Source organism: Carya illinoinensis, chromosome 3, assembly GCF_018687715.1.
Source record: "Carya illinoinensis cultivar Pawnee chromosome 3, C.illinoinensisPawnee_v1, whole genome shotgun sequence".
Taxonomy (NCBI): Eukaryota; Viridiplantae; Streptophyta; class Magnoliopsida; order Fagales; family Juglandaceae; genus Carya; species Carya illinoinensis.
In genome coordinates, this window is record NC_056754.1 from 387,892 (window position 1) to 506,407 (window position 118,516).

The 118,516-nt window shown below is 38.1% G+C and overlaps 9 protein-coding genes, 1 long non-coding RNA gene and 1 pseudogene across 15 annotated transcripts; 6 read left to right on the top strand and 5 right to left on the bottom strand.

Annotated features, from left to right (window-relative positions):
- Positions 1 to 7,751: 7,751 nt before the first annotated feature.
- Positions 7,752 to 34,738, top strand: LOC122302223 (probable alpha-mannosidase At5g13980). The gene is made up of 29 exons (XM_043113368.1): positions 7,752 to 8,277; positions 8,444 to 8,527; positions 9,124 to 9,212; positions 9,394 to 9,568; positions 9,705 to 9,824; positions 10,008 to 10,094; positions 10,187 to 10,258; positions 11,169 to 11,282; positions 12,043 to 12,143; positions 12,233 to 12,326; positions 12,425 to 12,592; positions 12,708 to 12,797; positions 13,197 to 13,262; positions 13,354 to 13,410; positions 23,807 to 24,026; positions 24,156 to 24,295; positions 24,750 to 24,818; positions 28,988 to 29,047; positions 29,134 to 29,205; positions 30,353 to 30,400; positions 30,535 to 30,654; positions 31,755 to 31,820; positions 32,151 to 32,263; positions 32,923 to 33,007; positions 33,407 to 33,517; positions 33,605 to 33,700; positions 33,934 to 33,981; positions 34,107 to 34,175; positions 34,273 to 34,738. Exons 1-29 carry the CDS (start codon positions 8,077 to 8,079, stop codon positions 34,483 to 34,485), a joined length of 3,048 nt encoding a protein of 1,015 aa, XP_042969302.1. The 5' UTR covers positions 7,752 to 8,076; the 3' UTR covers positions 34,486 to 34,738.
- Positions 34,739 to 35,322: 584 nt separating this feature from the next.
- On the top strand, positions 35,323 to 43,072 carry LOC122302224 (RING finger protein 10). Of its 2 annotated transcripts, XM_043113369.1 has the most exons (9): positions 35,330 to 35,707; positions 36,178 to 36,224; positions 36,489 to 37,799; positions 40,576 to 40,664; positions 41,085 to 41,187; positions 41,323 to 41,427; positions 41,877 to 42,006; positions 42,267 to 42,443; positions 42,643 to 43,072. In XM_043113369.1, exons 1-9 carry the CDS (start codon positions 35,503 to 35,505, stop codon positions 42,795 to 42,797), a joined length of 2,322 nt encoding a protein of 773 aa, XP_042969303.1. In that variant the 5' UTR covers positions 35,330 to 35,502; the 3' UTR covers positions 42,798 to 43,072. The 2 variants fall into 2 exon arrangements, with proteins under 2 accessions (XP_042969304.1, XP_042969303.1); XM_043113370.1 differs by lacking the exons at positions 42,267 to 42,443; positions 42,643 to 43,072 and adding an exon at positions 42,156 to 42,222 and having other exon boundaries at positions 35,323 to 35,707; positions 41,877 to 42,052.
- Positions 43,073 to 43,979: 907 nt separating this feature from the next.
- LOC122302226 (sialyltransferase-like protein 1) lies at positions 43,980 to 58,679 on the top strand. 2 transcript variants are annotated; one of them, XM_043113374.1, is made up of 15 exons: positions 43,980 to 44,182; positions 44,329 to 44,432; positions 44,943 to 45,029; positions 45,121 to 45,198; positions 45,276 to 45,367; positions 45,472 to 45,673; positions 47,500 to 47,590; positions 48,051 to 48,109; positions 53,681 to 53,723; positions 54,213 to 54,387; positions 54,776 to 54,919; positions 56,037 to 56,295; positions 57,262 to 57,410; positions 57,539 to 57,620; positions 57,737 to 58,679. In XM_043113374.1, exons 1-15 carry the CDS (start codon positions 44,068 to 44,070, stop codon positions 58,127 to 58,129), a joined length of 2,073 nt encoding a protein of 690 aa, XP_042969308.1. In that variant the 5' UTR covers positions 43,980 to 44,067; the 3' UTR covers positions 58,130 to 58,679. The 2 variants fall into 2 exon arrangements, with proteins under 2 accessions (XP_042969308.1, XP_042969309.1); XM_043113375.1 differs by lacking the exons at positions 53,681 to 53,723; positions 54,213 to 54,387; positions 54,776 to 54,919; positions 56,037 to 56,295 and having other exon boundaries at positions 43,989 to 44,182.
- A 741-nt stretch (positions 58,680 to 59,420) lies between these two features.
- On the bottom strand, positions 59,421 to 60,620 carry LOC122302229. The gene is made up of 2 exons (XR_006240418.1): positions 60,447 to 60,620; positions 59,421 to 60,306 (listed from the first exon to the last, which is right to left on the bottom strand). It is a non-coding gene; the product is annotated as an uncharacterized LOC122302229 (long non-coding RNA).
- Positions 60,621 to 60,627: 7 nt separating this feature from the next.
- On the top strand, positions 60,628 to 61,514 carry LOC122302228 (coiled-coil domain-containing protein 86). The gene has a single exon (XM_043113378.1). The coding sequence runs from the start codon at positions 60,821 to 60,823 to the stop codon at positions 61,388 to 61,390; it is 570 nt and encodes a 189-aa protein (XP_042969312.1). The 5' UTR covers positions 60,628 to 60,820; the 3' UTR covers positions 61,391 to 61,514.
- A 1,877-nt stretch (positions 61,515 to 63,391) lies between these two features.
- LOC122302225 (putative pentatricopeptide repeat-containing protein At2g01510) lies at positions 63,392 to 66,178 on the bottom strand. 2 transcript variants are annotated; one of them, XM_043113373.1, is made up of 2 exons: positions 65,886 to 66,021; positions 63,392 to 65,773 (listed from the first exon to the last, which is right to left on the bottom strand). In XM_043113373.1, exon 2 carries the CDS (start codon positions 65,755 to 65,757, stop codon positions 63,604 to 63,606), a length of 2,154 nt encoding a protein of 717 aa, XP_042969307.1. In that variant the 5' UTR covers positions 65,758 to 65,773; positions 65,886 to 66,021; the 3' UTR covers positions 63,392 to 63,603. The 2 variants fall into 2 exon arrangements, with proteins under 2 accessions (XP_042969307.1, XP_042969306.1); XM_043113372.1 differs by having other exon boundaries at positions 63,392 to 66,178.
- Positions 66,179 to 68,398: 2,220 nt separating this feature from the next.
- On the bottom strand, positions 68,399 to 76,205 carry LOC122302227 (aspartokinase 3, chloroplastic). Of its 2 annotated transcripts, none has more exons than XM_043113377.1 (14): positions 75,990 to 76,205; positions 75,240 to 75,786; positions 75,062 to 75,144; positions 74,923 to 74,963; positions 73,170 to 73,324; positions 72,843 to 72,992; positions 72,609 to 72,704; positions 71,949 to 72,065; positions 71,019 to 71,138; positions 70,848 to 70,940; positions 70,651 to 70,767; positions 70,300 to 70,416; positions 69,409 to 69,471; positions 68,399 to 68,758 (listed from the first exon to the last, which is right to left on the bottom strand). In XM_043113377.1, the coding sequence occupies exons 2-14, from the start codon at positions 75,645 to 75,647 to the stop codon at positions 68,669 to 68,671; spliced, it is 1,650 nt and encodes a 549-aa protein (XP_042969311.1). In that variant the 5' UTR covers positions 75,648 to 75,786; positions 75,990 to 76,205; the 3' UTR covers positions 68,399 to 68,668. The 2 variants fall into 2 exon arrangements, with proteins under 2 accessions (XP_042969311.1, XP_042969310.1); XM_043113376.1 differs by having other exon boundaries at positions 70,645 to 70,767.
- Positions 76,206 to 77,462: 1,257 nt separating this feature from the next.
- LOC122302231 (transcription factor ICE1-like) lies at positions 77,463 to 82,140 on the bottom strand. Its single transcript, XM_043113379.1, has 4 exons — positions 80,696 to 82,140; positions 79,983 to 80,207; positions 79,037 to 79,207; positions 77,463 to 77,863 (listed from the first exon to the last, which is right to left on the bottom strand). Exons 1-4 carry the CDS (start codon positions 81,848 to 81,850, stop codon positions 77,780 to 77,782), a joined length of 1,635 nt encoding a protein of 544 aa, XP_042969313.1. The 5' UTR covers positions 81,851 to 82,140; the 3' UTR covers positions 77,463 to 77,779.
- A 5,751-nt stretch (positions 82,141 to 87,891) lies between these two features.
- On the top strand, positions 87,892 to 92,429 carry LOC122302232. Of its 2 annotated transcripts, none has more exons than XM_043113381.1 (2): positions 87,892 to 88,641; positions 91,524 to 92,429. In XM_043113381.1, exons 1-2 carry the CDS (start codon positions 88,174 to 88,176, stop codon positions 92,235 to 92,237), a joined length of 1,182 nt encoding a protein of 393 aa, XP_042969315.1. In that variant the 5' UTR covers positions 87,892 to 88,173; the 3' UTR covers positions 92,238 to 92,429. The 2 variants fall into 2 exon arrangements, with proteins under 2 accessions (XP_042969315.1, XP_042969314.1); XM_043113380.1 differs by having other exon boundaries at positions 87,893 to 88,710.
- Positions 92,430 to 93,572: 1,143 nt separating this feature from the next.
- On the top strand, positions 93,573 to 103,119 carry LOC122305748 (mitochondrial phosphate carrier protein 3, mitochondrial-like). The gene is made up of 8 exons (XM_043118304.1): positions 93,573 to 93,875; positions 95,219 to 95,462; positions 98,975 to 99,432; positions 100,926 to 101,287; positions 101,379 to 101,422; positions 102,233 to 102,447; positions 102,531 to 102,655; positions 102,753 to 103,119. The coding sequence occupies exons 1-8, from the start codon at positions 93,573 to 93,575 to the stop codon at positions 102,814 to 102,816; spliced, it is 1,815 nt and encodes a 604-aa protein (XP_042974238.1). The 3' UTR covers positions 102,817 to 103,119.
- A 2,214-nt stretch (positions 103,120 to 105,333) lies between these two features.
- LOC122303388 lies at positions 105,334 to 110,247 on the bottom strand (annotated as a pseudogene).
- Positions 110,248 to 118,516: the final 8,269 nt, after the last annotated feature.

Below are 118,516 nucleotides of genomic sequence, written 5' to 3' on the forward strand. Positions count from 1 at the left end.
ATGTTTATGTTATTTTCTAATTTATTTTCCAGTTAATTTCCTTTATTTTATGTATTAGATATTGTTTCTTTAAACATACGATTCCCAAAACTTAGGAGTGGATCAAGAGTGAGATTTAGATTTAGATCTAAGTTAAGGAAAGAGAGGGGAAGACATGTGGGGCCAACTCTAGGGGGGATTTCCTATTTATAGCTTGCTTGCATTGTTATTTCAATCAATTATTGTTATGTTATTCAATGAATGAGAATTTTCTCTTCAATTCTCTTGAGAGTTAAGTGCTAGTCAGAGCTAGTCTTGATTTTCACCAACAACCAATTTGGATCTTTGTGTTACCTTGAGGTAATCTTAGATCTAGCCAACCAATAAGCAAAAAACTTTAGATATAATCACCCAACACGCCAATTATAAATAAGTGAGAATGAGGCTTCCATCAACATGCCATAGCACTCTCCTGACAGCTCCGCAAGCATGCCATGGCGTATTTGACAGCACCGCTATCATGCCGTGGCCCATACCATGGCATGTGCATGACAGCCCCATAGACATCTCATGGCCCTTGCAATGGCACGTGCATGACACCTCCACAGACATGCCATGGCTCCCGTCACGGCACACTTGAGAGCATCGCTAGTATGCCATAGCCCCTTATCATGGCACGCTCATGTCAGCCATACCAATATGTTGTAAACACCCCAGTTGGCATGTCATGGCACGCCTATGTCAGCATCACAAACTTGCCATGGCACGTCTATGTCAGCATCACAAACATGCTGCATGCGTGCCATGGCCTATGTCAGCATCACAAACATGCTGCAGGCGTGGCATGCCCTTAAGACGTGGCAGCACCTAGCAGGGCCCTAGCCATGGCATGCCCTAGACACTCAGCAACAACAGTAAGGCTAGTGGCATGTCCCATCAGGCATGTCATCCACCGCACGACTCCAACTCGTGCCTTGCAGTACCAACGCCTAGGCCACCTGGTTGGGCCATGCAGAGCCAGCACACGGCACCATGCCCTGCCCACCATCTGGCCAACACACGGCACCATGCCTTACCCATCAGCACGCCAAGGCCGTGTCATGACATGCCTCAGTACCCATCAGTAGCACAAGGCCTGGCCATGAAAATGCTAAAGCCGTGCCATGACATGACCAGAGTGCCCAGCAGCTGCCCAGCGAGGTTAGTGGCATGCCTTAGTAGGCATGCCAGCCCTATGCATGGCCCCTGCTTGTGCCCTACAGCTACAACACCTAGGCCCCTGCCGTCACAACCCCCAGGAGATTTTGTGATGATCCGCTTTTACGTGTATTTTCACTGAAGGGTTGTTTTTAATTTAATTAATATATTGGTTTATTTATTTTAAATTCTTGTGTTTTAAATTGGTTTTTAATTTAATTGATGTTGTGTTTAATTTATTTAGTCGTTTTATGATTTTTAATCTCGTTTTCGGTGGATCTGTTTTAGTTTCCGGAGTGAGGACTGGACCTCATTTCTTTTCCCTCATCTTTTCTTTTTCTCTTTTCTTTTCTTTTTCTATTTTCTTTTTTCTTCTTTCTTTTTTTATTCTTTTTCTTTCTTTTTCCTCCTCCTCCTCCTCCCCGGTTCTCTCCCGCACGACTCTCTCTCTCCTCTCCCTCATGCAGTTTCGTCCAGCTGCCCAGACCTACCGCCGGCGGCCATCGTGCATCACACCACCACCACCAATCACTTCCCCTCCCTCCGGTGAACCACCCCACAAATTTTCACCGCCAACAGAGCCGCCGTTTAGCCTGAAAACCACCATCAAGCCACACGATTTTTGCTTCGATCTGCCGCCGTCGCTCCACCTCCGGCCACCACCTATTCACCACTTCATCACCGACTCCTTTCCGTCCTAACCCACCCATTTCCGGCCTCTAACCGTCGCCGGAACAGCTCACACGAGCTAGCTTTCCGATTTAGGTATTTTGGCCTTCCTCCTCCGTTTCCACCACCACCCACGGCCAAAACTCGTTTCCTTTAGTTTCATAAATATCTCAAGACATTTCCCTATCAATTTCGTGCCTTGGTTTATTCCCGTTCGAAAGTGGGTAATTTATTACCCACGGCAACAGTGTAAATTACACTGTTGCATTGCTTTTCTTCCGCCATTTACAACGCCGCAAGCTTTCTAAAAATACCATATAGCGTTGTAAGTATTTTTCAAATTCTACTTTTAGATTTAAATGTATTTTTCTCTTACAATAAATATTTATTTGCTAGTTGGTTGATTCCGGACTGAGTCCGAGGAGTTCGGGGGTCGGATGGTTTGAGGATAGAGTGCTTGGTTTTGACTGTTATGATTGCTTGGTTATTTGTGCCATGAGGCGTGTGTTGCATATTGCATACATGTGCATTTTAATTAAATTGAGAAAATTCCGTTTTATTGGCGTAAATGGATTTTGGGAGTGTGTGTCTCACGAGCCCCAGCCGGGATGGGTTATTATCCCGGTGGAGCTTCTCTGATCACTCGAGAGCGTAATAGACTGAGTGATGTCCCCTGAGTTGTCGCTGGACGACGACGGGAGTGGGGGCTAGGGGATGCTTAGCTACGAACGCGCCGGGCGCGGAACTGGGCATCGCTTTACGCACCAACTCCGTGGCCCTTCGCTGGTGAAGGCTAGAGGATACTTGGCTACGAACGCGTGGGGTGCGGAACTGGGCATCGCTCGTTTAGGTGTCACACGTGTGGTCGTTACCTGCGGTGTGACACTGGAGCCAGGGTGTGCGGATGACTCTTAGGGGAGGTCATGATGCATACGGATTAATTGGTCAACGATTTGAGTTTGATATGAGCCAAATGTGACTTTTGGCATGATATTTGGAAAGGTTATATTTTTTAGTCAAATGGAATTTTTGGCGTGCGTGAAAAAATATGATTTTATGGGTTTCGAGCATTGGCATCTTTTCATGCATATTGTTTGAGTTTTATATGTTTTTATCTAGTAGTATTTGAATTTTACTTACCTGCGGCACCATTTTTGATTCCGTAGATTTTGGTGCAGGGTTTGAGGAAGAGGAGGAGGCCGAGCCCGAGGATGCGGCTCCGTCAGGGTACTGAAGTTAAAGTTTAAGTTTTGTTGTTGGTTTAAAAATATATTTGTGCTTTGTAATATTTTATTATGTATGTTTTAAACAGTTTTGTATTAAACTAGGAAAAAATTCTGGTACTTAGTTATTGACTTTGCTATCCGCTGTGTGTTTCTTGTGCACATTCGTTGCTTATACACACACTTGGCACACGTCGATAGGGTGATGACCTATGATGTCATTATCCAGACGTCTCGATTTTCTCGTGTTCGTGCGTGGGGATTTGGGGGCGTCACAGATTTGCCCAGGACTACACCTCAACACGACTCATGGAAGGTCAGGACAGTCACATGGCTAGCCTGCTTGCATGCTTTGGCTCAGACCATGACACGCAGCGGGCAACCATGGAGGTTACTAGCCCCGCGTAGACTATGTGTGCAGGCTTGCGTGTGTCCTTGAGCATGCACTTGCACGCATGCATGCATGCCCCAACACCACTTAGTGAGACTAGTGAGGCACGCCATTCAGCGCACGACACTAGCCCATGCCTTGCAGGCAAGGTTAGTGGCGTGCCCCCAAATGCACGCCATCCAACGCACGGCTCCAACCAGTGCCTTGCATGCAAGGCTAGTGGCATGCCAACTAGTGCACGACTCCAGCCCGTGCCTTGCAGCCCCATAGCCCAGACTGTCAGCAGATTGGGTCATGCATGCTCATCACCCAGGCCACTAGCCCGGGCCATGCATGACCACTGCCCAATCCACTTGACTAGGCACCACAGAAGCAGCATGACATCACCCTGTGCCTACCATCAGGCCTAAACTTGGCACCATGCCATGCATAGTGACATGTCGTGCCCACCACCAGACCAATGCATGGCACCATGCCACGCCATGTAGCGAGCCGCAGACCAGACCATGACTAGCCTAGCCGTGGACCATGCACCACTATAGCGCACCATGGGCCATGCATGCCACAACCACTATGGCTAAATTATCATTTTTATTATTTTTATTTATTTTATTTTAAGGCTCGATTAATTATTATTTAATTTGTTTATTTATTTTATTTTAATTTGCCTAGGGACTTTTTGAGGGTTTCCACTTTGTAAACTCTATAAATAGGACCCTTAGATATTTCATTAGGATATTTTGGCAAATTGAACATTGAGTGGCCGGGCATAGGGCTTGGAGAGTGATATTTTAGGTGCTCATGCACTTGGGCTCTTTTGGGGTGTAATTCGTGAATCCCCAAGGAGAGGATCTTCACTATGCAATTCATGAATCAGTATTGATTCAATTTATCCTTTAATATATTGAGGTTTCCTTTCAATTCTTTGTGCAATTTGTGAATTGAAAATTGTTGGGTTTCTTTGTTATTTTCATTTTCTATCTTTGTGCTTTTATGGAGTTTGTGTTGATTGATTGGAGTGTGGAGGTCGAGGAATTCGGATTGTGTGGTGTTTTGCTAGATCTCTTGTGTTCATGTGATTTCTCACATATTCATAAGATTTCCTTGAAGTTTCTTGAAGAATCCCATCTCCTAAACATCAATTTCGGCCAGCCTATCCCTTTGCCTTTTCCACCACTTTCAATTGCCTCAAATCACAAAACCCTAGCCTCCCATCAAGCCTTACACGCCACTCATCAAATCCCATAGCCAAGAAAACCACAAAAACCATAGATTTCACCTTGACAGATTCGGCCATAGCCTCCTTGGCTTGGCCGAAACCCTAAATCCTAAAAAGTCTCACTTTCAGTTTTTCCTCCATCATTTGATTGGTTAATTTTCTTGATTGGCTCACTCAAATTCCATTTTCCCACTAAAACACATTTTCCTTATCCATCCTATCCATTTTCGGCCAGCCCTTGTCATCCTAGATCTCAAGATCTCAAATCCTATTGTTTAGAAATTTCACAATTCCTAACTTTTAGGATCTCACAAGCCACCTTTGGCCTAGCCGAATACACCCCCACTAGCCTTGGCTGAACCCTTCTTCAAACCTAGACTCACTCACTCATTTCTAAACCCTAGCCAAGATTACCCTTCATCCAATCCTAGCACACAAGTTGCGCCTAGCACACCAAGGGTCACTTAGTCGTGCACCATCATCACCCAATCCGTGATCACATAGCCCAAACAACATCCATACTTCCCACCATAGAACCCTAGCCTCAACACACCCAAGCTCCCTTAGGGCTACAGGTGATCTACACCAAGTAAATGAGTCTTATCGGTCACTAGAGGAGCAACAAGACGATGATCAGACCCTTAGTGTTTGGAGGCTTGACTGAGGTCCCCAACACCTGCCTAGGCCATGCCATCCCTGCGCATAGTACCTATTTGTGCCCATTAGCACCAATGCCCTGGCCTATGACACACCAGCAGGCATGCCATAGCAAGCCAATGCCCAGGCTACTTGCCTGGGCCATGCCAGCTATATCAGGCAACACCAGTGGGCAGCCTAATGCCCAAGCCCATGCTTGGGCCATGCCAGCCATACGCACAACCTATCCATGGGCCAGATTAGGCTCCTATGGGCCCCACGCCACTATCATTTATTTATTTATTTTAGTCATTTCATTATTTAGGGAACCTATTCAGATTTCCAACTAGGTTAGTCTATAAATAGGACCCTTTAGTATTTCTTTTTACATCTTTTGGCATATTTTCCTTGTGGATGGACTAGTATCTTGAGATTGTTTTTTTCGGTGCTTAGCACTTAGGCTATTTGGGTGCAATTTATGTGAATCCCAAATAGAGGATCTTCACCTTGATGTTTGTGAATGGGTAATAATTCATTTATCAATCTTATGAGTATTTTCCTTTTTCCATTCAATTACCTATCTTTGTTCTTGTTTATTTTCTAGTTTGTTCATCTTTATTTTCTTGCGTATCAAATATAGTCTAAACGTTATTCTTACTTTTATTTGATTTCTCAAAATATCCATATATACCAAAAAGAGAGTCTTCATCTTTCTTTTGTTGAGTCATTTATTCCTTGTCCATATATATTTTCCTACCTATTCATATATTTTCATTGATCTTATAAAATCTCGCATCTTCTCACATTCAAACACAAATCACGCCTATCATATTCAATTTCATATTTTTCATATCCTTTATTCATATAACATCTTGGATCTACCATTCCCAAGAGATCTAACCAAATTACTCATTATCACAAACTTTTCATATACTTTCCTACCTACTAAACACTTCATAAGTCTCCATAGATCTAAATCTCATCATATATCTATTCCATAAAACCATAAAACCCTAAATCTATCATAGATCTATTTCAAAAAGCCATAAAATCTTAGATCTATCCTAGATCTACTGCTTTCAACAATCCTACCCCAAAAGCCCTAATTCTCATAAGGATTTCGTATATCTTAGGAAACCCTAACCCTAGCCTCCACCAATTTCTAAATTATTCTCTCAAACCCTAAAACACATTCTGACACTTTTTGATCTCATCTTACACATCACAAACCCTAATATCATTTCCATCTTTGATCTAACCAAAATCCTAGACTACCCAAAACAATTCCTTCAAAATTCGCAGCTCTATCCATTCACCATTCAAACCCTAACCTCACTTCACCATACCAACCCTAAACATCACCCAAGTGTTGCCAACACCAAGGGTCATCATCAAGTTGTCCTACGTTGCATCAAACACATAAATTCACCACTTAGATAACTTGAACTCATTATCATCATAAAATCCATTACTAAATACCATACCTTCATTAACTTAGGAACCATTTATTGCCATATCCTAGCCAAGACCAAGCAAGACGATGAGGAATATTCAGTCATCATAAGGTGATGCAAGACCAAATGATCATAGTGTTTAGGGATTTGACTGAGGTTTCTAATAGACCGCCTCGGCCATGCTGCGACCACCCCATGCCTCTCCACACCGCGACCCATGCTGCACCACCTTAGCCACCGAACGCCGGTTGCTAGCCACGCAAGCCGCAACCACTCCTGCCATGCAATTGTGATCGCACTGCAACCAACCACAGTGCACAAAATGTGCACAACAAGCCACGACCCCACCCTTACTGTGAGTTCCAATGTCTTAGTCAGTGGTGTCGCTTGGATTGTCGGCGGCTTCTGTCCACCCTGAGGTGGTCCCTAATCACCATGGCTAGTGCGGGGAGGGGGAAGAGAGGCACAAGGGAGGAGGGGAGTGGAAAGGAACGAGAAGATGACGAGGAGAAAGGAAAAAAAGAAAAGAAAAAGGAAAAGACAAGTGGCACATTATCACATCAGTGTGTGAGATCCTTTTGTGTCTATAGTATTTTTCAAAAAGAATACTTGTATTGAAGTAATGATAAATGCCATTTGATCTATGCCTTTCTTGCTTTCATAAATGCACTAAAACTCTAGTGGGTGGGGAAAGGGTTTGAATCAATTATGATTTTGCACAGGATATTTACTGAAAAAGAAACAAAAACAATTTCAAATATTTCTGGATCAGGTTCCGAGAGAAGTGTGAGGATATATGATTTGGGGGAGAAGATGCAGCAGCCTGGAAAAAAACAAAAATTATACACTAGCAACCAACAGTGCGGTGTGCGGTATAGCCTTGTTATTGTTAAGTCGCAAGTGTGCCAGCGAAGCAGCAGTTTGTTATTGTTCCTTGAATGCTAAAAGTAAAAACACACTCTGATTTAAGTGAGGGTGGGAATAAAAAGTATTAAATGGTACATTTTGGCACGTAGTATGCGGCCTGAGCTTCCTAAATCCTGCCAACATCCCCCCACAGAACAAAAATAAATCCCGAATTGAGTAATAGATCTCCCAAATGGATTAGACGAAATTGAAACGTTTGTGAAAGCCTTCTTATCCATGCCAAATCCACCTTGTTCTGATCAATCACACATTCAACGACAGCAGTCAAAGCCTCTGACCGAAAGTGAAACCTTGTAGCTACTTGCTAGTTGCTATCTTTTTCTTGTTTCTTGATCCTTCAAGCTTGGGCTCAAAAACCTTCCGTTTAGAACTAGACTTGTGATGGGCATCCTCCATGTCTTCTTTTGCGTTGTCCTTTTAGCTGGGATTCTATGTACGGAATCCAATTTCATCGCTTACAATACTTCTCAGAGCATAGTCCCCGGAAAGCTTAATGTCCATTTGGTTCCTCACACTCACGACGATGTTGGTTGGTTGAAGACCGTTGACCAGTATTACGTTGGCTCCAACAATTCCATCCAGGTCTTTCTCTCTCTCTCTCTGGGTTTGTGGGTGTTTGAGTTGAGTTATGATACAGTGACGGACGGATTCACTGACACAGGGCACAAGTAAATCCGTCTGCCTTTTGAGCATTTTCCGTTTGAGTTTGATCTACAATAACTAGGATTTTTTTTTTTTGGCCGGTCAGGGGGCGTGCGTTCAGAATGTATTGGATTCTATGGTGTCTGCGCTATTGGCTGACAAGAATCGAAAGTTTATCTATGTTGAGCAGGCAAGTTTGTTGGTCCATATTTATCGTTTCCGTCGCAACAAATTTACTTGTGTCTGGTTATTGACAAGAAGGATGCTAAAATTCTACACTTTTGTCTACTGTCTTAGTGGATGGAAATCAAAACATTTTAATGGATAATGTGTGTTAAACTTTGCTGTTTCTTTTAGTTTTCTACGTTTTCCCATCAAACAAACAAAGCGTCAAGGTTTTGTTGGTGGAGAATATGAAGAAAGCAAAGGAGCATAGTGGACTTGCATATAGAGATAGGAGAATACGAATTGAGGACAGGAAAATTTATGAAAAAAAGACTCTTTTAATTGCCTTTCAATTATTCTTCATATCACCGATGCTCTCTTTCCTTTTCTCTTAGTTTTTTGATTGGTAAAAGGGGAAAATAACTTATAAATAGGGGCGCCCTTTTAATCATAGTCAAACTGTAAAACAAGGACTTATTGTATCCCAGTGTCTTGAACGTGTTCATGGGTTACCAACTTGTAATTAGATCATACCATTTATTCATTATTGCCACTTACAGATTCGTCTTATATTGGGAAAATAGTATCTATATCACCTTTTCTCCTGCTTCATCAACTCAGGCATTTTTCCAACGATGGTGGAGAGATCAGAGTGAGACAGTCCAGGATGTGGTTAAGCAGCTGGTGAGCTCAGGTCAACTGGAGTTCATGTAATGCACAGTTCTATGTTAAATATAAGTCATGTAGTGCTTTATTTTTTTCATAAATTTCTTTGGGGCTAGGAATTGAATCATTCTTTTATGTTTCTGGGGTCAATTGAATGAGACATTGACAGTGTCATATATTTCAAAAGTTTTGTTCTTGATTCTTTTTCTTTTCTCACTGTTGTAGAAATGGGGGTATGTGCATGCATGATGAAGCAGCAACACATTACATTGACATGATTGATCAGACAACCCTTGGGCATCGGTTTATCAAAAAGGAGTTTGGGGTTGTTCCAAGGATTGGTTGGCAAATAGATCCCTTTGGACATTCTGCAGTACAGGCATATTTGTTGGGAGCAGAAGTAATCATCTCCATATACTTAGTTACTTTGTTTATAATATTTCCATTCTGCTTCAAACAATAGATAATGTGGAGACTCATAATTAATCAAGAGCTGTTTGATGGTCTGCATTGGTCAATATCTGCTATTTGTGTAGGTTGGATTCGACTCACTTTTCTTTGGTCGAATAGATTACCAAGACAGAGCTAAGCGCAAAAATGAGAAAAGTCTTGAAGTTGTCTGGCAGGGTTCCAAGAGCCTTGGTTCATCTGCTCAGGTGAGGAGCAAGTTTTCTTTCCCTTTTACTTTTTGGGTTCTCCTCAGCAGTTTTACAATTTCACTCAAGCGGATAATCATGCTGGAACTAATATTTTTTACCATGCATTCAGTGAATTTAGTCTTGTTTCTATCTTTCCTTTGCCTTTTTCCTGAATTTTTGTTAGTCTCCTAAATTTTGCAGATTTTTGCTGGTGCATTTCCTGAAAATTATGAGCCCCCACCTGGTGGTTTCTACTTCGAAGTTAACGATGATTCCCCTATAGTTCAAGTAAAAATTATGAAAAGCTTGTTAATTTGTCATCAGCATTTGAATATCTACTTTGCTTGCAATGTTAAATTTCATTATGTCTTTCAATGAAGGATGACATTAACTTGTTCGACTACAATGTTCAAGACCGAGTAAATGACTTTGTTGCTGCTGCAGTATCACAGGTAAATCTTCACCCTACATACAATGGATTATTTTGTCTGATTTCTCATTATGTCACTCCTTTAAGCTTTTCTTATTTGTATCTCTTTTCCTCCATGGTGAGGCATTCTCTGTCATTTGAGTTAGCCTGGTTTGGATAGTGAGTTGAGATGAAAGTTGAATAAAAATATTATAAAGTTAAAATATTGTTAGAATATAATTTTTTAACATAATTTTTGTTTTGGGATTTAAAAAAGTTGAATTGTTTATTGTATTTTGTTTGAAAGTTTGAGAAAGTTGTAATAATTAGATGAGATGAGTTGAGATGATTTTTGAAAAAAAAATGAGGCTGCTAGCCTCTTTCTAAAATTATAGTCTCTAGGGAAAATCATTCACTTTGTTCTATATAGTTTCTGCATGTGTATCTTAACGATCAAAGAAACAAAATTTCTGTATGTCCATCTTATTTATGTGATGTATAAAAGTTTCTGTATGTGTGTCCATATTAAACTGGAGCATTGCAACAGATTGTTCTTGAAGCTATTAGGCTTTCCAACCTTGAACCCCTGCACAAAAGTGGCACCATAATTTGGGCTGGCCAAGTCTAGTGTTCCATTAGATTTTCTGGGAAAGCAAAATCTACAATAGTTCAGAAGTATCTGTACAAGTTACAGCTACTTTAGGTTCTGTTACTTATAAAAAAAAGAGAAGTTACATCTATTTTACGAGATGTAACTTATGCATCAACATGACAACTAACCTTGGCCAAAGCAATGTTGCAAGTTCTTAAAAATATATGAAGAATTTCATTCTTTTGAACTTGAATAAGATCTATCTTTGATTAACTTGTCCAATCGAGCCCTGAAAATAATTCTCGTTCTCCTTTCACGAGGGGCCTCTATTAGTTGCTGATAACAATTGTTTCTTTCTCAGGCTAATATAACTCGAACAAATCATATAATGTGGACAATGGGGACAGATTTTAAGTATCAGTATGCGCATACATGGTTCCGGCAGATGGACAAACTCATTCATTATGTCAACAAGGTGACCTATCATTAAAACTGCAAATATTGGTTTAGTGAGAATCTTGCAGTATTATGCCTGTCTCATGGTTTTGCAGGAAAGCAAATTACATGATTAGATGACTCACTCCCTTTAATTTATACTATATTTCATATAAAGGATGCGGGTAATCATTTGTTGAAATAATCTTAAAAATCTGCTAGAAGGCATGGATGCATTAAGGAAACATTGTCTTTTGGTTGCGAAATTCAAACATCATTCAGGTTGAATCTGAAAAATAAATGATAGGAGACATGCTACCTAATATACTGCTTATTTTGATATTTAGAATTTATATAAGTATCATTATGTACCCAATGTTGCTCAGTATTATATCTTTGTTTTAATTAGTAAATAAGAATTTTATTGAAAATAGGCGAAGCCAAGTACACGGGACAGATACAAGAGCCACACCTAGGCATGACTGTCTAGAGATAAAAGAAAATCAATGTTGCTCAGTATTATATCAACTTTCCAACATGTTGGTATTGCTAAAATGCAGGATATGATCCTCAAAACTATGTTAGAATTTGCATTACATGTGTTCCATTTCTTTAAGCATGATTATTTAGGTTTGGCCAACTTGGGTTTAACATCAGTTAAATTTTTTAGTCATGCTGAATGAGTTTACAGTTCCCTCTCAAAATGCATTTTTCAAAGATAAGTAGCTCATTATTTAAAATCCTTCTTTTTGTATTGTGAGACCAACTGCTTCTAATTGGTACAGTCGGGTATCTTTTAGGATGGCCGCGTCAATGCTCTGTACTCTACCCCATCCATATATACTGATGCAAAATATGCTAGAGATGAATCCTGGCCAATCAAGACTGAAGACTTCTTCCCGTGAGTTTAATGTTTGGATGTCATATAAACCATTTGCTTGCTGTTTCATGCCAACATTTTCTTAAAGTTTGAAGCATCTACCATACCAGTTATGCAGATCGTCCAAATGCGTACTGGACAGGATACTTTACCAGTAGGCCAGCTCTCAAGCGCTATGTCAGAATAATGAGTGGCTATTATTTGGTATCATTTATCCGACTTTCAGTTTGTATCATGATTAAATGGTTACAGTCTAATGACAGTTTTAGAGTCTGGCATTTCTTTCTCTATTGAATTATTAGGCAGCAAGGCAACTGGAGTTTTTTAAAGGGAGGAGTAATTATGGGCCCAACACAGACTCACTTGCAGATGCTTTAGCAATTGCTCAGCATCATGATGCAGTTTCTGGTACAGAAAAGCAGCATGTGGCTAATGATTATGCAAAACGTTTGTCAATAGGATACACGAAGGTGTGAATCTGGCTTTACACTTTAAATACCTGTTTTTTTTTTTTTCCTTTCTCAATGTTGTTTTCTCTCCATTTTGGCCAAGGATCACTCTCACTTTGTCATTATCTATGTGCAGGCTGAGGAATTAGTTGCATCTTCATTTGCTTGCTTGGCTCAGTCTGCATCAGATACTGGATGTGGGAGCCCAACCATGAAGTTTCAACAGGTAAAGCATAATGAGCCATAAGCTCATGAGCTTTTTTACTTTATTGCTTGAATATCTGATTTTATCATGTCATTTGTACAGCCATTTGTAATATCTAGATTTACCCTTAAGCTCTTATTGGTTGACCGTATATTTGACCTCTTGATTCTTGAGCACATTACAAGTTTTTCTCTTGTTAATGCTATACTTGTTGGATGAAAGCTTCTAATTTGCATGCATCACATCTAAGGGATGGTAATGTTATTCATGGATATTTAATTACTGGCATTCATATCAAGTTTGACCCTACAAAAAATTTCTTTTAAAAAATTGAAAATGCTAAAATTGATTTTGACATGTGACTTTCTTTGTTATCTTCTCTACTCCCCCTTTCTTAATTTTCTTTTCTTGTTTTTTTAGTGCCCACTTCTGAATATAAGTTACTGTCCGGCATCAGAAGCTGATCTGTCTCAAGGACAGAATTTGGTAATGAAAATATTCTTTCTCCTTGCAATGATTGTGGCCTTTTCTATTCCATTTTGATGCATGCCATCTTATCATTTCTCTCATATTTTAGATAGTCTTGGCCTACAATGCTCTTGGATGGAAGAGAGATGATGTAGTTCAAATCCCAGTGAGTACTTCTGTTATTGTAACAATGCCTAGTGTCTTGAAATTTAATGTTGTTCTTCACTAATTGGATGACTTCATAACATAGATTTTAAGGCTCTCATTTCTTTCAAGAACCTAAATGTGTACTAGGCTGTGTATTAAGAAGTTGCACTGCTTACATGTATTGGGTCTGCTGTAATTGAGTAGCCACGTACTTACCTGCTTGCTCATACAAACAGTAAAAAATTCTAGATTAACATGCTCAATTTCATGAGCCTTAAAATTATACATAGAAGAAAGATATGAGAAGCTTAATGGTTTATTATTCCAGCTGATTTGACAGCAGAGAGAAGACAATAAATATTTGCATAAACTTATTGAAGAGCAAAAATCATGATAAACTACAAGAGATCGAGTTTACGTAGCATACTAATTAGGGGTGAAAAACCGACTATACGGTTCGGTTTATTCGAGGAACCGAAACCGACCGGCCGACCTTACAAAGGCATAGAAACCGGCCGAAACCGACCGTGTAAGGGGATAAAACCGGCCGGACCGCTTGCCGGCCGGTTCACGGTCGGTTGGTCGGTTCTATGCGGTTTGGGCCGGACCTTTTGGGCCTTTTTAAAGCCCAATCCATCCTCTTTTTGGGCTCAATCCAGTAGTTAAGATCATCAACATTTGTGGGCTTTTATTTGCTGAAATTTTAAAATTAAATTTAAATATTCAATTTCATTTTTATTTTAATGTCATTTATACTACTAGTAACTAATAACTAACTACTAATACTACTTATATACTTACTACTTAACTAAAAGCAAATAAATAAAAAACTCCACTAAATGTTTAATACACATTACAAACAAAACCAAATTGTCTTAAGCAAATAAGCAACAATTGTTCCAAATATAGATTCCAAATTGTCTTAAAATAAGAGAGCAATCTTCATTCTTCAAGTCTTCAAGATTCCAAATAGATGTCCAATGCAGTATTCGACTCTTCAGTCATCAATAGTTGTGATGCACGATTCTCCTAACTCTATATAGAAAAACATCAAATAATCAATATTAATAAATTATGATAATGAAAAAGAATTTAAATTAAATTATAAAAGTAAATGAATATGTAAATACTAAATTGAATGAGAAAAACATTACCAGATTCTACCACAAAGCTTTCAACATTATCCATGGCCTCTCGAATATCAATTGGGGTTGATGGATGTCGCAACCAATTCTGAGTACAAATAAGTGCCTCAACAGTTCTCGGAGCCAATGAACTCCGGAAAGGATCAAGTACACGACCTCCCGTACTAAATGCTGATTCTGATGCAACCGTGGAAACAGGCATCGGCAATAAGTCTCGTGCAATCCTCGCAAGAATAGGATAATTAGGCTCATTAACTTTCCACCAATTTAACAAGTCAAAAGATTGGATGAATGCCTCACAACCATCTGAAAAATACCGGTCAATCTCTGTTTTGGCAGATGTAGATCCAGAGGCACTCGATGCTAGCAACCACTCAGCAAAAAATTGTGACTCATGATTGTCTTCACTAACTTTTGTGGATGTAGATGGCAGAGGGGGAACATGTTCAGTCGAGTTAACCGAGCTAGAACTGAAAGCATCATTATACTCCGCATACAAATCTGATAATAACTGTCTCACATTCAACACCAACTCCTCAGCCCGACACTCATCATGAATTTTTTTCAGGTGGAAAGTAAGAAGCCCCAACTTACTACGTGGATCAAGCACAACTGCAATCAACAACATCAAGTTCATCCTATCCAATGAACTCCAATATTTATCATATTTAATTCTCATGCTCACGGCCATATTCATCAAACAATTATTATCACTTTCACTCAGCCTAACCAACTCTTTTTGAAGCATACAAATCTCCAAAAAACTGGTATTTGCCGTGACATACAAAGACCCAGAAAATCTACAAGTGGCATCATAAAACATTTTCAAAAATTTTACAAATACCCGCACTGTCTCCCACTCCTCAACTCTAGGAGGCCCAATGTTTCCATCCTTAAAGTAAGAGAGAAAATTGTGATCCTCACTCTCCATCCGCCTGAAAGCCTTCTCAAATTTTTCAGCCGCCTCCAACATTATGTAAGTTGAATTCCATCGGGTTTGCACATCAAGGGACAACATTTTTTTACTATCAATTTTCTCATTTTCTACACATCTCTTAAACTTCTCTAACCGTGCAGGGGAGGAGCGCACATATCTAACCGCATTTCTAACCATTGTAATGGCATCATTACACTCCTTAAGACCCTCATTCACGACAAGGTTTAGAATATGAGCACAACATCTCATGTGCATATACTTTCCCCCCAACACATTTCCCGTCAAAAAATGCCTCAAATATAAAATTGCAGTATCATTTGAGCTAGCATTATCAACAGTAACAGTAAATATCTTATCAATACCCCAATGAAGAAGACATGATTCAATATATTTTCCAATAGTATCCCCTCGATGATTAGGGATTAAACAAAAATTAATGATTTTCTTTTGCAATTTCCAATCATTATCAACGAAATGAGCAGTTAGGCACATATAATTCAGATTTTGTGTCCACGTATCGGTAGTTAATGAAATCCTCATTCCCCCATCCTTAAACAACTTCTTAAGTTTGGCCTTTTCAGATGAAAAAAGTTTCATACAATCTCTTGCAACCGTTACTCGACATGGCACCTTAAATCTAGGTTCAAGCAACCAAACAATCTTCTTAAATCCTTGCCCTTCAACAAATCTAAATGGTAATTCATCAATAATTACCATCTCCGCAAGTGCCAACCTCACAGCCTCTTCACTATATTTGTGGGTAACAAGATTCCTTATGACACTCTCACTCTCTCCAACCCCCTCCGAAGTTGCCTCACCTACCAATGTTTTTTGGTATTTATCCAATGGCCCACGTTTATGAGGATTCTTGGGACATGAAGGTAGATGATTTTGCATGGTTGAAGTTCCATTCCTCTTAGAGTGGCAAGCATATAATTTGCCACAATAATTACACTTGGCCTTAGGATCATCTACCGCACAACCCTCAACTTTTGTAAAATGGTCCCAAACAATTGACGGATCTTTTCCCTTCCGTTTCTTAGGACGTGGACAATTACTACTATTAGGGCCACTTTGGGGTCTAGGTGTTTGGGTATCTTCCAAATTAACTGTTTGGGAGTTCGAATCAAGATCAATTGGACTTGAAGAAGAATCCATCTACCATATGAAAAATCATATACATCACGTCATGACTCATTACACAACAATTAAAACAAACCAAAAAAAAAAAAAAACCAACACAATTTGTCTATTACACAGCAGCTAGTTTGCAACATGGCAAACATCACAAGTCTAAGACTCTAATCTATATTTTGGATCACTCATCAGTCATCAACCTCACTGGCTCACAGATTTTTTTTTGATAAATAACCTCACTGGCTCACATTCCACAATATTAAAAATTTAATTCACAACCAAACCATTTGATTTTAATCTAACAGGAATACAGAATACTCACAATGAATTCAGATTCAATAAGTCTCGGATTAGGCTTCACAGTGCTACTACGTGGATTCAAAACTTCAATATCCCTGTCCAGTGTCCATACACAATACACAATACACAATTAATTATTTAGACAACAAATGTTTCAAATAATATGATAATAAATTAAAAAGAATGCCAAACCGTCCACTGTCCAGTGCAAATTAAAATGTTAGAATTATAATTTTATATAAACACAAATTAATAAAATTATAATGAGTAGTTATAATAAATAGAAATTAAAATACTCTGTTAAACTGGACTACAAAATATAAAATAGAAAAACTGAAATTAAAATAAAGAATAAAAGGTATTCTTACCGTGAGGGTGAGCGGCGAGCCGGTGAGGTGCGGCGGTGCACTCCGTGAGGAACGTGAGCCGACGGAGCCGTGAGGTGCGCCGCTCGTCGCTGGAGAGTGAGACCGTGAGAGTGAGTGGGCCGGTGAGGTGACTGTGAGGATGAGGGGGACTGCGTGAGGGAGAAGCGGCTGGAACAATGCAAAGGGAAAAAGAAATGCAAGTGAGACTCGAGAGAGTCTGAAAGCAAAAGGGTTAGTTCTTAACCCTAGATTGAAACGGCGCCGTTTGGCTTAGGCCAAACGGCATCGTTTCATTAGGTGATGCTTTTAATAAACGGGCTTTAAACGGCGCCGTTCCACTTAAATGAGTGAAACGGCGCCGTTTAGATAAGTATATTTAAAAAAAATATATAAATATAAATAGTCGGCCGGTTCAGCGGTTTTTAGGAGGGTGAACCGCTGCCGAACCGACCGACATCGGTTTGACATAAATAGCACCGACGGCCGACCGGTTCCCTGCCGGTTCCGTGCGGTGGCGGTCGGTTGGCGTCGGTGGCGGTCGGCGGCGTCGGTTCCTGTACAGCCCTAATACTAATATAGTAAGAGAATATCTTTCCATAGGTACATCCGATTTATTCCAAACAACATCATCCAATTGTGGTCTGCCACGTAGACCTCACATACTCTCAATGGTAGACTGCATTGCAGAGGAAGAAAAAAAATTCTGTCCACGAGTCCCTCACTTCCGTCCTCTCTCTCTCTCTCTCCCCCCCCCCCCCCCCCTCTCTCTCCCTCTCCTGCCCTTTAATCTTCTGTAATCTTCATGAATGCCAATGTTTGGTGAAGGTTGTATGAGGGGGAAATGTGTTTGGGTGTTTTGGCAGGGTGGGTTCAGGCAAATGGGTTAACGGTAAAGAAGGGCTTTCAGAAACTCCATTTTCTGCTATTTTTCTTTTAGCTGCAAAATCCAGCCGCTACAAGAAAATCGAGAGGGTTGAAGCTCAAGAATTGTTTGGGCGGAAGAATTGTCTTGTAATTGCTGGGTGAGTGAGAAAGATATGATGAACTTCAGAGGGGGAGTTTCATGGGTGAGGAGGGAGTTTCTTTTGATAGGATGTGATGCAGTGCAGAAATTTACTGTGAGGGAGTCTGATGTGTCAAAAAATAATTGGCTACTGTTAAACCCACAATATAGGAATTTCCGTTCCAAAGAGGAACTGATATATTAAGGTGATACTTTTAGGCCTAAAAGTGTTTTTTTTTTTTTTTTTTAATGAATAAATTTTTTGAGACATGTAACAAGGCAAAGCCTAGTGCACAAGTAATATACAAATAGGCCTGTGCAAGAAATCTAATAAACTGTTTAACCCGTAAGACCCGATTGAATATGACCCGATAAAGTTGGGTTGACATTTCAATCGGTTTGAAAATCATTTCACCCGATTAATATCGGGCCATCGTTTGCAACCTGCATCTTAAAATCCCTTTTTACCAGACTCCATCGAAATAATCTACCCAACCTCCGGTCTGCGGATCGCACTCCACACGCCTGTGTGGCGAACCCGGTTCGTCGCCCATGTCGCGGTTCGTCTCCCACACCCCTCCCGAGCTACCCTCAGAGTCTCAGACTCTTCTCTCTCTTCTCCATCACCCCGATGCTCTCACCCAGCCTCACCCCTCGTTGTAGCATCCCACAGCCAGATCCCAGACTCTTCTCCCTTACCTCTCACCCCGATGCCCTCACCCTTCACTTTTGTCACCCCCTTCAGTCCAGATGTTGCAAACTCCAAACATTGCAGAGAAACCCAGATCTGCTACCTCACATCACGGTAACACACGTTGGGCATTTTTCCTTTTGAAATTACACTGATTTTGGTAAGGTTTTTTTGGTAAGATTTTGGAGAAAGAGATAGAAGGCGTAGATTTCCACTGATTTTATCGAAGCACCCCTCAGATGCGCTCGCTTAATCGATCCCAGCTTCCGGTGACACCACCGCATACTCCGACGATGCCTCTGAATCCAATATTCCAACCAGGCAACTCTCCAAAGACCGATTGACAGCTATCCCACTGTCTTCATCAAACCCAATCGTCACGCTCTCTGTCTCCTCCAAAATCAACCCGTTATCCTCTCCAGCCTCAACCACTCTGCCTTCCCTTTTATCTACAAGATTCTCTGTCTTCAACCTTGCTAAACCGAAATCCCCAATCTTGGCCTTGAAATTAGCATCCAGTAGAACATTACTGGACTTAATATCACTGTGGATTACCGACGGATGACAAGAATGGTGGAGCTAAGACAAACCAGTGTCAATATCAAGAATAATGTCGAATATTTTCTTCCAACCCATGAGCTCCGAGCACTTGTTGTCGAGCAGCGCGTCCTGTAAGCTATGATTGGGCATGTACTCGTAGACGAGGATGAGCTTGTGGCAGCAAGGATCAGAGGAGAAGATGTGAGGAGAGTGGAGAGCGGAGGCGATGGATAGCTCATTGTGGAACTCGCGCTTGCCTTGGAGGGAGCCAGGGGAGTCCGTGAGCTTTAGTGCCACATACTGGCCCGAAGGTAGGGTGAACCAAAGCATCTCAAGTTCGATCAAACCGATAATTTTGCCCGACCCGAATGGTTTGTGTCGGGTCGGGTTATTTTTCCAAACTAGTTTTTTGCGGGCCAAGTAGGGTCGGGCCAAAAACTTTATTGGACGGGTCAATGTGCAGGCCTATATACAAAAACTGAACCTATTACAAGTCAGGAACTAGAAAAAGAAAGAAGAAAATCATGGACACTAGTTCCATTAAATACAACAGCTGAGGCCCACTAAAATAAGGAATTAAAGAAAAAACATCTAAGTTCATTAACGAGTGTTTCTTATCTTCAAAGTATTGACCATTCTATTACCCCTTAAACCTCTCTAGCAAGCAAAAAGGTCCACCACCCTCCTAGGCATCGCCCAAGCCAAACCACGCCTATTGAACAATTCATACCATAACAACCTGGTCACATCACAATGTAATAATAGATGATCCGCTGATTCACCGGATTTATTGCATAAGAAACACCAATCCAAAGCAATTAATCCACGCTTCCTGAGATTATCCAAAGTCAAAATCTTCCCTAAAGAAGCAGACCAGCCAAAAAACACAACCTTTGAAGGCACCTTACTCTTCCAAATACTCATCCAATGAAACCCATTCGGCCTAGACAACGTCTTATACCAAGAACGAACTGAAAACTTCCTGTTACCGGTAGGCATCCAGACCATCTTATCCCTCAAGTCGCTCCCTATCTGAGTAGCATACAATAAACCAAACAATTCAGAAACAGCCCCCATTTCCCAAGCAATCACAGCTCTAGAGAATAGAACATTACAATGAGAAGAGCCACTACACACTCCAAAAAGTCAGCCACAAGAGCATCCGGATTCTGAGAAATACGAAAAAGATCTGGAAAAACAGCACAATGAGCCCCACCACCACACCATTGATCATGCCAAAACGAATTCTAGAACTGTCCCCAACCACAAAAGTAACATGTTTAACAAAAGCATCCCAACCTCTTCTAATATTTTTCCACACCCCCACACCATAAGTACCTCTTGCCTCCTTAGAACTCCATTTCCCCCAAGCACTCCTATATTTAGAATCAATCACAGCTCTACACAAAGAATCGTACTCCTGATGATACCTCCACAACCACTTTCCTAATAAAGTTTTATTAAAAATACTCAACTTTCGAAACTCCAACCCCCCGCACGACAAAGGAGTACAAATCTTATCCCAACTAACCAAATGAAACTTAGCTTCCTCCCTTATACGTCCCCACAAAAAGTCTCGAAATAACTTCTCCAACCGATTTGCCACACCAATTGGAATGGGAAATAAAGATAGAAAATAAGTAGGAAGGTTAGATAGTGTACTTTTAATAAGGGTGATTTTCCCACCTTTTGACAAATACAACCTCTTCCAACCTTCTCTCTATCTTCTCCAACACCCCATCCCAAATACTGGCCTTCCAAGGGAAGCCCAAGGTAACTAATCGACAAAGAAGAAACTCAACAATCTAGATTACTTTCTAGCCTACCCATATTTCTCACCTGGCCCACCGGTACCATCTAAGACTTTCTCAAATTAACCTTAAGGCTTGACACAGCCTCGAAACAAAGCAAAAGCACTCGCAAAGTTCGCACATGGCCTAGATTCACATCACAACACAACTCTACCCCCCTTGAACCACCATTCCTTGTGACATTAACACCTCTCCTTGCTCAAGACCTTCTTCCCCACTCTTACAAAACAACTCACCATCCCCATCAACATTCATCTGTAACGGAAGATCAAATTGAATTCCTACAGAATCAGACGATTGGATACCTCAAAAATATCCGGAGACCTCTGGTGAATATTATGTGAAGACATTGACACCAGAACGGGGATTGGTTACACCCTAGTAGGCATTAACAGCAACGGCCCCGATGTCTCAAAATTCATAGCACAACCAACATGCACTACAGTAGTTTGAGCATTCATTAAAGGCTCAGAAGGAGTTGACGACGTGTCCCATCGCAGATCCACCCCTTGGGGAAACTTAGACGACACCGGTGTTGAGTTTTGCAATAGATTTGCCACTTGTGGAGGCTTAGATGATGCCGAAGAGGAGTTATGCAGCAGGTCCGCCACTTTGAGAGGCTCAGAAAACACCGACAATGAGTTCTGTAGCAAATCCACCACTTGTGGAGGCTCAGACGATGCCAACGACGAATTCTGCAACAGATCTGCCACTTGGAGAGGCTCAGGCCACTTTGGCGCCAACAACACCGTTTGAGTCAAGGTTCCTTGGCCCAACGAACCCACAGACAACTTAGCCCGCCATTCTAAACTGGGCTAGGCCTTATTCAAAACCGGCCCAACCTTCTCCTTTCCTTTAAGAGAGAGCCCACCCCCCTTTCTATTAGGGCCATCCACACGTAGCCCGGGGGCCTTCTTATCATTAGCCTTGGAACGAGATTGGGCTTTATACTAAATCCCCCCACCTCACTACCCACCTCCCCATCCAAGCCCAACTCCTTATCCAACTTCAGCATAACAATATTCATCTTATTTTTTAACTCCATTAATTCCCTCCACTGTGACACCAATGACTCTTCGTCTTCTCCACCCTGCATGCCATCCTTGGGAGCCACCTCGCCTTTGTTCGTCCCACATAGTAGACCATTAAAAACAGCATGTACGTTGGCACTCCTCTCTGCCTCCTCCCCGACAACTTTATGCCCAATCGTCCCCTGACAAACGACGGGATTTTGAGTTACATGAACACATGCCGGACGCACCAGAACATCCTTGAAGGATTCCATGCCCCTGACGGTCACCTCCCTTCGATACGGTTTCTTCCATATCTCCCTCTGTCGACCTACAGGATTACCAAATGCCATAGCTTTACCTCTCTTTTTCGACCTAGGAACAGAGTAGTCTGAGCTGTAGGCTTCACGCAAGGCACTAGAAAAATTCCACCATCCTATTCTATTCTCACCCTCTGGAACGATGATGAAGCCCCTTCTACCCCCTCCCCCATACTTCTCAACCACCACAAATCGACCATAATAGTTCAAACACCTCTGCACCACAAATGCTCAAGAGCTATCTCTAATCGTTTTGTAAAACTCCTTGCCATTCCCATCAACTATACAAGCCTCTATCGTCACTATCAACCACTTCACCAACTCCCCACTCAGAGAAATGAACTTACTAACTTTCTTGCTCCTCTCCGGGATTCTAATGGACCTACCGTCCTCTCTAGATAAAATAAGTACTTTAGAATTCACCAACAACCTCTTCATAAAACCCATTGAAATAATAGCAAGAAAAGAATTTCTGACAGGAAAGATTCTCACTCAGATAGGAGATGTGTGATAACCTATATGATAAGGATAAGGGTATGTGGTATATGGGATCCCACATTGCTTGGGTAGGAGAAGTTCTTGCTCTTTATAAGGTTCCAATTAGGCTCTAATTATATCATTGACTAGTCCTTTTGAAGTATAGGTCATGTGGTTTGGGTCTTCCATTGGGGCGTTACAAGATGAGTGGGGAAGAAGGTCATTTCCGACTCACAGGAGGGAGAACCCTGCAAAGAGAACTACCTATAGATGAATAGTTCAACATACAAATTTTCCCCTAAAAGTGTTATACACGTGAATGCCCACTTGTATGTGTATGAACCACTTCCAATTTGGACCATTTGAATTCAGGTTGGTAATTGATGACTTGATTGCTATCATAAATAATGGAAAATGTAGAAAAAAATAAATATTAAAATCTTTATGTCACTCCCTCTTCATGGATGTGTTTTTCTAGATGTAAAATGAAAGGCCTTGTTTAGAATATTCCATTGATGACAATAGTTCTCAGTTGTGTCTGTGTGTGCATTCCGTTTGTCTCTTGGTCATTTCTATATTTCAAAAATCCCTTTTTTCTTCATAATCAACATGTTCCGGGGTAAAATAGATTGAAAAAAATATTATTATTCTACTTACAAGTTCTGATTTTCTCTAGGTTATCAATGAAGATGTTACTGTGCATGACTTTGAGGGAAGAGAAATTGAATCCCAGCTTCTTCCTCTGGCCACAGCCTATGTGGGCTTAAGGAACTACCATGTTAGGGCATATGTAGGTCGAAGTCCAACTCAGACACCCAAGTATTTGCTTGCATTTAAGGTGTCTGTACCACCACTTGGTTTCAGCACGTATACTATTTCCAGCGTGAAAAAGCCAGGTCTACTCGTATTATTGCAATACCCATATTTTTTAAAAAAAAACATTTATTTTTTGAAGTGGAAAACGATGAATCCATTATTCAAGGTATTGACACATGTTTTTGAATTATTTTCCCTTTTGGTTTCAGGCACTAGTTCAATCAGATCATCTCTATACCAGTTTCAGAGTGGTGAAAAATCTAGTGTTGAAGTTGGTCAAGGAAATTTAAAGCTTACTTTTTCCACAGATCATGGAAAAATTACTAATTACGTTAATAGCAGAAGCTTGGTATGTAATGCCCCCAACACTTTCATCATCACTTATTATTTGAAGCTTATGCTGACATTACCTTATCCATTATTTTCTGACTTTGTGTCTTCTAAAATATGGTTGATTAATGTCTTGTTATTGCTATGTTTCTAATAATTGACTTTGCTTAACACTTCTGCCTCATCCACAACAGCAGCCCCCCCCCCCCCCCCCCCCCCCCCCAACCCCAAAAAAAAAAAAAAAAAAAAAAAGAAAATAGAAAATAGACAAACAAAAAAGAGGAAGGAATACTTCTTGTTTCTATTTCTAGCTCTTAGATAGGTATATGCTCATGTATACCTCCAGTGTACCTGGGCTATGCCCATCTTTATTTCAATAAATCTTACTTATTACCTATCAAAAAAAAAAAGAAGGAAGGAAGCAGGAAATCAAAAAGGTTGGGAACTAATGCACAAAATTGTAAATAATGCAGATTGAGGAACCAGTTGAACAATCGTACAGTTATTACTCTGGATTCAAGGGAAATGACAAAGACACTCAGGTAGACGATCTTCTATTGCAAATCTCCCTTGCTTTTTGAAATTGCACAAATTAGAAGTTGAACCATCTAGCCTGTACACTCAATAGTTTTCTCTCCATACACTCAAAGTCCAATGGTGGCTGGTGGTGTTTAGTTGGCGAGTTCCTTTTGCTTTCGAGTGTGAATATGGGATTTCCGAAACATTTAGTAATAGAATCAAAAGCCTTTGTACTAACGAGGGATGGAAGTTCATTACTGAGAGGAGCTAGAGAGTTGTGAAAGAGATGAGTCAGGGGGATATCCACAGTGCTATGGTTTGCCAAAACACTGGAGGAATGTTTGAAGGGTGGAAGAAAATATTTTTATGCTACTTCATGAGAGGGTGACAGAGGCTTTATCGTGCAAAGATGCTCTAATGCCTGCCATCGCTACATGGCATTAGTGGAGCATGGACGTGGTGGCAGATGTAACTTCATCTTCATTCCAAAGGAGATGGATGGTAAGGGATGGAGGAAGTTGGTGGATGCATTGAGGGAAGCTATAAGAGAGGGTGGACATGTGGGCCGCAACAGAGGAGGGGCTATTTCTGGTGCTGTCAGTGGTGGTGAACCAAATGAAAACGCGGTCGTACATGGAGGTCCTTCAACAACTGAAGACACCGGTGCAATCCCGTGAACAAAATAGGGTTGACATGTCGGCTAATCTAGGAGGAGCCGTTGGTTCAAGTCATGGCTACGGATATGGTCTTGGAAGGGCTAGTAATGCCCCTGGTACAACAAGAGCTCAGAGGCAAGGGGGTGGTGGCAAGGCGGCTTGACAGAAGATGGCTTGTACAATACTCTACTAGATATGAAAATGCAATTGGTGGCATTGTTGGAGAGGATATATAGTCTTAATACGGTGCGTTGAGGAGAAACATGAGTTGGGCTTGTGTTGTTTGGAATGTGGACTTGGTAAAGGGAAGTCTAAGGTTGATTCGAGCTTCAATGTGGTATATAGGCTGTTAGGCATTTATCAAAGAGGTGTGGGCCACCCCAATGGGCTTCAACGTGAAGGCCAAGACAAAGAGAAGGCTAAGGTGGGTTCGGGCTGATTTAAAGGGCCTTAGCCTATGGGCCAAGACAAAGGAAAGACTAAGGTTGACCCCGATAGATTCATATGGAAGACTCGTGAAGGCTGTTATGCAGAGCCCTCGATCGGCGAGAGTCAGCCAACTTTGCCGGAGGTGGTCCCGATAGACTTGCAACATGCTGAGGAACCATCGACGTTCAGCTGATATGGATGATACAATAGTGGTGGAGTCGACAAAAGCGACAGAATCAGTACCAGACATGGGTCACCACTTCTCCTCATCGTCAGTCACCAATTTTCCAGCACAGCATCGACAAAAAAGGACTATGGGCGGCATAGATGAAGGAAATGTTGAGTTTCATGTGGTATCGTCTTCAACGAAGGCTTTTCAGACAATGGCTACCAATCGTGAGCTGTGTACTAAGGTTGGGGGTGATGGGGACGTCAGTGAAGGACTTTTATGGATGCTAGTTCCTATGAGTGATATTTCTGAGTGGGAGTGCAGGTCTCCGTTTGCTGAGAAGGAGACAGGGGTGCTGATGGAATCACAGTGGGTAACTAGAGAAGGGGTTAAGATGGACGGGGAGCCTATACCTTTGAAATCTTTGCCATCATGTTAGCCTATTGCCTCTGACTAGGTTGTTCATAAGGTGAAGGAAATCCAACACTATGTGGGGATTGAGTGCGAGGGTTTTGAGGAACAATTCATGGCTTTAGGAAATGTTCAACTCAAGAAATTTGGCTCTAAAAAACAGAGGGAGCTCAAGAGACTAACTTGGTCTATAAACTATGAGGGCAACTCAAGCAGAGAAAGATCCAAAGAGGGGGTCGACATATTCTTTATGAAGCCCAAGATTACATCTTGGAATGTCCAAGGGCTTAATGAGGTTAATAAGCACCTATGGATAAAAAATTTGCTCCATGAATGGAAGGCGGATATTGTGTGCTTGCAGGAAACTAAAATGGAAACTATTTCAAGAAGTATTGTTAGAAGTTTGTGGAGCTGTCCATATGTTGACTGGGCTTTTCTTGCATTGGTTGGGGCCTCAGGTGGAGTACTCGTAATGTGGGATAGAAGGGTGGTGGATACAATAGAGGAGTATATAGGGGAGTACACAGTGCATGTTCCTTTAAGAATATGGAAGATAATTTTAGGTGGGCTTTTGCTGGAATTTATGGGCCAACTTTGGACAACAGTAGAAACATTCTATAGGAGGAATTAGCTGGGTTACATAGCTGGTGGGACTTACCTTGGTGTATAGGTGGGGATTTTAATGTTATAAGATTCCCAAGTGAAAGATCGGGAGAAAGTAGGTTACAATCAGCAATGATGAATTTCTTGGGGTGTATTTTTGACTTGGGGTTGGTGGACATTCCTCTTATGGGTGGAGCATTCACATGGTCTAATAACCAAACGTGGTCTAGATTGGACATATTCTTAGTTTCCTTGGAGTTGGAAACTCCTTGCTCGAAGTTATGTTAGAAAAGACTACCTCACCTTTGTTCCGATCATTTCCCTATCTTGTTTGATTATGGAGGTATTCAAGGAGGACGGAGATACTTGAAGGTTTCGTGGAACGGGTCTGGCAATGGTGGTCCTCCTTTCAGATCCAAGGTACCTTTTTGCAGGCAAATTGAAAGCTTTAAAGAAAGATTTAAAGCTATAGAATGTGCAATCTTTTGGAGATATAGGCAACCGCAAGAAGTCATTATTGGAGGAGCTTCATGAGGTAGAGAGGGCACAGGAGGGACGAGCCCCTTCTTTGGAGGAACTTTTTCAGAAGACAGAACTAGTTTCAGAACTAGAGAGGGTTACCCTATTGGAGGAGATCTTGTGGCAGCAAAAATCCGCATTGTGGTTGAAAGGAGATTAAAGCACAAATTTTTTCCATAGATTGGCCAACTCCTATAGGAGAATTAATGCCATTGAGATTATGAATGTAGATGGAGCTGCCTGCACGGAGATTCCTATGATTCAAGAGCATGTTGGTTTTTTTGAACAGTTGCTTACCCAAGCAAGCGGGGTGAAGGCCAAAGATTGATGGGAGAGCCTTTGATACCATTGAGCAGCAGAATGTCTCTTGGCTGCAGAGGTTGTGTGCGGAGACCGAGATTCATGAAGTGGTGAGGAAGATGGTCAAAGACAAAGCACCTGGTCCAGATGGATTCTCTATGGGTTTCTTCGAATTTTGTTGGGAAGTGGTGAAGGAGGACTTAATGAAGGTATTCCAGTAATTTTTTTCGGTTGGGAATTTGAGAAAAGTCTCAATGCCACTTTTATTGCACTTATTCACAAGAGGGTTGGGGCATCGGAGGTTAAGGACTATCGGCCCATTAGTCTTTTGAATGGGGTGTATAAGATTATCTCCAAGGTGCTTGCAAATCGTCTAAGAGAGGAGGTGGATCATTACGAAACCCCAAAACCCATTCGTATGGGGAAGACAATTTTTGGACTCAGTACTCCTTGCCAATGAATGTCTAGATTGTAGATTAAAATCTGGCAATCTGGGTATCTTATGCAAGTTGGATAGGGAGAAGGCCTACGATCATGTTAATTGGCCCTTTCTACTGTACTTGCTTGGGAGGTGTTGTTTTGGGGAGAGGTGGTGCTCTTGGATTAGGTGGTGCATCTCGACGGTGAGGTCTTCAGTTTTGGTGAATGGTAGCCTAGTTGGCTTTTTTAACAACTCTAGAAGTCTTAGGCAAGGGGATCCTATGTCCCCACTCCTCTTTGTCATAGTCATGGAAGTGCTTAGTAGAATAATTTATGCTATAGTTAACAGTGGCTTTGGTTGGATTTTCGGTTGGTGACATAAATCAGGGTACTCTTAACATTTTTCACTTGTTGTTCACAGATTATACTTTTATATTTTGTGAGGCAGAACAAAATATGGAGCATTCATTGGAGGAGATTAGATTACTGTTTGTTAGATCTCTATTTCTATAAGCCAAAGCTTTAGATTTCAACGGCCTCGATTTTCATGATTTTCTTGTTTCCATTTCTTCTTCCTAAATAGGTGTTACCTCTTGTATGCCCCCTTGTGTACTTGGGCTATGCCTATTCTTATTAATATAATCGTTTACTTATAAAACAAATCCTTTTCTGAGTTATTTTTCAGAACTCGGGGGCATATATCTTCCGACCAAATGGTACATTTCCCGTAGAGCCTGACGAACAGGTGCGTGATGACTTATGAAACACATTCTCCATTCAAACTAAGAATCATGGAAATTATAAAGTTAAGCCTGTTCATATAAGTTTCAGGCTCCGTTGACTGTTATGCGTGGACCAGTAATAGAAGAAGTACATCAACATATCAATCCATGGATTTATCAGGTGCCTTACTTGTTTATGACAAATGTTTTTTGTTATAAATGTTTTTTCCATTTCTCCTGTTTCAGCACTGCAAAAGCCATTATTTTATGCTCATGATGACGAAATTATGTTATCAAGTAATAGTACGTGGTCGCTTTGAAATCTGCCTGTGTGCTTATGGTGGACTTTAGTTTAGGAAAGTTATGACCTTGGGGTTTATATGGTGGGGAAAAGGTTTTCGGATGTTTAGATTAGATCGAAATAGCTTTGAAAAGATCATATCTTTGTGGTTGGGAAGCTGCAGGAATTGAGAGTTCAGGAGATTCTGCACAACAATTAAGATGGTTCTTTAGGACTTGATTAGAGAGCTGTATGATAGCTATCAGCGAGGAAATATATAGCTTTCTTTAGGGCTTGATTGGAGCATCGTCTGATTTGCAGTTGCAAAGAGAGAAGCAAAACAGGGATTTTTATTGCTGTTTGGGATGGTGCAAACAATGACACGCCAAAGAAGAAAAGAAGAGAAAGAAAATAGGAGAACACTAGACGCTCTTCCTTCAAAACCAGCCAAATCACTCAATATTCATTGATAAAATATTTTAGTAAATTGAAGCATATTTATGAAACTCTTTGAACCTTCATTAATGTATTAGTCCTAATTTGGAAGCCCAAGACAATTAGTTAGAAGTTCCTAGAGTCAAGTTAACAACCAAAATGTGTATGTTTGTTTTATCTTGTTTCAGTTGAGGATGTAGTTGCAGGACTCATACCTGTTAAAGAAGTCTTCATGGGGAGGCTTTTGGTAAATGCATTATCAAATTTGTCCCGTGGTTATTGCTTTGCTTTGGACTCGTGAAATATGAAATTAACATGAAGATATTTATAAAAGAAAGTATGAAGATGAAAATATAGAGCAAAGTATGTTATATTTTCCATAAGCACCTCTATGTTCTAGCTTTGGTTGTCCCTTTGAGGTAATAGTGAAGGAGCTATACTTCAAGGTTTGATTGAGACTTGGGCAATTGGAGGGTTTCAAGTAGGATAATTAGGTGTTTATCTAATATTGCTATTAAAATAAATGCTAGAGCACAATATCTTTTATATTGAATACTTAATAGTGATTCAGTTTCCCTGTTGCCAGTAATTTTGCATAAAAATGTGTTTGCAGATTACCAGACTGCAAAAGGGGAAAGAGCATGTTGAAGTTGAGTTTATTGTAAGCATTACCAGACAGCTGACTTAATGTTATTTGTTGGTGTTGTTGCTTTAATTATTATTTTTGCTTCTCTGCCTCTTATGTACTGAACGATACATGCATACCGGGTCATATGAATATATATGTAATATCAGGTTGGACCTATACCCATTGATGATGGTGTTGGAAAAGAAGTTGCAACTCAAGTTACAACTACCATGGATACCGACAAAGCATTCTACACAGATTCTAATGGGCGTGACTTTATCAAAAGGGTATGTTACTTGCCGTTGTATACAATGTTAACCATGTGTAGTTTGGGTATATCATGAAGCCATGCAGTGGCGGATCCAAAAGTTCATCTCTGGGGAGCTGAACTAGTATTATGATAACTAAATATTTTTAATATAATTTTTCATAATGTGTATCATGCCATATATATATATATATAAAGTATTGTAAATATAATTCAAAGAATGAAAAAAAAAAAAAACAATATATTTATCAAGTTAGAGATATATAGCACACATTTATCGTTAAAAGCACAGATTACAGATAATGGTTTTTTCTATTTATCAAAACCAGGATATGTTCAGTATAAAAAAGGACAAATGTCAAAGGAAACTCAAGGGAAAATGGTGAAAATCATGCCTAAAAAAGAGAAAGTAGATGATAACAAAGAAAAGCTTGAAGGGGACTCAGAAGGAAAATAGAAAAGAATTATACGCTATGAGTTTATATAGAGATGAGCCGAACTAGTATTATGATAACTAAATATTCTTAATGTAATTTTTCATAATGTGTATCATGCCATATATATATATATAAAGTATTATAAATATAATTCAAATAATGAAAAAAAAAACAATATATTTATCGAGTTAGAGATATATTGCACAAATTACAGATGATGGTTTTTTCTATTTATCAAAAACCAGGATATTTTGGTATAAAGTTGCATCTAGTTCTTTCTTACTATCTAAAACTATTATAGATTTTTGGGTAGCTAAGGGGGATTATTTCAAGTATTTTTGGGAGGGAGGGCCAAGAATATATTTTGTAGTTTTTAAAAAGAAATTTGGGTGGAAGCCCCCCGTCCCACACCTCTTCCAGATTCCCCTTGATGCTATGAATGATTTCTAGCTTGAAATTTTACTCTATTTATGTGTTGATGTTACGATATATGGGCGGTGTTGCATAGCTGAGTGATTAGTCAAAAGAAATAATTGTCCTTTTTTTCTTTGGAACTCGATGACATAGGTGAGCATTTCTTTGATTCAATGACTCAATGTTCAATTTCTAATGTCCTCATTAATTATCTTCTTCTTTTTTTAAGTAGTCGTTAAATTATCTAAAGGATTCATTTGACTTGCAGATTCGTGATTATCGAGCAGATTGGGACCTAGAAGTGAATCAACCAGTTGCTGGAAATTATTATCCAGTATGTTTCTTTATTCTTCTTTCATAATAAATCTATTTGCCCAGTTTGTTTGGTTTGTTTACTATTATTAAATTGCCAATTTTTTCAAAAGCTGAAGCTGATAGGAAATAATGAAGTTAATCATTAAAATTATAAATTCTACGACCCCCTGACATGTAAGATCAGACACCACATGGACTCACCTTTTAGGAAAAGAATTTGACATTTTAATTGGGACACAAGATAATGTTAAGTTAGAAATTATCCAAAAAATTTAAGTTCTATATTTCTAAAAGAGACGCCTAAGTATGATTAACAACAAGTGACACATAATTTATATGGTCCTTTCAGATTAATCTTGGGATTTACCTGCAAGATAATCAATCGGAATTTTCAATTTTGGTGGATCGTTCTATTGGGGGATCCAGCACAGTGGATGGACAAATAGAGTTGATGCTCCACAGGTATGTTGGTCTTCCCAATTGTCTGTCTCACCATGAATTCTAGATGTGGCTTGAGCTTTCTTTGAGCTGTTTCAATTGGAGTTTCCTTGGAGTAATTATAAACGGTAAAAACTTTTCCCTCTCACACAATGTGGAGTCTCTCATTAACAACCCTCAGATGCTCAATTCGGGTATTACAATCTCCCCCCCCTAAATTCATCGTCCTCGTCAAACTATATTGTTGTAGGTGGCATGGCTTAAACCCCACACTTTTGACTAGAATTGGCTCTGATGCCATTTATAACAATCCAAAGAAAGTCCAAGCAGTCACACTGGAGCTTATAATCCAAAAGTATTAGTCAAAGTTGCAATTGGGTCTTCTTCAAATCATTTTAAATGCCAAAAATCCCTTCTAGGCAATTTGCTTCACCGCCCTCTTAGACTCAATTCAGGGTATTAAATTATATAACACCTTTGTTGCCCTTTTTTCCTTCAATTATGTTCCGTTTTCCAAAGATAATTTTGTGCTTAAAGGAATTATGAAGGTTGCAACTAGCATCTAAGACAATGCACGGTAGAACTGATTGAGTGGTCATTAGCGTATTCATGATTTATCTTTTCATGCACCATACATTATCAGAATCATTATCGGAATTCCTCTCATTCTTCTTACTTTACAGGAGACTGGTACTTGATGATTCAAGAGGTGTTGCAGAGGCCTTAAATGAAACAGTCTGTGTTCATAATAAATGCACAGGACTAACTGTAAGCACCCCTCATTTAAACTCATTTGTCATCACTCAAATAATTCACGAATGCAATGAAGCATGCTAAAACAATAAGCTGGGATTTCAGATTAAAACTGTCACCAGATGTGTTTTATTTGGTCAGCTTTACGTCTTCCAACACAGTCTCAGAAAATTCCTGGCTATCACACATTTCATTAAAATCCAAATGGGGCTATCTGTATCAAGGATTTTACATACAATTACCTGTTAATTTTTATTTTTAGGGTTACTATAGCAACAATATACTAGTTAGAACTTCAATTATATGTAGAGCATATCCATGAAGATATTCATGTTGCCTTTAGCTCACGAGTCATGACTGCAATGCTTTTTTGCATTAAGTACCTCTTAAAGATACCTCTTTTGACTTTTTCAGATCCAAGGAAAGTTTTATTACCGATTTGACCCCTTGGGAGAGGGGGCTAAGTGGCGTCGTACTGTTGGCCAGGAGATATATTCTCCACTTCTTCTAGCATTTGCCGAACAGGTGAAATTGAAGAAGAAAAGATAAAGTTCATTATTTTTAGTCTTGTTAGAGTGTTAGTTAATAGGAAGGTAATTTCCTGTTTTGCAGGATGGTGATAACTGGATGAATTCCCATGTAGCGAGTTTTTCAGGGATTGACTCCTCTTACAGTTTACCTGATAATGTTGCTCTAGTAACTCTCCAGGTACTTGTTGCATCTTATAGTTTCCTAATTGTTTATCATTTCATTATAATTTTATTTCTGTAAGACAGTAAGAATAGAGAGAAGAAACAGAAAACCACACTTTTTTTTTTTTAATAAATAAGAAATTAAAAAAAAAAAAAAAATTGATCTGCTGAGTGGCCAACTCCTTAATGGTGGCATCAAATATGATCTGCTGACATTGTCTTTATCTATTCAAATATGGAATTATTCAGGAGCTCGATGACGGAAAAGTTCTCCTTCGGTTAGCACATCTATATGAGGTTTTACTTTTATTCTTCTCAGTCAAATTTTGTGTGTCCAAGTACTTCATTTGCTTAGAAATTAATTGAGTGCTCCCTTCAAATATTGATTTTTTCTGCTTGATTGGCTTTTCAAACCATGCAAGATTGGAGAAGACAGGGATCTTTCTGTACTGACACACGTAGAGCTGAAAAAGCTGTTCCCCAAGAAGAAGGTAGAGGAAACCGGTTCATGACATTAACCAGGGCCATCTTTGTCACCCACTATTTTTGTTTTCTCTGATGATGTTCTACTTCTTTTGTTTGTTTCAGATCAGTAAAGTCACAGAGACAAACTTATCTGCGAATCAAGAAAGAACAGAAATGGAGAAGAAGAGGCTTGTTTGGAAAGTGGAAGGCTCTTCACGAGAAGAAAAGATCACGAGGGGTGGACCTGTCGATCCTGCAAAACTTGTTGTAGAACTCGCCCCCATGGAAATCCGCACCTTTGTTATTGACTTCAATTCAGTGTCCATGGTGATGTAGTTGCTGCCTAATAATGGGAAATGTTTTCATGAGGTGATTGCTTGTTCAGAAGACGTGCTAAATTCCACTGGAGCTCCGTTTCGGTTGTAAGTAGGCACGGGTGTTAATAACGAGATAATTAGCTCGATCTCCATGCGATCAAAGTTAAGGCTGGACATGGATGCAACATTAAGGAAGTTACATTGGATGTATTTATCTGAATAGAAGATCGAACCCTGTTGTTTCTGTCAAAAGTGGTGTTGTTTCGTGTTTCTTTTTGTGGATCATGTTGATTTCATGGATGATGATGAGCACTACTTCAGTATTTCACCATCGTGGGTTCGAAAGGAAACAGAATCACGATAAGGAGATCCACCCTCCGCCAATATTGATGATAAAATGAGGTTTTTTTTTAAAAAAAAGACCTTCTAAAATGATGACTTTTCAGGGAAAAAAAATGATGAATAGAACGTGTTTGGATATTTTTTTTTTAAAGCAATGTTTGGATCTTATTCATTCCTTAATTAATCAAGACTATTTTAATATTTTTGGCAAAAAAAAAAAAACAAAACAAAACAAAACAAAAGGGAAGGGTATATTCGACCAGAAAAAAATTTATACAACTTCTTACTATTTATATAACTTTCACACTTCACATTTTTTTTAATTTTTATTATTTTTTTCTTTTATGAAATATTTAATATATGAATAATGAATATAATAATTGAATTAGCTTAAGAAGAATAAACTTAAAAAAATATATATATTAAAAAATAAAAAATTTAAAAAAAAATATGATAGAGGTTGGAGAGGTTGTGAATCGTTGCTCATTTGACAAAGCAGGTGACACGGGATCAGGATGGCCGTTGTCGTATTGACGTACGTGAACCGATATTCGTGGAAGATGGTCCGGTAGATACCGAAATAAATAAAAGGAGATAGAGACCCAGAGACTAGAGAGACAGCGAGACCCCAGAGACACAGAGAGCTGCTGAACCACCACGCGCAACGAACCCCTCAGTCCCTTCCAAGACTTTCATGTCCATCTTGCCCAACCAGACCCAAGGTTCTACATCCTCGACTTCCTCCTCTTCGCTCCCTCTATACCCTAATTCCCAACAACATGGAACAACTATACGTGACCTCCTTCAATCTCCATCTCCGCCCTCTCTTTCCCCCCAAGTCGAATCTCTCCAGATCTCCGACTCTCAATCCCCCATCGCTATGCTCCGCTATAATTCAGGTTACTTCTTCTTCTTTTACCATTCTTTGGTTCTTTTTAAAAATAAAAAAATAAAATCTAAGTCAAACCCTATAATTAGGCTGGAATTATTGAAAACAGTGGGAAATTATGTACTCCTGTTTGTTTTCTTTAGAAAGAAGGAACTGAAGTGCTTAATTTGAGCTTAAGAAGCTCAGCTGTGTGGGGTTTCTTGCTTTCGTTTTTGTATTGAAAAAAAAAAAAGAAAACTAATTGGTAATTCAAAGAAAGAAAGCAAAAAATGCGTAGCCATTTTGGTTCATTTAATGGTCCTTGTTTTGGTTCGGTTTGTCTTACTTTTGGTTTATATGGTTAGAGTTCCATTGGCACAGTAAGAGGGAAAGTAGAATTGCTTTGAATTACAACATATTGCAGAGATTTATTTTAGTTTGTTTGATATTTGAATGCTACACTTTTGGGTTTTAACGGGCGAAATTTTCTGTATTTGGCAGTTTCTTTGGCTTCAGCGGAAAAAGATTTTGGTGGATCTTCCAAAAAGGTAGCTTTAATTGCTTTTCTTTTGTTTGTTCTTCTCTCTTAGAATAAGTTTTATTTTTGCACAATCCCCATATGTATAACAAATCATCTTTGTAAAGCATGATCGGTTGCCAGTTGGTCTGGTATGATTTTATGCAACAACCAGGAAATTGGAAGCAGTTAGCAGTGCAAACTCAAAACAAGAAGTAATTAGGATGTTAAATCTTTTGCAGTGAAATTGCAGAAGCTGACATCGGGCATTTTTCTTGTATTTTTTCCTCTCTAGGTAACTGATACTGGGACCCCGAATGATACAAAGACTTTGCCTCACCAAAGCAGTGATACAGATTCCCAGTGTCACTCAGGTGGACGAGGGGTTGGATCAGCCCAGTTGATGGGGAAGATGTCAAGAACTATCATTTCTCCTCGAACCGAACGAAGTATGGTGTCTTTAAATTCTCATGGAAGCAATATGCATTCATCAGGTAGAAAATCCCAGTTTATGAATGGTAACCACTTGCTGAATTTTCATTATGATCCTATTTCTCGTCCTCAGCATCAACCAAGGGCTCTGCCACCAAGAAGGCAGCAGAAGACAAAGCCATACAACAAGGATCTTTTTCTTCAGGCAAATTATAAATTCGTGGTGCTAGATTCAGGAAATTATACTCCTGAATCTATGGATCCAGATAAAATGTTAAGGTGGGAGGATATAATATGTGTAATGTATTCAACCCCATTTCCAGTTCAGTGCCCGATTTGTTTGGAGTATCCTCTTTGTCCACAAATAACCTCATGTGGCCACATCTTTTGTTTCCCATGTATTTTGCAATACTTGTTAATGGGCAAGGAGGATCATAAAGGTGACAGCTGGAAAAGATGTCCATTATGTTTTGTGATGATATCGCCCAAGGATCTATACACCATCTATATTGAGAATGTCAAACAACATTGTGTTGGTGACACTACTGAGTTTGTGCTTTTGACTCGGCAAAAGGATTCCGTTTCTCTATTACATAAAAGCAAACAAGAGACAGATATCATGCTTTGTCACAATCATGAAATCTGTGATCCATTTTCTAAGTTTACATTTACTTCAGATGTAGATCTCTCAGTTAGAAAAGCAATATCTGATCTAGATGGTTGGTTAGTCAGAGCAGATTCAGGGCTTGTTGATGAGTTAGAGAAGCTTCCATATGTATGTGCAGCAATGGAACAATTAGAACAGCGGAAGAAGTATTGGAATGAGCACTGGGCTGGTGAGAGTCACAGATCAAATAAAATTACTGATTTTCAGGCTGAATCTCATGTGCTCATGTCAACTGCATGTGCTACTCGTACTGATTATGATGAGAGTAGTTTTAGATGTGGAACTCTGTCTACCCATGTCAATGACCAAATTAAGTGGTCTGGTAATTCAATACTGGGAGAGTTGAATGGAGGGGCACGTTTGGATAATCAAACTGCAGATCAGAGGGAATTGCTGGAAGGGCAAGACGCATGTCTATCTTCTTCATATGGTGAAAGCCAGAGTTGTCAAAGGCTCTCAAATGAAACTAGAGATGCAAAGGACAAGAACTCATACAATTTCTACCAGGTTACTTTTTTTTTTTTTTTTTTTTTTTTTTTTATCGGTAGTTTCTACCAGGTTACTGATTGTCATACATCCTTCTATTCTCCCTTTGTTTTCTAATCTTGCCTAGCAGACTGATAATCAGTTGTGTAGGGGATTAGGTGCAATCTGGCAACCAAATGGTATAGATCTATTTTTTTTTTTTTTTTTAAATCAGTAATCAAGTTTTATTCATAAGAATAGGCAAAGCCCAAGTACACAAGGAATATATATGAGAAGTACCTAACTAGAGTTTACAACTTATAGTAAAAAGGCTTGGACATTTAGTCCGTTGCAAAGAATGACCCCTACCTATAAGAAAAATGTTTTAAAGAAGAAAAATTTCAGCTCCTCCATTGTCCTCTCGCGGTTTTCAAAGCTTCTATCATTTTGGTCCAGTCAAATACACCAACACATACATATAGGAACCATTTTCTAGATTGCTGCAACTTGTGAATTACCTCTGAGACCTCTCCAGCTTGCTAGAAAATCCACCAATCTAAAAGGCATAACCCATGATAATCCAATTGATGCAAAAAAATAATCCCACATGGTCTTGGCCACCTCGCAATGTAGAAGCAGATGATCTATTGATTCACCATCCTTCTTGCACATGCAAAACCAGTCCAACACCATTCACCATCCTCATTCGAGCACCAACCACCCCAAGCCTCCCCAACCGGTGCATCTATAACTGACTTCCACGGGGCCCCCCTTTCGTGTTGGTACTGCCACAACCATTTACCCAATAGGGCTTGATTGAACTTCATCAAGTTATGAATCCCCAGTCCACCCTCAGAAATTGAAGTACAAACCATTGATCAATTGACCATATGAAATTTGAACTCGTCCTCCAATCCAGTCCACTAGAAATCGCTTTATCAATCTTTGCTGGGAGAGGGAGCAAGGACAAAAAATAGGTGGGTAGGTTAGAAAGAGTACTTTTAATCAAAGTGAGCCTACCTTTAGACAAATACAACCTCTTCCAAGATGTCAATCTGCACTCTACCTTTTCGATCACAGCATTCTAAATCTGCTCTGATTTAAAGGAATCCCCCAAGGGTAAGCCAAGATACTTTAGGGATAGAGAAGATAACCTTACATACTTGGGACAGTCCCCTCCAATACTATTTCAAACTTTGAAAGATTAACTCTCAAACCCTAGATAGCTTCGAAACAAAGAGGTAAGAGCCCTCAAAGATTGGATATGCTTGAGATTTACTTCACAGAATATGAGAGTCTCATCAGCAAAAAGTAGGTGAGAAATATCGATAGAGCCATAATTACCATTCCCCGCCGAGAAACCATAGAGAAAACCACCATCCACAAGGCATACAATCCTCTTACCAAGAGCTTCCATGACAAATAAAAAGAGTAAGGTAGAGAGCGAATCCCCTTGTCTCAAACCACAAGAGGAGTCAAAGAAACCCACTGGTGAATAACTCACCAAGATAGAAAAGCGGACTGCTGATATCCAAAATTCTACCCAATTCAGCAATTTCTCTCCAAAACCACATCTTGCAAGTAAATAAAACAAGAACTTCCAATTTACATGATCGTAGGCTTTTTCCATGTCTAGTTTGCAAAGTAACCCAGGTTCTCGAGATTTGTTCGTCCATCCAATACTTCATTTGCAATTAAGACCGAATCTACAATTTTTCAGTCTTTGACAAATGCATTTTGCAACTTCGAGATTAACTTCTCCATCACCGTACTCAATCAATCCGCTAGCACTTTGGAGAGAATCTCTTAGACCCCATTCACAAGGCTAATGGGATGATATTCTCGAACATCTATGGACCCCACCTTTTTGGGAATGAGTGCTAAAAAGATTGCATTCAGACTTTTTTCAAATTTGGCATTATTATGGAACTCTTGAAATACCTATCAATTTTGGTCTGAATACCCTTTCCCTTGGTTTCTTTCATTTATATATAGAAGAGAGTTACATCTTTGTTGCAGAGTTCAGCGTAATTTTAGTGCCTAATTGCTGCCGGATTTTCTATAGACATTAAGTATCTATAGCCTCAAACGTTAAGTCTATTTACATCCAGCCTAATTCTCCGCTATATACAATCTAGATATAAATGGCTAAATTATCTTCATAACAATACCTGCATAAGATCATCCTTTATCACTTCCCAATAGGTTGGAAAAAGCCCAGGGTAAAACTTTTTTTTTTTTTTGATAAGTAAAATCAAAGTAAAATGGAAGCCCACGTGTGAAGCCCACGTGGAGGGAGACAAGTGCATGCACTTCTTCCATATGGTGGCTAATTCGCATTGAAGGAACAACGCTATTGATATGTTGATGGTAGATGGAGCAACTTCTTCAGATTAGTCAATCATCAAGAACCACATTGCACAGTATTACAAACATCTCCTATCTGAACAACAAACATGGAGACAGAAAGTTTTGACTTTTTCAACATTAGATCAACAGTGTGCAGGATGGCTTGAGAGGCCCTTTAAAGAAGAAGTATGCAAAGTAATCCGAGATATGGCTAGTGACAAGGCTCCAGGCCTTGATAGTTTTACCCTGGTTTTACTTATCATGTGCGTTGTTCCCGAATTATTTATAAATGGAAGCCCACGTGTTTTTTTTTATTTATAAATGGAAGCCCACATGTGCTGTTGAAAAAACCACGTGGGCTTCCATTTATTTATTAGAAATCATGTGCGTTGTTCCCGAATTATTCTCTTTCTAAAGTAAAATTTGACGTTTGTTATGGTTACCTTTTCTATGCTTGTGTCTGTTGCAGGCTGCTGATGGTCAGCATCTGATTCTTCATCCGTTAAACATGAGGTGTCTCATACACCATTATGGGAGTTATGATATGCTTCCACCCAGGTTTGAAGAAAAACTCAGTTAAAAACTCTTTGTGATAAGACATATTTCAAATATATGATCTTGAGTTATTTGATATTCCCATGCCTACCCAAAAGACCAAAAAACAACGTGCTGAAAAAAGCACTCCTGAAACTCGGTAGCTTTGATTTCATCTGCAAAGGGAGTTCCTTCGATCATATACCAACCTATGGAATATCTTTCTCACTATTTGTAGAATTTAATATCTATAAATATATACACATAGGGAAGAAACTTGTAAGGATTTCTGTACGTCCTTCTGGACATTAAGCTGATAATAGTTAGAAAATTAAGATAAGATTTGTCTAAAGTTTAACTACTTATCAAAGAAAGTCTAAAAACCTATTTGATGTACTATTATTTATATGGGTGGTTTTTTTACTCATTCGCTTTCTGATGCAGAATAAGTGGCAGGATTTTACAGTTGGAGACTGTCACTCAGTCAGAGGCCATTAGGAGGCGCTATCGTTACCTAAGCCATTTTTCTTTAACAACAACATTTCAGGTATATTTTTATCTCAATTTTTTTTTCCAGTTTAAATATTTATGTGGTTATATCTTTCTTTTTACTTATCAAAAACAAAAATATTAATGTGGTTTGCTTATTAGCTTTGATTGTTGGCCACCTGATTTTTTTCAGCTTTGTGAAATTGATCTAAGTGAGATACTCTCTCCTGATGCCCTGCACCCCTTCATGGACGAAATAAAGAAGCGTGAAAAGCAGAGGAAACAACTTGCCAGGAAGGTATCATCTCCCGTTCTGAGCTGTGCTTGTGTTTGTACACTTGATAGAAGTATTTTTGTTAATAATTTTGCTAGATAACTCTAATCTCTCAATTCACATAAGGTTTTTAACATGAGAATTCATTGATGGTCAATGTCATTACTAAAACTCCCATATATTACCTCATGATTTCAGGGTCACGTCAAGAATGTAGGAGGGGTATTTAGTTTCATTATATTTTGCGGTTTATGATGGTGCTTTAGGAAATAAGGGTTTGATTTCTTTGCTTTTTATAACGATTGTGTTGTGCGTTGTGCTTGGCACACCCACATGCACACAGGACCTGGAGAGAAAAACTGCAGCATTGTTTGTGCTGTTGGTTGAGTTGCTCTCACTTTCTTTTTTTGGGTGAAGTTTAACATGAACTTGTGAATGCTTTTAGAATTAATTATTTGTTATTTTATTTATAGGACCGAAGGGAGAAAAGTGAGGCTGAAGCTGCTGCTGCAGCTGCATATACCTTGTCCCTGCCCGTATTATCCAGTTTTGGACAGGCCTCTCATGATGAGTTGCCTGCATTTTCCATGGATGACTTTGAAGGTAATCTGCTTTGTCAGGAAATGAGCAGACATCCTACATGTGATAAGTAAATATTTTTTCTTCAAATCCTTCTCTGTACAAAACATTAATTGCACGAAATTCTGGGTAGACTGCAAGCTTTTATGAACCCTTGATATTTTAATGTTCAGGACCTCCCGAGAAGTTAGAAAGTTGTGTTTTGTGGATGTGAATATTGAATGAAGATCCTGATTGTAGTTTACAGAATGTTCCCATTTTATTCTCATCTTCACCTTTGACAGCTTTGGGAAGTTCTCCTGTAACATCGTCAAGCCCTCCAATTGTTGGGGCGAGGAGGCTGTTCTCAAATGTAACAAGGCTTGGTTTTGCTGCCGGTCACGATTCTCCTGGTCTGAAAATTCAAGAACCCAATTCTCTGCCCAACAGTGGAGTGACCACCAATTCTTCTGTTGTAAACGGTACTTCACTAGTGTGAAATTTGATTATGCTTGATTTTCAAATGCTTTGTAATTGCTGCTCTTGATTCTTAAATAGACAAAAGGATGAAGCATCAGTAGCGTGCTAAACTACCTTCTCGTGTTTTCTCTGTTAAGGCTGTTAGAAAGCTGCTGCTGGAATATGTCCTACCCTCTGATTTTTGAACTTTTGTCTCCACAGGTTCCCAAAATGCAGGCACACCTTCATTTGCCAATGTAGTATCCAAAGCAAAATCTGTTGAAACTTTGGATGCGCCCAAGTTGAATGAGCTAGGGAAGAAGGGGAAGAAACCAAGTCGTGTACTTATGTCAACAGCTGGTGGTCGGCGGTATTGATTACTATGGTGCTATGAAAATATCCCCACCCCCCACCCACTTTCCTTTCCCATCTCAATAAAAGAAAAAAGAAAATGAGCTTCTGTTTATAAGACCCCAGTATGACCGTCGATGTAAAATGGATGAGTATTGGAACCTATAACTTGTAATTTCCAGCGCTTGCGAAGTTTCTGAAAAGGGTTGTGTGCTTTATTGGTACAAGTGGCATGATTGTTCCCTATAATTCACTATAATCGAAGGAAATAAATTAAAGCAGCAGCACCTTGAGACCTGAATCTATGTGCCGAAGCATGTGCTATTCAATCTATTAAATTGTCTTGCGTCTTTTGTACATGTGAGAGATTTATCTTTTTGATAATAAAAGGTTAAAATAAGGGTGTGTAATTGAGAAGTAAACATGCCATGTGGTTGGTCAAAGGATCTTATTGTTAAACAGTCTACAGGCTGATAAATTACATTCATAGGAATTATTTAGCTATCCTTTTAATAAATAAAATCTGAGGCTTCTTTTATATTGTAATTATTTGTATAGGCCTTAAGATGTTTATGATTTAGATGTAAGAGCATTAGTAGTGGTCTCAACAAATTTTAACTAAAATTTAGCTAAAAAATTCACTTTTATAAATTTTAGTTAGTCACTTTTTATAACTCCAAATAATAGGTTCAACAAATTTTTTACTATTTGATTAAAATATTGATTTTTAACTTTTTATTATGTTAATTCTAATTGTAATTTGAATATAATTGTATTAAATATTATGGTTTTAATATTGTATTTACACCCAAAAGCCAAAAAAAAAAAAAAAAAAAAAAAACAAACAAACAAACAGAGTTTAAAGTGGCGATGATGGAAAAGAAGTAGACCATCATTTGTGTTTGTTTTTTATTATTTCTTTGTGTGGGAAAGAAGCAGCTGCAGCAATATAATATTTTAATTGAAAAATAATATTTAACTAGTCCTTTTAACTCAACATATTTGATTGTTACATTTTATCTTGCATTTTAACTACTTTTTAACTAAAATTTAATTTTGTTAAATCCACTACTAATAGTCTAAAATGTTTATGATCTTCATCTACCGTAGGATCTCAGATTCTCAATCCTAAACACGACAAAACAGCAAAAGAAAACGGCTGGTTAAAAGAAAAAGAAAAAAAAAAAAGACCGAATCAAAAGAACGTCGTCGTTTGCAGACGATTGGTTTCTAGATGCCCGATCTGTGTTCTTTCCTTCGTCTATCTTCCTGTCTGTTGGTGAGTGGTTCTTCTCGATGAGAGCTCACAAGGCATCCGGCAACAACAAAAGACCGGCGCTTCTCCATCTGGTGTGCGCAGTTGTACTCTTCTCTCTTCTATTTTTTGCAATCCAATCCTCTTTCTTCTCAGGTTCTTCTCACTTTTATCTCTCTAACACTAGCATCTTCCCCTTGTCACTTTTAATTCTTTTCCATTTCACTCCCAACCCCCCTCCCCCCATTTACTTTCTTGTTCCCTTTTTCTGTATAATCCGAAAATTTTACGTAATTCTTCAGGTAATCAGAAACCTGATCTGCACCGAAAGAATCAGAAATCCGATCTCGACACGGCAGAAGTTCGGGTCTTATCTGAATTCCAGTCCAGTGTTCAGCAATGCGTGGTTAGCACAGAATCATTTCCAACATCCCTTGTTAAAGTTCCATATTTCTAGTAATATCTTACTTTAACTAGCTATACTTAAATATGCTCTCTCTCTCTCTCTCTCTCTCTCTCTCTCTCTCTCTCTCTCTCTCTCTCTCTCTCTCTCTCTCTCTCTCTCTCTCTCTCTCTCTCTCAATATTCGATTTCTTTTTATCTGCTAGTGTTCATTTCCATTATCTCTCTCAATAATGCTTTCTGGGGTATTTGACTTGGTTCAATATCAACTCGCCAAGTTGGATATTATTTGAACTAAAACTTGTTATGTTCGGGTCTGTTAGTATACCGGGACAGTTATTTTCTTCTCTGCGATATTGTATCCATGCTTATTGATTTGAAAAAAGAAGTGCCCGAGAAAAATCCGATGATTGAGGAAAGAAGGGCACTTCTATTTTATATATTTGTTCATCTATTTGTGTTGTTTCATTATGCCAGTGTGCATATACTATACTAAGCTTGGAACTGGGTGTAGGCAAACAGAGGGCTTGGACTCACTGCACATAGTATTGACCACTGCAAATTGATTCTTAAATTCCCCAAAGGCACTAACAGCACCTGGGTCTCTCTCTCTTACTCTCTTGCTCCCACTTGCTATGATGCATTTTCTTACAAATTTCTGAGTGCTAATGTTTTAGTTTTAATGAATGCAGTACAATGCTCAGTTTAAGATATATGAACCCTTGGAGTATACATATGATGTTTGTCAGGCGATTCTATTATGGGAACAGGTCAGGTGTTGTCCTTTTCCATCTGGGTAATTATCTTTCTTGGGAGAATATAGGGTACTGATGATTTTGAGTTGCAGTATCGTAACATGACTACAGTGTTGACAAGAGAGTATCTTGATGCTCGACCTGATGGGTGGCTAGAGTATGCTGCAAAAAGGATAGCACAATTGTATGGTTCTGGACAATCATGCCTTCTGATCTATATATGCCATCTCTTATTTGGTTTACTAGAATGCATCAAATATCTTTAATACTTTGTTTTCTTGGTTGTAGGGGAGCAGATAAATGCTATAATCGGACCCTTTGTGAGGAACACCTCAATTTGATTTTACCAGCAAAACCCCCTTTTCATCCCCGGCAGTTTCGCAAATGTGCGGTTGTTGGAAACTCAGGAGATCTCTTGAAAACAAATTTTGGGAAAGAGATTGATAGTCATGATGCTGTTATACGAGACAACGAGGCTCCTGTTAATGAGGTGATTTGTTTCCCTATAATCAATGTATGTGAGGTTTCTGCTCACATTATATTCATATTTTCTACATACACATATACCATACCTCTCCAAATATGGTATATAGGTTTTTTTTTTTATAGGTAAAATGAAAATTTTATTAAATCAAGTAAATAGGTGAAGCCCAAGTACAATACAAAGGAGAGTTAAGGAGGTTGTGAAAGGATCTTGCCTGAGAGTTAAGGACAGATAAAATTCTGGTATGATAATTGGTCTAGTTTGGATTCATTGGATGACAGAGTTGAGAATTTTGTTTGTCCCAAAGTTAAGGTTGCTGATTTGTGGACTGGCAATGGCTGGAGTGTTCAGCTTATTGATGAATAGGTAGGGGAGGCTCTGACTGGGCAGTTAATGACTAAATCATTGCTATTAGGGGCTGGGAATGAATTCATTCTTATATGTGCCAGGGATGGTTGCTTCTCTATAAAATCTGCTTGCAATAGAAACAGTGGTCATGGATAGCATGCTGGTTGGTGTAAATGGGTGATACAAGTATGCTCCTTGGTAAATGTATGTGTTTATGTGGAAAAGTTTCCATAAGGATCTCCCTTTTGATTCTTGCATGCAACAGTTAAATATTCCCTTGTCCTCTAGATGTGATCATTGTCTGCAGCCAAGTGCGGACAATGATCACTTCATTCAAACACCAGCCAAGTGGTTTTGCATGACATCTCTTCTTTCACAGTTGGGTGCTGTGATTGGTTTATTAGCTACCATTTTTTTATAGGTAAAAGTAAAGTGTTATTGAAAAGCTACCCATAATTAGCTGGTGTTTGTGGTTGGACCATGTAAAGCTTGCATGGAGGATGTTAAGGAGGAGAATATGGCAATCTTTCTCCGGGCTAAAAGTCTTTTGTTTGAAGCTAAGTCTAAAGTTTCAAAGTTTAAAAGGTTGGCAAAAAAGGGATTGCTTATTACTGCAGAGTTTGAAGGCTTGCCAATTTAGCTCACAAGTACTAGAATGCAGATTTTATCATGGAGTTGACCTGCTGGTGGGAGGTTTAAAATTAATTTGGATGGAAACTGCTTTGGAAATTGGGGGATGTGTGGTGAAGGAGAAATTGTTAGGGATGCACATGGTTCTTTTATTGCTTTCTTTTCATCTCACTATGATGATGGCAGGACACGCTGGTAGAAACTAGAGCTACCTTGGATGGTTTTTGACTCTGTTTGAAATTACACATTAAAGATGAATCTGACTCTAGAGTGGTTGTTAAGTGGCTGTATGGAAAAGGAAGAATTCCTTGGAAAGTACGGGACATTTGAGAGGAGCTGTTGGATATTTGTAAGCAGTTTTTCGTTTTTATGGAATCATGTTTTTTGGGTGGTTAATCAAGTGACACATTTTTGCTAAATCAGGCTGTAAAGGCTTCACTTGTGAATTTTTTACCCAGAGGATATTCCGATGGAGGAAAAGCGGATTTTGGCAATTGAAAAAGCAGGGTTGCCATATTTCTGGTGTAAATGATTTTGCTTGTAGTGTAAAGGTTTTTTCTTTTCATGTTTGTCTTTTGAAGTGTACTGTGGTGTTGCTCCACCAATTTGAGGTGATGATTGAATTCTTATGACATTTTCCATATACATATATAATGCCTTATGTGGTGCATTTGGCTTGAAAGGAACGGTCGGAGTTTTGAAGACCAGGAACGATCTTTGGAATAACTTAGATACTTCTTTCTTCATACCTTATTTTTATGGGCATCCAATATAGTGTAGGTGATTTTGAGTATAATGTTTTCAGAACTCATCTTTCTGGAATTGCTCATCTTGCCTTTTCATATATTGTGTAGAAATATGCCAAGTATGTTGGTTTGAAGAGGGATTTTCGACTTGTAGTGAGGGGTGCTGCTCGTAATATGGTTACTATTTTAAAAGGGTCTGGTAAGTTCTTTATACCAAAATTCTTAAAATCCTATGCTGTATATTTTTTTTTTCTTTTGTTTTAATATGATGATGGGAACAATAATTGTGCTGCCCTTGCCTTTCAATATTGGCATGGTAGTTTGTCTTGTCCTGTTGGATGATGTTTTTTTAGCTGGTTATTAATGTATTGTGAGATGTGTGAATGATGATGCAAGATTCTTAGCAGTGGCTATCCTTTCATCCAACTTTCACAGAAACGCTCTTAGTTTGTGCTTGGTCTTTTCAATGGAAACCTACAATCTGAATCTTGGTCCTATATACTCGCCCAATATAATTAGTTTGAAGAAAAAAAGAAAGAAAATTGTTTAGATTTGTCTATATCCATTTGTTTGAAATCATTGATGGTATAATCATAATATGAACTTGCTCTTGCATGATACTGAGTTTTATGACTCACTGATTTTTTTTTCTTTTGCAGCTGATGAGGTACTAATAATTAAAAGTGTGACACATAGAGACTTCAATGCAATGATTAAGGTGAAAACCTTGTCTCACCAAGCAATTCAATTCCTTATTTTCTAGAGTTTTTTTTTAATCAGTAAGTAAGAAATTTATTAATAAGAAAAGTAGGCATAGCCAAGTACATGGGACATATACAAGACACAACAGTGAATCGGAGTTGCTTTCTTCAGTTGGTTGGCTTCCCATGGTAAAATACTGACTATCGTGGACTCTACATAATGAATTGGTGCTTCATGTGCAAACACAATAGTGAATCAAAGGATTACCTTCTTCTTCATTACAAAGTAGTTAAGATATTATGGGATGAAATCCTCTCAAGGCTTGGTATCGCATCGGCTATGCCTGGGAGGGTGATAGATTTACTGTCTTGTTGGCAAAGGATTAGGGGCAATCGCCAGATCGTAGTTGTATGGAAGATGGTACCTTTATGTTTAATGTGGTGGTTTACTTATAAAAAAAAAAAATGTTTAATGTGGTGCACACGGAACAAAAGAAATGACCACCGTTTTGAGAATAGAGAACACACTCCGGATGGTTTTAGGGTCTTTTTCTTTCATACGTCGTTGCTTTGGGCCCTCTTCTATTGTATTGAATGGAACGAATCTTAATGACTTTTATGCTACTATCTGTAGCACATAATTTGTAATTAAGCTCTTTCTTGTATACTTCCTGTGCACTTGGGTTTTGTCTATTTACGTGGATCAGTAAAACCTCTTTTACCTATAAAAAATATATATATATATACAAGAGCAACACCTATGCATGATTGGTATCTCCACAACCACTTACCCAATAAGGCCTTACTGAAAATCAACAAGCTTCAAATTCCCAACCCTCCTTCGCGTGTCAGAGTACAAACCATAGCCCAAGTCACCAAATGAAACTTGAATTCTTCATCCATTCCCCCTATAAGAACTCTTGTTGCAAGTTAGAGAGAGTACTTTTTAATCGACGTATCTCTACCACCTTTAGACAAGTACATCCTCTTCCAGCTAACCAATTGACACTCCATTTTTTTTCAACAACTCATCCCAAATGAACTTCGACTTTGAATGAAGCACCCAAGGGAAGACCAAGATACTTCATTGGCAAGGTTGAAACTTTGCACCCCAAAATATCGGCCAAGTTCAATACACTTGGAACATTTCCAATTGGAATTAGTTTTGACTTGGTTAAATTCACTTTCAAATTTGATGCCGCTTCAAAGTAAAGTAATGGAGCTCTCAAAGCTTGAATGTGATTTTGGTTAACTCCACAAAAGACAAGGGTATTATCCGCAAATAAGAGATGAGTCATCTTGAGAGTGCCGGTTCTTGCTTCCCCCACTAGAAATCCAAATAGAAGTTTGACTTCCAGGAGAACTGCGATCATTTTACTAAAAGCTTCCATTATTAAACAAAAGGTAATGGAGATAGGGGATCATCCCTCAAGCTTTCAAAGAAACCCATTGGAGTACCGTTAACCAAAATGGAGAAGCATGCGGTGGATATACAAAATTTAATCCAAAAGCACACCATTTCTCACCAAATACCTTGCGAGCATCTGTAACAAGAAATTCCAATTAACTCTATCATATGCCTTCTCCATATCAAGTTTGCATAATAATACTGGTTCACCTGACTTGATTCTACTATCCAAGCATTCGTTAGCAATGAGAACTGAGTCAATAATTTGTCTACCTCTTATGAAGGCATTTGTGGTGTTGAGATAATCTTCTCCAACATCGCACTCAATCTATTAGCCAATACCTGCAAAAGGATTTTGTACATCCTACTCACCAAGCTAATGGGATGAAGATCCTTGATCTCCACCACACCTGGTTTTTTTTAACGAGAGCAATGAAAGTAGCATAAGGCTTTTTTCAAAACTACCTCTTTCATGAAACTCATGAAAGAAGCTCATGATGTCATCTTTAACTACTTCCTAGCATACCTTAAAGAAAGCCGTAGTGAACCCATCCAAACCTAGAGTTTTTTCATTAGCCATACTTTTCACCACCTTACAAATCTTCACCTCCTCAAATGGCCTCTCTAGCCAACTTGCTTCTTGATGGTCAAGCGACTCGAAAACAAAACCATCTAGTCTCAGTCTCCAAGAGAATTGTTCTAAGAGTAGTTGTTCATAATAGTTGGTGGTGTGATTCGTGGTCTTAGGAGGTTTCGACGTGATCCTCCAATTTAGCCCTCCATTTTTGTCTCCAGGAAATCTCTTCCATTAAAGTCATCCTTTCAACATCCGAGACCACAAGCTTCTTCTGAAAGACCCCTCTCCTCATCCACACCCTCCAAACCTTGTAATTTGTCAAAGAGAGATTTTTTTCGGTGTTCCACATTTTTAAATATATGCTCGTTCCAATTCTTCATATCCTCCTTTAAAGCCTTCAGCTTACAAGTCGGCACGTAACTAGGATTTCCATGTATGAGATAGGGTGACCACCATTGTCTACTCTCTCAATGAAGCCTTCTAATTTCGGTCACATGTTCTCAAATTTGAAATATCTTTTACCTCCACAACCAATGATAAAAAGGAAGTTATTTGAGCATAACCTTGGAAATCGTTTTTGGATTAGATCCGGAAAATGTGCTACCTGATCAAGCGAGATGAGGAATCTATCAATTCTTGACCAAGATGGATGCTCTCTCTTACTAGACCATGTGAAGGTGCCACCAACTAGAGGAATGTCCAAAAGATCTTGCCTGTAAATGAAGTCAGAAAAATCCACGATTATAGAACTAGAGCTGGGACCTCCTAATCATTTGCTAGGGAAGTGATTGACATTAAAATCACCCCCAATGCACCAAAGAAGGCTCCATAGGATGCAAAGACCAGGCAATTCATACCACAAGATTCATCTTGCAATATTTGAATGAGGGCCATAGACACCAGCAAAGGCCCATTGATATATGTTTGCTACAGTCTTGAAAGATTTGGCCACCGTAAAATCCGCCACACAATCATCCATCTTTTCCACCACCCTCGATGCACCTTTAGAAGGAAAATATGACCAACCCACTTGATAACAATTCCACAAACTCCGTATTATGCTAAGGGAAATGAACTCCAATTTCATCTCTTGCAAACATAGAACGTCTACTTTCCATCCACAAAGCTGACTTTGGTGCGCTTCTCTAACTCCTTCAGCCCCCTTACATTCCATGTGACAATTTTGAGCTTCATAAAACCACAGATGTTTCCCTTCCCTTCGTCCTACCACGACTTGAAGCTTTATAGTTCACTGACCAAGTCTATTTAATTCCCTTTCTCTTTTCTTGGTTGAGTTACACTCCATGACTGAATTTGAGTTGGAGTCCAGCTTCAATAGATGCAAGTAAAGCCATGAATTGATCTTCATACCCAATGGAAGGGAGTCCTACACACAATTGAATCTCCTTGGCTTTGAGTAGTAGCCAATTTGATGCTTGCATTTGATCATTCAAAGGATACAGTGAGTTCAAAGGGGTAGGCTTATCCCAAGGATCTTCATCACCATTATCCATACCATCTGCCACCTCCAGAACCTCACCCGCCGCTGGCTGAAGCTCCCCTCCTTATTATTGTGTATGGATGCTTTGGACGTAAAGATCACCAAGGTATCAGCATCTGTTTGGACGTCCCCTGCACCCAGCGTTTCAGTATTTTCCACCACTGGCATCTCTGTACCCATTTCTTGTTCATCCCATTCAAATACCGCAGCTATAGGGCGGTTGCATAAATATAAAGCAATGGATATCTTTTGTTAGATTGCGAGGTGGCCTGGTATTGTGGCCCGGTATTTACGGAATGAGATCTTTAATCTGACCCAGGTGCCATGGGTTATCCCCGGAAGAGTTAGGGATATTCTGAGGGGCTGGACAGGAATTTAGGGGAAATGCCCACATAGCAACTGTTTGGAGAATGATCCCTCATTGCACTATGTGGTGTTTATTAGTGGATTATATTTATTTAAATTAATTCCTATGTTTATCTATGTATTTCAGGTATAGACAGATTTGTATAGCTGTATAGGATTTATAGGATTTTTAATTTGAATATTTAGATTGGGTAGATAAGTATGGGAAACATATCTTATCCAAGATTTGAATCCCTTTAAGATAGCATGTCAGATTTCGAATTTCCTATCTATGTAATCTATTTTTTGCTATTTATGAATAAGGAGGAGGAAGAAATCATTCAGCAAAAGAAAATTGTTATGGTATCACGACAAGGTTCAGAATCCTAGGTTTTTCTGATTCTAAGATTAAATTTTTCGGCTAGGGTTTTTCTGTTTCCAGAGTTGCGGTTATTTTTTTCTCTAGTCTCAAGGGTTGCGGCAAGGGTTTCTTGTCTATCATGTCTTCTAAAATTAGAGATTGTCTTCTGGTTTGATTCAATGGAAAGAATTATGCTGCGTGCTCTTTTCAGTTTCAATTTTTGGTGAAAGGGAAGGAACTTTGGGGTCACATTAATGGGAGTAGTGTGGCACCAGAGGACAAAGATCAACAGGCTTCTTGGGAAAGCAATGATGCCCGAGTCATGTCTTGGATTCTTGGATCTTTTGATCCCCACATTATCTTGAATTTATGCTCATTCAAGAATGCTCGTGATATGTGGAATCATCTCAAGCGGCTATATACTCATAATAATGTAGCTATGAGATTTCAACTCGAGCTAGAGATGTCAAATTTCTCTCAAGGAGCTCTCTCTGTGGGGGAGTTTTATTCTGGTTTTTGTAACTTGTGGGCTGAGTATACAAATATTGTATACACATCAATTCCAGCAACAAGTTTGGCCGATATTCGAGCTGTTCATGAAGCAAGTATGTGGGCATAGTTTCTTATGAAACTAAGGCCTGAATTTGAATTTATTCGTGCTAATATGATGAACTGAGATCCTGTGCCTCTACTTGATATGTGTTTGGGAGATATATTTCGAGAGGAGCAAAGATTGATGACTCAAACAGCCATGGATCAAGCTACTCCAGCTCCTGTGGCATATGCAGCTCAAGGAAAAACCAAAGGGAGGTATTTGAGCACTACTCAATGCTATAGTTGCAAAGGTTATGGGCATATCGCTGCAAATTGCTCTAAGAAAACTTGCAACTATTGCAAGAAGTAAGAACATTTCATCAAGGATTGCCCGATACGTCCTCCACGTTGTCAAGAAACTGCCTATTCAGCTGCTGTTGAGGCTACTAGTGCTGCCAGTTCTACCTTGGCCACTTCCTCTCATGTTCCAGCTTCCACTTCTCAAAATCCCACCTCTATTACACCAGAAATGGTACAACAAATTATCATCTCAGCTTTTTCAGCTTTTGGAATTTCAGGTAAAACCAAATCTGCCTCTAAACCTTGGTATTTTGATTCCGGTGCCACCAACCATATGACAAATGCCTCTCACTCTCTTGTTAATGTCTCATAGTATGCTGGTCCACTTAAAATTCACACAGTAGATGAGAGTGCCCTACCTATCACTGCCATAGGTGATATTTTTCCTTCCTTAAAAATTGTTTTGGTGTCTCCTTCATTAAATACCAATCTGATTTCTATTGGCCAATTAGTTGGCAGCAATTGTAGAGTGTCATTCACTTCTTCTAGTTGTCTTGTACAGGATCAGGTGAACAGGAAGATGATTGCAAGGGGTCCTAAAGAGGGTCAGCTGTTTCCTTTATGTTTAGATTCAAAATATGTTGAGTCAAAGTCTTTATCTTCATTTTCTTGTAATGTTGGTACTTTGAGCGTGAAAGATTGGCATAGGCGGTTGGGCCATCTCAATTCTCACATAGTTCATAAGTTGTTATCTTTCGGTTTAATTGGCAATAAAGAGCTCTATTATCTTGATCGATTAAATTTTGATTGTGATACATGTAAGATAGCTAAGAGTAAAGTTTTGCCTTTTCCTTCAAAAGAATCTCATGCCACTCGTGCCTTTGATGTTATTCATAGTGATGTATGGGTTATTGCCCCGATCGAATCTCATGATCGTTATAAATATTTTATGACGTTTATTGATGATTATACTCATTTTACATAGATTTACTTTCTTCGCACTAAGAATGAAGTATTTCCAATATTCAAGCGTTTCTTGGCTTACCTCACTAATCAATTTTCTGCCTCTCCTAAGATTCTTTGCTCCGATTCAGGAGGAGAATATATATCTACTGAGTTTCAAATGTTCATTCAAGATCAAGGAATTATTTCTCAACATTCTTGTCCATACACTCCACAACAAAATGGAGTAGCTGAAAGAAAGAATCGCCATCTTCTTGATATGGTCCAAACTCTCCTAATTGATTTGGGTGTGCCCTCTCGTTTTTGGTGTGAAACTTTGTCTACTGCTGTGTATTTAATTAATAGATTACTTACTTCAGTATTAGACAATGTTTCTCCTTATTCTTCGCTATTTGGGCACTCCCCAGACTATTTTGAATTGCACTCATTTGGTTGTGTTTGTTTTGTGCATCTTCCATCTCACAAAAGACACAAACTTTCTTCTCAATCAATCAAATGTGCTTTTTTAGGATATAATTCTTTTCAGAAAGGTTTTGTTTGTTATGATCCTCAAGCTAAATGCATTCAAGTTTCTCACAATGTGGTGTTCTTTGACAAACAACAATTTTTTCGTACTCATCTAGACCCTATTCCTCCTAGTTTCTGCGTTTTGCCAAATTTTTCAGCAGATTTGACCTGTTTGTGTTTACACCAGGTGTAAATCTTCTCATCCAGCAGATTTGACCGCTCTTTCTACCCCTTCTAACCATCTACCCGTGACTCCTGATCAATCCTTGGACACATCTTATGATCCACCATCTCGTTGGCATACTTCTAGAGTCTCCAAACCCCCGGATCGGTATAGTTTTTCCTCTCATTCTTCTATGACTGCTACACTTTCTTCTATTGCTATTCCCTCCTCTTTTAAGCAAGCTATGGAACATGAGTGTTGGAGGAATGCCATGCAAGTAGAAATGGATGCACTAGCGGCCAATGACACTTGGAATATCTTGTCCTTCTTCTATGACACCTATTGGTAGTAAGTGGGTGTATTCTGTGAAGCTTAGATCAAATGGGTCCCTTGAGAGATATAAAGCTCGTTTGGTAGCTTTGGGAAATAGACAAGAATATGGGATTGATTATGATGAGACGTTTGCTCCTATTGCTAAGATGACAATTGTTCGTCTCCTTCTTGCCATTGCCGCTTCTCAGTCTTAGCAATTGCATCAGATAGATGTGAAGAATGTTTTCCTTCATGGTGATTTAAAAGAGGACATTTACATGAAACTTCCTTCTGGTGTGCCACTTTCCTTAGCTAATGATGTTTGTAAGCTGAAAAAGTCATTATATGGTCTAAAACAAGCTCCCAAAGCTTGGTTTGAGAAGTTCCGCAATACCTTACTTGAGTTTCAATTCACTCAGAGTGAGTATGATGCTTCTTTGTTTCTTCATAAGAGTGATTCTGGTTTTGTTTTCTTGTTGGTCTATGTGGACGTTATCATTATTACTAGATCCGATATTGAATTTATTCAAAGGGTTCAGATGCACCTTCATAAGGTCTTTCATATGAAAGATTCGGGACTATTGACTTATTTTTTGGGGGTGGAAGTTCATAATCAGGTACATGGGTTATTTATTAATCAACATAAATACACCCAGGACCTTGTTCAGTTGGCTGGGTTGGGGGAGACGACTTCAGTTGATACTCCTATGGAAGCCAATGTGAAGTATCGGAAGGATGAGGGTGATTTAATTTCTGATCCTACATTATATAGGAAGCTTGTTGGGAGTCTAATCTACCTCACTATCACACATCTGGATATCTCATATGCTGTCCATATTGTCAGTAAATTTATGGACACACCTCGGCACTTGCATTTAGTGGTTGTTCGTCGTATTATCAGATATTTGATTGGGACTCCTAACCGTTGGTTATTTTTTCATGTTGGCACTTCTCTACAACTTATGGCTTATAGTGATGCGGATTTGGCTGGTTGCCCAGATTCTAGGCGTTCTACAACTGGTTGGTGCATCTTTCTTGGAGATTCACTCATCTCCTGCAAATGCAAGAAGCAAGAGTGTGTTTCTAAATCTTCTACTAAAGCTGAATGTAGAGCTATGTCAGCAGCTTGCTCTGAGGTGATGTGGTTGCATGGCATTCTTCAAGAGATTGGTTTTTCACAAGACAAGCCAACTCCTCTTCATGGTGACAACACTGCCAATCCAGTATTTCATGTGCGTACCAAACATATTGAAGTGAATTGTCACTATATTCGTCAAGCCTATGAGGCTAAGTCTATTATTCTTCCTCATATCTCTACGAATCTTCAAGTAGCTGATATATTCACAAAAGCGATGACTAGACAGTGGCATCAATTCCTAGTTAGCAAATTGATGCTAGTAGATACACCAGCATCAATTTGAGGGGGTATTAGTATATTATATTTATTTAAATTAATTCCTGTGTTTATCTATGTATTTCAGGTATAGACAGATTTGTACAGCTGTATAGGATTTGTAATTTGAATATTTAGATTGGGTAGATAAGTATGGGAAACATATCTTATCCAAGATTTGAATTCCTTTAAGATGGAAAGTCAGATTTCAAATTTCCTATCCATGTAATCTATTTTTTGCTATTTATGAATGAGAAGGAGGAGGAAGAAATCATTCAGCAAAAGAAAATTGTTAGTGTTTGTGGCTGGAGAGAAACAAGAGGTTCTTTGAAGACATGGAGCGTTCTTTGGATGAGCTAAATCAGTTTTTTTACAATCTGTTACTCTCTTGGACTTCAATCATTATTTGTAATACGGACTATCTTCATGAGTTGCTTGTATCTCTCACTAGTGCTTAGTAGTAATTAGGCATGTTCGTTGTATACTACCAGTGTACATGGGTGATGCCTTTGATATCAATAAAACTTTACTTTTACTAGTAAAAATAAAAATAAAGCAGTAATCTTTTGTAAGAAAAAAGAAAAAAAAGTAAGATGTGCTTCTACCCATGTGCTAGACCACCCTTCAGTTGGTACGCTAGATGCCTAAAATAAGTAGTATTTGATTCTATAAAGTTTCTTCACCTGTTACAATGGTCCTAGTAAATCGCTCCTGTTTTAGTGTGGCTGGATACTTGCTACTTATTGAATCGCTAATTGTGATTCTCCAACGGAGACGTGATTAACAAGGATTGCTTTTGTTGCAGAGTATTTCAAATCCTGTTTATCTTTTCCAAGGTATTGTGCTACGTCGAGGTGCCAAGGGAACTGGAATGAAATCTATAGAACTAGCACTCTCCATGTGTGACATTGTTGACATATATGGTTTTACTGTTGATCCTGGTTATACTGAATGGTCAGCTAAATCCTGATTTTCAAACTTTTGTTTTCATATTTAGCATCACTTGATACCTGCTTATGTTCTTTACATGTCATACTATTCCGTTTCATTTTGGCTCATATAGGTTGTAATCTTTCTGATAGGACACGATACTTCTCCACACCCAGGAAAGGACACAATCCACTTCAAGGAAGAGCATACTACCAGCTTCTAGAATGCCTTGGCGTAAGGATAAACTCTCTCTTTCTCCTTTTTAATTTTCTTCCGACTCATTTCCCTCTGAGGGACCACAAACTATATACACCAATCATTATCTCCATGAGCTCGGGTTTATGCCTCAGGTTATTAGGATCCATTCTCCCATGAGATCCAAGAGGAAGCAAGACTGGTCAGATGTTCCTAGTCGAGATATGATAAGCAGAGCTCACACTGCTGCTTTGCGCTTAAAGAGGAGTCAAGCTGTTCAGGTGGATGATTTGGACCAGTTTGGTAGTTGCAAGGTGTGGGGCAACGTGGAACCTGACCACAGTGGACCTGTCTCAGGATCTCCAGACATGAGCAATGTCAGGAAGTATTCAAATTACAGTAAATGGGAAGTTATGCCGTTCAGGAGTCTGAGGAAGGAAGCACAGGATCACTACATCCAAATGCAGGGCGTCTCCTTATACAAGATGGATGGCAATAAATTGGATGATCTAGTCTGTGTAAGGCATTCCTTAAAATCTGAGGCATAAGGCTATAAGCAATGCCTTCTATCGGTCATTCTCTGTAGTATTACATTTTGGCTGGTCAAGAGCAGGCCTAACTGGATAATACCTTTATCTTGGACAAGGATTTGTATTAACTTCCAGTTCGTGTCACAAATTCTTTTCATCAAGCCTTTATTGACTTCCACACATGTAAAAAGAGTTGGACATTATGTCAGTTTCATGGATTGGGTGCTTCTCGCTTCGTGGAGATTTCTACTTACAAATTTGAGAGTTAAGTTTGCAGAGATGCTTATGCAGTTGTAGGTTTCTGTGGGCTCTTTCAGTTGGGCTTGAATTCACCTTGATACAGTCGATCGTAGGGTAGAAATTTGTCTGATAGGAGATGTAGTTTGTGAAAGTTCTCCCAAAAGTTTATGAAATTGGGGTGGTGGATCATTCATCATCTTGGAACATGTATTCTTATCTAATTTTGGAGGATATTCCAAGGTAGTGCTTTGTGCCTTGGTTCCTGAAGATGATTATTTTTATAAATAGGTGCCTCTGCGCCTGCGGTGGAGCTTGATTTGTGTTCTAATCCCTATGGATGGCCATATTAATCTAGGTTGGTGGAAGATATGAACAAGAAGCATTACTTTCAATGTTGTTCGGAGCAAAATTTCTGGAAACAATATTTTCAACCATGAAATGATTTTAATCAAACAGAAGGTTGTTATAGTTTCCAGTGTTAAAGGTGCTAGTATAGCTTGCCCGGGGTCCACTCGCAGGCAGGGCGTTATTTTTATAATATCTTAACTTCGTATAGCTGAAGAAGTCCTTATCTTGCCCCTCCCGACGTGACATGACACAGACCAACTTTAATGGGAAATTCATGGAACAAAGATAACTTACTCTCCGATCGTAGTGGACATTGGTGCATCAATCATCAATGCCACGGCAGCAACTGTGGCAGATATTTATTCACATGGCGAATTATATAAAATTAGACTGATCTTTTAAATAGAGGGGAAGAGGCAGGACAAAGTGAGAGATTGGAAAATTCGGAGAATTCCAAGAGATTTCACAAATATCTCCTACTTGATGGCAACAAGCCAAAGCTTCTCCATCTCTTATTAGAAGGTCCCCCAAAGAAGCCTTATCCGGATGCACTAATGTCTGGCACTATTAGTAGCCAAAGCCAACCCTATCTTCCTATAGTATTAGTATATATATGTAACGGTAGTTGTTTGCGAGGATTAAACCCATTACTGGATCACATTAACGTTTCACACCCACTAATTCAAAATGCAGGCAGCTCTAAGCTTTGCTCCAACTTTTCTCCATTTGACACCCTCCAAGAACTTTTCCCTTCTGACCAGTTTTCCTCCTAAAACTAGCTCGCTGGGTGCTCGCTTTGCCCCAATCAAAGCTAATCCCGTTCCCAATACCAATGATACTACCACAGTTGATTACAGTTCCATAAACTCGTGAGTCATTAGTTTCAACTTTCATCAAACCTTTTCATTCGATTATTATTATTATTCTATAGTCTAATGTTTGGGATGTATTGATGTTAACAAAACTAAACGTGGGAAATCAACGGTACCGAGTGGTTTCTTTCACACCAACTTAATTGTTGAGAGTTATTCTTCTTCAGTGTATTTCCAGCGGAGGCTTGTGAAACTATTGGTGGAGAAGCCTGTTTGGCAGACATATACCCAGAAGTAAGGCTCCAACCAAAGGCCGGAAACAGTACGGCCAAAATCGGTTCCGAGGATGTTGACAGAGAATATCTCGAGTACACAGATGCAAAGACGTAATATTTGATCAAGACCAGATTTGTTATTCATTTCAACCTCTGCAATGACTTTTTCTTTCACTTGTACAGGAGGCTGACTAACCTGTATTAATATGTATTTGCAGGGTTTTCCAAGGAGAGGCTTGTGACGATCTTGGAGGAATCTTCTGTGAGCACGAGTATCAGAAAGGGGTGTATTAGAGGAAAGCTGCTTGCTTTATCTAAAAACACATGTATTAGTGTTGAATCAATGTATATGCTTCAGCTTCTCTACTTACCATGTGTAACTGCATATGTTCCTCAATCTATAATAAAAATATACTTCGGGGATTTCTAATTCAAAACGAACGCGCATTCTTCTTGTCTCAAAAGTGATCGAATTTGATTCGACTGACATTGTGGAAGGCATCAAAGCAACAAACAACAACTGCACAGATACCAGCTATTGGCTATTAAGTGTTGAACAAATATGAAATACTCAAATTTAAAACATGCTGTACTGCACTTGTTTAATTTTCTTTATAAACAAAAGGTGGTTTGAAGAACTATTTATGGGAAGAAATAAACCCCTGCAGAACTGCTTTAACTCCTATGCCAGAGATTTCAAAAAGAAAGAATAAGATAAGATCGTAAAGATGAAGACGAAGAGAGAGAAAAAATCATCCAAATTGTCGGTTGTCACGACCCCAAAAAACAGTTGTCACTTGTATTGGGCCGGACCTTAGAGAACAACCCCCCCCCTCCCCTCCCTTTCTCTCCCCAAATATCGGTTCCCTTAAAAAAATAAAAGAACCCCGGACTGAGAGCCCAACTTACTCACCCGACCCAATCCCACCGGCCCTTTTTTCCAAAGACATATATGCTTCCATATTCACCCGACTGAATCTAAAACCCTAGAAGACTCCCCATCTCCTGGCCAGGGTGTAGCAACTCGATTGGTTATGGCGTGCACGATTGATTTCCGGCGCCTTGACGAAGGCTTCGGCGGCAAGACCTACAAGCGAAAGCGAGAGGAATCCATGAATCAGAACAATGAAGCGTCAGCATCCATGGAGATCGACGAGGATGACATGTGTCAACCAGCAGCGAAGAAATCTGCAGTCGCGTCGGCGGAGGACCCGGACAAGCCGATCTTCGGGAAGCCTACGTACGACGGAGTAATAGCCGGGAAGGCGTCGGGGCGAAAGTGGAAGCAGGCCAGGAAGCAAAGGGCCTCCGCGGTTAAGGTGAGCCGGAAGGGCACGAGCTTTGAGGAGAGGAAGACGCAGAAGGAGATAAAGAGGGCGTACAAGGAGAGGATGACGGAGCTGAAGGAGGCGATAAGGGCGAATAAGGTGGAGAAGAGGAAGCAGAGGGAGGAGCGGGAAAAGAGGAAGCAGGAGAACATTCTGAGGTCCGGTACGAAGCTGCAGAAGATCACAAATCCCAAGACCTTGAAGAAGATCGCCAAGTCCAAGCAGAAGAAGCTCCTCAAGGTTGTTCCTGATGATCTGCTCAACAAAAGGAAGTAATTGTGAAAGATCGGTCTATTGCTTTTTATTGTTTTCTGTATTTTTGGTTTGGCGTTCTCTCTTTGTATGCTTCTTAATTGACAGTTAAATGCGAAAATTATGGATTTTTCTTTTTGGGGGAGAATGATTGCGTTTGCCTGGAATCAGATTCTTCTGAGTTTGCTTCTACCGTGGATGAATTGGGATTTCTTTAATTGGGAAATTATGTATAGCCGGATTCGTGAGCTGCCAGCTCTGTTTTGCTGAAGAATGACTAGAAAAGGCAAAACAAATTTTACAGTAGCTACGCTAATAGGGGAATGAGAGACCATTTCTATGTGCAAAACTAAATGGAGTCGAAAACAAAATAAACGCTGAAAGTTAAATCGACAATAGAGGACTTATCAAAATGAGAAATTATTGGGAGCAGCCCTGTTTAGGATCAGCCAAACGCACACCTTACGTGGTGCTGGCTAAAAGACCAAATTGTCCCTCAGCTTATGGGGACTAGCAGTGCCGTCCTGAAGACCAATTTCGAGATCACGGACAGGGAGCAACTGCAGATGCTACGGAGCAAATGCACGGCAGCCCTTTCCCTTTCCTTTGTGAAAAGTAATGGCGTCAATATTATCTTCGTCCCTCAGGCAACCTTTGAGATTTAGGGCGAAGCCATTAAAGTCGGTGCCAATTGCAATCCCTCCTCTTCCTCCCGATCCTCGACCTCGTCCACTTCCATTGATAAAACTGGTAGAAGAGTGAGGATTCAAGGCATTCCACTGAAATCCCTTATCCAAAACCAAGAAAAGACGTGGATCATTGCGGATTATATGACAACTACTACTACTACTGATTGTATAATAACCCATGAAATGTTGAGCAGCAAACATATAACTACGGTTCCTTCTGATCCTGAACATCAATATCAAGATAACAAATTCTAAACAATTCTTTCCCTTCCAAATAAATCTGCCAAAAACAACTCGCTAGGAACTCCAGACCCTTAATCCATCAATAAATCAACCAAACAGTTCCATCTTTTCTACAAATTCTTTTATTACTCCCGAAAATAGCATTAATAATAATATATCGCTCCACTTCCACTATGAAAAAGAGAGACGACAATCGTGAAACCGAAAGAGATCAGAGGGATTTAAACACAAATATTGGAGATTCATACAATGAATCTACAAACAGAAAACAAGAAAAATATACCCCTTTGTATTTTTTAATTTTTTTTAAAAAAAAAAGGAATGGATTTGGGAGAAGTGGACGACGGAGTATCTTATCTCAAAAAAATAAAAATAAAAAAGAGGAAACAAAGAGAAAATGAGCGAAACAAAAGACAAATGAATTAATCAGTGGTTCAGCCGAATATCCTGGCCTGATTTTCCCTTTCTACTCCCTCTCTCACACTCTTCTTGCCTTTTTCTTTTTGTTGCTTTGCCCTAAACAAATCTAGATTCCATTTTAAAGTATCCATTCTTTTATTTCTGTACCTTCCTTTCTATTTCGTGGTCTTTTCTAGTGCGTGAAAAACTGACCATTTGCTCTGTGTCAACGATTTCACAAGGAGCGGCAGCTCTGTGCTGATGAAGTAGTGTGATCGGTGTTTCTGGGCGGAGAGATGGCATCGCCGATGGTGCTGGGCGCGGGAGGATTTCGAAATGCAAAAGCAAACCGTAGGTCCTCATCAAAAAATGCACGTTTTGAATTATTAAAAAAAAAAAAAAAAAAGACGCCACGTATGGTGTGCAGGTGTGCTCCTGCTACAGTTGCAGATTCGTAGAAGAATTCTATCAAAATTAATTGGTGAACGAAGATGACATGACTTCAAAGTGATTATGCGCATAAACAGGTTTCAAAATACCCATATCTGTTAGGATATGTCAAATCATCTTAATCCATCTCAAACTAATCAATGAAAAAGTTGAATGCATTTCAATCTATTTTGTACATTCAAATATTTAAATTATCTAAAATCACTTTAACATCCAAACGTATTTTAACATTGAGTTGATGTTATAATGTGAATGTTGCTTTGTCCTCTTTAAAGCTCGGGTAGATAATTTATAGTCTACACAAGGAAATCACCCTTTTAAGCATGCAATTTGAATTAGTTTTTTTTATTTTTTTTATAATAAAAAAAAATAAAAAATAAAAATCTAATTTATAATCTTGGCTCTGTCCGCACGAAAAGGGGGAGATTGGGAAATTGGGGGGGTATTATTAGAAGGTCACCAATAGTCCCCACAGGAGCAAAAGCCATCTCTAAAATGATGGAACCTGCTGGAATCCCTGACTGTAATCTCCCTCCCAACAATCTTAGAAATAATCTTGATAGCAGCGTGGCAGTCTGTGCAAGCTCGTAGATTCTTCATCACCAGTATACGTGACCCTTGTGGTGTACTGATGAGAGCAAATGCAATTGCTAAGCGTTCACTATGATACTTCAGGGACTCTACTTTGAGCTCCTCATCCACATTATGAAGGGCACACCTCGTATCGGGTTCATACCCTTCCTTTTCCATCTGCTTCCCCAGCATATCAATCCTCCTCATTATCTCCCCCATTTGTGGGTGGGACTTGTCATTCGCTGAGAATACATGTATCTTATGCTTGATTTCAACCCAGCTATATGCAGGGACCTTTTTAACTCCTCGATCCCTCATCGCCTTCTTCACTTTCCCAACGCTCTCCCACTGTCCTGCTGCTGCATAGATATTGGACATGTTCACATATGGAGCCGCATCCCTAAGCTCTTCCATGTTAAAAAGTTTGTCTGCTGCTTTCTTAGCCAATTCTTGGTTTTTATGAATTCTACACGAATTAAGTACCGATGACCAGATAATCTCATCAGCCTCGATTGGCATTCGAGCCATTAACTTCTCTGCTTCATCGAAACGTCCACTGCGACACAACACATCAACCATTGATGCATAGTGTGGTCCCTTGGGAGCAAGTTTATAAACTTGAGTCATGGAATTGAAGTATTCCAATGCTTCGCCAACGAGCCCACAGTGGCTGCAAGCAGTTAGGACGCTGAGAAAGCTAACTGAATCTGGTTGGAAACCTGACCGTTTCATCTCTTCAAACGACCTAAGAGTGCCCTCACCATCTCCATTCTGTGCGTAAGCTGAGATCAAAGCGTTCCAAGACACTGAGTTCCTTTCAGGCATTTCTTGAAAACTTTGAAGTGCATCTTTCAGGGACCCACATTTTGCATACATATCTACAAGTGCACTTCCAGAAAATACATTTGACATAAATCCTGATCTTATTACGGTTGAGTGTAACTGCTTCCCTAGCGAGAGTGAAGCTAAATTTGCGGAAGCACTCAAGACGCTTGCAAAAGTGGCCTGGTCAGCACTTACATTGGTTCTACGCATCTCATTGAACAGTTTTGGGCCTTCTTCATGGTGTCCCATCTGAACATAACCTGAGATCATGGCAGTCCACGGAACCGTGGTTTTGTGGGCCAAATTTTCAAATATCTTCTCGGCTTCCTCAAATCTGCCACATTTGGCGTACATGTCAACCAAAGAATTTCCAACCAGAACTTCTGAATCGGCTGTTGACACAACAGCCTGGGAATGAATTTGTCGACCCAGTCCCAAGTTCAGCGTATTGGCTGCTATGCTCAACAGGGTTGCAAAAGGGAATTGCCTCCGATCAAATTTGGTAAATTGTAATTCTCGGAAAAAATCAAGAGACTCTTTGAGTTGCCCATCCCATGCGTGAGCCGTGATAATTACATTGTATGAAACACCGTCCAGTTCCGGCATCTCGTGAAAAAGTTTCCTTGCATCAACCACCCGATCATGCTTCGAATAAAAATCGAGCAAAGCATTTCCCACAAACACATTCCAGACAAAGCTGGTTTTCACCACAAAAGCATGAACTTGCATCCCAAATACAATGTCATCGAACCCGACACCAGCACATAGAACCGCTGCAAAGGTAAACTCCGAAGGCTTGAAGCCAAAACTTTGCATGTCCATAAAGAGCTTTATCGCGTCTTCGTTACGCCCATCTCTTGAGAGCCCAGTTATCAATGCATTCAAAGTGACGGAATCTCTTTCAGGCATTTCCTTAAAGAGTTGAAAAGCCAAATCCAGGCGAGATGTTTTGCAGTAGGCATCAATCAAGGAATTGCAAACCATGAGAGTCGAATGATATCCCAGTTTGATGATATGGGAATGAACTTGAACTACCTCATTCGTGGTCTCCGTGTCGCTGCATCCAGATAATAAAGTTGCAAAGGTCACATCATCCGGCTCCGTCGTCCACCTATGCATCCCGGCGAAAAGCTTAAATGCTTCTCGAAATTGATTACACCGTGAGTAGCCGCCAATTAAGATAGTCCATGTCACTGCGGTACGTTCAATCATGCCATCAAACAACTCCCTAGCATGAGAAAGATTTCCAGATTTCACATAACCCGAAATTATCATGTTTGTTGAGATGGTGTTTTTGTGAGGCATTTTATCAAACAACGCACGGGCTTCGGAGAATTCACCTCTTTCAAGAAAATTCTGGACCCGGAAATTAGAAAGGCATGTTTCCAGATTGAAGCCAGTTTTGACGATACGGGCATCGATAAGGGTGTCGACATAGAAAGGATGCTTTGGAGGTTGAGAAGGTCTGAAAGAAGCAAGGGTGTGAAGTGCATTGGTCGTTCTAAATGGTTTCATTAGAGGAGGAGAGTAAGCGGAAAGTAAAGAACTCGACAGGTTGGGGCGAATTTGTAGACATTAGTAGTACGTAAATCATTCGCAAATTTTCCCTTAAATATTTTTGCGAACGTGATAATATTTTCAAGATTATTCTATTTTTTAGAGTAATATAACTTTTTTGTCAAGATTTGCAGTTTCCAACTACAATATTTTATAACGGTTAAATTTGAAAAATTAATTAAAAAAATTAAAATCGTACATAGCACGATAGAAATGTTTGTTAGTATAAATTAGTTAAATATTTAGTAAAAATGACTTTATTTAATATTATTGAAAGATATAAAAAAATATATATAATTTGTCTCGTATTAACAAAAATAAGATAGTTTAATTTTTATGATATTGTTTTTAGTTTCGAGGAAAGGGTAGGAATAACAGTTATATCTAAATTTAAAATAAAAATTAGTTTGAGGAGTCGAATGTAGCCAACTTTTCTTTACTTTCCAATTTTTTTTACTAAAATTTGGTTAAGAAGCAATTATGGTGTGATTTTTAAATGGTGGTATTTAACAAAAATCAATGTCAAATTGATTTACCGGGTTTTGCCGATCACGTGAATACCCACGTTTTCATGGAAGGGTATATGGCAAACAAACGCTCTCCCAAAAGCAGCTTTCATTTCTTTTTTTTTTTTTTTTTTTTTTATGGCATCTTTGGACAATATTCTTTCTGTTGATAATTTGAGGAAACATAGAATAATAGTGTTGGACTGGTATTGCATGTGTAAGAAGATGGTCAATTAGTATTTCATTTGCTTTTAAATTGTGAGGTGAACAGGACCACATTGGATGATTTTTTTCCTTGGAATTGGATTATATGGTTCGTGTCTTTTAGTTAAGAAATGCTTTCATTTCTTTTTTTTTTTATGGCATCCTTGGACAATATTCTTTCTATCGATAATTTGAGGAAACATAGAATAATAGTGTTGGACTGATATTGCATGTGTAAGAAGATGGTCAATTAGTATTTCATTTGCTTTTAAATTGTGAGGTGAACAGGACCACATTGGATGATTTTTTTCCTTGGAATTGGATTATATGGTTCGTGTCTTTTAGTCTGGTGGATTTCTTAACAAGATAGAGAGGCTTCCGAGCTAATCTACAAGTGGTAGCAATCTAAAAAATGACTGAATGGTTACTATATGTATGTGTTTGTGTCTTTAGTAAGAGAGAAATGATAGAAGCATCGAGGATCATGAAAGAATAATGAATGAGCTTAAAGTTTTCTTTTTAAAAAATTGTTCTTATGGAGGGGAGCATTGTTTTTAATGGCGGTTCTGCTTGGCCACTGAGAATTCTCATATGAAAATTTTGAGTTTTAAGATTAAATATTAAAATATTATATTTTAATATTATTATTGTTTTGGGAATTAAAAAAGTTAAAAAAAATTAAATTGTTTATTATATTTTATATGAAAATTTGAAAAAGTTGTAATGATGAGATAAGAATTTTGTGTTTGAGATGAAAAATTTCAATGGCCAAACAGTACCCATCATAATTTTCTACTTTTGATTGTAAAGTAACTATGTACTTACCAAAAGCATGTGGCTCAAATGGCATGAGACCCAACCTCTATAAGAGAGGTCCTCGGTTTGATCACTTCGCATGTGTACTTCCTGTGTACTAAAATTTATCTCCTTTTACCAATAAAACTTCTTGATTACGTATGAAAAAACAAAAAAAATTATGAATGTTAATCCCACACTTTTTCACACAATATATGTGATTTTACTCTTTTACTCTCTTTTATTTTACACTTCAAAAATTCTAGTATGTTAGATGTAAGGTTGCTATGTAACATGTCTCTAAAAAAATATATGTTTTCTTACAAGAGGGAGTTAATGCAACAATCCAAAATATTATGAAACACATCATCTTAATTGTTATGGTGTTTACACATCCTCAAACGTGAGAGAGTACATCAACAGCAAGTAAAGCAAGAGGATCACGGTTAGACTGACTCCGGAGCCTAATGCATCGATTGAAATGAGACGGAGGCGGTGGGATGGCTAGGTTGATGATGGAGAATTGTAGGGATGCATGCACTCAACTTGGATGGTGCATGAAGTTCAAGTGCACGATAGACTAGCCTTCAGCCATCCAAAAAATAAAAATAAAAATACAAACAAATTAAAAAGTCAAGAAATTGCCAGAGACAGTTTTTCCTATGTCAAGTTTTCTGGTCAAGCATCTTAGCCTGACCCATCGAAGACTGAATACGAACTACAAATTCTACGAATCTTACATAACAATCATATTTCAAAGCAAATAAGTCCCCAAAAAAAAAAATCACAAATGCAGCAGACGTTCAAAATTATCATTATCCATAACCTTAAGAGTTAAATCTGATATATTCTTGAAGAAACAAGATGGCGATAACAACGGCCTATCTTAATTGGACAACGAGAACTTCCCCCGAGCCATGAGAAAGTTAAGCATAGAGCTAATGTTGAGAACTAACTAGTAGTACAGCAAATAAGTTAACCTTGAGAAAATTGCAACTGCTACAAAATATCGAAGGCGCCATCAATGCGCGAGAGAGCATGTTGAATCAGAAGAAAGTTGTTTAGTAAAGATCACTCTCAAAGAAAGCCGAATGGAGAGCCCTGACACATTGATCTGCTTCCTTGTCATTTACAACCAACGATATATTGACCTGGCGAGCGTTAAAACATGGTGGTGAGATAGATACATAAATCACCCATTATTGTTATTATCAGTATGCAAACCTCTACAGGCACCATCACACATGGCTATCAGATAACTGGGACTCAAATGAATCCATTTAGTCGTGAAGATATATGGAGAAAACTAGACTTTTTACTTAATTATTATGATGCAATCCCGTTTTCAAATTAAAAGACTAGTGCGTCATGTGTAGAAGCTGCGTAGTGCCAGACAAAAGTCTTAAGAACCTTATGGTTTTGAACATTATCGGACTTGTCATCTTGTTCATAGAAAAGGGCAAAGGACACAAAATATGGGGGGAAAAAAAGACTTCTGATTAGCTGGAAGGAAGAGAGAGAGAGAGAACTTTATTCGTGCATGAAGAATAGTTTTTCAATGAAAAATTTCTCTTCTTTTTTTCTGAGCATATAAATGAGTTAAAATCTCCAAGTTCCAATCAGAGTACGCCTGATGGTCCTGGATTTATGGAAATAAAAATAAAAATTTCCCAAGTGTCAAGTCATGGTGCTTAGAAACCCCCGCCAAGGTCTGAAGCTTAATATGCAGTACACCCCAATGTAACATATATGCAAAAAATAAAAAATAAAATAAAAAGGGGAAAAACGTCATGGGGGAGACCTTGGATGCACCCTGAGAGATCATCTGAACATTGACTCCATTTGTTCGAAGAACACGGAATGCCTGCCATAATGCGCACACATAATAACAATATTAAAAGCAACATCTGCATAATGACTGGGCCCTGTAGCATGTCAGTGCTTGGATGTTTATTTTTTACAAGTGTGTCAGTGCTTGGATGTTGATTCCCACTTGTTTAATATTTGCAATTTACGAAAATTCAGCTACATGTGTTTGTGCACCTGGGTTAAAATTAAGCTGCATGCATGACCGATAACATCAACAGAAACATAGAAAGCTAACGCCTAAAAGCAACAGAAGGCAACGACTTTATGTTGAATTTCATGAAAAAAGTACTCAGAAATCTAACCCAAAACTTAACCAAGAATATAAAAGAAGTTCAATTTAGAAACTTGTTATAAGAGATCCAGGTTAAACCATTCTTCCTTCAAACTTGAGCAAATCATGTCCTAAACTTTCCACAACCACAAACTATTCAACAAAACTCTCGAAGAGATGAATATTCACAAAAGTTAATAAAATAAATAAAGACGAAATCCAGACACAACACTTAACAACAGTTTTTTTTTTTTTTTCTTTTTCTTTTAATGGGGAACCCACCCAACAGCAGAGCCCTTATAACTCACCCATGGAACCTAAACCCCTGGAGAGACTAGCACAACAACCCACCATCAAGGCCTCCCACTTAAATCGCAGTTTGATCCCGGGGGAAATCGAACCTATAACATGGGGCTCATACACACAAGTTCGCCTTTACCACTTGGGCTGTCCATGGGTGGGACAACACGTAACAGTTGCAATCAACTTAAGAAGTTTCTAAGAATATTGGAGAGAGATTCTCTAAATAAATCTGCAAAGCAAACACATCACCTTCTCTAGTATAAGCGACGATTTCTGAACATTTCCAATAAGAGAAATGATTGATCTGTGCTGAAGGAGGTTCACAACAGCAATTTTCTCAAGCTCCTCCACAACATGGTCAAGTTCCTACATTGAAAAGATTTGGCTAGTTGTTAATAAACAAACAAAGCCCATAATTCTAGTAGCATATTTATCCGGGAGAGCATCTTCTATAGAACAGATCTAGTAGTTGCTTCCCAAATGCAAAAGAATAATTTGCAAGAAAACTATGAAATGCTTGGAACAAAAGGTATATACAAATAGAAATCGTAAATTGATGCAAGAAATTATAACACAAGGAACAAGGTATCATACGCTTGCCTGCCGAATTAGCTCTCTGCTCCAAAGCTTTGATGGATCTAGTGTCAAGGAAACACTGACTTCACTGGTAGCTACAACATCCACCGATATGCCCAAATCTTCAAATGTCGAAAATACCTTCAAGTACAAGCACCAAGCAAATTAATGATAGTTCAGTCATCAAGAGGAAATAGAGCGCCTTTTATAAGTTTTCTCACCTTAGCAAGGAAGCCATATTGACCAAGCATTCTAGTGCTAACAATATCCAGCATAGTTATATTTCGTTTCAAAACAATACTAGTTAATATTGCCTGCAATTGAAGAAAGGAAAAATAAATACCAGTCGGGGTCTTCCTTACAACAGTTAACAACACTAAATTGTTACAAACCTTACTCATATCTCTTGTCCTGGTTATAAGAGTACCTGGAGCATTAGGGTTGTAAGAGTTTTTAACCCTAACAGGAATATTGCCTTCTCTGGCTGGTCTCATAGACTGCGGATGCAGTACCTGCAAAAGTGAGAAGAAATTTTTATTTTTTTTTTATAGGTAAAAGGAAGTTTTATTGATCCACGTAAATAGGCGAAACCCGAGTACACAGGGAGTATACAAAGTGAGAAGAAAATAATTTTGCTATGGTTATCTTTTGGATGTTCAAGGAACATTCAACTACCGCACAACACAACCTGAATGAATACACACGGCTCCTTCTAATAAATGCAGCCTAGCTAGAGAACGTTGCATAAATTTGAAGATATGGAGGTTTAGCGCAACAAATTTATTTTCTTCAAATAATCTCAAGTGAATGGAGCAAAGAAATTCCAAACGTAACAATACAGCATGTTTGGGTTTAAGGCTTTTTTTAAAAAAATTCAAAAATTTCAACTTCTTATTTTTTGACAAGTAAAAAAAATTTCAACTTCAATTCATACATCTATAAATGAAAAAATCTATATATATATTTTAAAAAATCATCTAATTATTTGCTGAGTTTTTTGCAGGAAAAAAAAAAAAAAAAAACACAAAAACACAAAAACCAAAATAACGTACACAAAAACCCAAAAAACAAATTTCAAAAAACTTATATTCAAACAACTTTTCAGATCTACCTGTCCACTTTCACAAACTCCACTACAAAACACATCTCAAAGAATTTTTATCCAAACGAATTCTCTCTACTATCCACTATCACTAAATCCAATAAAAACACATCTCAAACTTTGTTGGACGGAGTTCGACCTTTTAGCAAACAAACAAGCAAAGTAAGGCAAAGCTGTACTCCACAACTTGACTAGGTAATAAGGTATGAGATCATGATACCTGAGCACCAAAATATGCAAGTTCAGCAGCCTCTTCAAATGTCAAATATGGCACGGGTTCTGCTTGTGAGTATATGTTAGGATCACATGTTAAAACACCATCAACATCTTTCCACACCTGTAAAGGATCGAGACTTTTTTTATATTAAGGTACTGTTTGGCCACAAAGAATTTTCATCTCAAACATAAAATTCTCATATCATCATTACAACTTTCTCAAATCCCAATACAAAATATAATAAACAATTTAACTTTTTCTCTACTTTTTCAAATCCCAAAATAATAATAATATTAAAATATAATAAAAAGAGATGCAACTTATACAAAAACAAATTCCATAATCCGGTTCAAATTTTGCATAGATACTTTTTCATGCGTTGTGAAAAGAATAATAGCTCATATGCACTTAATTTGGCACTATCTAGTCATCTGTGTCTTTGTCTACAAGCATACTTGTGTAATAAATATCTTTCTCCAAGCATGTACATGCAGTTTTATTTTATTTTATCCTTCACAGACATTAAAGTAACCTTATGCATTTCCCAATTCCACCCCACTCATCCCTTTAACATCTAAAGATGTGGCCTTGTGGCTTATCACTTAGGCATATGCAAGTCTCATGGAAAATTTCAGTGTGCAAACCTTAAATCTCTTCACTGACCTGTATTTCTCGCAATCCCAATGCTTTACCAATGGTTGTGGCTGTCAAATCGCTACCACCCCTACCCAACGTAGTAACTGCGCATGACCTCCATCCCTACAAAAAGGAAAACGAAATTAGTAGCAACATTGAAAATCCTCACAGGAAAGTCTAGTTCAAGTGGAGTCAACACTCTTGAGTTCTCCAAATAAGATAATCAACAAAGCAGCTGGACAGTAAATAAAAAAAAAAAACCTTTCCAAGGAAGCCAGTAACAATTGGTATTGCAGGATCACAAACCCAATCACCAAGTAACCTTTTTGCAACAGCGGGATATGTTGCTTCCAAAATGTCCGCATTTGTGAAATCATCTGTGGTTATAAAACCAATCTCAAATGCATCATACTGCATAAAAAAAAAATAATAATTCTCTTATCAAGAATGGCTTTTTATCAAGGTAATCAAAAAGCAAATCCAGGTCTAACCATTTTTTTGAAGGAGTTATAAGTTCATGTACCAGTATTAGAGAATATTGACTTGCTAATTGCATTAAGAGTAGAGAAGTATTGAGAAATAACATACTTGGCGAGCTTTAGCACCAATTTTATTCAAATATGCTGCAAAGATCCTAGTGGACATGCACTCTCCAAATGAAACCAAATAATCTTTTGTTCGTAGAGTCAACTCTTTCATCATGGCAATTCCCTTCAGAAGCTGCTCCAATTCTTCTAGGTGTGCTGCATTTTTTTTTTTTTTTTTGAGATACAAAACTGGTTAAGCCATAGAGACAATAATAAATTACCATCATCTAGTCTTTTATAATTCTTCTAAGTGTGCTGCCTTTTTTTAAGATACAAAACCGGTTAACCAATGGAGACAATAATAGTCCAAAATAAAGAGAGGTTGATACAAGTACTTTAACCTAGTCCCTGATGATAATAAAACGAGATGTGGGACGTGGCATGGCTCAAGTCCCAGGCTGGGATTAGCTCTTACACCATTGGTAATGACTCAAGAAAAGCCTAAGCTACATCTAGTCTTATACCCAAAAGGACTAATCCAAGTTACAATATGAGCTTTATTGGAATCATTATAAATACCAAGAACTTCTCTTTGTCAAGCAATGTGGAATCCGGTTCAACAAACTTTCATACATCATCCTCCCCATAGATGTGGGGTATTACATTTTCATTCTTGACTTTACTCAAGAAGTCTACAACAACCAGAACTCTCTGCCACCTTTGTTCAAGTTTTGAAGACATAGATGAGCTTCTTTCTTCTTTTCTTTTTTCTTTTTTTCTTTTTTTGCATAATAATACCCTATATATTATAGGATGAAGCTTTCCTTTGAAAATATGATGTAATGAAATACTCCCCTAAAATATATTATAGGATAAAGCATTTCTTGAGGGAGTAGTGGTAGGGACAGCTCTTTTACAACTTTTTTGCAACTTCCCTTTAAATTAATGACATTTTTGTATAATAATGATACCCTTACATCTTTGTTTCTACAAAAATGCCCTCCATTTAAAACATAGTTGTAAAATAGTTGTACAAGTTGGTCATGCCTATATCATTTCGTTCTTGAGGTTTCCTCTCAAACAGGAATCTCAACTTGATCACCAAGCAGAAAAGTTCAAACCAACTAGCTGAAGTAAACCACGCTTAAGCTACTCACCAGAAAAACACACAAGAATACAAATTGTGCATCGGGACTTTATACTCAATTTCGAAATGCAAATGATAAAGGCCTATAAGTTCATCGTATACAGGGTGTTCTATATCAAGATATCAGGGTACATAATGGACCTCTCAAGTATGAGGACCCATATTTATGTATTCGAAGCTGCCTTTTTCATTTTTTAGAGTAAATCTAGTTTTAAAAATTAATTCTACGGTGGTGCTACCCATGTTTGCCATAGCTTGATATGTTTTTCTTTCTTTCTTTTCATTTCTATTTGAAGCTGCTTTTGAAGCAAAGATTAGATACTCAAGAAACTGACAGTAACAAAATTTCTCACGTCATTTATATTTCATACTACTTCCCTTTTCAAGGCACCAATTTTAAAGAAGACTATTTTACCGAACCCTTCAAGACATATTCAGATACAGATGCATATTAATATCAAGAGCATCAAAATAGGACAATTATTGTGCAACGCCACCAGGCACAGCTATTGCATGAAGGCGCAAAACAGAGAACATATATATAGACACATACTACACAATTATATGACTTGTTTCATTACACCTAACTGCATTTAGTTTTGACTATGTGACTCAAAATCGATCGCTCTGACCAAGAACCGATCCTACATACAAGAAAGTAACTCACTTGCAATGACGGACTCGTCTATTCCAAGTTCTTCCACGGTCCTGAATAAGAAAAAGCGCCTAGTCAGACCAAATTTATTATATGATTATGGTTTTTTTATGACACGTAGAAAAACTGGACGAAAATCCACTATTCTTGCCTGAGATGCAGTTCTTTTATAAAGCTCAGCTCATCAATACTTGATATGTTGGTAACACCACAGCCGACAGCCTTTTCTCCAGCCTAACACAAAAGACGAAACCATTCCATTATTCTTGAATAACAGGTTACCAAAATTGAAAAACGGAAGGGAAACATAAAAAGAACTATATGTGTACCAATAAAAGCTTATTAGTCGTCTTTCCCATCGCCGAGAGAACAACTACCGGCCTCTCCTTCGGAAAGCTGAGTATAAGCTCAGCAACCTCTCTCATTCTACTCGAGGAGGCCACTGACGAGCCACCGAATTTCATGACACAGGTCAACCGATTATCCGCTTTGCCGGAACTCTGATTCTCGGCGGTTACCTTCCTCTCAAGAACGTCTACCATCCCTCCCTCGCAACTCACCTTCACGACTGTGCTTGTACAAAAACTTCTCGCAGTCGAATACGAAAAACCAGATACCGAAGCCACGGAAGTAGCAAAACGAAGGCTTTTTGACCATGGAGGCCGGGCGTAGGAAGATCTTCTCGATAAAACAGGGCACAAAGTTTCGGCTCCACCAATTTGCAACGCGGCCTCCATTATTAATTAGCTAATGGGTTTACCAAGCTATTCCTCGGAATTGATACGGAGTTCAGTCGCTAAATATAGGAAAATCTCAAAAGATCTGAACCCAAACAAGACGCTCGCCAAAAATTGCTACCAAATTCAGCGGCTCGACCTGCACATTCCAACATTTAATCAAAGCTGTTCAAAAACGAACCAACAAATCATAGAAAAGAAAAAAGATGAAAACGTATTTTTATAGGAGTTAATACTTCGCTTTTATTGCGCGTGTTGGGCAGTAGGAGAAATTGAAAAAGGAAAATAGAAATGCAACCAAAAACTTGAGAGGACAAATCAAGCAAAGAGATCAGAAAGAACCTTGATAACAAGCTGCAAAGCGGTTCCAAAAAGCAGAGCTTGTGGAAGAATGAAGAATGAGAAGAAAGAAGGAGCGTAAAATTGACAGCGAAAGAATGCGAGGGGAATGCGCGAGACGGACTAAATAGCCGGCGGCGCCTCCCACTTCTTGCTCGAGAAAGAAGACCGTTTGAATGGCAAAACGTGTTGGTTTAGTTGGAAAATAAATATGTACGCACACGGTTCGCAGAGACCGGAGTATCTTTATTATTATTATTAATTCGTTTTCTTACTAAATTGTTCAGATCGGAAACCCTGCCACTGTCTCCGTTGAAGCGGACGGCCGCGATTGAATCTAAAGCTATTGTAACCGGGCAATTATTTAGCATTGCAATTTGTAATGATGTATTTTGTTAAAATAATGAATTTTTATAATACATATTGAACGTATACATTTTTCATAAGATTAATGTTAGTAACTTAAAACTCATGAGATTTTCTCCTTCTATACCTACACAAATCAATTTTTATGAATATTTATTTTTAAATAAGCATATAATATTTTATTGATCTATATATTTATTTTAATAAAATATCCCATTTTTTTGGGATATATTGTTGTTATAAATATCAGATAAATAAATAAAGCAATTCAAGATGTGACCGACGGTGGGTAATTTTTTTATTTTGATAGGACAATGATTTAGCTTTGCTAGGCTTCGGTATTTGAATGCAAGTCGGGGGAGTTGAATACGATTTGGACCTCTCTGTGGGCGCGTAGATACCCGGCCCATTATTATTAATTAAGTCTTGTTTTTGTTGCTGTGGGGGTTGGGGTGCATTCCCTTCGAGACTTTGTTCAAAGTTATCGAGTGTTGTTTGAACTATAGATATTAGATATGCGTTTTATTTATTAATGACTAATAAATAAATAATCAGCTTACTCGCGAGTCATGTCCTCTTTTCTCTGTCGTATTATTATTATTATTATTACAATTAGACAGAAATGGTAAATATATAACGATGTTAACTCGGTTTAAATTGATTGCTTAAGTTTGAAAAAATCCCTGCAGCTCGATACCACCACCATTGAATAATAACTTATCGGATAATTTTTCTTATTTCAGTAATAATAAATGTTATACGTCTCATCTGATAAGATGAAAATGAGATAAAAATATATTATACAGCATTCCTAATTTAAAAAAAAAATACAATTACAACAATTTTTTATAATTTTTATACAAATGTGTATTAAATGAGAGATTTTTATAAATATAATATCACTTTACATAAAATATTTCAATTTAAGTTGAGAAAAAAGAAATGTATCATTACCGGTAAATAAAGCGCAGAGATTTTCCATGAAAAAGGCTTGCCCTTTCCCCGCTGTCACATCAATGGAATTCAACAACGAGTAGCTCAGACGCTTTTGGGACGTATGAGATTGTAGAAAACAAAAATAGAAATAAAATATAGAAAAGAGGAGGGAGATTGAGAGATTATAAAATCCATTGAGTTCTGGCATCCTCAGTTGTTATCGTCTCGAAAGATTTTATTCCCAAATATGATAAGACACTTGAGGCAACACCACAACTTTGCCGAACTTTTAAGCACGACTACAATATATATATATAACTAGATCAAGCTTCTAGCATTAGCTGTCCGACTTTGCTTGGGTATGCGCGCACCTTTACCAACAGGACCCAGAAGCAAATGCATTTACAAACTAAACTACTCGAGCTACAGCACCACAAGAGTTCGTTCCTCCATTGTAAGCGGCCGTATTCACCAAGTACTAGAGTGAAGAGTCACATCATACCATGGCAGCCAGCAGAATCCAAGAGTACTGCTTTGATCTGTTCCGGCAACACATCCTGTCCTTCCCTGCATTGCTGATGAACAGTTGACACAAGCAGTCAAGTCTTTGGATGACCATAATATGACACAAAGTCATATGACACAGCCATGAAGATGCAAAAATTAGCAAGCCAGACGACCTGTCAAGTAACTTTCTTTCTATACTCTAGGCTGGATGCCAACAAAATAAAAATTTTATATGCCATTATTTTTGTGAATATTTTTTATTAATATAATTAATTATATATTAAAAAATTTAATACATTTAATCACATCAATAAAATATATAAAAAATACACAAAAATAATTATAACTAACATTATTCTCAAAAAAAATTATTATAAATAATTCATGTGAAAGAGCATAAGAAAAAGATGACCCCAAGTCCAATGCATGTGGACAACGAGTCGTTCCTCACATGAAAATCAGAGAATGGAAAAAATAGACTTATCTCAGCAATGAGAGAGGGAAAAAAGCCATCATTTCAGGGATTTTGTTTCGCATCTACGAAATTTGCTCCGTTACACGGTTCAGAAAACCTTTTTCAATATTTTATTTCACTTTCAATTTTTATCTTAATTTATTATTTAAATTTTATCTAAATCTTTAATTTTGTTATATAATTATTATATAATGATTAAACTTTTTCAAATTTTAAACCAAAATATAAAAAATAAATTTAACTTTTTAAATTACAAAATAAAATTTATATTAAAAAATTATATTATAACAATATTTTAACTTTAATATATTTTTATTTACCTTTCTTTTCTTTCATTTTTCAAAACTTAATAAAGCATCTTAAGCAAAATTATTTATGAGCTATCTTACTATTATTTACAAATTTTTTTATTATAAGTTATCTCACTATTATTTACAAATTTCTTATCATATTTCATCGTTCAAATGAGAAGTGAAAAAGATGCAAAACCAGCAACACAAAAAATGTTTCGCGTGCTTCATAACTCAAACGGTAATGCTACATACAGTCGTAGAATTGCAAACGCCGCGCAATCGCTTTGAAAAAGAGTTGGGTCCATGATTAAAAAGTTAGTTTTTTTTCCATGTAGGTCTCATATTAATTCATTTTTTTCGAAGCGACTGCACGCTGCTTGCACAACCACGACTGTAAATATCATTTCTCTAACTCAAAAGGTGAATTGTGTAAAAACATTAAAACCTGAATTTTGGTATGAGATAGAGCATACCTCAGCTCGGAACACATCCAAAGCAAACCCATTGAAGCAACTAATTACAGCCTGCTGGATGTCCAACCCCAGGTTGTCCAGGGCCCTAATGGTGGAAAGCAAGAGACCTGGCCTGCGGGCACAAAACATGTGGATGTTGACAGCTCTTCCTTCCCTTACCCGAACTTCCACCTATAATATGCAAAACCAACTTGAAAATCAAACCAATGTCCTGAACCATCACAAAGAATGATTTGGTATGTATGAAAAACTCGATCTTCCGGCACATTAAGGAGTAGAGTTTGTGTCTTGGATAAGGAAGAGCATATTATGGGGCCTACGGCGTGCTCATGGGCATTCCCCAATTATGGTCTAATGAGTCTAATACGTGGTCTTTATAAATGGTGGCTTAGTCCCACCAATACATCCTAGTCTCAGTTCAAAGGGCAGAAGAAGAAAAAAAATCTCGCCCATCCTATACACTGGTAAACTTAAGGCCCCCCCAATACTGGACCACGCAGTTTGTATTACAAGTTGATAGACAGCATTACATTGTAAATAGGCAGCAAATCATTTGATAATTTGTTTGCCCCAAGGGGAACAAACACATATCATCGCATTTGCTGCTAAGATTTTGTTTGAATTTAGAAAAATCAACTTCATAAAATTTTGTTATAATGTAAAATTGTGATCCCTGCGGGTCTATTATAAATGTGTTTGGACTCCACTTCTAAAGATTTTTTCCATGTTGGCCAAACTGAATTGATGCAAGATAGAGCTGTATAGACAGACACCAACAAACATTTTCAGTTCATTCATGTTTACGACTCAAAATCAACACAAATACTTGCATCCACATCCTTATGTAGGCGAGAGTTCACAGCACATTTACAAACTTACAAGCATAAAGCAATTGACTAAAAGCCGGAAAATGTCAAATTGGATGCACACTTCAAGTGAAATTTACCCTTGCATGCTGGCTTTTAGGGCTTGGCAAGGAGCCAGGACAAAGTTCTTCCTTCACACGACAGGGAAGTGTAGGTGGAGTTGTCGTTAAAGGGTGAAAGCTTGTAGAAGGTGGCAGCAAAGATCCAGGTGGGGATGACTCCAGCTCATTATGGAGATCATTGATCCTTTGCAGAAGCTCCTTTAAGTAGTCAATGGCATCCCCAAGTATCGAGGCTCTATCCATCTGTGAACAAATAAGGATATAATCTGGAGTATGAATTAACAAAGTCCGAAAAGCACCCACATAAATTGATAATGACTGCCAAAGAACCTCAAATGCTATGCGGTTGGAGATGATATATCAATTCAAAAACTTAAATTAGTTAACTTCAAGTTTTCAACAGAATTTGAGATTTATTTGTGTTATTTGGGAGAGAGGATAACAAGGGACCTCATTCTCAGCGCTGCTTTGCCGAAGACAGGATAACAGACTGTTTGACTTAAACAGGCTCGTTGAGAATTCATTCCAAATAATTACACACACACACAAACGACATCCAGACTCCAGGTTCTTATTTCTCGATGCGAATTATTGACCATCCTATAGAAAATGAAGTCATACGATAACTACTAACCAGTACATATAATTGAAATAGAAAGCAAGGTACTCAAACGAAGCAAAGTCCAAAATTATCATACCTCTCAAATTTAAAGGACAAGATCACTTTTTACCTTGCTAATTTTCGGTACAACAGACCTAAGCATGTAGAGCCTATCATTAAGCTTCTTCCTTCGCCGCCTCTCCGCCATCAGATTCTTCGCTGGAAGCCCCTTCTTCTTTCCCTTCTGATCCCTACTAGTGACAGTACTGTTGGCATTAGAATTCCTTCTGCCATTCTTAACATCCTCCTCCTCCTCCTCCTTAACGCCACCTTCGAACTCATCCGAGTCATAATTTAAACTCGAAACGTCGAGGCTCGCTTCATCAACGTCGCCCGAAACGTCACTCTTCTTCGTGCTCCGAGTCTTCAAATTATCCGTGTCTTCGCTGAATCTCGAACCCGAAACCTCCAAATTCCCAGACTTTTCAGCGCCTTGTCTAAGCGCCGCTCGCTTCTGAAACAAATTGGGTTGCGAACCCCCTTGAGGGAAGACCTCGAGCGGTCTCAGAACCTTTCCTCTGTTCAGATACAGAGCACTGCCTGAATTATCAAAACCCTCGAAACCCATGGGGCTAAACCCGCCACCGATTCCTGCGGCGGTGTCCGATGCCGGTGGCAACCGAGTTCGTTGAAACTCGGAGGCCGAACTCAGTTTGGGAGCACCAATCTGTGGCTGAGAATCCAAGGTTGTGAAGCCCATCATGGCAGGGGAATTCGAAGCAGCTGGGTTGAAAAGGCCGCGAAGCCCGGTCTCGAGTCCCAAGTCGAAGGCATCGTCAAAAGGGTTGGAGCAAACGGCGTTGATAAGGGAAGAGAAGCAAGAATTGTTGGGCAAGAAGGGAGGCTGTGACTGTGAGGGGTCGAGGCTAAAAGCCTGCGACGGAGAACAGGAAGAGGACGAGTCCAAGGGCTGCAGAATAAGGTTATTGTTGTCGTTTGGATTCGAGCAGAAGCTAATGTCTCTGACATCTTGCGGGTTTGGGAGGCCCGGGAGATGGTTATGGAGGTCCTGATAAGGTGGGTTCAGGGCGTTGTTGTTGATGTACCAGTCATTCTCGAGCATGGACTTGAAGGAAGAGAGAGGAAGAGCTAGACCCATATCGTCGTCCTTGTTGGGCTCGCCTTCATTGTTGGTTCTGGTCCACGTCGAGGCTGCGTCTTCTGCTTCTTCACCTCCTCCTCCTCCTTCGATCCAAACGACACCGTTCCTGGACCTCGGTAGCATCTTTCCCTGCGTTTCTCTTTCCAAGATCGAGAGAGTCGGTGTTTGAGAGGTGGGAGAGAGGGAGGAAAGGGGTGGTAGTGTCTTTTTTTATGGATCAGAGTTCAGAGAATCATTTTGAGAAGAAAGAGGGTGAGATGCGAAGTTTGAACGTCATGGAATTGTGACGCTGAAAATAAAACGAGTGGAGAGCGGCGTCTGCCTGTGTAGCGGGTTTTATCTAAGGTTGTCTGCTAGCTCTGACTCTATCTGCAGTAGTACTGCTCCTGGCCGATGCGATCTCTCTGGCTCCTCTTCTTTTTTCTTTTCTTTTTTTCTTTTTTAAATTAGTTTGCCTCTTTCCCTCCTTAATTCGTAGGAAGGGCCACTCATCTAATCAATCTCCACTACAAGTAATTCGTAGGAAGGGCCACTCAATGTCATCTAATCAATCTCCTAAGACCGGGATTGGATTAAGAGAAATTAAATTAGATGATTTTAGATTAATAATAAAAATTAAATAAAATATTATTAAAATATTATTATTATTTTAAGATTTAAAAAAGTTGAATTGATATTTAAAAAATGTTAAATTGTTTATTATATTTTATATAGAAATTTAAAAAAATTATAATGATGAAATAAAATTAAATGAAATACTTTTCAAATCCAAACGAGATAAATCGAAACTATTTATCGTTATTCGGATGAATGCATGGGTACGTAAACATCTCTCTATGTGTGGTGTTTATTTTAAGAAATAATTGTTAGTTAACATAATTATAAGAAAAATGATATTTATAGTCGTATAGTATACACATATCGTGTAATTTACTTGAAAAATATGAGTAAATATAAGATCTACATTAAAAATAAAAACAAAAAAACTAATTTTTTAATATTGAATTTCACAATTTTTCAAAACGATTATACAATACTTACGCATTTTATAATTATATGTAACATTACTCTAATTATAAACACATCTTATGTAGTACATACGTGCATTGTGTGAACAATATTAATGGCATGCAACATATTTTGTGGCACATCTTCATATTTTATAAATACCTAATTATTTTTCATCTCAAGATTGTAGAAGTCTTATCTTAATTTTAAGTTTTTTTCCCTTCCTAATTGATCTATGATTGTTAATTTGTAAAAAGAGACGTACGGAAGATCAAATGATGAGGTCGTGAGATAAATTAGATATATATAGCAATTAGCAGCTGAAACCAAAAAAAAAAAAAAGATAGGTGAGAAGAATATGTTGCTTTCCTCAAATGAAATCACAAATAAAGACGATGCATTTTCTCAATATCATTCGATTTTACTGCTTGCATGCCTTATTTTAAGTGATGCATGAATTTATGTGAGACAGATCATCGAGTAGTATGATGGCAAGTTCGATGATCTAGCTTCGGCCAGCCGGGACCAGAAGTAAAAATGCTAGTTACTTGGACGTACACTACTTTCAGATGCCACAAATTGATACTGCAACATTAATATATATATATATATATAGAGAGAGAGAGAGAGAGAGAGAGAGGTGCATGCATGGCCTAGAAAAACAAGTTCCATTTGTTATTTGCACCATATATTATATATATGCCAATATGATAATTGCAGAAGTATGACTTTGGAATAAATTTTCCAGAAGAACACCCAAGTTTCTCGTGATTCCTTTCCATACACCGCACCTACTTTCCAAATGAATTACTTGAAACTCCCATTTGGCCTGCTTTTGAATTCCTTCGCCTTCAGAGACAAGCCAGCCTGCTTCCCCTCTTTCTCTCTATCTCTAAACCACCAGATTCCACAAAGTTCAAGATGATTTCTGCCAATAAACGGCACAAGACCGAACTCATAGCTAGCCAGTAGCTTTCTGTTGGTTTTCAGTCCTTTTCATCATGAATGCAAAACTTAAGAGAGACCTTTAACTGACGGCCACAAGCGATATTCGTGTGTATCTATATATGCGTCGTTTTTAGAGTGATAAAGTTGATCCAAAGTTTCGCAAAGCCGCCCATCGCGAACTGGTTGCGGTTGCGTACTTGTCTAACCTTAATTTACAGACGAAAGCTAGCTAGCATTGGTGTTACGTACGTACGTACCCTCGGCCTTTATTTTTATTTTTTAATTATTATTAGTCATTAGTTCCATTCCAGATATCGTAGTATACAGACCATCAACAATTAAATTCGGATACAATAATCATGATAAAGCCGATCGAAGCCAAGGTAGTACTGCATGCAGATCATCGATATAGTAACTGATCAAAAACCAATTAATTAGCTGAGGTCGTAATGATGATGATCAGCTATCCAGGCACGTGGTACGTACGCATGCATGCAATGGGGGGTATTCTGTATTCATGCTGCAAGGACACACTGCGTGCATATGGGTCAATATAACAATTATAATTAATAAATTGAAAACAAATTGAAAATACGGGAAGCAAAATAATTAACCCCGATCGATATTATTGTTGAATCAGTCAGTCTTTTATTTTATGCAACCGATTCAAAATTCCAATTACGGCTCTAATTTAAACACTGATCAAACATTTTGCTTCAGACGGTACTGCTCTACCAATTTTTTCAAAGAATGGCCCCCAGACGAAAAGTGTCTTCAAAGACTTCACTGACTCACTGAAGCCAAAGCTGGCATCGACCAAATAGAAATTATTGTTCTCTACCGCCAACCTTTCTCTCAAACGATGCACACGTACGATGAAAACTACCATAACTCAAGAAGGGCTCAACTGTTCTCTCCTTTTGAGTACTCTTCATTATCGATCACTTTATAAGTTTCCGCTCTTTCAGGCCCATCCAGTACTATCAAAAAGCAAACGGTGTAACTCGGACGGTCGGGTCGCTTCGTCCAAAACGATAAGTGTAGGTTTAACATGATTGCATTTCTCTTGCTCTAAAATTCCAATGTTCCAATTTTCGGGCTTTTGCCTATTAAATCTATTCTGTTGACGAGGGACAGTTAAAGTGAATAAACTAATCTCATTTGATTAAGGGTTACTTGAGAGACAGAGATATATTGAAGAAGGTATTGCTTCCTTCATTCGAATAATAGGAAATAACAAGTTTCTGACGACAAAACCAATTGAGAATCGAATCGAAGCGAAGGGCCGCTAGAAGCTTAATGGTACTACCACTTGTGCCAGAAGCACTGCCGTTATGTGTTATGGGCGGGACATGTGAGGCTATCATGTGTTGGATACAGAGAAAAATGTGGGATGTTTAAGTTTGGTTTCTTTTTACGGTCGCGGAGTAATGCTCTTTGGCAAATGTTTGGGAACCCATAAAAAGATAGCATGCAATTTAATGGTAAACACTAAACATACACTCGTTAGAATATGACAAAACTAGACATGACCGAACTATATAAATAGGACAATAACAAATTAATTGTAGATTTATAAGAATCACTTGCTCTATATAATGAGTTGAAGTTTAAATCTACGATCTGTATTAATATTGCGCTTGTTTATTTAGGAATAAGAATGATAGGTATTTTTGTCCGCATGCAGTTTTTTTATTTTTTTAATTGAAATTGGTTTGCAGTTTCTCAAGGTACGTAACCGCACATAAGGTATTCGGTGAAATGCCCGAATAAGATTTTAAGAATAAAAACGCAAGTTTAATTTCTGGTTTGTTGATTTTGAAGGGAAATCATATTTTGTATGTCAAAAGTTATTTTGTAGCACTTCATAAGACGCGTTAGAATTGGAACTTCTGAATGATTTACACATAGCTAGTTTGGATAGCATAAGTCTTTCATTTCATCTCATGTAATTTCATCTCAATATCTAAAAACCATAAATACAAATACTTTTCAATTTCAAATTTTTAATTTTTTCCTCTCATCATTACTAAATTATTACAACATTTTTAAACTTCAAAATAAAAATTAAAAAACAATTCAACATTTTCAAATTTTAGAACAAAAATAATATTAAAAAATTATATTCTAACAATATATTAATTTTATAATATTTTTATTCAACTTTCTCTCACATTTTTCAAAATATCAATTCAAACTATTTTACTACTATTTGCAAACTATTTTATTATTATTCACATATTATCACATAATACATTATCCAAACTAGGGCTTCGATGACCAACATTGTGATTGATAATGATAATGAATTGTTTCATCCATATTCATTTTTTAAAATTTCTCTATATATTTTTCAACATAATCTGTGCTCATGGTGTACATGTTAAAATTAATATTGCTAGTATTTGTACATGACAAGTCAAAATTGACATTAATCGTACATGAAATTTCTATGATTTTTTTTTTTATACACATTTTTTTATCTATAAAGAAATCAAGACCAAACCCAATGTGCGGGATAAAGCTAGGATTAGTGTATATAAAAGCTCTCTTATATGTAATGTAGGTAGGCAAGTTGGGAAAAACAAGTTTGGGTCACTTATGTTATATATATGTATAGCGGGGTAAGGTCATTAATATTAGTGTATGTTGCACTTGTGATCCATATTAAAATTAAGGATGGTAATACGTGACACGACATGTTAACTGATATGAACATGATGAAATTAGAGGTTTTGAGTTTGGTCTTAATGGGTTTGAGTCAAAACGAATTTATGACCTATTAAAACATGATTTATAAACGGGTCAATCTACTTAACATAAAATCAATCCGTTTATAATTTATTTCAAAATTAAAATTTTATTATTGTTAAGTTGTAATATCCGTATTTCTTAATATATTTATGTTTTTATTATTGAAATTGTAATTTTAAATCTATGTTCATATTTGTTATTATATGGTTTGTAATATTGGTTTTATTATATGTTAAGATTTGAAAAATATTTTTTAAGATATTGTGGTTATTAATAAATATAGATTTTAACTTTTATGTAAAATTATGTTTATTAGGTCAAATGATTTATGTATTTTAGTTCAACCTATATACATTAAACAAATGGGTTTAAATGAGTCGTATCGTATTAATATATTTTTAACTAATTATTAAATAGGTGACATAACACGATCCGTTATCTAATTGTATTAGATTAGGATTTGAAAAGTTGATACATTTAACTTAATGGTTGAGTTCAAATTGACCTATATATATAATCAAATATTTATGATTTGATACGATATAAATACAACCCGAAAATAAGATTTGCCAACCCTAATTAAAATGTAGCTAACTTTTTTAAAAAAAAAAAAAAAAAATTGCACTTCTTATTTATTTATACTTCTCTCCTAATCAATTAAAATATAAAGAATTGGGTTACTCTGCCGTAAATGCTGGGCGGCAAATTTTTTTATTTTTTATTTACTTTTTTAAATATTTTTAAATAATAAAAAATATATTAATATACTTAAATTTATTTTTTTAATTACTAAATAAAAAAAATAGTGGCCAAGTTGACCGGTACAAAGTGTGTGGCATACAACAGCTGTACTGATTCAAATAGGACAGTGGACACCATATTTTCCTTTCAGTTCACGTTTTGCTAGACATCCAGAAATCGTACATACCCTTCTGGATCTCCACTCTCATTTCAGATAGGGTCATTGACTCATTGAATACGGGACTCCTCTCTCGATATATGGATAGATATCATGAAAGTTTAAATCGTAAAACTATTTATATTATATAGTAAATTTAATATATTATATAAAAATATATCAATTTATAAATTTAAAAATCTTTTTATAATCGTAGTATTTTTATAAAGTAGTAAATGATACTGTGATTATCATTATTTTTTTGTAGTGACGAATTTAAAATATGAGAGAGATGCATATAAATTAAATTTTATAATTATTCAAATAAGTTTTTATAGACAACGGTAAAATTTAAAAACGATACCTACAATTTAAAAATAACTCGTTGTAATATGTGAAGCTATCATGTTTTCTAAATTAACATTGATCTATTTCACTTTTCTTTCTTTTTTGTTTGAAAAAAAATATCCACCCATGAAAAATAGCATATTCATCCTAAATTATATAAATATAAATATATATATATATATTTATATATTCGGGTCATAACACACTCCCTCGCTAATGACCATCTACAATTCCGTTGAAAACCCACGTGTCAATTCGATCTCATACAGTAGTGCTCTTCCTCCTCCTCAAAACCCTAGCTGCGCTATCAGCTCCCACATTCTCTTCAAGACCCACATTTTTCCATGTAAAAAAAACAATACAATTTCAGCATTTTCTTTACAATGCTTTACATTTCTAGCACCAGCTATTTAGATCCAAACTTGACCGCGCGTTTGGGATCTATACGGTTCCTGCATTGACAACACCATATCCTTTGGCCCCTCCTGTAATGGGCTCCACCCACTCCGTACCTGCAGTCGAAGATGAAGATGATGAAGACCAAGAAGAAGATGATGACAATGGCGAACCTGATAGGCGACATATGGATAAACGCCTGGTGAAGAAGCTTCTCGAACAGGAGCCCGAGATGCTCCCCTGCCACGCGTCCGCATCCCCGCTTTCCCCGCAGCTTTCCTCCCTTGGGACCCCGCGGATCGGGCCTTCCATTAAGGTGTGGGACCCGTACAATGTTCTGGCTCCACCCCCTCCTCTCCCGCCTCCTCCTCCGGTGTTCTCCGCCTCGGATGCCATCCTCGAAGACGATCGGACTGTCGTGGAGGTGTTTCTGATCAGCCATGGAGAGTGCGAGCTGAACTTAAGCCCCGATTTGGTGGGTGGGAGGTGCCCCGAGGCATCGCTGACGGCGGCTGGGAAACGGCAGGCCAGGGCCTTGGCGGTGTTCTTGAACTCTCAACGGGTGAGGTTCCACGCTGTTTATTCTTCGCCGTTGAATCGGTCTCGGTCAATGGCGGTTTCGGTCTGTCAAGTAAGTTCAAGTTATGCTTCATTTATCCATGTAAACCAACCGTTTTACTCTGGTTTTTGGATCACTCATGGAAAGATTGTCAACTGGTTTAAAACTTTGCGAAATGGATGACATTAAGTTTTGTAAGTGTTTTCTTTGTTAGTTTAAATTTAAAGCATTTGTTGAACTGTAAGAAATTGTGAGCACGATAAGTTTGGTTACTTTTGAGAATGTGCTGTAGACTATTACTTTGACAAGGTTAAAACTAACTTCAATTATTAGATGTAGATGTAAGCTTATGCACAGAAAATTAGTTCCCTTTAACCTCTCTCTCTCTCTCTCTCTCTCTCTCTCTCTCTCTCTCTCAATTTATGAAACTTTCATAAATATTGAACTCACTCGAGGGGCTTGATAGAATTTTTCTTCCTTTCGTTAGTTTGGTAGTGATTTCTATGTACTTTTTAAAATCATTTTGTATTGCTCATAAAAAAAGTCACTTTGTAGTTGCAGAAGTTGAAAAGGGAGAAGGAGGGGCTCCATGTTATTTGCATGGCTTGTCATGTAACGTCGTTCAATTTAACGATGACTCGTTGGATCTTATTAAAAAGCATTTCATTGTGAGACATGGCACTAAATGGAGTTTAGTGTTGGACTAGGACGAATAGAAGATGCTCAGCTCGGCTTCTAATAAACACTGTTTGGTATGACTTGTGTACACAAAAGCTTGTACCAACTCCTTTTGACTCGACTATGTGTTTGAGATGAATTCCCTCTAATGATTAAACAACCCATCTGAGGTTGTAGTTTACATTTCCTCGTGCGGCATTTGGTGCTCTTTAGATGTTAATCTTATCCCAAGTCAACACTGCTTATAAAGAGCTGCTATATCATGAGACTAGTATGTTGTTTCTAAATCACCAAGGAGGCCACCTGAAATTTTGCCAGTAGTTTCTGGTATATGTTTTTATGATGAATAGAACCTTTAAATGTCTGGCCCTAATTGCACAGGAGTATTCAAATTATAAAATAACGTTGATAAGACTTTGACAGTTCAAAATCATAGTTGGGTTGTACCTCTGTGTTTTTTATAAATGCATTGATTATAAAGGTCAATGCATGGATCATTTATTATTACATTGTGAGTTGACTAGGGTGTTATGTTATGAAGTGTTTAATAGAAGTGGCATCGCTTGGGTGATGCCTAGGAGGGTGGTGGATCTTTTTGTTTGCTGTACAGGTTTAAGGGGTAATTTGCAAATTGCCACCATTTGGAATATGATCTCTTTATGCCTAATGTGGTGTATTTGGGATGAGAGGAATGGTCGATGCTTTGAAGATAAGGAACTCTCGGTGGATGAACCTAGGCGTTTTTTCTTTAATACCTTATTTCAATGGACTTCGACTATTGTATTTAATGGAACTAGAATCCACGATTTCCTTGTTGCTCTAGTTCCTGACTTGTGATTAGGTTCAGTTTTTGTATACTTCCTGTGTACTTGGCTTACCTTGCTGCTTGTCTCAATAAAATTTCTTATTCACAAAAAAAAGGTCAAAATCTGACCTTGAGATATATGTACCCTTTATCTCCCATTCATGGTGTTCTTTGCCATTGTTTATTAAGAAAATAGTTTCAGTTCAAAGTGAGAGAGCCATAGAGCATAAAAAGTTCATGATGCACTAGCTGATTATGATGGTGATTGCCTATTCAGATGTAGATTCTTGTTTGAAAATATTAACCGATCATATTTTTCTTACCCTAGGTCTCAAATCTATATTCTCTACGACGATATTTTGATTGTCTCCGAGGACTAAAGCCAAAGCCATTTATAAAAAATAACCATGTTGAGATGCTTTAGAACGTATCATGGTAAAAAATATTAAGACAGGATATGAAAATTGATGGCAAAGGTGCATAAAAATAACCTGTCTCTCATGAGTTAGATATATTAGAGCAGAACGGATGAGGTGAAATTTTATAGAGTATTGGGTGATCATAATACCATTGAAGTTCAAGGTACTGATAAACACAGTGCTGTAAAGGCAGTTATGGCGTGTGGTGTTTCATGGTAGGCAGTTGAGCAACTTGTTGTAGGGTGTAGCTGTAAGGAGGATGTTGAGATGAATAAGAGCCAAGAACACACCTAAAAAAAAAAAAAACAAACCATGAACAAATAAATAGAATATGAAATGAATGCATTTGTTGAGAAAGGTGGATATAATATGTTGGAATATGTCTGAAATTTAAGGTCATTCACTAAGCTATTTCTTGCAACTAGTAAGGAATGATTTAGAAAATACTGATATGGTGTGGTTGAGGTAAAAGAGAATGTGGTTAAAGGTGGCAATGGAAGAGAGTAGCAAAGGTTATGGCCTTGGATCAAGCTAAATGGTGGCAGGCTAAGATCTATATAGCCGACTTATAAAAAAAAAATAGAAGATCTATATAGCCGACTCCAAGTAGTTGAGGTTTAAGGCATCACGGAGTTAGTCAATCCTGTTAATAGGATGAATCTATCACTGCTTTATATATCATTCAGAATTACAGTCGTTTTTAGAATAATTTCTATTCTACTTTCTTGTTTATGATTATGCAATAATACGTCTCTTAACTACCACTTTCTTCCTATGTAGGGTAACACTCTAATTATGACTTATTAAAATTCTTATCTTATTTAAAAATAAAAATACTAATTTCTTATGGATTTCGCATCAATTATATGAGATAAACTAGGATATTTGTTGTATGATATGAGAACTTGAGTTTTTAGTATCTTTTACTTTTCCTGCATCTTTATTTTCAATCGAACAATTTGCCTATTGTTGCAATCATGCAGGAAATGAATTTTGCAGAGGAACAGATACAATCCTCAGATGCATTGGTGGAGATGAGTCAGGGGCACTGGGAAGGCTGCCTTCGGTCAGAAATATACACACCTGAAACTTTGGACCTCATTGACAGATTTCAGCCTGATTTCTCTGCACCATCTGGAGAATCACTTCGGCAAGTGGAATTCCGGATGGTTGAATTCCTAAATGGGAGAGTCCTGGAATTGCGTGAAAAGTTGAGATCAGGTTTTTCCATGCACCATCATAATGAGAGTCAAGGGTTTTCTCAACACATGTCTCATACTCCGACCAATTCGATTCATGACCGAGATGGGCCTTCCCTCCCACCACCCCACTGGGATTTGCATAACAGGCACCGACAAGGGCTTTCAAAGAAGAAATCTGGTAAGAGCAGGCTACAATTTGTAACAACCGGAGATCATGAGGCTGAGGACGAAATATCCCCTCAGGATTTGAGCCACCAAAGTTCCCTACAAGATTCAAATGACCGGACCTCCTCATCCTGTATCGCGTTTTGCATGGGTGTTTTCACTCATTCAGTGCCAATTAAGTGTCTCCTCACAGGCCTCCTTGGGTGCAGCCCAATAATGTCACCTAAGATATGCATAGAAGATTCTTCTGTGTCAGTGTTGCAGCACTCACGGAAAGCCGGTTGGCAGATAAAAAGGTTGAATGACACTGCGCATCTTAGGCTTCTTTAGTTGGAGAATTTTGCTTGCAATGGAATTTTCTGATGGTAAAATTGATGTGTTAATTAATTATTGGCCAAATTCTTGCATTATTATGATTTGTGGACTGAACTTGTATGTTCATGATTCCGCATGACTTGGCTCATCCTGTAATCTTCAATATATTTATATCTTGATTCAACTCCAATAGAACTTTTCTTGTTATATTGTTGAGTGAGATGTCATTGAATTTCCTTTATTGGCGTTTTAGAATTAATTAAATCTGGATGAACTTTTATCCTTTTTCTGATAAATGCAATGCCGCCGGAGCTATGTTCTGGAAATACCGTCGGATTAAGCAATTTTGGTTGGAACAATTTTAATAGAGTTGAGGAATGCCAAGGCCAAGGCCCAAGGGCACCCACCCCATGCCAAAGTTCAAGTAATGTTAGATCCGATTAGTTTTGCAGTCCATAGTTTGTTTCAGATCGTAGTATACATGTAGACCCTTGGATCTGAGCCAATTCCGACTTCTAATAAATTATTCTCTTGGTGTAAGTGGAACTGGGAGAGAAACAGAGAATTCACTCTGTCGTTATAGGATCTCAACCATTCTTTTGTCCATTTAAAATTGTTCTCTTCCATTTTGTCCATTTATTTTTTATTGATCATGTATTTATTTATTTTTTTCTTTTATTTACTGATTAAGGAAATGACTATAAGTATATTGATATTTTTTTTTTCTATTTTTTAAAAATATTTAGAAATGTTAAAAATATATGAATAAGAATAATAATAAAAAAATTAAAAAAATAAATTTTTCCTATCACTCGTTGATAAATACTCAACCCCTCCCACAACCATTCAACTTTTACAAGTTTATTTTTTTTTCCCCCAAACCGGAAGTTAGATAAAATGATCCTAATCATGGCTACTTAACCAGTAATAGCGGGTGGTACGGAAAACAGCTGGATCACATGGGCTAGGGTACGTTGCTGAATCATGATGGCCCCTTTTGTCTAATGTTCCATACCTAAGGACCATGTGAAAAGGCCACTATCTTCTGAAAGCATTATCCCATCCCCTGTATCGATTCATCCCTCCTTCGACCACGTAGTGTAATAGAATTTGTCCTGCTCCTGACAGCACCAGACAAAATCTAGAGAAACCAAAAACTCGAGTAAGAAAACACAGCAGAAGTTAACCTGCCACTATCCATCCCGTGACATGGCACAAAATTAAGTTAATTAACAGTCACAAGGACACAAAGGAGCAGCACTTATCCTTCTCCATTTCCACCACATCCTTACCGCTATATATTTTTATCTGCCTTGGTTTTTATTTTTTGGGCTAAAATCCTCAACTTCCATGGCTACTATCACCAACTTCTGTGCTGCTCTGTCTGTCGCCATCATCTTTGCCATTTCACATGCTACAAGTTCGACAAGCGAGCCTACAATTTCAGCTTCTCCATCTGTTCTACCGTATGTAACGGCACCCAATATGTCCTCATTTTTCCCCTCTCCGAGTGTTCAAGGGCCTCCAAGTTCTACCACTCCACCTAATTCAGAGACACTTGCGCCAGTACCAAGCTCAGGCCAGTTTGTGGGAAAAAGCTCCTCCGATTCTACTAGGCTTGACAGTGGCATCCTCATTTCAGGTTTTGGGCTTGTTAGTATGTTCATGACAAGTCTAATCTTTGTCGTTTAAGCATATAACTTGTGTATTTTCATTTTGAGATATACAGGGCTTGTGATTTGTTATTACCCCGTTTTTCCTCTAATAGTCATTTGGATGGGTTTTAGGCTCCCTTTTTCTTGGATTGTTTAGCCCCCAAAAAGATCCTCATTTTTATCCACCCTAGATATGTTAAACCATTTTTATTTTTTAATCTAGTCGAATATAAATATAAAATGAGATGTGATGAAGTCATATAGGACATGCGTGTATATGTGTGAATATATATATATATGGGTAAATAAGATTTTATTGATGATTGATCATAAAGATAGATAAAAGCCCAATTACACGGATCATATACAAAAGTAATGCTCAGGAGTGATGTTCTAATCATACAAGAGATTCATGAATGTTCGAGCCATAAAAATCAATTACAATAGACTATTGGAACAAAGTGTTCAAAAAGAAAGTTTTAAGTTTATCCATTGATTGTTCACGATCTTCGAAATTTCTCTGGTTCCACACCCTCCATAGACAGATCGAAAGCATCTTCCAAATTGTGAGAGTCTGAAAAGTGCCTTGTAGTCTTCCTCTCTATGAAGTTAAGAGGTCGACCACCCTTCTTGGCACCACCCAAACTACACTCACCCTAGACAAAAGACTCATTCCACAAAGTTGCGGCAATCTTACAATGTATTAGTAGATCATCAACGGATTCTCTGCTCTTTTTATACAAACAACACAAATCTAATATTATGATTCAGCATTTCTTTGTGTTGTCGATAGTGAGAGCCTTCCCCGAAGAAGCTACCTATATAAAAAAAGATGCATTTAGGGGAGAGCCTTTGTCTTCCAATACTGGAATGGATTTGCATTATGCTTAAAGATGGATTGGTAAAGGAGCGGACGGTGAACTTCCCCTTCATCGAGGGACGGAATATATATTTTTGTTTATAAAGAGCCGCTGTATAAGCAATCCATACATGATCAATTATCCGGTAACTGTCGCTTACGGCGAACAAAGAAATAAACGAACAAAACAGAAGTTTTCCAATTTGTGACTTGGAGTGTGGAATAATTGGGGTGGTAAAGTTTATTGTCTTCATACAACATACGCTCCAAACATCATGCCAAAACTCTTTTTAATTACATTCCTCGACTGTTGCCCTCCCTAAATCTCGTGCCTTGTTGCCAACAAAACGATAAAAGCGAAAATACAAAGCTAGCTCAGGAAACCAGCTACATTATTGGAGTTTCAAACTCATCAATTCAACTCAAGTTCATTTCTACCTCTCATCAGGCAGTAGATATATTTGCCAAAGTCTTATCTGCAGCTCGATTTCATTGACTCAAGTCCAAGCTCAGGTACTCTCACCTCCCATCAATCTGCTATCAAGATGAATGACCCTGCTTCAGACAACTCAGACGTAGGACTCCATCTCACACTTGACGACTCAACTGCTGATCAAGATAAGTTGCAGAAACCAAATGATGCTGTTGATGCACTTCAAAGTGACATTATCCTGAACAACCATATTGCACTATTTAAATTCAAATGCATAACTATAGTGTATATCTGTAACTTTGTTTTTATCTGCAATTTAGTGCATATCCATTTATCAAATTCAAACTCGTGTGCGGGCTATTATAAATTGATTAATACTACGTACACAGCTTCAGTATCATGGCTGAAACTATTTTTCTGCATTTTGTATATTCGTTGCAGATAAATGATTTTACGTTCGGCTAAATATTTAATTTTGTCATTGTTCATCCTCGTATATTAGGTTATAAAAATAGGATTGCGTCCGTGGAGTGCATATATACAAACGGAATAGCTGTTTGTAAGTTGAAATGGCGAGAAATGCATTTGATCGAATGAAGGAGAGGAATGTGAAGTTATGGACTTCGCTGGTTATAGAATGCGTGGCCGAGCCTTGGAACCTCGGAAGTTTTCTATAAGGTGACTGATGATCATCGAGCACTGGGGTCAAACCAAAGTGTGTCACTTTTATGTCAGTTCTAGCTGCTTGCAGCCATGCTAGTCTCTTTGAAAATAAGGCTGGCATTGGTTTAACTCCACCCACGAGCCTTGAATTTGGTGTAAAACGAGCAGTATTGCACATGCACGGTTGATCTTCTTGGGGATGCCCGTCATGTCTACAAGGCATGAGGCCTGATTCTGCAAGTAGTCTGGAGTTCGCTTCTCGGGGCTTGTATGATTAATCACATAAACAGGACCCCGTTTGATAGTGATAGTGTTTCATCTTATCTCACTTAATTTTATTTTATTATTACAATATTTTTAAATTTTCATACAAAATATAATAAACAATTTAATTTTTTTTTTAATTTTAAAACAATAATAATATTAAAAAATGATATTATAACAATATTTTATTCAACTTTTAACTTTCATCTAAAATCATCTTCCCTCATTCATTATCCAAACTGCAACCGAGAGGATTTACAAAAACGTTGTCGTTGAATACATATCATGAAGAATGGTGGAGAACTGGTCAAACCACCTGGAATCGTTTGATCGACCTAAATTGTAGAGATTTATTAATTTGGATAAACTGACTGTGAAGTTTTATTTGGGCATATACCCAATATATAAAGACCATATTTCAGTTGTTCATGACAATAAATGCAAGGAAATGATGAGTGCCCACACTAGCTTGGAGTTCATGTATAGCGAGAATGGAAAATGCTTGTGTGCCCCTTCCCTATGCCCCCTCAAAGTGACCGCTGGTTACAAAAAATTTTTTTTTTTAATTTTTTTTTACTTAATGATTAAAGAAGTGTTTTTAAGTGTATTGATATTTTTTTATATTTTTTAAAAATGTTTAAATATATTAAAAAAATATGAAAAGAAAAATGAAAAAAAAAAAAAATATGACCGTGCGGTCAAATGGAGCGGTGCACTCTGGGCGGTAGAGTAGCACCGTCCTAGTGAGAATTAGCCGGAAGTCGGCTTCCTTAATTAGGAATTCTGCATAATTTGTCACAACCACAATTCAAGTTGTTAAGAATCCAAATGATGCATTTATGTGATATATAATTTATTATGTCACAAAAGCCTATAAATTGTAAATAATAAATGAAAAAAGATACACAACCTCTTACTATTCACACAACCTCCATATACCATAATTTTTTATTTTATTTTTTTATTTTATTAAATATTTAATATATGAATAATGAATAGAAGAATTTAATTAATTTTAAAAAAATAAACTTAAAAAAATTTAAAAAAAAAATTTTAAAAATATGATGTGTGGAGGTTGAGAGGTTGTGTAGTATTGCTCATAAAAAATTGAGATTTCTTACTTGTTGCGCTTTATCATCTCTTGGTAACATTCACAATGCGTTGTGTGCTCACATTTCATTACTTTAAGTGAATAAAAAAGATACTACAAAAATAAAATAGTAAACCAGATCACAACAATGCCCTTCAATACACGAATAAATCATCTACAAAGCACACCTCATTGCATATAGGACAGTGGAGCCGCATGGAGTTCTCCACACACAAATGCAGGTTATCACACAGGCAAACCGAATAGCAAGACCCTATAAGATTGAAAACCATTAATCGGAGATAACATATTCTAACAAGAAAAAAAATATACTTCAAAATGAAGAGAAGGATGAAAACGAACATATCTATGCATGGGATGAATTCATGCAGCATAATCAAGATTTTCAGCTAAAAGGACCCATGTAGTCTACCCAAATCATTTGGACAAAACTAAACAAGCGCTGCAATTTAAAACCAGACAAAAAGAAAAGAGAGTAAAATATACATTGCACAAGACATACCTCTGGCATGACCCATCAACAAGAAAGCTATGAGTTACGGGACCATTCCTATAACAGTCTTCCAAAATCCAAGCCTGCAATTCATACAACATTCAAGTCTAACGCTTTAATAGAAGGTCTAAATCACATGATTTATACTCTAAAAAAACTAGTTAATGACATAATTAGAGTACTATTAGAATCTTATAAAGAGTAAGAATTTTTCTTTTCCAAACAACGTGAGATTGCATACATGGAGCATTACATTAAGAGTGACACGGAGGAAAAGTCCTTACAAGAAAAGTAAAAAGGAAATGATCCTGAATTCAATCAAAAGCATAAAAAGCTCATAGAATCTAGTTCAACACTTGCATCAAGCAATGTCATTGTAATGATTGAATGTAGCTGAGAAGGTTTGTAATAAGTTAACAACTCTTGCTAAAGAAGCAGTCATTTCAGATACCACTGCAACAACTTGATCCATCACTTGAACACTTTAACCATAAAGGCAAAGATTAAAATATCAGAAGTTTCTTCGTCTCTATACATGTGCTGCGTGTTAGATACTCCAATCAATCCATCAAAGAGATATATCTCACACTGCTTATCTCCAGGTAGGATTTTTCCTTCTAAAACCAATTTAGGATTCTTTAACATCTTAAGAGCAGAACTGTCTAAACATCATCAAGAATATCCCTTCCAAATAATGAAAATTTTCACTTTTGATGTCACTCACAATGTTGGGCAATCTCACTAACCTGGAAAATAAATTTGTGCGCCTCATCAACAACTAAATAACATGTCATAGAACATTTCAAATTTCTAAGACTTGCAATGATTTCATCATATTTAGGTCAATCACTACTTTAAGGAAAAATATAGTTACAAGCATAATTGTGTACTAATCTATGCACCAATATGATATGATTGGTCAAAAAGTAAATTTTATTGAAAACAGTGTTAATTTAAATTTTAAGTATGAATAAATCAGTATTAGTGCACAGATTAATACACAACTGTGCTTGTATGTAGCAAAATTCCTACTTTAATGCATTCTGAGCAATATAATTCTTGCTATAAACAATATAGTTAAACACTAAACCAATATAATTGTTGTAATTTGGAATTGAGCCTTTCTTTATTAGCAAAACATTTTTTTATAAATTTCTATTTTTATTTTATAAAATAAGTGTTCTCTTATAACTTCAATTTAAAATTGCGTAATTATTATTTTATTTTTCAGAATTTGATTTTAATTTGGCGATTGGACCAATAAATAAAATAAAATAAGAAACCCTGGCAGTGCCGGTGTGAGCCAGTGGAACACATACAAATATCTGCGAGCGTCATCGTCGCTTTCATTTCTGTATTCCGACCTCCGACCTCTTGTAACTCCCATACAGTCAGATTCATTCTCTCCGCCCCTCTCTGGTTTCTTCCAATGGCTCTCTCAGAAAAAACATCGCGTCAGTCTCTGATCCCCAGCTTCCTCTACTCTTCTTCTCTCTCCCACAAAACCCTACCTCTCGATAATATCATTTCCCCCCCTAATCTTAACACCCTCTTCTCTCAACCCTCGTCTCCCAGTAGCAACGTCTTTGTTCCCGCCCCTAGCGAGCCTTCCAAGAAGATCGAGATGTACTCCCCACAATTCTACGCCGCCTGTACCTTCGGAGGCATCCTCAGCTGTGGTCTCACTCACACGGCCGTCACTCCCCTCGACCTCGTCAAATGCAATATGCAGGTCCTTATTTCCTTTCCAACCCCCGCTTTTTCTTCGCTCTCCCTCTCTTTTTCCCCCTTCCGACTTTGATGCCATCTTCCTAATAATTCCGTATTAGATCTACATGTATCTCTCCACGCGTTGCTATTTGTTCTATTGCATTGGCTCGTTATAGTGTGGATCTGAAATTTTTTTTTTCACGATCTTTTCCATTTGTATGGATTTCTAACGAGCTCATTTGATTGTCTCAATGTTGGAGTAGTTCTCTTTTCGGATCTATTTATGGTCAGACTTTCGGTTGATGATTTCACCTTACGGATGTGACTTTAAATCTACGATTGATTCTCTTTTATTTTAAAAATATGTTCACTTTTGGGTTGTTTCAAGATTTGTGTTATTTCAGCTGAAAATTGTCGAATATTTTTTACGAGATATCAGAATTAGTTTTCCGCCGTGCCAGATTTTCACTGGATTTGATCTTTCGGTGTTTTTGATGAACTTGAGCTTTGCTTTTTGGTTCTTTTCTCTATTTCCATCGTTTTTGATAATTGTAAATTTTACTGAATAACAGTAGGTACAGCCCCAAGCATGCGGGCGTATACATTGCTTTCCAGTAGTTCGTTATTTCTTTTCTTTCTTGAAAGGTGCGAGTACGCAGTTGATTATAAGTTTTACTTATAAAAAAAAAAAATTTCGCAGTTGATTATGATTTAATGATGTTGCATTGTAATATGATTTTCTTCGTGGAATGTATGAATCTTCTGATTGCTGGGATTTTTGGCCTTTGAGAGTGTATCCTGAGGTCATATCGTCTCTCATTCTTGACTATATAACCTTCGTATGAACTATAAATATAAATTTCTTTTTTATTTCTTTTGATCGGTGTTACCGATAAAAATAAATAAATTCTTTTGATGGGTGCTAACACACTAATTTGTAAAGCTTTGTGGTCAAAGGGTCTTCTTGAGATGAGCTGTGTCGACTCTTACATCCTGAGTTTGATTCCACAACTGGAGTTTCCTTGAATGATCTGATACATGGTTCTGGCTAGTGGTGTTGTGCATCCAAGGTTTGCTCCCCAGGGATGATTGCAAAAGGCCTTGCCTTGGTGATGTTCCACATCATTAAAAAGCATACTAATTTGTACAAAATGTCCCATTCTTTATTTGGTTCTCATATCACGAAACAGGATTTAACAAAACTCTTGAAGATAATTTCGCTTTCATCTCACTGAAACTTGGAAATCTTTCTTATACCATGTTCATAATGCAGCTTTTATGGATATATTAAATCTGTGTAGAGAAGCTGTACTTTGTTTATTGGATGTATGTGCAGAATGAGATGATTTGACAAAAATGACTTATTTCCTTCAATTTCAAGAACATGTTTGAAATAGAGAATGCATAGAATCATCTTACGTTTTTTTCTCAACAATCAAACGGTTGGATATTTAATATGAATTGTCACTCTTGGATACAAGGGTGCTGATAAATATTGAGATTTTTGGCTTTCAGATTGACCCTGCAAGGTACAAAAGCATCCCATCTGGGTTTGGAGTGTTGCTGAAGGAGCAGGGCGCCAGAGGCTTGTTCAGGGGTTGGGTACCAACCTTGCTTGGTTACAGTGCTCAGGGTGCTTGCAAGTTTGGATTCTACGAATTCTTTAAGAAGTACTACTCTGACATTGCTGGACCTGAGTATGCATCCAAGTACAAGACCTTGATCTATCTTGCTGGTTCTGCATCTGCTGAGTTCATTGCAGATGTTGCACTTTGCCCTTTCGAGGCAGTGAAGGTCCGTGTTCAAACACAGCCTGGTTTTGCTAGAGGTCTTTCAGATGGGCTTCCTAAGTTTGTTAAATCTGAAGGCGTTCTGGGGTATGCATATGAATGGGGTTCCTTTTTTTCAAATAATATAATGCCATTGCAATTAAGGATGCATTTCTAACTGATTTGTCAAATCATGCAGATTGTACAAGGGTATAGTTCCTCTGTGGGGACGTCAGATTCCATGTAAGTTGGAGTGGGGGAAGGAATTGGATTGGTAGTACTCTATTTTTGACTAACAAAATTCCTAGTTATGATTATGTTGGAGTTCTAAAAATATTATTTAAATTTTCTTATATGCATCCCATGTATTGGGCTATGCCTTTTGTTTTTATTAATAAAAAACTAAAAAATTATTTGGAGTTACGTAATGTCAAATGCTTGAACACACTACATAAATGTCACAATAGAACTAAAAATTTTAGACGAGTCTCAAGTGAGGCTTTCATGGAGGCATGTATTATACGCTATTTAAGACTTTGCAAACATGCAAATGATTGTGTTGAATACATTTTTTTTTTACCTCCATATTCTTAACATGCAAATGATTATGTTGCAAGCACTTGCTTGAGTATCATATATTAGTTTTCATTTTGAAAAGCTAATTGTTTCATATGTTGAGTTTCAATAATTTGAATACTTCAATTTTGGATATTCCTTGTAGAAACTAGAAAAAGCATACATGTATATACACACACATAACAAATATACATGCATACGTACTCCATCGCAGGAAATACCCATATTTCGCTATTTTGGATGCAGTTGATGTTCTGCAGTTTCTCTGGTCTTTGTTTTGATATGCACAATAGTAACCATCTTTGCTTGTTCTCAATCCAGCTTGGTTCCGTGGTGCCATATTTGTTTGTTGAAAAGTTGTTGACCCTAAACCAGGGATTTAATAGAAAAATGTGGCAAGAAAAAAGTGCTTGGCTCCTTAAAACTATGTTGATGCCTTCTTACCTTTCTTTTGTATCATTATGTTCATTCTTGCAGATACAATGATGAAGTTTGCATCTTTTGAGGCCATTGTGGAGAATATTTATAAGTATGCCATCCCCACTCCGAAGGACCAGTGTAGTAAAAGTCTGCAGCTTGGTGTGAGTTTTGCTGGTGGATATGTGGCTGGTATATTCTGTGCTATTGTGTCTCATCCTGCTGACAATCTTGTCTCTTTCCTCAACAATGCCAAAGGGGCAACTGTCGGTGATGTGAGTGATTCTCCTAAGCATGGTTCCCTGGTGCTTGTTTATTCCTTCACACTTTCTTCAAATCTGTCTTCTGGTTTGTCCAGGCCGTGAAGAAGCTAGGTTTGTGGGGTCTGTTTACCCGCGGGCTTCCTCTCCGTATTGTCATGATTGGAACTCTTACTGGAGCTCAGTGGGGAATCTATGACGCCTTCAAAGTTTTCGTGGGATTGTGAGTTCATTTTATAGCTGTGAAGTGGTTGCGTAAACTTTTGTTTTTCATGTTACTCATTTTAGTTGGTAATCGTGATTTGGTGTTATCTTCACAGGCCAACCACTGGCGGGATCACTCCTGCTGCTCCCACTGATGCAACCGAGCTTGCAAAGGTGTAGGATTGCTGATGATCAGCATAATTTTTGTCATTTCAAGGAAGTTAGGAAAGACATCCTACGGGGGCAAAATAAACAGAGGATTGCTGAATCTGTTTTGATGGCTCCCAAGGCAGTGGGGGAGTAATAGTATTTATTCTTTTGAATATGGAACTGTATCCAATTTTCCTAGTGTGAAGGATGGTTTTGTTCTCATCCTTCTGACTGCTCTAATACTTAGTTAGGGCTATAATGAATTTGCACACTGATGTTTGGATCGTGTTTCCCCGCAAGCACGGGTCAAAAAATAATGGGCGCATTGAGTGATACGCTGAGTTCTCTTTCTCTCTCTCTCTCTCTCTCTCTCTCTCTCTCTCTCTTCTTCTTCTTCTTTTTATTTTTATTTTTTATTTTTTATTTTGAAGGCGATTGTGATTAAGCTGAAACATATTCAGGACAAGTATTTCTCTTTTATTATTAGAGTTGATAGACAATCATGTAAGCCAAGTGGAATGCGTGCTTGTTTCACCCAATACGCCAATTGCCATTAACTAGGTCTTCGTTGATGTTTGCAGCTTCTGGGAAGCTGGGGTTTTTCGTTGCCTCCCAAGATTTTGAAGTCGCGAGTTATTTTTATGCCCTACGGTAAATAAATGAATACACCTGGTGAGCTAGAGCATTCACATTGGTTTATGCATATGCAAAATCACATCTTTTAGAGATCCAATTTACCATACAAGCAAAACTTTCACATTGGCTTATGCAAATTTGAGAACAAAATAATAATAAAATATTATCATTTTATTATTTTTTTTGCATTTTTTTTAATAGGGTTTAATCTTCAAATATGTAAAATATTTGAGTAAAATATCTTTTGGAGAATGAATGAATAAAATATGTAGTAAAATATTTAAAAGTAAAATATGTAGAAAGAGAGTGGGAGGAGAGAAAAAGAATGAATAAAATATGTTTTGGAGAGTGAATAGTTAATCTTTAAACATGGGAAAACTCTTGTTGCAGGCCACTTGCGGACGGATTCGTGCACCAGGCTGACGTGGACATTAATGAAACGGTGCGTTTTATCTGAAGCGGGAAGATGAATTTGACGTCTCGGCTGCACTCCTTTCGTTCTTCACTTTTTCAACCTTTTTCGTTTATCACTTCTCCTCTCACCTCTCATCCCCGTTCTGCACCGTTTCCCACTTTTTCACTAACTCTCAGTGAAATCTCCTCCACCGTCAACCCAAACCCAGTAGGGAAATTATATGTGGATGTTAAATGACTTGACAAATCAACCTCAGCGGCGTCGCCAACCACCCACGTCGCAGCTCCACTCTCTAACCATCATTGCACCCTCACGGCCTCCCCATAGCCACTGCCCAGCCCAGACGAAGCCATAGCCAACCACACGTACGACAACACCACCACAAGCTGCAGCTTCCTCCCGTGCCGAGACTCGCAGCTCATCCTCACCATCGCGGAAGCCCAACCAGTGTGCGTCCACCGTTAAGAGAAACCACTCCACGCTCTGCCAAGCCCTCAGCGCGAACATGCCGGCCACTGCCCAGACCCAACCACCTTGATCCGTTGCATTTTTTGTAGCCAACCACCACACAACCTTCTCGGTTTCTTCTCCACTTCCCAACTAGTCGTATTTTAGCAACCATAACAGAGCACATAAGTCCCTGTTTTAGACAAGAGAAGCAGAGCCACTTTCGACGCCACCATAGACCCACATTCCCTCCATTGTCAGCCATTTTTCCTAGCCGGAAGCGGCCACAAGACACTGCCGTAGCTCGGTCGTGCCACTCCCTGGAGCACCGAAAGGTAAGTCCCTCCCTCTTTCACTAACTTTCTCTCTCTCTCTCTCTCTCTCTCTCTCTCTCTCTCTCTCTCTCTCTCTCTCTCCTTTGTAGCCCAGCCACTCTAATCGGCGGCATCACCTCAACCCAGCATATGTCACGAAGATAATTTCAGATCAGAAAAATAGGGCTGTAACCAAATTCAAGGAGAAATTAACCCATATGGTTTAAAAATAAAATTCACCTCGATCTCCCTCTCCGCGTCTTGACATTTACAGTTATGTTTCTTCATCGCGATAAGATTCAACGATTTTTTCTATTTAAAGTCATATGACCGAAGTCAACAAGCCGATCAAGTGGAGAGAGACAGATGGAGGAACCTTTAATGGCGGAAGAAATAGAGAGAGGAACGATTGCAGGAGAGAGAGAGACAGAGGGGACAATGAAAGGGGTAAACTTGTATTTTTACATTCTTTCAGCTGCCACGTCTTCGGCTAGGTGCACAATTCGTGCGCGGCTTGTCTGTACGTAGAAGAACTCTTAAACATGTAAATATACTGTTCATAACTATGCAAATATTTGAAGATGCATAATCTAATGTAGATGAATTTAAGCTCATATTATGCAAATATGATTTTGCATATGCATATGCATAGATCAATATGAATGCTCTAAAGAACCACCTGTTTTACCGTTTCTGGTGCCGACTCATAACAGTGGGGCCTAATGAGATCAGAGATTAATGTGATAAATAATAAACTATCTATCCTAAGCCATCTCTTATTGTGTGTTGCATTCCTACAGGCATACAGGCCGATCTTTCCTCATCTACGTACAATTATCGACGTAAAGACAAGGGGGGCAAGAGGGCTGGCATTTGGAAAAAAATAAAAAATAAAAAGTGATTTCAAATGACTTAATTTGTTAGAAGAAAATCTTGTTTTCTGGAAAATCTAACTTGTCTAATTTTGCATGGTTGAACACTACAAGAACTTTCGAATCGTTAGCTTGAAACTCATCCTCTTGCCTGCAACATAATGTCGGAGGTTATTCTACTTTCTGCTTCCATCAACAACATCACTTGAGTTGCAGGGATGACATGCGCTTCATAGGTTTCTTGTCGCAAAATTTGTCTTTAGCCAAAGACAGCCTCCAGCTTTACCGGGACGCAAAATCTCATCTCAAATGTAAGCCAAGGAAACACAACCAGAAAACATTGCGTCTTTCAAAACATTAACATGCTTTAATATAGGAATACACATTTTACTTACTATATATATATATATATATAGGATTACACGGTATATACCATCAGCGTTATTTTCAAGCTTTCTAAGCTGAAAGCACAGTAAATAAATGTTCCAAAATTTCGATGGGCCAAACCTTCCCTCCTGGTTTGGTTACCAAATACCAAATTATTTCATCTCATCTAATCTAATCGTTATAACTTTTTTAAATTTTCATATAAAATATAATAAACAATTCAACTTTTTCGAATTCCAAAACAAAATTAATATTAAAAAATTATATTATAATAATATTTTATTTAACTTTCAACAAAACATCTCATCTCATCTTAACTGTATAACCAAACCTTGTTTGTAAGTGACCCAATTCTTTGGTTTTTTAATTAGTGTTTCAGCTTTTGGAGTTCCAGTGGGAGTTGTAAGGAATGAGGGTGAAATGTCTAATTTACAGTACCTGTCCATTGTTATTGCTGTCTTGAGGAATCTTTGGACTAGGACTTCCTAGCAGACAAGGAGCTTGGATTCAGCACCGGTCACACGAGATTGATTGTGAAGCAGACATAGGGATGGACATCAGTATCAGCTGCCAGACCAACCATCCCTCCAATTTCATCATTGGTTTTCCAGTATGAGCTGCATTTAACCATCAAAGGAACAATTCCATGAAACATTGATCAGACTACGGAAACAGCCATCAAGATTCACAGATGAACAGAATTAACGAATATCCAGACATATAAATTTCCATTCCTATGTATGTATTCAGAATTAACGAATATCCAGACATAAATTTCCATTCCTATGTATGTAAAGATGCATTTGGTTTGAGCTAAGGCTTCAGGAGGCATGCAAACAACACGTCCTAATTCAACTGGAATACTTGCTGCCCAACTTCGTTATGGCATAAAGCATGGAAGTGTTGAAAGTTCATATAAAAGTTTGGAGATCATAATGTACTTGCAAACAGAGTTTAGAGTTAGCTTAGTTACTGTACAACATCATGATTAATTTTCCAAAAAAATTTCCAAAAATCATCTCTTTAAAAAAATACCTCTTCACAGCCTTCTCATCTTTATTGACCATACCGCATGGTATATTCCTCCCAGGCTTGCTCAATCAGACGACCATCTCAGGTAAATGGTCTTATTAGTTGGGTAAATAATGCATCTTGAAATTATCCATACCATGCTCTTTCTAATAGGTAATCAAGGAGCTTTATTCCTAAGAAAAGGCATAGCCCAAGTACATGGGACCCCCATCTTGTTCACATGGCCCCATGAAGCAAAGAAGCTAAGAAGGCTACCTTATTAGCGTAAATTATTGAGGTTCCCTCATAATAGGCTGTAAAAGATAACATGATTTCAAGGACTTGCCTAGTTGCCTGTTTGCACTGTCACACAACCCTTCAAGGATTGATTGTACTTTTTTCTCACTTCTCACTGATGGAGCCAAAACACACGCCTGAAATTGTGTCAACAAACTGCGCTCAGTCGAAAAGCAAATGTTTTGTTGGAAAGCCATTAATGAACATAAGAGTGCACATACAAGGAATGATGGCGGCAGACCATATCTCAGAATGCTCTCTACGAAAACATGTACAGCAGAAAAGTGCATCCAGGAGCTAAAAACCTACAGGCAAGAAACATATTCTTGTGTTAAATAACGATGTGTGGTGATAATTGTTATAATAGAACTAAAAGAAACTAGAAAACTGTAAGCCATAAAACCAATTTGGAAGATTCTGACCATATATAGGCCAGTAGGCTACAGTGGTGGGCAAATAAGTCAGAGGTGTCCTAAAGATGAGGAATAGCACAAACAAAAATACCTCCCCATAACTGGTATAGCACCACTGCAAAAGAGAATTCCTCAGTCTTTCCTGGTCTTGCATTAATTTTTCTAACTCCTCTTCCGACTCTGTTGTGCTTCTGAACTATATTCAAAATCACGTATCTGAATCACATGGTAGAATGGCAAAAAAACCACTAATTAGATATTTCCCACCAAGCCAAACACTGAAAGTAGAAGAAATTGGAAAATTGCAATAAATTCTTCATGCATTTCTGCTCTGGTGATAGTTCGCATAAGCATACTCAATTGAAAACCTCTATCACGTGCACTTGTTCTAAAATTATCTGCAACACGACAAAAGAGTGTCACAGAATAAAGAGCATATTCATTATCCTCGTACAACTTCTTGGAGGACCTGGGACCTGAACGTGGTTAACTTGATTAATCAGACAGGAAAGATAACAAAAAACAAAAAGTAAAACAGTTAAGACTACAACTATTCCAGAGGTTTAAAAGTCTGATGGATAAGCTGATCAATCAAAGTGAAGTTAAATCATTGATCAGCAAATTAGCGTTCTAAATCACCATCCTCCAAGACTGCTTCGAGGCTGTAACAACAGGAATTGGAATATATAAATATATATATATATTTTTTTAATGAGTACACATAAAAACCTATTCTTACCACAAAGCTTGTCATAGCTGACCAACCAGTCTTTCTGTGAATACTTGGGAACAATTGCAAGGAGAGTCACTAGATGTTCTGAGGTAATTATATCCTCTGGTTTCACCAGTTTTGAGAGATCTCGCACAGCTAAACTAAAATATGCAGAAAGGAAAGGTAGATTAGCAAAGAGGCCAGAATAAAATACATTTTGCGTAGATGCCACAATCAGACATAGAAGAAAAAGGCCATTTCAGGGGGAAAAAAGTATACCTTCCACTTTGCTTCCGGGTTATAGCATTAAGCTGACTGCGGACAGTGTTATACTCAGCAACGGGAACCTAACGAGTCAAAGCATGAACCCAAAGAATACTTAACTAAATAAATAAAAAAAAAGTTTGTTTGCACATCGTCCAGTTTAATTCTTTGGGCAAGCAACATAAGATATAAGCACAATCCAAGCAAGGCATAAAAAGGCTTTGAGTGAGGATTCTGGGGAAAACCGAAATTTGTAAGGTGGCAGCCAATCATATTTAAAGATAAATAAACATTCGCATACACTAACAGCATATAACAACCAAACTTGGATTGTCAAGTGGGGAGGCCTATCCAATCATGTTCATAAAATAAAATTCATGGCATGATGGCAATAGCCAGTCTTGTTCCACAGACCACAAAACCATAAGGACAGCCAAGTGAACCAGGACTGTCATGAAGAAGACCTTCTTGACGCTGCTCAAAGCACCGCCAAGTTATGACGGAGTCTGTCCCATTATACTAATCTGTTGCTTAGTTGAGAGCACAAATATAAAAAATTTCATAACCTGAAGAAAACACTTAATGGCTGTAGCAACAAACATATGTACAAGATCCTATACATCACAGAAAATGGACTCTAGCACGAATGGAATTTCCTCCTCAAAAAAGAATAGGGCTTTCACTCTTCAAGATTCACTGGGTTGTATGTAACTTACCAATAAGTCAAACCCATAAAATAACAATTAAATGAAAAGTTTTTATAAAATAGAAGGGTTTTATTATTTTGATGAGTAATCAAATATTTTACCAAAAAGCTCAATGGCATCCAAGCGCACAAAGGAAGCTTAAAGCAATGAAGTGATTTTGCATCGACCAGAAAAGAATTACATGGCTCATTCTAGTCAAGTGCAGTGAAACGAAGGTTTGATATAACCAACTAACCATATTAGATATATCATCCTAACGCAACTTATATTTCCATGAAAATGTTGTGTCTCCAATAGTCTTAATCACGCATAATTGCAAGCAAAAAGGTACATTTTTTATCTGCCTAAATATCAGATATAACCAAAATATCAAATCAACATGACATTACCGTTGATTACCTTGGGATCATCCTCGATCTTGACTATGAATGCTATCTACAATCTCTCTCAAAGGTGCCATAGTCGGGTACTTAGCTTCATCCCAAAGAAACCTTTTCCATTTAAGAAACCCAAAAACGTCTCAGTTCACAACAAACAGATCACTCAAAATCACCAAAACACCAACCCCTTCCCCCAAAAAAAGTTTCTAAATTTAATGGTCATTCACCTAGTGAGGTAAGAATCAACCGGCACTCCATCAACGGTAAGAGCATTGCTTTCCACACCCGATAACCTCTCCATTTCCTCAATCTGACGCCTGATCTTGTGCGTCACTCCTTCCACAAAGCTGTTCGACTGCACATTCCATAATGGATAGTTTTCATTGGTGAGCTTAGTGGTGACTAAATGTGAGAAGTTTGGAGAGGGAAGGGAGGGAGAAGAAGCCATGGATCAGAGGACTGTTAGTCGTGGGCTCTGATACCATAATAGAATGAAGCATTCTGTGAATTCTCAGATTTCTTTCTCATTACAATGACAAGGGTATTTATACACATATTCTGTACAATATTCTAGAATCAGAAAGGAATAAAATCAGTTACAAAAATTGAGACAAAAAACAGAATATACAATGCCTACGGTGCCTCTGCAGTAGTTGTATTTGGTGCATCAAGATCTTCTATATTAATATGCACACATTTCCGAAGTTTAACTCCCAAATTCATTGTTTAGAATGAATAGAAATCTAAATATCATATCAATATCAACATTTGCAACCCAATTGCCACATATTACTCTGAAGAAATTACAGATTCTATGAACGAAAAAATACGTAATAAATTGATAACAAAAGAAAAATACAGAATTTGAATCTTAAATGATAATAAATAAATAAATAAATAAAAAAGAGTATCTTGCACGAATCAAATAAATAGAAATTGAAATCTAAATAACAAAATTATGTGAGATTGTATCCACATCTTGGATAAATTACCTTTACCAGATCGTCGCTGAGAGAAAGGAGAGAATCAAGGGTTCCAATATGGAGATTAGGAATATTGAACTTGCAAATTTTTTTTTTTTTGGATTGGTAATCAAGAAGTTTTATTCATCATAAAAGGCAAATCCCAAGTACACAGGGCATGTACTTGCAAGATACCTATCTAGTTACAACCGAAATAAGGAAGTCATGGACATTTAGTCCATTACATACAATGGCTCCCACCCAAGAAAACAAAGTTTTGAAGAAAAAAACTTTCAGCTCCCTCAATGTTCTCTCATGGTCTTCAAAACTTCTGTCATTTCTCTCTTGCCATATGCACCAACACATGCATATGGGTACCATTTTCCATATTACTGCCACCTGTAAATCTCCTCGAAGTCCTCTCCGGTAGACTAAAAAATCCACCAGTCTACGGGGCATGACCCATGCTACTCCAAGACCCGTAAAGAAATATGCCCACATGGTCCTAGCCACCTCACAATGTAGAAACAGATGATCAACTGATTCCCCATTTTTCTTGCACATACAACACCAATCCAATACCATTACCCGATGTCTTCTTAGGTTATCTGTAGTGAAAATTTTACCTAGTGCTGCTGTCCACACAAAAGCCGCACGAATCAAATAAATAGAAATTGAAATCTAAGTAACAAAGTTATGCAAGATTGTATCCACATCTTGGATAAATTACCTTTATCAGATCGTCGCTGAGAGAGAGGAGAGAATCAAGGGTTCCAACATGGAGATTAGGAATATTGAACTTGCAATTTTTTTTTTTTGATCGGTAATCAAGAAGTTTTATTCATCATAAAAGGCAAATCTCAAGTACACAAGGCATATACTTGCAAGATACCTATCTAGTTACAATCGAAATAAGGAAGTCATGGACATTTAGTCCATTACATACAGTGGCTCCCACCCAAGAAAACAAAGTTTTGAAGAAAAAAACTTTCAGCTCCCTCAATGTTCTCTCATGGTCTTCAAAACTTCTGTCATTTCTCTCTTGCCATATGCACCAACACATGCATATGGGTACCATTTTCCATATTGCTACCACCCATGAATCTCTTCGAAGTCCTCTCCGACAGACTAGAAAATCCACCAGTCTACGGGGCATGACCCATGCTACTCCAAGACCCGTAAAGAAATTTGCCCACATGGTCCTAGCCACCTCACAATGTAGAAACAGATGATCAACTGATTCCCTATCTTTCTTGCACATACAACACCAATCCAATACCATTACCAGACGTCTTCTTAGGTTATCTGTAGTGAGAATTTTACCTAGTGCTGCTGTCCACACAAAGAATGCTGCTTTGAAGGAGCTTTCGTATGCCAAATGCTTTTCCAAGGGAAATTGAGCATGACTGGGCTGGATAAAACTTTATGAAACGATCTGACCGTGAATTTATCTTTCTTTGAGGGAATCCACAATATCCTATCCATGAAGCCCTCTGTCATGCGTATTGAATACAGTGTTGCATAGAATTCAGTGATAACCTCCAACTCCCAATCTTGTGCTGCCCTAGAAAGTTCCACATTCCAATGAGGGACGCCATTAGAGAAAACCAACAAATCCGCTATCGCTGCATCCTTAACTTGTGCTAGCTCGAATATGGCGGGGAAGTTGTCTTTGAGGCTGCGTTCACCACACCATTTGTCATGCCAGAATCTAACTCTCGATCCATCCCCCACTACAATATGAGTATGTCTCCTGAAGGTCTCCCAATTGTTCCTAATGTTCTTCCACAAACCCACCCCATGTGGTCCACGAACCTCATTTCAACACCAATCACCCCATGCCTCCCCAACACGTTCAGCTATAACCGACTTCCACAAAGCCTCACTTTCTTGTTAGTACCACCACAACCATTTCCCCAATAGGGCTTGGTTGAACTTCGTCAAGTTTCGCAACCCCAATCCACCCTCAGAAAACGGGATACATACCTTTGACCAATTAACCAAATGGAATTTAAACTCCTCCCCCCAACCACACCACAAGAAATCGCGTTGTATTTTCTCAAGACGATTGGCAATCTTTGTTGGAAGCGGGAACAAAGACATAAAATATGTGGGGAGGTTAGCTAAGGTAGTTTTAATCAGTGTGAGTCTACCACCTTTAGATAAATACAACTTCTTCCACGACGCCAACCTTCGCTCCATTTTTTCAATCACAACATTCCAAATCTGTTCAGATTTGAAACTAGCGCCTAAGGGTAAACCAAGATACTACAAGGGTAGAGAAGAAACCTTACATTGCAATAGAGCTGCAAAACCTGCCACTTCAGGAACATTCCCCACCAGTACTAATTCAGACTTGGATAGATTTACTTTCAAGCCTGATACCGCTTCAAAACAGAGAAGTAACACTCTCAAAGATTGTATGTGCCCAAGATGTGCTCCACAAAAAATGAGAGTATCATCAGCAAACAACAAATGAGAAATGTAACTAGAACCATTCCCCACCGAGAAACCATAGAGATGACCCGCTTCCACAAGCCCTTCAATCATCTTACTGAGAGCTTCCATGACAAAAAGAAAGAGTAACGGAGAGAGCGGATCTCCCTGTCTCAAACCACGTGAGGAGTCAAAGAAGCCCACTGGTGAACCATTTACCAAGATAGAGAAGCGAGCTGTTGAAATGCAAAACTTCATCCATTTCAACCATTTATCTCCAAAGCCACATCTTGCCAGTAAGTAAAGCAAGAATTTCTAGTTAACATGATTATAGGCTTTTTTCATGTCTAGTTTGCAGATCAACCCAGGCTCACGGGCTTTGATTCTTCCATCTAGCACTTCGTTTGTAATAAGAACCGAATCTAGAATTTGTCGGCCTTTGACAAATGCATTTTGTGGCTTCAATATTAATCTCTCCATTATCGTACTCAAATGATTCGCTAATACTTTGGAAATAATCTTGTAGACCCCAGTTATCAAACTAATAGGACGATAGTCTCGAACATCCGTTGACCCCGCCTTTTTTGGGATAAGTGCTATAAAAGTGGCATTGAGACTTTTTTCAAAACTGGCGTAATTATAGAATTCTAGAAATACCTACATGAGGTCACCCTTGATCACCTCCCAATAAGTTTGGAAAAAGCCCATAGTAAAACTATCAGGACCCGGAGCCTTATCACTAGCCATTCTTCGGATAACTTTGTGTACTTCTTCTTCGTCAAAAGGTCTCTCAAGCCGCTCTAAAGACTGTTGATCTATTGTTGAGAAAGACAACCCATCAACTGTAGGTCTCCATTGTTGTTGTTCAACTAGTAAGTGTTCATAATACTGTGCAATGTGGTCCTTGATGTTTGCTTGATCCGAAGAGACTACTCCATCCACCATCAATGTGTCGATGGTGTTGTTCCTCCGATGTGAATTAGCCACCTTATGAAAGAACTTCGTACACCTGTCCCCCTCCTTAAGCCATAGTGCTCTAGATTTCTGTCTCCAAGATATCTCCTCCATCAATAAAGCTTGTTCAAGATCTGTGACTACCTGACTCTTGCGAGTTTTTTCCACTTCAGTGAGAACTCTTGGCTCCTCCTCACCCTCCAGGCCCTGTAATTCCTCCATAAGGGATCGATGCTGTGAAAGCACATTACCAAACACTTGTTCATTCCATAGCTTCAAATCTTGTTTCAATACTTTCAATTTTCTTGCCAAAATGTAGCTCGGAGAGCCTTGGAACACATAAGAGGACCACCATTGTCTGACCCTGTCTACAAAGTCCTCATATTTTAGCCACATATTCTCAAATTTAAAATACCTTCTACATCATTGAATGCCTCCACAGTCCAAGAGGATAGAGAAATTACATTAATTCAACAAAAAAGAAACATAATTTGCAATGAAATGGACGGGTGAAATGGAGTAAATACTCTATAAAGAGGAGTGTCAAAGGAATGTTTGGAGATTTGTTCTTGAAATTGGTTCTAGATAAAAGAGGCAGGGTTTTGAACAGGAAGAGAGAGGACCCAGTATCTCGTCGCCATTGAAGCTTCATTTGCAAGCTCAGAGAGAGAGAGAGAGAGAGATGTGGCAATGGCCAAGACGAAAAGGCTGGCAAAATTTCTAAAGATGTTTTGCATACAACGGATGCTAGTTTGCGCAAAACATAAAATCCAATGAGCTCACGCCGGATTTACATTTGTTGTGTTGTGTTGTGTCGTGTAGCATGTAGTTCCCCTGCCCGCCTCCCTGTAGTGAGAGTGAGTAATGTAGATATTGTAAATTTCGTATATTTTATTTTAGAAAAGTTTGTTTATTATTGAAAAAATTAATTTTATTTTATTTGACTCATATATTTACTTATTTTTTTATAAATAAAATGCACAGCATTTATCCATTATATAATGACAAATATTATTTGTCTAATATGAAAGAACTAGTATTTAGTGAATTATTGTAGCTCTAGTTTATATGAGTTTTGCTATATACAAGCACAATTGCGTACTAATCTGTGCATCAATACTGATTCATTCATACTTAAAATTTAAATTAACACTGTTTTCAATAAAATCTACTTTTTGACCAATCACATCATATTGGTGCACAGATTAGTGTACAATTGTGTTTGTAACTATATTTTTCTAGTTTATATATATATATGGAGAGAGAGAGAGAGAGAGAGAGAGAGAGAGAGAGAGAGAGAGAGAGAGAGAGAGAGAGAGAGAGGGATAGAGCTGCTACATACAAGCAGCATGCCCAAATGAAATGCAAACGGCTATACGTGCCAAAGCTTACAGGAGAGAGAAAAAAAGAAAACAAAAATAAAAAAAGGAAAACAGAAGAAGTGAAAAAAGGCCAAAGTAACATGCAAGAGTTTTCTTCTTCTTCTTCCGAGTTGCAGACGAGATGCTTTGAAATAAACAAAATTTTAATTGTAAAGTAGAGCCATTATTAGACCCTCAAGAAATTAGTGGGAGGCCAAGTCAATTGTTTCAATGTTCTAAAACAAGGGCTAATCACGAAATCTGGGTTGAATTGCAACAGAGCCATTTAGAACCTTGAAGCAGTTTGTGCGAGACGCCCACAACCCAAATTTGGAGCATAGATTTAAAGAAGAGGAAAGAGTTTTAATTAAAAAAGTAAAATTTGAATTCATAGGATTTTAAAGCATTTCTCCACCAAGAAATAGAAAAAAGAAACCAGCTTTAGCCTTCACAATTGATTCTCTGTTATTTCTTCTCATATTTCGCCTCCCCCCCAGTCCTCTTTGATTGGCTTCCAAGTTCCCATTTCTCCAAAACATTCTTGATAAAGAAAATCCTTGCATAATCATCGACCTCAGACCCACAAACCATGACAACTTCAAATGGTGGAAGTTCTATGGAGAGGTAAGGTTTCTGACTCTTTTTGTACTTTGATGCTATTTTGCTTGAAAAATTATAGCAAATATTATTTGGGTTTAGGGCACTTTGTGGGAAGAAGAATCGAACAAATGTGGGTTTCGATAGCTTCAGTGGGTTTTGATTCTAAGGGAAGGAGAAATCGAAGGTGGCTCTGTGTGGGTCTTAGACTTCCATCACGACACTGTGGGAGGAAGGGCAACATCTTTGAGAGAAGTGACGTGCCATCGAGGGAGGTAGCACTTCGAAGGATCTGTGTGGGAAGAATCGAGAGAGGAAATAGAGAGGGAGGGAAAAACAAATGGAAACTGAGGGAGGAGGGCTATTGTTTTTGTGGTCTTCAAAACGATGCGTTTGGTTTTTTTTTCCACATCAGCAGTCGCTTACGTGGTGTTTACATGAGGCGCTTGTCTCCAGCATTTTTCATATATATATATAATATTAAGATCTTCTTTTCAATGCATATCTTTTTAGCTAAATATGTTTTGAGTTTATCCCAGTCGTAGAAATCCTAGGGTGTAAATCGTTGGATGATGCGCGCATACATATTTCTAATTTTGATTGTCTTTTTTAATTGAAAAACTCTGAATGAGAGCGACTTTGCACACCCCTTCTCTCTGGTAAAAGAAAATGGGGTGTTTTGATCTTGCAAAATGAGGGGTTCACAGATGCAAGAGATGAAAATGAGAGGGGTGGGGGGAATTTTATCCCTTGTTCTTTTTCCACTACTAAATCCTTTCAGTTTCTTCCCCGCGAGCCTCTGCTCCACAAATGAGCAACCGATGGCAAACCACAACAACCATAATGTCACAAGACATGCTCCATCATGTTCTTTATTTCAAGAAGTAAAAAACAGAGCAAATTCTCTTGGCCTCAGCCTAGCTTCGCCTTGCATAGAAAATTCTGGCCACCTCTTAGGTTGCTTCCGCATCTCAACAAACCAAGCCACTGCATACTCCTCCATGAACAACCTTGACTGCCCAGCCCCACTACGTTGCCACCCTGCACCATGACCCATGCTACCTAGCTAGCACCTAAGGCCAAACACCATAGAAATTGCCACAACCTTGCACTGTGAGCCACCATGGAAACAATCGACGGAAAGGCCCTATCTTGCTACCACTGAAATAGAGCACCCCTACTCATAACCCAGCCACCATTGCACCCTTGAATGGCTGCACATAGAGGCCAACAACCATGGATGAAGAAGACTTGTCAGCCCCACTAAGGCTCTACCCAAGTCCCTATTACACAACCACCCAACCCCGTGTACGTACAACTCAGCAATAAGAGGAAGAGAAGCTAGCCACCATGATCCTCACTCTCATGTTCAGCCTCTCCAAGACACTACTGTTGGCAACAATAGAGCACACTAGAAAGTAATTTCTCACGGTGCTACCATCACGGCATGACCTGCACTGTGAGAAAGACCATGCTCGTACTGATGGTAAGGCTCCCTCTCTCCACATTAACTCTCTCTCTCTCTCTCTCTCTCTCTCTAAGTCTCAAAGTCTGGGTATAATTTCTTCAATACTCATTGTGTGAAAATGTGATTTGGGGGAGGCAAACACTATCACCAAAATCTGGATATAATTTCTTGAATATTCGCAGCGAGAACATGGGATTGGGGGAGACGAATTGATCAACAAAATATGGGTACATTTTCTTTCCCTCCTGACTGTCTTTTTCTTCTTATTTTGTCTTTTATTTTTTTAATACAATATAATTGCTGACGTGGATTGCGCTAATTTGTCTATATTTAGAAGAACTGTTTTTAATCATATGATAGTCTTAAAGTTGCAAGCAAGCCATGTTTATTCACAAGATCTCCCTCTCGACTATAACCATTTGCACATTTGACTATTGTTACAAGAGTAATGATATATGCATAATCATTTTTACGAAGTTGTCCTTGATTTCCTCAATTCAAATGGTGAGATTGACCATATTAATGAGTCCTACATTACCTTAATCCCAAAGATAAAGACTTTCAGGAAAGTTTCTGATTATAGGCCAATCAGTTTATACAATGTTATTTATAAACTCATTTCTAAAGTATTGGCTAACGAAATCAAAACAAGTTTACCTGATGTTATCTCTCCCACATAAAGTGTCTTTATACTTTGAAGATTGATCATGGATAGTGTGGTGGTTGCTTATGAAGCTATGCACTCAATGAATAATAGAATTTCAGGACAATCAGGGTTATGGTTATGAAGCTTGATATAAGTAAGGCATATCATATAGTGGAGTGGGATTTCTTAAGAGCTGTAATATATGGATTTCAATGGAAGATGGATTGTACTTGTGACAAGATGTATCAACTCAGTATTCTACTCAATCCTTATTAATGGTTCTTTCCAATGCTCATTTAAGCCAACTAGAGGAATTAGACAATGTGATCCTCTATTACCCTACATTTTCATTCTCTGCTATGACATTTTAAGTATTCTCCTCAATAATGTAGAAGCATCAAGATTAATCCTGGGCATCCCTATTGCTTGAGACCAACTTTGCATTAACCAC

Coding starts and splice junctions, on each gene's coding strand:
- LOC122302225 (XM_043113372.1), bottom strand. CDS start 66,060: ATGAAACCATTTAGAACGACCAATGCACTTCACACCCTTGCTTCTTTC.
- LOC122302227 (XM_043113376.1), bottom strand. CDS start 75,647: ATGGAGGCCGCGTTGCAAATTGGTGGAGCCGAAACTTTGTGCCCTGTT. Junction 73,325..74,922: donor AGACGAGTCCGTCATTGCAA/GTGAGTTACTTT, acceptor AAAAAAATGCAG/CACACCTAGAAGAATTGGAG. Junction 70,768..70,847: donor AATATGGCTTCCTTGCTAAG/GTGAGAAAACTT, acceptor TTGTACTTGAAG/GTATTTTCGACATTTGAAGA.
- LOC122302232 (XM_043113380.1), top strand. CDS start 88,174: ATGGGCTCCACCCACTCCGTACCTGCAGTCGAAGATGAAGATGATGAA. Junction 88,711..91,523: donor TGGCGGTTTCGGTCTGTCAA/GTAAGTTCAAGT, acceptor GCAATCATGCAG/GAAATGAATTTTGCAGAGGA.
- LOC122302231 (XM_043113379.1), bottom strand. CDS start 81,850: ATGCTACCGAGGTCCAGGAACGGTGTCGTTTGGATCGAAGGAGGAGGA. Junction 80,208..80,695: donor TTGTACCGAAAATTAGCAAG/GTAAAAAGTGAT, acceptor ATTTGTTCACAG/ATGGATAGAGCCTCGATACT. Junction 79,208..79,982: donor CTAAAAGCCAGCATGCAAGG/GTAAATTTCACT, acceptor TGCATATTATAG/GTGGAAGTTCGGGTAAGGGA.
- LOC122302226 (XM_043113374.1), top strand. CDS start 44,068: ATGAGAGCTCACAAGGCATCCGGCAACAACAAAAGACCGGCGCTTCTC. Junction 45,674..47,499: donor ACGAGGCTCCTGTTAATGAG/GTGATTTGTTTC, acceptor TATATTGTGTAG/AAATATGCCAAGTATGTTGG. Junction 57,411..57,538: donor GATCCTGGTTATACTGAATG/GTCAGCTAAATC, acceptor TCTTTCTGATAG/GACACGATACTTCTCCACAC.
- LOC122305748 (XM_043118304.1), top strand. CDS start 93,573: ATGGCTACTATCACCAACTTCTGTGCTGCTCTGTCTGTCGCCATCATC. Junction 99,433..100,925: donor TCGTCAAATGCAATATGCAG/GTCCTTATTTCC, acceptor TTTGGCTTTCAG/ATTGACCCTGCAAGGTACAA. Junction 101,288..101,378: donor AAATCTGAAGGCGTTCTGGG/GTATGCATATGA, acceptor CAAATCATGCAG/ATTGTACAAGGGTATAGTTC.
- LOC122302228 (XM_043113378.1), top strand. CDS start 60,821: ATGGCGTGCACGATTGATTTCCGGCGCCTTGACGAAGGCTTCGGCGGC.
- LOC122302224 (XM_043113369.1), top strand. CDS start 35,503: ATGTCCATCTTGCCCAACCAGACCCAAGGTTCTACATCCTCGACTTCC. Junction 35,708..36,177: donor TATGCTCCGCTATAATTCAG/GTTACTTCTTCT, acceptor TGTATTTGGCAG/TTTCTTTGGCTTCAGCGGAA. Junction 37,800..40,575: donor ACTCATACAATTTCTACCAG/GTTACTTTTTTT, acceptor TGTCTGTTGCAG/GCTGCTGATGGTCAGCATCT.
- LOC122302223 (XM_043113368.1), top strand. CDS start 8,077: ATGGGCATCCTCCATGTCTTCTTTTGCGTTGTCCTTTTAGCTGGGATT. Junction 29,048..29,133: donor CCGTAGAGCCTGACGAACAG/GTGCGTGATGAC, acceptor TATAAGTTTCAG/GCTCCGTTGACTGTTATGCG. Junction 29,206..30,352: donor TCAATCCATGGATTTATCAG/GTGCCTTACTTG, acceptor ATGTGTTTGCAG/ATTACCAGACTGCAAAAGGG.